Raw genomic sequence first — 144,179 nt, forward strand, 5'->3', positions numbered from 1 at the left:
TGTGTCATTTCAGTTGTCCTTCAATTCTATTTTTGGATATAGATTTGTTCTATCTGGTCAGCTCTTCTACAAGCCGCTCACTGAATCCTTAATGTATAGGGCACTGTGTTAGACAGGACATAGCTAGAAAGATAAATGATGCGGTCTCAGTCTGTTCATTGTCCATTCATCCTCATAAAATGTCTGAAGTGTCACAAAATTTGTATGTGGTATAAAACGATAAAGGTGGCCTTAAAGAATATTTGCAATGTTGTTTGAACAGGAAGATTACAAATCTGGTATAAAAGTTGAGAGCGAAAACATGCATTGCACCCTTAGAATTTTGGTGTTCCTTTTCTTTATATTAATAATAAAACTTGAAAAAAATTGTCAGAGAAGATAAAGAACTGGTAATAAAATGAAGACCACCTTAGATGACCCCGTTCATATACCTGCAGGAGAAGTACTGTAACCATGATCTCACAGTGAAGGAGAGAACGTTATGCAATGCAATCATACTAGAATATGAAACACACTTAGAGAAGGTATCTCTGAGCAAGGTTTATTTATGGAATCATCAGGGACTCCTGTGTACCAGGCAAGAGTGATGCAAAGATACAATAAAAATTTCCTCTACTTCCAGCAAGGCCACTCACCTCCCTCAGCTTATACAATTCCCTACGAATAACAGATTGAAAACAGACCTGCAGCAGATCCCACAAGAGATGGATTTCCTCCTGCAACCAAAATAAAGAACCATAAAGGATCATAGGCATCATCTTTATCCTCATTTCATTAAAACATTCTAAGTAATTCTCTGAACACATACTTGGTTAGATACAATAGTTGACATTTCATATAGAGAGCTTCTGACTAGTAATGTGGCTGGCTCATGAATTCCACTTGAAAAGGAAAGACTTAAAATTTAACCTTCCATGTCCTAAAGTTCACTGACCAATAGATTAACGGGTGAGTCAAAAACTGCAGGCATAAAAGGGTAATGAAAAGCAAAGCTAAAACAAAGCACAACACTGAGCATCGGGGCTAATATTTGGTTAATAAAATGCTTTTAATCTTTTACTTAATTATAATAAACCTCACTCATATTTCTAAAGTAAAATCCTGTAATATAATCAAATCCCATACATCTGCACTTCTACATGGCATTTATATACAGTCATCGTTGTTTTCTCACTTTGAAAATTAGTTCTCATTATTTTCTTTCATCAGGGATAAAAACAGAACATGAGAAGCAGCAGTCCTTTAACGAAGATTTTTCTTATTAGAAACCTTCATGGCTCAAGTTTGCTGATTTTGTTCCTTTTAATTTTAGTGGTGAAGCCTTGTCTTTGGGGCAGAGTGCTCTGACAGAGAAGCCAATTTCTATTTGCCTAATTAGAATTCAGAAGGTGATGAAAGATCTGAGAGTCTTTAAATGCTTCGCCAAATTCTGTCCTTCCATGGCCATAACTCACATTCTTCAATTAAATTTAATTCAATGAAAATTTCACTTTATGTCTTGTGGTTAAAATAATCAGGAAAGGCAAATTATGACAAATGACGGCCTGTGTCTATGTTACTGACTGAAGGACGTTTTGTGTATATTCTGTATTGTGTATAGAAAACTTGTGGGAGGAAGAAAATGTCAAATACACATTCACTGGAACGACTTACACCGGATCAACTGAAAAAAAATCATGAAGGTAACAATGGCTTTGTCCTCCACTCTCTGAAAGTAATTTAATATTTAAGAGAGACCAAAGCCAACATGTTGACAGTACTGTTGGATGCTGCGTTCTCTAAAGCTTTTTTTGTTGTTGTTGTTACCTTTTGCCTTGTCTACATTGTTCTTGGATCATACCCAAGACATCTGTTGAGATGTGCCCTGTCCTTAATTAAATATTAGGGTGATGTAATTGGTGAGGTGGAGTGAACAGCTCTGGGGCTGGGTTTTGTAAAACAGTTCAATCTTACTACATCACTTCTGCTTACTTAGTAAACAAATAGTCAAGGTTACAGCACATCTGGAACCATGCACGTTGTGTTTACTGTAACCCCACTATTGACCTAAACAGAAAATGAGCTGGTGCTCCTTACCATGACTATCTCCTTTTATAACAAATCAAAATATCTGATTCAGATGTTAGGTTGATTAATTAGCAGACACCGGTTTATGCCTATGAAGAAAATAACTAGGTTCAGAATGGTTTATCTGTTGACACAATATTTACTCAGGAAGATAACACCCAAAGAAATTGCCATAGAAATCAAGAATAAAAGACAAATACAAATAAGACCGTTCAAAACTGTAAATGAAGAATAGTTGAGATGTCCTAGACAGATCTGTGAGTGACTAAGACAAAGTGGAAAACACATAGAGATTTGAAGTGTAGAAAGTACACATTACAATATGACAACCATAAATATTATGGAAACAAGTGCAGAACGGTGTATTCAGGCCCTTACTGACATCTAATTCTTTTTTTTTTTCTTTTTTTAAATCTTTATTAACTTGAGTATTTCTTATTTACATTTCGACTGTTATTCCCCTTCCTGGTTTCCAGGCCAACATTCCCCTAACCCCTCTCCCTCACCTTCTATATGGGCTTTCCCTCTCCCTCCTCCCCCCATTACCACCCTCCCCTCAACAATCCCGTTCACTGGGGGTTCAGTCTTGGCAGGACCCGGGCTTCCCCTTCCACTGGTGCTCTTACTAGGCTATTCATTGCTACCTATGAGGTTGGAGCCCGGGGTCAGTCCATGTCTAGTCTTTGGGTAGTGGCTTAGTCCTGGAAGCTCTGGTTGGTTGGCATTGTTGTTCATATGGGGTCTCAAGCCCCTTCAAGCTCTTCCAGTCCTTTCTCTGATTCCTTCAACAGGGGTCCCTTTCTCAGTTCAGTGGTTTGCTGCTGGCCCATGTATTACTATATTCTGGGTGTGTCTCTCAGGAGAGATCTACATCCGGTGCCTGTTGGTCTGCACTTCTTTGCTTCATCCATCTTATCTAGTTTGGTGGCTCTATATGTATGGGCCACATGTGGGGCAGGCTCTGAATGGGTGTTCCTTCTGCCTCCTGACATCTAATTCTTAAAACACCCCTGCCATGAAAAAACATTTAATTCCATGTGACAGCTACAAAATATGGGATTTAGAGAGGTTAAACGACCTTTACTAGACCACCATTATGTGAAAAGTCAACATTCTTAATAATTGGAAAGATGATAGCAATAAATTAAACCAAAAACTTCGAAAGTGATAGTGGAAGCCCCTGGTAGGAGTCACATGGCAGATGACATCATGGTTCATGTGCACACAAGAGAGGCCTTATGAATGGGAAGACAGACAAGAGCTCACATCAACCTCACCTTTTAACAACAGTTTTCATAGGCTAAATAGGTTCCCACCAAACTATTTCAATTTGTTCTGCAGAAAGCATTTCCAGGGGCCCAACTATGTCCTTTCAGGTCTCCTTCCTTATTTTAATTATTGGTAAAGAGAATAAATCCATAGTCTATCTTTTTCCCCTTCATTTTTGCTGTTCATACATTTAAGATATATTCTTTTTATAAATAACATATACCTACGTTTGAAATTTTATATAATTTAGCAATCCATCTCTTAAAAATTGACATTGTGTTCGGTTACATCAGAAAATATATTTATATCTATTTTGAGTCTGCTATGGCTGTATTATTCTACTTATGATCAGTTTTCTATTTTATTTTTTCTTGTTTCTTGTTTTCCCTTAATAAATGAACTCATTTTACTTTTCCCTTTTACATGCTCTATAACCTCTTAGCTATAGTTCTACATTTTGTACTTGCAATAGATTGTAAAATGATCAGAATCTATGGAAAAACCAATGGTATTTTATAGAATTTAAGATACAAAAATCCCAGAGACTTGACTTTATTGGCTATTCACCCTAATCCTTTGCTATATTTTTCAAATGTTTTACTTCGTGTTGAGTAAAATCTCAAAATATATTACTACTCTCTCTTTAACACAAACTATACCATGAGGTTTAAGGTTCATTGATGAAGATTAAAAGTTTTGTATCAATTCATATACTTTTCTTTATGTCATTAACAATGTTCTCAATATTTAATCTAGATAGTTTCATTTCTTCCTGGTCCACAAGCACTCAGTTTGAAGACCTCTCTGTGGTTTCATTTTTTTTCTTGATTGCAAAGGAAAGTCTGACCAAGTTTTAATTTAGAATTATAACTTGTTCACTGCTTCTAGAAATGACCTGCCTACATATTATGCACCCTTCTGCTTTTCTATTAGTCATTGCCTTTAGTTAATGTTTTTTTAACAGTTTAAAGATGGGCAAATATTTATAAAGGTTAGTATGAATTTTCACTTCTACATTTGATACTCCTAGAATAGTGGTTGCTCTGAATAGTTTGGAGGCCTTGCAAAGCACGATGTCAGTGAGATCCATGAGTGCTTTTAAAGTCCAGGATTCAACTTTCTTGAGAACCTGATTGTGTAGACACTTTTAGACATTAATAGCATGTACTCTTAGATCTAAGAGCATGACTAGAGGTTCTTTCCATTATGAGTCAGGAAATTACTAAGATGACATTGGGGGGAAACAGCACAAGGAGTGTAATATCAAGAGATTAGAATAATGGAAGTAGAAAGCATTTTTTGATAACAGAAAAGTAAAGGAAAAATAAGCAATTTGCTTTCAAATATAGTAAGGAGAAAATATAATTTTGAAGTACATCTTGACATAAATCAGCCTAGGAAGGTTTTTAATAGAGGGTTATTTGTTTGTGTGTCCGTGTGTCTTGCAAGAGAAGAATTTGGTGGGAGTGAGGTCAGCTGCCACAGTTTCAAACTTTCTCTAGAAGTAGCAACAAAAAAAATTAAACTCTTATTCAGTCTCATTTTGAAGGTCCTTTACCACTCCATGTTGTATACTTTTCTCTGCATTCTTCCTGTTAAAACAGCTTTTTGGTCAATCCTCACCATTACCTTAAATTCATTTCAACAGATACTCTTGGTTTTCTTGCAAAGTAGCAGATGCTAAAACATTTTAAGAGTTTGTTCTTTAAGTAAAAGTTCAATTCCTTTGACATCATACTACATTGATAGAGAATGAATGGCAGCCATGGTCTATACAGTGTATGATTTTCTTGCATCCATCATCTCAAGACCAATATGCAATTATCCCCTTGTTCAAAAGGGGAGTTTCCTCTCTTGTAATTAAAAGCACAAAGTTACAAGCTATTGTTCATCCTTCATCATTCATTACCAAGATCTCTCCTCACCATGCCTAACTCTCCAGAGAGTTTTGCACAACGATGTATTACCTTTTGCCTTCTCCAGTACCCAAATCGTCTGAGCTTGCTGGCACCACCACACTGCAGAGATTCTCTTGTGTAGGGTGCAATGGTTTCCATGGCCCACAATTATTATTTGTGAGTTATTCTTTTTTAATTTGGATATTCTTTTCTTCCTAACTTCCATCCTAATTTTGACATGGCTAAGCACCTACTTTTAACTCCATTACTTTTCCTCATCTTCTTCAATTCATAGTGGAATGTTTATCTTTTCCATGTGACTTTGATATTTCCTTGGTATGATTCAGTAAGCCAACCTTTTTTTCTACTATTAGATGTTATTTCTTCACCTCATTTTTCAATGTTCCCCTAATGGCTTACAAACAACAAAATATGTACCCAAAGGCTTTAATGAAGACTCCTATTTTATTTGTCCTGTTTTTATAGCAAATACCTTTCATTTATTTATAGCTTTACCTTTTTATTTGTACTTTTTATCTATCCAGTGAGCAGTCAGATGACATCGTTAACCTTTACCAACCCTATGAGAGTGAGGAAACAAATCCAAATCAAGAATTTTATTGAAATGTGTAATTACTTCAGTTATACTTACCTTTCTCTCTCCTATAACATGATGTAGCACAGTGATTCTATCTGTGCACATGCCATTTAATTAACTGCTTCCTTCTTCATACTATCCACTTCCACATATTGATCACTCATTGAAAAGAAACATTAATTCAAGCAAACCAAGTTTATCTCAGGAGCAGACAATAAGCCCTACCAGACGTACTGCTCCTAGTACTGGATTTCAGATCTGAAATCACTACACAATTCTGTACTGCATTCTTCTCAATTTTCAGATAGCAGAAGTTGTCATCTTGTAATAATCCTTACCGATAAGTACATTAATAAACTATTTTTGGACTGTAGTGTAGCTCATAAATTTCCATACTTTCCCACAGTAGTGATTAAATGAAAATCAGATACACATAAAGGCAAACCATGGCACTATGCATCATAATGAGAGGTGCTTGATATACTTGTCATATTTAACAAGAGGGAACATTGAGGCTGAAGTGAATAACTCAGGATTTCATCCCAACCATAGTTTGTCATACCCAACATGCTTTGATGCACTGTGACTCTCAAGTAAGACTCAGACGTTTCATTGGTACTGACTGTATAGCTAACAGTCTTCTTAAGCTTGAAGGACATTTTATTAGAAAGAGTTACTCTACTCACAGCCATCATTCATTCACGGTCAAAAATCAATCCTAAAACACCTCTTTTTGATTACAGAATGGGTAAGTAACTGAAGATTTCAAATTCTATTTTTTGTTACTATTAGGAAAAATAAACCTTAGGCCAATCAAAGGTTAAGTTATTTACAGGTACATAAAGGGAACGTGCATGTTTCTCTACATTGTGGGCGTCAACATCTTTGATAATTGGTTTTCCCTTAATGAAATTCCTGAGTTAGATAAGTTACAGAGTTAAAACTTTACTTTGGTTCACACATGTGGAGGTTTCAAATCAGGTCAAGTGAGTCCACTGGTTGGATTTCTGGTGGATGTGCTCAAGGCAATTGCAGAGCAAGTTATAGGGAGTACAGAAGAAGAGATTGAGAATGCTTAATCTTTTTCAATCATACTAGTTGGATTACCATGCCTTGTCTTCCAAAACTTTTACTGTTTTCCATAATACCCCAAAGGCCAAAACACTACCATATTAGTATTTTAGGCTTCACAACACAAGTAAGTCCCCTGTCTAATCATTGTACTGCCTTTGTTTATGATTCATTACATCTGTCTTTTTCTACAAGAGGTTCTCTTGCCTTCTAAAGTTCAGGACATGGTCGCATTAAATGCCTGCATATTTCAGCCTTTCTTAATATTGCCCTTCCTTTAGTTTTTTACATGATTTTCCTAATATGAAGAAACTTATCAACTTTTTATTTTATAGACTCACTAGTGCTATTTTTTCTCTGTTATGTTATGATTTAATTAGACAGCTCTTTTTTTTCACTTCAGCACAATCTTCTCAAGTTCACCCTACCCTTGCTTTACTTGACCGCCTCCATACGTGAGGCTCCCTCTGAATCTTCTAAATGATTCAAGGCCTCACAATAATGAAGTCACAGGAATACAGTCTCTGTAATTTTTCAAAATGGTATCTTTGTTTCAATGTATGATCTGTTTCAAATATGATGTACTTTCTTATTTATTCATCTTAGCAAATGGAGTTTTCAAAATGTGTGCCTTTTATTTTCTTTGAGAATTTTATGTATATTTAGATTTTTTTCTGTTTTAACTTTTTACTTCTAACTCATCCAGGCATACCTTCATATTACCCTCCCAACTTAATAACCTCCTTTTAAATGCTTATTAATTAATCCATTAAATCCAATCAGAGCTGCCCATAGTAGTCTGGATGTGACCATATTCTCAAATGCCAGTGTCTCTCCCTTTTCCAGAAACCACCATCAATGACTTCTCAAGACAAAGTTTGCCCCTTAATTCCAGCTTCTCTTATATGCTCTGCTTGAAAGCTAGAGTTAACATCATTTCTCTAGTGCTGCAGTTCTCAACCTATGGGTTGCAATTTGGAGGTGGAATTACCCCCAAATTACTGCCCAAGACTATTCTACATAACTCATATTTACATTAGAATTCAAAATCGTAGTAAAATTACAGTCATTAATTAGCAAGGAAAATAATTTTATGGTTGGAGATCACCGCAACATAAGGAACTACATTAGTCCCAGACTAGCTTGTTTCTTAAACTGTAATTCTATGTCAAGGTCCTTCCTATGTATAACTGGCTGATATTAAATATTAAACTTTTTATCTTGTCACATGAAGGACTTTATGATAAGAATTTTTTTACTTGTCTTTGGCCTTCTATGTTCTGCCCTGTGCAACCTAGAGTTCTTCCTAAACATTCATACTTAGAATAGAATTTACTACATAACATTTTCCAATAAATTGCAGTTTTCCTCTTTGTAGTATTTCTTTCTTTCATAACATTACATAATACTTTAATATAGAATTGTGTTCTTATTTATTTCATGTTTACCACATTGAGAGTAAGGCTATTGAGGCAATAGCTGTCTTGGCTTATTTCATCCTGTAATCTATCATGGGGGGCTTAGTTTTTTCTTAAATGAATACACGATAATGATAGATTTATGTATCAAGAAATATGTGCCAAATCCAGGTCCTGAGGATGCTAGTATAGACCATTCTTTTAGAGTTGTGCTCAATGTCATGACTACCTTCATGGTAGGGTGTCAGTTCCATTTGCTGTAGTATGGCTGCTGATATATATGAATATACATTTATATTGAAAACAGCATCATTAAACATTTTTAAAAATCGGATGCTCTAAAAGCTGATATGATATTAAAGAATTATAACATCAAACTTAGTGTGGTGGTACAAACTAGTAATGCCTAGATTGGCAAAGAGGCAAAGGCAAGAGAAACAGATTAAAGGCCAGCCTGAGCTACATAAGGATAACCTATCTCAAATAAGCAAGTGACTAAAACCAAATTATCATTAACATAAAGCCAGCATACCTAAGGTATATTGAGGGCAAATGCGCCTTGAAATTGTCATCCTTCTATAAGTTGAGGTTGGAAAATATCTCAGAGTTAAATGTTAGATGTAACCCAGTACAGCTAGATCAAGTCATCCTAGAGAAAGAATTTCCTTTAGTACCATTTGGACTTGTGGTTCCAAAATGGAGCTTGTGGATTTTACCTCAAGTTTCAGGAATCACTGAAAAGGTTACTAGAGCTAGAGCAATGGGGCAAATGTTCTAAGGTCTGCTGCCGAAGACTTGTAGATATCGGACCCAAATATCTCATTATCAGTGTAAGAAGTTCACAGAGCCAGATCAACTTAAGGCACCTTTTCATTAACACTGTTCACGGATACTTCTCATTAGCACAGTCAACACACTAGGTAAATCCCTTTAGCCTAGATCCAAAATGTAAGCTAAATGCTAAATACATCAGGAGGTATTTCCAAATATGACAGGGTGATGACATCAGAAAATTTCTCCACCACCCGTAAGGGCATGTGTGCATACACATGCACATCAAAAGTAACCATCTGGAGAACTGCACGAATTCAGGTAACACATGTAAAAACATGTGTTGCTGAAAGAGTGCACACACTGGGGATCAAAGAAGATAATCAGAGGCTTTTCTATATAAAGAGTCATTCTGATCCTTAATGATCCCTAATTGGTGTGAGAGATTATTTCCAGAGGGTTGTTTTTTGTTTTTTTGTTTGTTTGTTTGTTTTTTTCCAGAGCAAGTCAAATCATTTGAGGACAAGGGATGGAACTGTGGTACCTTTTGCCATAGTGATAAATATGGCAGTTGTCTTAGTTTGAGATTGGGTCCATCTAGCCAAAGTGGTAGATCATTTAGGAATGCAGTGAATGTGTGTATTTATGTGTGTGTATGTGTGTGTGTGTGTGTGTGTGTGTGTGTGTGTATAAATAAAATGTGTATGCATGAATATATAATGGATATATGTCAATGTATATTATGCATGTATATGTAATATATGAATGTATATAATTAGTATATATTCATGTGTTTATAAAGTACATTATATGCTGACTTGAGAAAAAGCAATAATAAAGAAGCAAAATGATTCATGAGCGACAAAACTATGGACAGAAGAGAGGGAATGCATTATTTTGGTTTTTATATTAGAAATAATACCTATTGGCAATATGATATTGTCAATATGCAGTAATTATAGGAACTTTTAAATCCTTACATGGCTATTAAAAACCTACAAGGCCTGCACAGAATCAGATACTTCAAAGAGCTAGAGAAAAGATGGAAACATTGAAATCAAAAATGAAGAATTGAAAATCCTAAACAGAATGGATGTTGCTATACAAAACAAATTAGACAGTCCAAAGGGCCTAGTATTATTACACGTTATTTATGGATAAAGCTTAGTATCTCCAGTCCTACCCTTAGCTCTTCCACTGGAGTCCCCGGGCTCATTCCAATGGTTGGCTATGAGTATCTGACTCTGTATTAGTCAGGTAATGGTAGAAGCTCTCAGAGAAGCCATACCAGGCTTCTGTCAGCAAGTGCTTCTTGGCATCAGCAATGGTGTGGGGGTTTGGTGTCTGCAGATGGGGTGGACCTCTAGGTGTGGCAGTCTCTGGGTGGCCTTGCAGTTTCTGTTATATTTATTCCCCTCTCTTTCTTTTGAACAGGAACATTTTGGGGTTAACAAATTGTAGCCCCATAGAAAGAACAATATCAACTAATAGGACCACCCAAAGCTTCCAGAGACTAAACCATCAACCAAAGTGTATACATGGAAGGACCCATGGCTCCAGTTGCATATGTAACAGAGGATTGCCTTATCTCGTATCAGTGGGAGGGGAGACCTTGCTCCTGTGGAGTCTTGCTGCCCCAGTATAGGGGGATGCTACAACAGTGAGGTGGGAGTGGGTGAGTGGGTGGAGGAAAACACTCATAAAGGCAATGGGGAAGGTAGAGATGGGGGATGGGATGTGGGGTTTGTGGAAGGATAACCAGGAAGGGGATATCATTTGAAATGTAAACAAATAAAATGAGTAATAAAAATTAATATCTTCAACTCTGTAATGAATAATTGTTAAAGGTAGGAAAACGGTGGTTGGAAAGATAATTCATTTGGTAAAGGGTTTATCATATAACATCATATAATCCTGGGTACCTGAGATTCTCCACCAGCACTCATTTAAAAACACTGAGAATGACAATCTAAACAAAATAAGGGAACAAAGGAAGCAATTCCATCGGAAACAACAACAGAAGTGAGGCTTAATATCATATCTGTCATACATCTGTAAACCCAGCTCTGAGAAGGCTAAGAAAGAAGAGGAGCCTTATCACCCAGTGTTCACCTAGACTAAGTGAATCACTGACTCTGGTTCCAACAAAAGAACCTGCCTCAGAAAATAATAGGGAGAGAAAAGACAGAATTTAGTTTCCATTCATGTGGGTATATATATTTCCACATATACATTTTCACACACACACACACACACACACACACACACACACACACACACACACTACAGTATATGAGAGAGAGAGAGAGAGAGAGAGAGAGAGAGAGAGAGAGAGAGAGAGAGAAACCAAGAGCGAGACAAAGACAGTGGGGGGAGGGAAAATTGGGAAAGATGCAGACTTCACAAATGTGCAGGGATTAAACAAGCACTAACAGCAAACACCATCTCCTTATTAACTCTGAGACAACACATAGGATACCTAGTTAAAAGAACTAATTTCTGAAAAAAAAGCAATGTCCTCAAGAGACAAGTGATTTTATCAAGGATATTCAGGACTAGACCACCAACCAATGAGCACACGTGGAGGGACCCATGATTCCAGCCACATATGTAGCAGAGGATGGCACTGTCCAGCATCAAGACGAGGAAAAGCCTCTGGTCCTGTGAAGGCTGGTTTCCCCAGTGTAGAGGAATTTCAGGGTTTGAGGAGTGGATGGATGGGAGTAGGAGTATCCTCATAGAGACAGGGAAGAGGGGAAGGAGTTATGGAAGAAGGGGAAGGGGGAAACATTTGAAATGTAAATACATAAACTATCCAAGAAAAATAAAAATTAAAAAATCCCCAGTTCAATTCCAGAGTTATTTAGTGAAAGGCTAAAAACAACTAGAATTCTCTATTAGTTTTCAAAGAGTAGGGCTAGAAATGAAACTATAATGCAATGACAAAAGGATTGAGAAGTATAGAACTTCCAGAAAATGTACAGACCAATATCTCTTAAGAACAGATAATTTACTACGTAAAAGAATTTTGGCTAAACCTTCTATGTATAAAAATCATTCCATGTTGTAGCATATATGTTATATGATTTTTTTAAGGCCAGAAAGATGGCTCCTAGACAGCCAGCATCACTAGAATGGACACAAATGTCAGGTGCCTGTCGTTTCCATATTCAGTCCATAAGTCAGAATTTTTCGAAAATAACTGGTGAGGTAGAAAAACTAGTTCAGATATCTCTGAGTTCAGTGAAAAATTCTGCCTCAAGAAAATACACAGACCACATGAAGCTCAAGAAGGACAACCAAAGTGCAGATGTTTCGGTCCTTCTTAAAGGGGGGAACAAAAATATTCATAGGAGGAGATGTGGAGACAATGTTTGGAGCAGAGACTGAAGAAATGGCCATTCAGAGTCTGCCCGACCTGGGGATCCAGTCCATATCCATACAGCCACCAAACCCAGACAATATTGCTGATGCCAAGAAGTGCAGGCTGACAGGAACCTGATATGGCTGTCTCCTGAGAGGCTCAGCTAGAACATGACAAATACAGAGGCAAATGCTAGCAGCAAACCATTGAACTAAGAACGGGGTCTCCATTGGAGAAGTTATAGAATGGATTGAAGGGGCTTGAAACCCCATAAGAACAACAATACCAACCAACCAGAGCTCCCAGAGACTAAGCCACTATCCAAAGAGTGCACATGAACAGACCTATGGCTCCAGTTGCATATGTAGCAGAGGATGGCCTTGTAGGGGGCACCAATGGGAGAAGCCCTTGGTCCTGCCAAGGATGCAACTCTCAGTGTAGGGGAATGTTGGGGCAAGGAGGTGGGAAGGGGGGACACCCTTATAGCAGAAAGGGGAGGGGATGGAGGCTTCTGGATGGGAAACCGGGAAAGGGAAGAACATTAAAAAGAAAAAAGAAAAAAATAGACAGTTCTAGAGGAAGATACCCATTGACAACCTGAAATCTTCATGTATATGTGTGCATGTACCATCCCATACATGTGAGTTCACACACATATAAACAGGTATACGTAGTAGCCCTCATACAATAAACACATACACAGGTATTATCTTACCCACTTCTTACTGAAATGCAATTCTGAAATTCAATTGATCATGGCATATTGATCATACCAGCAAATTTCTCAGCCCTATGGTGAATGCTAAGAATTTTACACAGCTTCTTTGGAAAGTAACTTTGACTCTCTTGACCTTACATACACTGCTTGTGTTCTCAAGTCTAGAAAATCTATTTTCATTCTTATTGAAGGTTATTTTAAAAAATAATTATGAAGGTCTTAAATTTTAATTAACTTTTCAAGGCATCTGTTAATGTAATCACACAGTTCTTCTGGTTTAATTTATTGTGACAGCATGACCTAACTGATGTTTAATTTTACTAAGGTTTAACCCAATTTGGCCATGGAATGATTTTTATACATAGAAGGTTTAGCCAAAATTCTTTTACGTAGTAAATTATCTGTTCTTAAGAGATATTGGTCTGTACATTTTCTGGAAGTTCTATACTTCTCAATCCTTTTGTCATTGCATTATAGTTTCATTTCTAGCCCTACTCTTATTAAAACTCCTGAAACTATGTCATTCTCATGAGAGGGAAGAACTAATTCTTTGGAGACAGCAAGAAATTTCTCGTGTTTGTAATCACTAGAGGAGCAGTTTTCAGTTTACCTTGTGCTAAATAAGTTGATGGATTTTGAGCAGTCTCATATATCTTTACTTACACAAAATAATCCCTGTTTATCTGGAGACTACTGACGTATAGAAATAACACTGTATATTTATTTTAGTTTCATTTTGTCTTTCTGTGTCAGCAAACACCAAAACCACAACACTAGACATTATGCAGCTCATCTGACTTTTATTAAAATTGTTATTCACATCATATGTGATACAGAGTCGAGTTGTTTCCATCCATTAACATTCCAGAGCTTCGATGATGAATTAGATATTTCAAAGCCTTTGAAACATATTTTAATGCTAATTTTAAAGATGTTCCCCATTTGCCATATTGTGTTGGAAATAGCTATATGATACAAAGAAAAGTACAAACAAAAGCGATTTAAGGACAGTAGATTCCAGAAATCCTAAAAGCACAGTGGTCTGCCATTATCTAGATTCTGTGAATTGCATGTAGAGGAGGCAGACGACAAGTACCTTTAGAAGGACTTCTACTCTCTGAGGTTTCCATTTCTTTCTTTTTTTTTTAAGTTTTTATTAGATATAATTCTTTACTTACATTTAAAATGCCATTCCCCTTCCTGGTTTCCTGTCCATAAGCCCGCAACCCCTCCACTCCCCCTCCCCCATACAGGTATTCCCCCCCATCCATCCCCTTACTGCCTCCCCCATATTCCCCTGCCCTGGGGGTCCAACCTTGGAAAGACCAAGGGCTTCCCCTTCCACTGGTGCCCCAACAAGGCCTTCCTCTGCTACATATGCAGTTGGAGCCCTGAGTCAGTCCATGTGTAGTCTTTCGGGAGAGGTCTCCATTTCTGGTTGCAGCTGTTAATCTGTCTTAGAGCTGAGATGTTGAAATACTAAAAAAATAACAAAATTAAAATATGCTTTCTGACATCTGGAAAACTAAAAAAGAATTATTTGGTACTTAAACTAGTTATTGAAATATCTAATCCATTCATTTTCTTTTAAAAATATTTATTTATTTACTTATTTATTCATTTATTTTAGGTATATGAGTACACTCTATCTGTCTTCAAACACACCAGAGGAGGGCATCAGATCTCAGTGCAGATGGTTGTGGGCCACCATGTGGTTTGTGGGAATTGAACTCAGACTGTCTGAAAGATCTCTTGTGCTCTTTCTTAACTGCTGAGCAAATTCTCGAGGCCCTAATCTATTTATTTTCAACAGTTGAGATTTGGAGACTGTGTTTTAAGCACAGTTCAATTCAACAAGCTTCACAAAAAAGGACATGCTCCCCCAAAATCAAGTCTTTTTCTTTTTTATACAATAAAGCAAAATAAAGGAGAACAGCAAGTTTACTTCTCCCGAATCAGAATGGAAATACAACATAGGAATCGGAATCATGGAAATGTGTTTGACACTTAGATTTGACTTCACTTTTGCTTCCTTGTTTAGTGAGTACAGTTCTCCTTAATTGTAAGCTCCACGGGAGGGATCAGCTAGCTCTAACCCAGAAATGTGAAGCTCATTTATAAATTCTGCCAGATGTTTTTAATTAACACACGTGACTCATCCTGAAGTCTGAAAATAAGTACAAGGTCAAAGGTGCATCATGGCTAGAATTTAAACACAGCATTTTTTTCAGGACACCTGAGAAAATGTAGACCAAAGGGGACATGCTTTAAAAATACTAGGAAAATCAGTTATACATATATGTAAATTCATATTGATTATATATTTGTATATACATATATATATATATGTATATGCCAAATCCAAATATATCTATCCATGCCCAGGAATCTCCAGCTTTAGCTGAAGTTGACCATATAGGATCACCCTTTTGTCTTTTCCACCTTTATTTTCCATAGATATAAAATAGAATTATGTATCACGAATAAACATTATTTTCATAAAAATGTTACAGATGAAGAATCTATATGCTATATTAATGTGCTATATTAAATCTTTCATATTAACCATCAGGTTATGGAATATCAGCGTCTTCCCTAAAATATAACTGATAATCAGTAAATTAACTTTACATTAAAGTCAAACTTAAGACCATGCAATCTAAAAAATTGTCTTATACATTGTGATATTTTTCTCTTTCAAACTTTAAAATGAGTATTTTGATGCATATTTAGTATCAGCCATCTTGTAAATAAGATATGATGCTGCTTCAGAGTGCACAGAAATTCGACAATCTCTAACAGCTGTGGTAATTTTCTAGACCCTAACCATATGTGAATATTTACATTTTAATTCCCTGAAATTAAATGTAATTTAAAAGCCCAGTCCTTCAATGCCTTACATTTCAAGTTCTTATTCATCACACGTCACTAGTGGTTACTGTACTAGACAGCCCAGATGTAGACTGTTTCTATTATGGTGGGAGGTTCTATTGGACAAGGCTACAAACAGAGAATACTGGAAAGGATTTTGGGGATAGGCAGTCAAAAGTCCAGGAAGTGTTAAAAATGGAAGAATTATTTAGCCCAGGACAAAGGAGGAGGTCTGGTTTCATGATGGTCTTGGAATGAGAGAAAGGATATGAAGAGAAGCAACCATCTGTTTTTCATACAGTTGTTGGTTTGAAACAGGAGGAACTGATTTAAAAATATAGCAGAAAATTTTAGGTTAAACAGCAAAAGTGAAGGTCATGAAAAAGAACAAATTCATGAGTCTTCCCTTCCACGACTTCCATGTCAAGAGACATAGTCCTACTAACTGTGTCATTCATCCCCTGATACTGAAGCCAAACATGTTATCATCCTTCAAAATCTTATAGATAATTAAATTAATCAATCAATAAATACTTAATCATAATTACTATGTGCCAAAGGCTATACCAGGGAGTAGACATTAAAAAGAAGCTCATGATTTATTGAGTTCTTACTAGATTTCAGTGTTATATTATAACATGAAGGGAAATAATACATATAGAAACAGAGTCATTTCAAATTACATGATAAGGTAATGATAAAGTGACTATGAGTACGGTTTGACTATGGGAATTAGAAAAATATCCAGTTAAATTTTTTTTTGGGGGGGTGCTTCCACAGCAGGAAAAAGGAGCCATTGGAAAATCACGTAGCTTGGGGTAGTTAGACCCAAGAGAGGAAACAACTAGTGCTAAACCTTCAACCCATACACATTAAGAGGAACATACAAGGCAGTGTCTAGGCAATAATGAAGGAGAGGAAATGAGTTGGAGAAATACAGTATCCAGCAAATATCCAGGCCTTGTCAGGCTGATGTAGTTATGTCATTTGAGTTGCAACACAAAAATCAAGAGTAGAATGAACAAGACCATCTTCTGGTATGCAAAGATGTTAGGGGAAGCAAGGGACAGGTGGCAGTCAGTCAAGGATTCTATGCTAGATTATGGTTTTGGCAGAAGACATGTCTATAAGTAGTCATGTTTTGTTGTTTGGAATTAAAGGAGAATTATAATGTGTGTAGTACACATTTTAGTGTATTCCTGGGGACAAAAGGGAAATTGATAGGTGACAGTAGAAATTACTGATACAGTAAAGACTTAAGGGCAAAATGGTACAAATTTGAAAAGATTTTCCTGTCGAGTTTGAATAACTTTACCTTACCTTTTGATATAAGTATCATTTATCTAGAATACTACAAAAAGTTCTGACAATACGTTTTCCAAGTGAACCTGAATGATTCCGCAGTATAAACCGTCTGCTAGGCAATAAAATAAGTCTTATTCAAAGATTAAAATCTATAAGCTATAACCTAAACTGTAAAAACGAACTAAATTAGAAGTCAATGATATAAAAGATCTAGATGTACACATGTATTTTGGAGTTATATAATTTGTAAGTAAACTACAATTTAAAAATATTTAACCATAAGGTTGGAAAATACTTTTACGGAGTGATAATTAAAAACACATTGAAGTCCAGTGGATGCAGCCAAATATTTCTTTAGAAGAAAAAGTGAATAATCATAAACAAACATTGGGACAAATGAACTTTATGCACAGTTATATATTTGTTTACAAAATACCTTCTCAAAAAAAATTGACAAAAATAGCACTGTGGCCTAAAAGCAAAGTCTGGAAAGTACGTGAGGGAATAAAAATGGCTAAGAAACATGTTTTTTTACAAATGTACAACATTCTTAGCTAGAAATTATAGCTATATAAGGTAACTACTTTGAGATTTTTAACTTACCCTACCTAGAATGGCTAAGATAATGAAAACAACTCACAACAAATAATGGTGAGGATGCAGGGGGGTAGAGGAACGCTCATTCAGTGCTGGGTGGATCGTCAATGGATACACTACGATGGTAATGTGGAGGACTCTCCAAAAACTGAAACAGACCTGCCATATGACATAGCTCTACCATTCCTTGGCATATGCCCAAAATTTCGACATCTGACTCCCCATATACTGTCTCAGCCATGTTGCTTGCTGCTTTATCCACAAGAGCTAGGAAATGGATACAGCCTAAACGTCTTTCAAAGGATGAAAATGTGCACATACACATTTTAATTCTATTCAGCTACAAAGAGATTTGAATTCATAAGATTTGTAGGTAAATGGATGAAAGTGGGTAAAATTATACTAATTCAGACCCGGAAAGATAAATAGTACATGTCATTCATTTTTTCACAATATCTTTAGGTATATGTAAATAAACTGGAGTAACCATAGAACCAGGAAAATAAAAAAGAGCCTTGTGTCAATTGATGTGAATGAATAGGAGATTGAAAGGAAGAGAATAGCACAAGTGTCAGAATGGGAAAAATTAGGGCCGGGGTAGACAATTAACTGAGGAGTGGAAGGACTCAGAAATCAAGGAAAGGTCATGGGGAAATGAGAGATAAATAAATAAAGGATATATAGGAGAGCCATAAGGAAATATTTGGTTTTCCTAAAAGTACATTAGATATAATGTGGTGTATTTATGTATGTGTATAGCATGTGTACATATGTGTCTAGATAGATTGGTGATACATAGATGATAGATAGAAAGATATTAAATGATCATCATTTGGAGTTACAATGATTTCCCCAAGAGCCATAGACTAACAAAACCTTCAACTCCAAACATTGGAACCATCCCTTTGAAATTCTGATTAGGATAGTCCATTAGATCCCCAAATGCTACACAATATTGTTGCTTCCTTTAGTTGGCTTGGAATTTGAAGATAACGCCCTATTGTTGAAGACAAAACTCTATAGACATTTGCCTTAGAAGAAACAACCTGGAGTTAACTTTGCATCCTTGAGGGATTACCCATAAGATATGAAGGTGCTATGTAAGCTACCAAAGGAGAAAACTATTTAACAGTCTTACCCAGATGTAAATTGCATGAGCTACAACAGAGCCAACATGACAAGATAACAAACAACAAAAGTCCAATAGTGGCACTTTTGTCATTGGGATAGCTGACACATGTTGAATTACTTAAAACCTGCTTGATAGGAAGGAGCACATAGTTGTTTCTGTGACCCTAGTCAACTGCCCATGGCCAGTGTGGCTATGGACTCTGGAGATGAACCTACTATCACTACTTTAGTAAATGAGAAATCACTTTCTAACTGCATTCTAGATACTTATCATTATACCCACAAATAAATGATGTTCCTCATCAAACAAGCTCCCCCCTTCTTTTGTAGCAGAGGCACATAATTGCAGAAAAACTGGTAAAGATGAAGAGAACTATATGCGGTGTACCTAAACCCAACAGAACACCTACACTCAAGGCCCTGGAAACATTACAGTAAGCGAAGGCAGAAATACTGTAGAATTGAGAGGTCAAGAACATCTGATCATGTTCTAGGAGATAGTCTGGGGTAATCTGGGAGTTAGTGCCTTCTATGTGTAATAGGGAAACTGCATCCATGAAACCTCAACAATACGTTTGCCCAAATACACCCTGCAAATTAACACCATCAGCTGATATGCCAGTTGTAAAAATAATTGGGCAAGGCTCCATCCATAGATGAAGAGCTATAACTACAGGCTGCCGAAAGAGGGGGGATCAGGCTTTTCAGGCATGACCCCTCATGAAAGGTTGTGTAATCCTAATTGATCAGTCATAAACATACATGCATAGAGAGTGACATTGAATGGTCTCATCAGGTTGTTTGTTTGTGTGTACATGGGTTCGTGTGTGGTGTGTATACATATAAATAAATCTGTATTTATTTATATTCATTTATCATTTATACATATCATTTATTTATATTCATTTATTCATTTCAAAGATTTGAGCATTGGGGACTAGGAGATAGAACCCAGTGGTTTAGAGGGTTTATTATTCCTGCAGAAGATCAGAGTTTTGTTCCCAACCCCTATATTGTGGTTTACAACACCCCATTAACTCCCTTTTCCATGGCACTTCTGGCCCTTGTAGGCATAGACCATACATGCTGTACATACATTTATTCAGGCAATACACTTACACACATAAAATAAAAACAAGTAAATATTTTTTAAAACATTGATTATCAAGTATCACAAACATTTACTTAGTGTGTTATGTAGGCTGGGGTGTTCCTCGTTGTACAATAAAGTAACAATACATTAACAATTCAGAACAGTGAAATAGCAGAAAACAGGGTGCACTTACTCTCTGGCTGTCACAGGGATTACTTGCTTGGCCTAGTTAAAGTCAATTTCATCTTCAGGGCTTCAGGGATATTGTTACTAATCTGTACGTAGTCAAGACAGGAGCAGTCAAGACATCATCAATAAATAAATTGATCTTGAAAAAACAAGAACTTAAAAATCGGTAAAAGACATTTTCTCAGTTACTTGTCAAATCATCCATTAGAGCAGAATTCCATGTCTGAGTTTTGTACAGAGTTAAACAGCAAAGTATACTGCAATTAAGTGACGTATGCTACCTATTGCCCAGGATAATATAATTGTGCAATATAATCGTCCCAACAATCCCCTTAATATCCCTATCTAAAAAGTAAATAGAGACAGAGACTTACAGGCTGCCTAGTTTCATCCTACTTGTGCGATCTGAATATGTAAGAGACCCTGAGTTTTCCATTCCATCATTCTCAGAATCTATCCTAGAGAGAAAGATAATCCCAGTGAGCTTCCAATACTCACTGTAGCTCCTCCTCCTTGGGCCCTCAGCTCCAGTTAGCTCTCACAGTATTGTCTGACATGATCCATACAATGACTCTTACTTATGGCCTTCCTGTTTCTAAATAGTTTCAGAAGGAATGTCAGGTTAGAATCCTCATGTCCCTTTCTCAATAGTTTCTATAAATTGGGTTTATTTCGGAAGCGGAAATGCAGTTCAAGGATTGAAGCGCTAACTCCAGGAAACACTAGTGCTGCATTCTCAAAAGTATTTTACCACATTAGGGGTCTGTCAATTCTCCAGAAGGAGGAACACAAAGCAAATTAAACAATACTCCCTATGTATTATTTTCCTCTCCTTCTGGCTTGTAATAAAATAATTAATAGGAATGCCCGGCTGTAAAAAATCATGCATGTTGGATCCTGCAAAGATTGTGGAGTATGACTTAATTTTCTAACAAGTGGGAAAAGTCTTTTTAGGTGAGAAACAATTGAACTTCAACTCTTAGCACGTTAATGTAGAAAAGAAGCCTTTTCGCTTTTAAAATTCTACTTTAAAGTTCAAGAGATCTGTGCCCCTTGTTCCCCCGTCCAGTTATCTCCAATCTAACATTTTACATAATCATAATCCACTATACATAATTAAGGATTAAGTACAATGGTATTGGCTATATGACAGACTATATTTAGTTTATGTATTCAACTTTTAGTTCTTATGATTTCTGTTCTCATCTATTAACTGATCCTCTCAGGGAAATTACTGATTTTTATTCTGCCAAGTTGTCAAGAGGTGCCAACATTGATATTTGCAATCACAAATTGGGGATGAAATAGAAGTTCATACTCTGGCAGATAGCAGAAAATTGTAGAACTTTTCTTAAGGATAAAAGGGGGACACAAGCTCTGTTCTTTATGGCCAGAGCCCGTACAAAGTATTTCTCCTATACATTGGCTTTAGCTATTCAAAAGAAGAAAATATAAGCACAAATAATAAAAAAATTCAGTTTGTATAAATGTTGCATAATCTAAAAACACAGAAAAATAAGTTTAAATGTAAGTTTGTACGATGTCATCACAAATCTTTTTTTAAAAAATATGCAAAATAGTTGAGTGTAGAATGCGAAATGCTCAGGATCTCCTGATTGAACACTTCTCTTGTGGGGTAAAGGAGGCCAGGTCATTATCTTTGGAGAACTTTCATGGGAATGTCAGAATCTGTTGGCAACAGAGTCTAGACTCTGGGGGACAGACATAAAAGTAAGTTATCTTCTTTTGTGAAATATATATATATATATATATATATGTATATGTATACACAGAGAGAGAGAGAGGGAGGGAGGGAGAGGAGAGAGAGAGAGAGAGAGAGAGAGAGAGAGAGAGAGAGAGAGAAGTGTCATGAAGAACCTAGGAAAAACAAATTAAACTCAGTCCCCACTTCAGCCAACTCTACCTTAAGGTCTTTGCATAAGAATTTCTTAATATCTGGAAATCAGCTTTGTCTTTAGTTAATCTTCATTTCAATCTTATTCTCCATAATTATTCATAAGATTTATTTTCTTCTTACATTTCTTTCTCTTAAGTGTATTTTCTTTTCTTTTTTTAAAATTTTTTATTATGTATTTCTTTCCCTACATTTCAAAGGTTGTTACCCGTCCCAGTTTCCTGTCCATAAGACCAAGGGCTTTCCCTTCCACTGGTGCCCCAACAAGGCTATTATCTGCTTCATATGCAGTTGGAGCCCTGGGTCAGTCCATGTATAGTCTTTCGTTAGTGGTTTAGTCCCTGGAAGCTCTGGTTTGTTGGCATTGTTTTTTTTATGGGGTTGCCAGTTCCTTCAACTCTTTCAATCCTTCCTCTAATTCCCCACAAGAGAGTCCTATTCTCCATTCGGTGGTTTGCTGCTAGCATTGACCTCTGTATTGGACGTGCTCTGGATGTGTCTCTCAGGAGAGCTCTATATCCAGTCCCTTTCCGCATGCATTTTTAGCTTCATCAGTCTTACCTAGCTTTGGTGGCTGTATATATATGGGCCACATGTGTGTCAGGCTCTGAATGGCCATTCCTTGAATCGCTGCTCTAAACTTTGCTTCCATATCCCCTCCTGTGAATAATTTTCCCCATTTTAAGAAGGAGTGGAAGCATCTGCATTTTGGTCATTCTTCTTGAGATTCCTGAGGTCTGTAGATTGCATCTTGGGTAATTTGACCTTTTTGGCTAATATCCACTTATCAATGAGTGCATACTATGTATATTTCTGTGATTGAGTAACCTCACTCAGGATATTTTCTAGTTCTTTCCACTTGCCTATGAATTTCCTGAAGTCATTGTTTTTGATAGCTGAGTAGTACTGCATTGTGTAGTTGTACCACATTTTTTTAATCCATTCCTCTGTTGAAGGACATCTGGGTTCTTTCCAGCTTCTGGCTATTATAAATAAGGTTGCTATGAACATAGTGGAGCATGTGTCTTTGTTGTATGTTGAGGCATCTTTTGGGTATATGCTCAGGAGAGGTATAGCTGGGTCCTCAGGTAGTGGAATGTCCAATAATCTGAGGAACCTCCAGACTGATTTCCAGAATAGTTGTACCAGTTTGCAATCCCACCAACAATGGAGGAGTGTTCCTCTTTCTCCACATCCTCTCCAGCATCTGCTGTCACCTGAATTTTTTTTTTTTCTTTTCTTTTTTTCGGAGTTGGGGACCGAACCCAGGGCCTTGTGCTTGCTAGGCAAGCGCTCTACCACTGAGCTAAATCCCCAACCCCCTGAATTTTTTATCTTAGCCATTCTCACTGGTGTGAGGTGAAATCTCAGGGTTGTTTTGATTCGCATTTTCCTGATGACTAAGGATGTTGAACACTTCTTTAGGTGCTTTTTGGCCATTTGATAATCCTCAGCTGAGAATATTTTGTTTAGCTCTGTACTCCATTTTTAATAGGGTGATTTGGCTCTCTGGAGTCTAACTTTTGAGTTCTTTGTATATTTTGGATATTAGCCCTCTGTCAGATTTAGGATTGGTAAAGATCTTTTCCCAATCTGTTGGTTGCCGTTTTGTCCTAATAGCAGTGTCTTTTGCTTTACAAAAGCTTTGCAGTTTTATGAGATCCCATTTGTCAATTCTTGATCTTAGAGCATAAGCCATTGGTGTTTTTTTTTTCAGGAAATTTTCCCCAGTGCCCATGTGTTTGAGACTCTTCCCCACTGTTTCTTCTATTAGTTTGAGTGTATCTGATTTGATGTGGAGGTCCTTGATCCACTTGATCTTAAACTTTGTACATGGTGATAAGAATGTATCGATTTGTGTTCTTCTACATGCTGACCTCCAGTTGAACCAGCACTATTTGTTGAAAATGCTATCTTTCTTCCATTGAATAGCTTTAGCTCCTTTGTCAAAGATCAAGTGGCTATAGGTGTGTGAGTTCATTTCTGGGTCTTCAATTCTCTTCCACTCATCGACCTGCCTATCTCTGTACCAATACCATACAGTTCTTATGACTATTGCTCTGTAATACTGCTTGAAGTCAGGGATGGTGATTCCCCCAGAAGTTCTTTTATTGTTGAGTATAGTTTTCGCTATCCTGGGTTTTTTGTTGTTCCAATGAATTTGCAAATGGCTCTTTCTATCTCTATAGAGAATTGAGTAGGAAGTTTGATGGGGATTGCATTGAATCTGTAGATTGCTTTTGGAAAAATGGTCATTTTTACTATATTAATCCTGCCAATCCATGAGGATGGAAGATCTTTCCATCTTCTGAGATCTTCCTCAATTACTTTCTTCAGAGATTTGAAGTTCTTGTCATACAGATCTTTCACTTGCTTGCTTAAAGTCACACCAAGACATTTTGTTATTTGTGACTATTGTGAAGCATGTTCTTCCCTTGATTTCTTTCTCAGCCTGTTTATCCTTTGAGTAGAGGAAGGCTACTGATTTGTTTGAGTTAATTTTATAAAGTTGTTTATCAGGTTAAGTAGTTCTCTGGTGGAACTTTTGGGGTTGCTTAAGTACACTCTCATATCATCTGCAAATAGTGATATTTTGATTTCTTCTCTTCCAATTTGTATTCCTTTGACCTCCTTTCACTGTCTGATTGCTCTGGCTAGGACGTCAAGTACTATATTGAATAAGTAGGTAGAGAGTCGGCAGGCAGCCTTGTCTAGTCCCTGATTTTAGTGGGATTGTTTCAAGTTTCTCTCCATTTAGTTTGATGTTAGCTACTGGTTTGCTATATATGGCTTTTACTATGTTTAGATATGGGCCTCAATTCCTGATCGTTCCAGGACTTTTATCATGAAGCGGTGTTGAATTTTTTCAAATGCTTTCTCAGCATCTAATGAAATGACCATGTGGTTCTTATCTTTGAATTGAGGTGTGCAGAGGTGGCAGTCTGTCCTGCGTCCTTGGGATGTCTGTGTATTTTCAAAGAGCAGAAATAAAATAAGGGACATATTGTTTTATTGGTTTCTTAAGATTTCATAGGTAAAAAAAAATGCTATTGCAATTTAAATGCACAGAACTGATTACAAAATTATTTGAATAATCATAGTTTACATTCTAGACAATATCTACCATTGTTTAGCTACCTATTTGTTTTTACTTTTGATCATTTTCCTTTTCTTATTTTCAGTATTGGAAAGTCTTTATTCAGGTAAATGTTCAGTATCTTATTACAACGCAATCAGGATTACTGAGCACATGGAGTTTCTATCAATGTAACTGGTAAAAACAGAACCTCCTATATACAAAACTTTTATATACTATAAATAGTTGTGGTGACTCAAATATGAATGACCTCCATAGGCTAATATGCTCAAATTCTTCTGAATTTGGTGAAACTATTTGACATGAATTGGAGGTTATAGCTTATTGAAAGAGGTGTATCATGTGGGGGCAGACGAGGTTTCAAAAATCTTGGGCCAGTCCTGGTGTTCGCTTTTCTGACTCCTTTTTGGGATCAACATGTGACCTCTTAGCTACCCCATCCTAAATGCCTATCACTTTTCTGCATGATGCCCCACCACCACAGACTTTTAGTGCTCTGAAACTATAAGCCCAATTAAACTCTTTCTTTTTAAGGTGCCCTGGTCACAGTGTTTTGTCAGAGCAAAGAAAATGTAACCAAACAATACCTAAATAATGCTTCTGTTCTGGAAAGAGAAGGCACACGAAATTTATTAGTTTAGCATAATAAGCCTAGGACTTACTAACAATTAATAACAGAAAACCAATTTCATATGTGTACCAGATGAGCTTATATAGTCCTGTAATTCACTTATCCCCAAGAAACTGGAATAACTTTACAATGTTCCCTGTTCTTCCTATCCAATATTCCCTAGAGGCTGAAGAAGTTGTTCATGTGTCAAAGCTAGAGATGAGCATCCTTCACAAACTGTGTACTAGAGTAGAAATTATCCTAGGCATATGAACATGTGCTTTTCAGTCTCAAAACTTTACATTCTTCTTTTGTTCTGATGGATGAACTGCTTTAGAAAGGGACAAAGAAGAGACTGTTCACTTTGCTCCAGGTGAAACTGAAATATTTCAGCAGTGATTCTGAAACTTTACTGTAAATATTTTATGAACAATGGAGAATGGGGGGTAGGAAGAATATAATGAATAGCACTACATGCTTATCTTACTGAAACAGACAACCAAAACCCTCATTCACTTATGAAGATGTGGAATTTCTCCCGTTCTCTCCATCTTTAGGAATGTGATCTCTGATAAACTTATTTAAAAAAATCTATAGTGAAGTAAATAGATATTAGAGCCCTTAAAGCATAGAACCTAAAAGATCAGAAAGGAATGCCAAAGCCATTGACACCTGGACTGAAAGCATCTGTGAGTTGCAACGTTGTAAGTCCTGCTGCTACTCTTACCACACCAGGTCCACTACTGACATTGATTGACATGCTGGAACAGGAGTGGTCCCCGGAGTTGGAAGACCTCTTGGGAAAGGTGTGTCTGCCATGGTCCAGATTGATTGCAGCCTGGCCAAGAACATGACATGATTTGTGATATCCTGGATGGAATTCCATCTACAAAAGGCAGACTCAGTCCCTCTATCTGCTCTTTTCCCTTTACTCAGAATTCAAGAACTCTTAGCATTTTAAAACTGTTACTGAAGGCAAAAAAGCAGTCACCCCTCCATCCAACTCTGCCTAGCAAGATGGACATGGAGAGGTATTAACCCTCATCTGACCCACCTCCTGGGACTGCGCTAAGTCAGATAGACAGGCTCCCTGTTGGCTGAGTAACATCCATGTGGTCCACAGCAGGATAAGGGTAACATGAGCCCTGCTGCCTTGTCTGTGAGAGCATACATTTGCTCCTGGTTCCAGCGGAGTCCAGATGTTTTTCCCATGAAAGGATTTATCTAAACTGCTATGGGCATTTGGGTTGGAAAAACTGGATTTCTGAGAACCACAGCACACAGGCTGAGGTAGGAGCTCCCAGAGACAATCTTTAATTAATAGGAAGTGATTTTACACACAAAAGGCTCCATCGGGTGGTGTTAGAATACATATGCTTTTCACACATCCCCAACATATCTCTGATATATTACAATTCAACGGAAATTAATGAGCATAGCATGAAAAGAGCCAATCTAGAATCCGAACGGAAGACCTATCTTTCATTCCTCTCGGGTTTTCTACAACCAACTTATGTATCACTCCAACTCAGTTTTCTCCTTTGTACATTATAATGTAGAAATAATGACATAGCTTCACTGGGCTGTTTTTAATATTGAAATTAGATGTATTTTAAAATGTACTGGAGAAACACAAAGGTACGTTTCACAGTCATTACTGTTTTTAAAAATAATTTCTTTATTGAAGTAAGATCTCATGCTGGATAGAAAAGATTGCACAATTCTGTTTCTTATAGTGAAATCAGTTTTCAAAGTACTAATGTTCGTCTGAGGTCAAATTTACAGTTATGGAAATAGACCAAAAAAAGTTTGGTATTTGTACTGGCTCTTAAGGAAGTTTGTTGTGTTCGTGACACTGTTAGGACAAAGGGAGAGCTCTCATCTGGAACTGAGCACAGACATTTCTAGTCACCACAGTAGGCTTAACTGTCCATGTGGATATCTATACATCTTTGAAATTCTGAGTCTACTCTTAAATGGGAGACAAGCTATGTTTTGATATATGTTCATCAAACACTCTGATGACAGGCTTTGTATCTTTTTCAACTTTAACGTTCTCCTTCTGCTTCATTTTGTTTTCTTGATTTATGTTTTTACTGAGATGGGGTTTCATGTAGCCCAGGCTGGCCTCATACTGGCTCTGTAGTCAAGGGTGATCTCGAGCTCCTGAACCTCTCACCCTCACTCCTGAGCATCAGAGTTGCAAGAACACCCATCAGGAACTGCTTTCATCTTAAATATTTTGATGGTGATATTATAGAGCTACATTTCACAAAATGCATCTCTTTTTTATCAGTCGATAAGATGATTCAAAGGGTAAATGCACTGTGTCAAGCCTGATCACCTAGGTTCAGTGACTGGAGGAAGAAAGCTAATTCCCACAAGCTGTTCATTACATCTTCTTTCATGCTATGGCAACCCCCCTCAATACAAACACCAGCCCCTAAACATGCACTAATGTAGTAATATGTCAAATAATGAAGGAGTTACTGTGCAAAGAACATTCCAAGAAGTCTTACTATGTGTACATTTCCTAACCAATAATTGCAATTAGTGTTACGGATTAAGATTACGGTTCATTTTGTGATCATACATACAATTTTATGGAGCTACTAAGGACGAGGAAAAACACATAAGTTCTAAAGACAAACAACAAATTATTTTATCTAGAAGGAAACTTCATCTGCACACAGAAATATGATTATCTCTTTTAAAAAAATGTTTAAAACATAATTACATAATTACTCCTGCTTTCATTTCCAACCTCCCCCCTCTCCCATGTGGTTTTTCTCCTTCCCTTTTTCAATGTATCAGACAGTAACTCATCCTGAAGAGAATGTATTCCTAAGTAGGATCAAAGATAATAGGGCTGCCTTTATCACACTCCCACACGATAGTCAGATAAGTCATTCCAGAGCAGTGCCTTAGACCAAGATGCTAGGCTTTGTGAGATTGTGTCAGAGTTCTGTCAGTGACTTCAGAGTCCGAAGATGAAGCATTGTAGGTCGCTTGCTTAATCTTTCCTGTTTCACTTTTTACTGCTCCTCTAAAATAATTTTCTTAATGTGTCCTCTTCAGGACACCAGCATTTTGTAATATCAAATTTTAATACCATTTATCCTTTTTTTTTCCTTCAGGAATTACCATGCTCAGGATACATTAGGATGTGTAGCTCTAGAATCATACTTTTCTGAATCTTCATTTCAGACCGTGTTTCTGAATAAGATAGAAAGGAATCGCTTTATGGTGAATGTTAAATCCAGTAAACAGCATATCTGTCTCTCTTTCTCTCTCTCCATCTATCTCTGTCTCTGTCTCTCTGTCTCTGTCTCTCTCTGTCTCTCTCTCTCTCTGTCTCTCTCTCTGTGTGTGTGTGTGTGTGTGTGTGTGTGTGCATGGCTCTGGATGACGCACATTTGTGAATAATGTGTGTGCGTATGCAGCTGTGGATGGCTGCATGTTCATGTGAGAGTGAGGGCATGTGCAAATTCTAAAATGTCTGTTCTCTTTTTTCACCTGTGTGATCCAGGGTTTCGCATCTTCCATTGCTGTGCACATGAAGCCATCTGGCTAACCAAGTTCTAGAGATTCTCCCATCTCTATCCTCCATGTTTCCACAGGCTCTCAGGGATTATAAATATGTGCACTACTGCATCTGCCTCTTTACATTGGCTCTGGTTTGTAAAGCAAGTGCTTAAAACCCAGAGTCAATTTCCCAGCAAACAGTATCTGGTCGTGGTCAGCTAATTAGCTGGGAAACTGCATGTAGGATTTTGTAAAGCCATCAGACCATTGAAGGTTCAACTTACTAGGTTGCTTACTAGGATAAGGCATTAACTTATGCATTTAAAGATAAAAATTTTATTTGGGGGTTATTGTTTATTATCTTAATTAAGTTACTTAATTACACTATGTATATATTGTTCCCTATAAAGAAGGACACAGTTGAAATGTAGACATTAAAATGTTTACGAAGATAAAATCTATAATAATCTTTGGTTTGAGTATTTAATTTACATGAAAATCATATGATGTTTTGTATATAAAAGTGTCACCATAAAATACAGCTTTCACCTCAAAGTAAATAAGAAACAAGGAGCCTCATATAAGTGGCCATGTCTAAGAAACATAGATTCAGATTATGATGAACACCATGTTCAAACATGGGAATGGATTCATAGAGTTTTCATAGTAATAGAACAAAGAAAGTTTTGAATAAATACACTTAATGTATATTGTCAAAACATGAGGCAAGTTACAGCTAACCAGGAAAATCACAGTTACTAGTCTTATGCTGTGTGAGTACATCTATAGCCATCTGGTTGGCAAAAACAGGGGGAAGTGTCTATATTCCAAAAAGTATAACCTTATCAATGAGTGCACATGGTATGCACTCACTGATAAGTGGCTATTAGCCCAAATGCTTGAATTACCCTAGATGCACAGAACACATGAAACTCAAGAAGGATGACCAAAATGAGAATGCTTCACTCCTGTTTTAAAAGGGGAATAAGAATACCCTTGGCAGGGAATAGGGAGGCAAAGTTTAGAACAGAGGCAGAAGGAACACCAATTCAGAGCCTGCCCCACATGTGGCCCATACATATACAGCCACCAAACTAGATAAGATGGATGAAGCAAAGAAGTGCAGGCTGACAGGAACTGGATATAGATCTCTGCTGAGAGACACAGCCAGAATACAGCAAATACATAGGCGTATGCCAGCAGCAAACCACTGAACTCTAAACGGGACCCCCGTTGAAGGAATCAGAAAAAGGACTGGAAGAGCTTGAAGGAGCTCGAGACCCCATATGAACAACAATGCCAAGCAACCAGAGCTTCCAGGGACTAAGCCACTACCCAAAGACTATACATGGACTGACCCTGGACTCTGACCTCATAGGTAGCAATGAATAGCCTAGTAAGATCACCAGTGGAAGGGGAAGCCCTTGGTCCTGCCAAGACTTAACCCCCAGTGAACGTGATTGTTGGGAGGAGGGTGGTAATGGGGGGGAATGGGAAGGGGAAGGGGGATGTTGGCCCAGAGACCGGGAAGGGGAATAACAATCAAAATGTAAATAAGAAATACTCAAGTTAATAAAGAAAAAAAAAACCAAAAAGAATAACCTAGTAGTCATGAGTATGCTACATTGCACATGAAAGTGTGTAATACTCAGCTGTTTGGGAGCTAAGATAGATCCAGGTAATTTGGCTTGATACTTGTAACATTCCAAATGTCCACAATCATTAAATCAGCCTTGTGAGATATTTATTGTACATGCAGAAACTTCAGTTAATCAAATTAAAAAGACATCAGGGGTTGAATGTTAGTCTTCAATGTTAGTCTGTTGTTTTATCTTCATTGTCATAAATATTTAAAAAAGTAGTCCTTAAGAATGTGATACAATGTCAGAAAGTGTCTCCTGATACCATCGTATATACCTATATTGTAATTATGCTCAGAAGTAAATTATTTTACAATAGAAACCCAACCCATGTCAGCATATTCACATGGGTGAGACAGACATGGTTGAGTTGTCAGGAATTGAAAGTCCTTAGCATCTATGTGCACATTTCCTTTCCTATACATGAGTCCATGTTTATTAATGAGTTGCAATGATCTGATAAAGTTGAAGCAAAGCAGTTTATTGCTGGAAATCATACATGAGTCTTTTGCACCTCATAGACATGGCCATGTTATTTAATATGATTCTATGTCAAGCACTTCTGCATCAGATACTGAGGCAGCTCAATAACTGGCTGGATAGCCTTCATAATACTTCAAGCTTTATCAACTTTTGATAAATTGCACAGCTGATTAGAGATCAAGGCTGGAGGTAGTGAAAAATGCAAGATTCATTTTGTTTTATTTATTCTGAGGATTTCATTGTAACTCTAAATGTAAGGTCATTAGATCAGAAGAGAATGATTCCTTCAGTGTGTCACTGATTAAGTTATATCATTTGCATGGTGCCCTCTCTTGTCTTTGTACTCTGATTTCTGCTAGGAAATTCCTCTGGGCCATGTCTCATGCCCTGAAGCACTTAACATTCCTAACCTGTCTTCTTAGAACTTGCTTTTCATTTCCTGTGCTGTGTAATTCACTGAATTTGACCTTTCTTCTCTAAAGAATGCACTTCAAGACAGAGCAAGAATTATGTGCCTTGTCACCTGTTATACATAGAAAAGGGAACATTTTTAGAACAGTGTGAGTAAGCATACCATCAAATCACATATATAGCTTTTCTCCTAACACAGCTCCTCACATGCCTCTTAGCAGATAAGATTTATTGATCAGCTTGCTGCCCATGCATTGTCCATTGTTTGTAACACAGCAAAGAAAGAAAGCATTACCTTGAATATTCATTCATGCATATATATCCATGTAGCTATCTCCCTTTCCACTCAGAACAAAGGAACAGTGAAGCAAGTGATTATATTGATGGGAACTTGTAACATTTAGTTTATTTCTCAAGCAGACCATGTAGACATTGCATGCATATATTCAAAGGTCATCATTGAAAGGAGCATTGTTATTTTTTTGTAAGAAATATTTGTGCCTCCCTTTCTTAAATGTAACACAATTTCTGGAATTTATTTTCTCTCATATTTATATGCTCAAATGGAATCAGAACATAATAACAATTGGAGCCAAAAGTATAGCTCTGCCTTCGAGGGGACAGCAGATAGTTTATTGGGGGTAAATATGAGTCAGCATGGCCCACGAACACACATTCAAGCTACCCCCAAGCTCCTTGTTCCAAAGAACAAGATCGTGATTTATAGTGATATAAAAACGAAAATTATATTTCCAGATCCTCTTTAAATACATGGGTGGTGTCTTTGTTAGGGTTTCTATGGCCACAACAAAACACCAGGACCAGAAAGCAAGTTGGAAAGGAAAGGATTTACTTGTTTTTTACTTCCACTTTACTGTTCATCATCAAAAGAAGACAGGACAGGAACTCAAACAAGGCAGGAACGTGGAGGCAGGAGCTGATGCAGAGGCCATGTATGGGTGCTGCTTGCTGGCTTTCACCATTCAACCTGATCAGCCTGCTTTCTTATACATCTCAGGACCACCAGCCCAGGGATGGCACCACTCACAATGGGCTGGGACATCTGCCATCAATAAACAATTAACAAAATGATTAACGGCCAGCATTTTCTCAATTAAGATGCTATGTATTCAGATTAACTCTACTTTGTGAGTCATACGGAAGTCTAGCCAGCACAGGTGAAAACAACAGAGGTGCCTTCTTGCAAATCAGGTATCCCTGTCCTATGGGCCTCAAATACTATCCACTTGCATGCTCAGCTGTTGGGTTGGTGGAGGCTGGAATCTTCTATACATCCCAAAGTACACTTAATAATGAAAAACAGTAGGTCCTATATAGAAGGGGCAATAAGTGGCTATTAGGAGTCAAATATGGGAAAATACAATTTGGTTCTAGATTTACAATATTTCAGGATCCCTATGTTACTCCAGTTCCAATGAGTTAACATGCCTCATGGTAAACTCAGGGTACGGAACATTTCTTTCTAGAAATTTCCCTTCAGTAAACACTAATATTTAAGGGAACTTAAATAACAGTGTGTACAACTTTTATTTGACAGTACATGAATATCATTCAATTTTGTCATTGGCATTTAGTGTAATTTACACTCCTGTGTTATACTTGGTGCCCTAAAGTATACCTCACTAGAACCATTTCATGTAACTCTAACTTTTATTCTCCTATAGTAATTGTTGTTTGGAGGATATAACATCTCCTTCTGCTAACCTAGGCCTAGTTCTGGAAGCTTCTAGGCTTAGAATACTCTAAGCTAGGGCTGGACAATTTTCAGCCTCGAGACTCACTGCTGAATAAGCTCACCTTTCCTTATTCTTTCTGAACTCTGGCTGGCAGGTTCATCTCAGCTGTTCTGTCTCAAACGCCTCTGCAAGCTGACTGATTCCACCTGGCTTTTCTCAGCTTCTCTCATTTTGGCTGCAAACTAACTGGCAATCTGTTCTAATCTTCTCAGTAGTTCCATCTTGATCTGTGTTTAGCTTGTTTTCTCTTCAGCCTGTCTCTGTAAAACTCTCCCATTAGAACAGTTTCCTTCTCTCTCTGCTCTGCTCCCTCCAGTAGCTCCCTTTTCCTCTCTCTTCTCCCGGGAGTTAGGCATATCCTATTCTGTCAGATCTTTCTTAAGATCATTATTTTGTCTGCCACTAAATTAGACATCAGTTTCAAACATTGGTGCTTTCTCCTGCAAACTCTGTTTACCTTCACTGTTTGGGATTAAAGGTGTGTACTAAGGTCATATCTTTATTCCAGCCAGAATATCTATGTTACTGGATTAAAATACCTCTACAATTTTATGACGCCTTTAACACGACACAAATTTATTACACATTTATTAATGATGAACACTATCATTGATTTGGAAAATAGTGAAATAAGAGTATTTCTGTCCTCAAGAAAGTGAGCAGGGGGTGGATAGTTCTTGGGGAATGTTAATTTCTATGACTGAATTTCACCACAGAAAAATACATGTATATTGAAGACCCTACAAATATAATCCTACACATCCTACAGACCTCCAAGATAGTGAATAATTGAAATGTTATAGAGACTAAACCAAAATGTTCCTTGAGCTTTATTTATCCATTTCAATAGATATCTGCAGTCCCTATCTGTATCTGATATCACAACCTTGTGGGTATCAGTTGTAAATGTGGAGACATGTTTACTGAATAAACCACTGGCTTACACCAAAACCAAAGCGGAGGATCCCATAATCCAGCATCTGAAGCCTGAAGAAGAGAATCTCTTGCTCTGCTATAACTAAGTCTCCATGTTTCCACTAATGCATTTAGAAAGCAGTTTACATTTTGAGATTCATTTGTTCTACAGTTATAAAAAATATGACATGAAATTCATATTATGTTCATTTACTACGTATGTGATAAAATATCCTGACAAACACAAATTTGCTAAGTTTGTGGGGGAGGGGTCTGGAGGATGACAGTTAAACTCACCCTTCCAGATTTCAGTATTATTATAGGAAGTCAAGGTGAGGAGCTTGAAGAAGGTAAATGTATTACATCCATAGTCAAGAGCGAAGAGGACAATGAATTATTTCATACAAACTTTTGCTCACACAGTGTATGTTCTCCCTGTTTATACAGTCTAGGGACTAACCCCCTGAGAACATTACTTTCAACTTTGAGGCTAGGCCTTCCTTTATCCATTAATATAATCAAGATGATTCCCAAAGACTAGCCCACACACTAGCTTATTCTAGAACATTACATACAATAGTATTGTATTTCTAAGTGACTCTAGACTGTGTCAAGTTGACAACTAAAATGAAATGTGGTGGTTTGAATGAGAAATGTCCCCATATGTATGAATATTTGAGTCTCCAGCTGTTGGTGATATTTGGGAGAGGTTTCTGAGGTACAGCTTCACCAGAAGGACAACAGTGCGGAGTATTTGAGGGTTTAAATTGTTGTTCCACTTCTAGTTTGCCTTGGTATTGGACGATGTGAGCACCCAGCTTCCTGCTCTTGCTGACATGCGGCTCCTCATTGTCACACTTTCCTGACCTCTTGCACCCATTTGTCCAGAACTTTAAGCTAAAATAAACTTCCCTTCCATAGTATGCTTCCGGTTATAGTAACCATAACAAAAACATCACTTCATATAGCCTATATTCATTTTCTCAGATCGTGGTCACCCATGAAGCTCTAACATGCTCTATCTTTAATTACTTTTAAAGTAAGAGCTATGTTTTGTGTTGAAACACAATGTATAGATGCTATGTAAGGACTTCATTTGAACATACTAGAAGACATGAAGGTATTTTAGCTAAAACCCAAAGTAGAGAAGAAGCAACATTTGGGTGGAGAGAATTTGATGATGGGGTATAACAGTACAAGTGTGGGTAGCTAAGAGAGGATTAATTGATAATTACCAATTTCACATAAGAATGCTGTTGTGTCCACTTTTTTCCCACATCTTCACTTCCCCAGGACCATTTAGGGAGAATGTAGATATTCAAAAGACAGAAATTGAGTTTGTGAATTATGTTTTCTACACTAATAGTAAAATTAGTTAGAACAAACCAAATGATTATGTGACGATGAGCCAATATTCATGGCCATCATTACAATACGAAGAGCTCCATTGTTCAGTGCAATTGGGACATGTCACAAGACATCCGTGAAATTAAAATTACTTAGAAAAGTAAATGGAGATGTGAAAATCCTTCACTTTAACAACTAGAATTAAATTTCAACAAGGAACATGTATGGAAGTGACAAGGGTGAAGGGACAGAACTAATAAACGGTGGTTATCTGAGAATGCAGTTACCTCGTGTTCACCAAAGATGTCTACTCTGAGATCAAATTTATAGAAAAGGTAAAATAATACTATATTGCAATTTCTATGACTTGAATTATTTTGAAATAAAATGTGGAAAATGTTATGGGTCTCCTAAAAATAAGGCATGTTACTCTTTCGAGACTAAAAGAGACATTTATTACAAATGATCTCAGAGGAAAACATTGTAATTGGTAGCTAAGCCATTCTGTTAGAAGACAGTCCACAGATAGATATTTAGGATTGACAATGGTTGGTTCTACTAACTTCAAAAGCCAATCACTGCTGCTTCTTAATCTTGCCATGCCAGGTGGCAGCCTTCCAACACATAAAATTTGACACCCACATATATAAAATCCCTAACAGTGGGTCACAAATTGGCACAGTAAATGGGGAGATTGCAATTTTGGGTTTTACATAAAGTAAATTTGCAGATAGCACCTGTACAGTCTTTTTCAAGAGCACATTGAGAAAAATTTTAATGTTTTTGCTATAGTGATTTTTGTCCATGTTTGCTATTTTGAATTTATTCTACTTAAACTTTTGGAAGCAACAAGTCTTATCTTGTGACATGCATATTCTTTGTTAAATTCTTTAGGAAACTGATAGTAAGCATTAACTTAAATATGATGTTCATATTCATGATTTGCTACAGATAGTAATGAGTATGTGGAAACAAGAAATTGCTGTAAAAACAGTTCACTTTAGACTTTGGAGTTCTTTTAGAAAATCATGTGACATTTTACCATTCTATTTGTATTTTACTCTGTGCAGATAGATTTTGCATTAGAACAAATTATGCACTCTCAATTTCAAATTTCCTATGAGTCTATCAAATGGGAAACAAAGCTGTCCTGGTGTCCTTAGCAAGATAATATCATTAATACTAATGCCACACAAATGTCACCATTACATCATCAGGCACTTTGTGTAGACTACCAGGAAAATGAATTCTAGTAATTGTGATCTGGTTTCCTTCAGCCTAAACAAATTTCATAAAAGCTTAGATGCAGCATCTGATGCCCTTTATAGAGCCTAATCCAAACTCAATAATCAAAATTTAAGATGACTTTTGGGGTGGTAATGTTAATACAAGGTTTGGTAGAACTCAGTATGAGGAAAAGGAGTTAGACACAAATTCTATTTTTTTATTGGATATTTGTATTTACATTTCAAATGGTATTTCCTTTCCCAGTTTCCTGGCCCTAAACCCCCTATCCGACCCCCTCCCCTAAGTGTGTTCCTTTCCCCAACCAACCCCCTTCCCACCCACCCACCCCCGACATTCCCCTACACTGGGGAGTTCAGCCTTGACAGGACCAAGGACTTCTCCTTTCATTGGTGCCCAACAAGGCCATCCTCTGTAATATATGCAGTTGGAGGCATGGGCCAATCCATGTATAGTCTTTGGGTAGTGGTTTAGTCCCTGAGAGCTATGGTTGGTTGGCATTGTTTTTCTTTTTGGGTTGCAAGCTCCTTCAGCTCTTTCAATCCTTTCTCTAATTCCTCCAACAGAGATCCCGTTCTCAGTTCAATGCTTTGCTGCTAGCATTCACCTCAAATAGACATGCTCTGGCTGTGCCTCTCAGGAGACAGCTATATCAGGCTCCTGTCAGCATGCACTTCTTAGCTTCATCAATCATATCTATTTTTGGTGGCTGAATATATATGTGCTGTATACACATGTGGGGCAGCCTCTGAATGGCTGTTCCTTCAGTCTCTGCTTTAAACTGTGCCTCCATATCCCCTCCTATGAATATTTTTGGTCCTCCATTTAAGAAGGAGTGAAGCATCCTCATTTTGGTTGTCCATCTTCTTGAGCTTCATGTGATCTGTGGATTGTATCTTGGGTAGTTCGAGCTTTTGGGCTAATATCCACTTATCAGTGAGTAGATACCATGTGTGCTTTTCTGTGATTGGGTTACCTCACTCAGGATGATAATTTCTAGTTCAATCCATTTACCTATGAATTTCATAAAGTCATTGTTTTTGATAGCTGAGTAATACTCCATTGTGTAGATGTACCACCATTTTTTTTATTCATTCCTCTGTTGAAAGGCATCTGGGTTCTTATCTAGCTTCTGGCTATTATAAATAAGGCTGCTATGAATGTAGTGGAGCATGTGTCCTTGTTACATGTTAGAGCATCTTTTGGGTAGATGCCCAGGAATGGTATAGCTGGGTCCTCATGCAGTACAATGCCCAATTTTATGAGGAACCTCCAGACTGATTTCTGGAGGGTTGTACCAGTTTGCAATCCCACCAACAATGGAGGAGTGTTCCTTATCTACATCCTCACCAGCATCTGTTGTCAACTGTGGTTTTGGTCTTAGCCATTCTGACTCCTGTGAAGTGGAATCTTAACTGGAGTTCCTAGGAAAATAAAGCTGCATCAGACATCTATGAAGCTGACTAATAGAATGCAATGTTGGGCAGTTAGTTAGAATATTGCACATCTAGGGCTAAGTTATTTCTCCCTGTCAGTCCATGAACATTAATATATTGTCCACCTCTGTGCGTGCCTTGGACTCTGTAAGACCAGAAAATAAACACTTCCAGAGTATGTAAACAGCCCCTGGTTTCCACCAACATCAAAGCAAAGGATGTCAACAGAAGATATTTGAGGCAATGTCAGAGTTCTCCTGCTTTACCTTAATAGGTTTACCCGATAATCCACAGATACATTTGAATGTATTTATGACTTTCTTTTGTTTCCAGAAAATCTTCATGAAGTGCCCACCAAACCAGACAACAGTATTTGACACAGTCTTAATGTGTTCAAGCAGAATGACTTCTTTATTATTTCTTTTTATGTCTTACCATCAATTAAATGTAATTAGAATTGATTAATGTCCTAGTTTTGTTGGCTGTTGTTGTCATAGAACACCATAACAAGAAGACACGTTAAGGGAAAAAGGATGTAGTCATTTACAATTTCAGGTTATAGTCTGTTGTTTTGGAGAAGTGTAAGCAGTGATAATGTGAAGCAATTATTCACACCCATAGTCAAGGACATGGAAGAAATGTACACAAGCTTGTGTTCAGTTCATTTTCATACATTCTTATACAGTCCACAGCCAAAACCCATGCATGGTGCCAGCAACATTTAGGCTATATCTTTATGTAGAAATTAATATAATCAGTACAATCCCTGTGGAGACGGCCTCAGGGAAATCTGATATAGACAACTTCACAAGACTCACTCCCTACTGATTTGAGACTGTGTCAGGTTGGCAAAACTGTAGCAGTTGTGGTGAATATTCATTGTCTAAAATCTAGCTGTGATATAAAATACATAGAAATAAAATAACGTGCCAAAGTACACAATGTGTGTGTGCGTATGTTTGTGTGTGTGTTTGTGTGTGTATGTTTGTGTTTGTGTATGTCTGCATGTGTGTGTATGTTTGCATGTGTGTGTGTGTGTTTGTGTGTGTGTATGCATGTTTGCATGTGTGTGTGTTTGTGTGTGTACGTTTGTGTGTGTATGTTTGTGTGTGTGTATGTGTGTGTATGTTTGTGTGTGTTTGTGTGTGTATGTGTGTGTATGTTTGTGCGTGTGTGTCTGTGAGTGTGTGCGCATGCACACACTCGTGAACACACATGTGCCTGTATAGTACATGTAATGTTTTTTTTAAAACTAGATGATGTACTCACAACAGTAAATCACCTACCCAAGGCTGGTTTTAGACTTAGCATCCTGTTGTCAATTGGTTGCAAGTGGGTAAAGCATTTTTTTTTAATTTAGGCTTTTTAAAATATTTAATCCAAGTATTTAACAGACAAATTATTAATCGACTTGAATCAATAGACATGAAACAAGGAATCATGATGTTTCTACCCTTTAACCTCAGCACAGAGGGAGTCAGAGGTAAGTGAACTCACCCTGTGAATTAGAGACCAACCTGGTATATACATCATGAGTTCCATGACAGCCAGGGCTACATAATAAAACAGAAAACCTTTCCAAAAAATCAAATTAGAATGAAATATGCAAACAAGAAATATTAATTTATTTACACAAAAACAAGAACAGAAATGAACAAATTAGAGGCAAGACTCTACAATATAGGATTTAAATTTGAAAGTTCGGTTTAAAATATTTCAACTTGTAGACTGATCTTTTAGTTTCATTCTTATTTCCAGGGGCTACATTATATTTTGCAAAGGAAATTACTAAGTTTCAGAAACTCAACGTTTCCCAGAATGCATTTGGAATACATAAAACCTTTGGGTCAAAATATTTATGCCATCAATTTAAAAAGACAGAGAAAACCGAGAATTCAGACCACATTTTATTTTATAGGATTTGACTGATTTTTTTTTTTGGTAGCTCAAATTGTATCCGTCATATATTTTGTCAGATAAATAAAATTTAGTCTTCAGAAAGAAGTTAACCGAAGACATTATTTCTGCTGACAAGGTGAACTAGTGCCACTTTAGATGACAAAATGTATGATCTCTGTGCTTTGAATAAACTCAACATTTAGAAGTCTGGGCGGCTCCACCATCTCTGCACACAGCAACACAGATTGTGCTAGTGGCTATTTCCTCAAGATATTTTAAAATATATTTTGGTTTTTAAGTTACTACAAACAGAAAAGTAAAACATGGGGGGAAGGAAGCATATAGCTACAAGGGTTTTCATAAAATGAACGCATATCTGTAAGCATCCAGAAATCTTGCACAGAATGCATATAACTTTGGTATGTGTTCTTGCACCCACACTAGTACAGCTCCCTCCTCAGCTATTCCAGTCCCACTGCCGAGTTGATTTAAAAAAGGCATTTTGATGCATGATGTCATTGTATCCCTCTCTTTTTATTGATTTATTTATTCAGTTTACATCTCAATATCAGCCCCCCTCACACAGTTGTCTCTCCATTCTCGTCTACCCTTCTCCTCTGAGAAGGGTGGGGGGTGGCGCTCTGGGTAGATCCCACCCTGGCTCATCAAGTCACTGCAAGACTAGAAGTATCCTCTTTCACTGAGGCCAGACAAGGCAGCCCAGCTAGGTGAACAGGATCCACAGACAGACAACAGATTCAGGGACAACTTTACTCTGGCTGTTGGGAAACTAGTATGAAGACCTAGCTGGACATCTGGTAGATATGTGCCTAGATCCAGCCCATGATCACTCTTTGGTTGGTGGTTTAGTTTCTAGGGGCCCCCAAGGGTCCAGATTAATTGACTCTGTTGCTTGTCCTGCAGCGTCTCTATCCTCTTCCGGTCCCCCAGCCCTTCCCCCCAACTTTTCCACATGACTCCGCAAGCTCCATCTAATGTTTAGCTGCCCTTTTCTCCATTTGTTTCCATTGGCTACTGGGTGGGGCCTCTCAGAGGACAATTATGCCATCAAGGATCCTGTCTGCAAGTATAACAGGGTATCATTATTAGTGTCCAGGATTGATTCTTGCTCAGGGGATGGGTTTCAATTTGAGGCAGTTATTTGTTGGCCATTCCCTTAGCCCCTGGTACATCTTTGTCCTTGCACATCTCGTAGGCAGGATGTATTTTGTATCAAAGATACTGTGGGTGGGTTGCTGCTTTTATCCTTACACTTGCCTGACTACAGGAAGTGGCCATTTCAAGCTCCATATCCCCAGGTACTAAGAGTCTCAGAGACAATCTATAGACTCTCTGGGACCTTCCACCACCACCACCACTCCCTGCACATGGGCGCAGATCTCTGGCAAATCTTAGTGAGGCTCTCCCCTGTCTATGGATGATTTCCCTATCCTCTCCCATGCTCTCCTTACACCTAAACTTCCCTAAGCCTTTCCTGTCCCATCATCTCTCCCACCCTTATTTCATCCACCTCCAATGGCTATTTTATTTCCCCTTCTGAAAAAGATTCAACCATCTCCCCTTGGTCCTTCTTTTATATTTGGTTCTTTGGGAATGGATTGTAGTGTGGTTATCCTATATTTTATGTCTAATACCTACTTATAAGTGAGTACATATCTTGTGTATCCTTTTGGGTCTGGGTTACCTCACTCAAGATGGTATTTTCTAGTCTCAATTATTTTTCCAAATTTCATGTTCTTGGTTTAGTAGCCAAGTAGTTTCCATCGTGTAAATGAATCACATTTTTTATTCATTCTTCAATTGAGGGAAATGTGGGTTGTTTCTAGTTCTCAGATATTATGAATAAAGCTGCTATGAACATAGTTGAACATGTGTCCTTGTGGGTTGGTGAAGTATCTTTTGGGTATATGCCCATGATTGGTACAATTGAGTCCTGAAGTAGAACTATTCCCCATGTTCTGAGAAACTGCCAGATTAATTTCCAGAGTTGTTGAACAAGTTTGCACTCCCCCCAGAAATGGAGGAGTGTCCCCATTGCCCCACATTCTCGTCAGCATATGCTATCCCTTGAGTTTTTGATCTTTGCCATTCTGTTGGGCGTAGAATCTCAAAATTTTTTATATTTACATTTCCTTGATGATTAAAAGACATTAAATATTTCTTTAAGTGCTTCTTGGCCATTAGAGATTCCTCTGTTGGGAATTTTCTGTTTAGCTTCATACCCCATTTTCATTTTGGTTATTTGGGTTCTTGTTTTAAAACTTCATATGGATAGAATCATATCTGACACTTTTTGTCTGAATTTATTTTATTGAATCTGATTCTTTTATGAGTCTCTTACTTTGTTCTCAAAATTGTTAACTTTTAATATGCTTATCCCTGTGTGATATCTCATTGTATAAATGAGCTATGATCATTTTTCTCTCTGCTACTCTTGATGAAGACATAAGCAGTTCCCAGTTTAGAGCTATTATATACAATATTGACACAAACTTTCTCACATCAGTATTAGAAATTATGTACAGTTTTAATGTAGTCTTCTAATCACCATTTTATTTTTAAGTCATTCAAAAATAATTTTAAATAAATTAAGCTTTCAATTAACGCAATGTCTCTTTTTAACCCCCCAGAGATTATCAGGTCAGTTTAACGGCTCCAGTAAATTTGCAAACATTTAGACATCTTTTCCTCTTTGGTCTTTTTTATCATATATTTATCACATATTCATACTCATTTAATATTCATTAAAATTTTTTGCCCTTATGTGGCTTCCAGTGGCAATGGCATTATAGTTGCGAGGACATTTAGGGAACATTATCTTGTTGCTGTTCTCCAACCAGTGCTGTCCTGCTCTCAATTAGGAGACCTGTCAGTCAGCATTACTCCTCATTTCTTTGACTTTAACCTGATAAAATACATTTCTCCTTTTGCAGAAAGTGAATTACAATTAAAAACATCATACAAGTAGCATCTCTACCTCAAATATAAATTATATCTTTAATTCCAGTGCCATGTTAGGTAAAATAACTAAATTGGTTTTTAAAATTTATATTAGAATGGGATCTCCAATGTAGAAATCAGAGAAAGGACTGAAGGAGCTGAAGGGGTTTGCAACCCCATAGGAAGAACAATATCAACCAACCAGACCCACCAGAGCTCCCAGGGACTAAACCACCAACCACAGACTACACATGGAGTGACACATAGCTCCAGTTGCATATGTAGCAGAGGATGGCCTTTTCTGCATCAATGGGAGGAGAGGCCCTTGGGTCTGTGAAGGCTCAATGCCCCAGTGTAGGCAAATGCCAGGGCAGGGAAGCAGGAGGGAGAAGGTGATTGACAAGCACCTTCACAGAAGCAACAGAAGTGGGGGTGGGATACGGGGTTTCCAGAGGGGAAACCAGGAAGGAGGATAACATTTGAAATGTAAATTTAAAAAATCCAATAAAAGAAAAAAATTTTCTTGTAGAGTATCCTCAAAAAGATTACTTTAACACAAATTAACCACCCCAAAACTGACTATTGCATGCCCTTTGCTGAGTTAGCTGACAATTCACCAATCTTCTTCTCTTCCTCTTCTCTGTGCTATTTTATTTAACTAGAATTAGTTGTTTGGGGGCTGGAGAGACAGTTCAGCAGTTATCAGTACTGACTTCTCTTCCACACGTCCTGAGTTCAATTCCTAGCAACCACTTGGTGGCTCACAACCATCTGTAATGGAATACGATACGGTCTTCTGGTGTGTCTGAAGACAGCTAGAGTGTACTCATATACATAAAGTAAATAAATAACAATAATAAAAAAAGAATCAGTTGTTTGAATGCTACCAGTTTCCTCTATTTTAAGACACCTTTCTTTTTAAGATATCAAAAAGTCTGTCAGAAATATGATGAACATCTTGAAAACCTAAAGATATATTTAAAGAAGTATGTTTTATATAGGCATGTGTTTAAGAGCAAAGAAAAAAAGCCAAGTGTAATGTACTTTAGCAAGAAACAACTAAATCACTATATGAAGAATTTCTTCAGTCTAACAGCCCTTTATGGTCATTTTATATGCCTGAAGCATTGCATTCTTAATGCTAGTCTTTGTTTCTACATTTTCCATGAACTCAATTCAACGTTTATATTCTTACTAAATATTGAGTAAACTAAGTTTTATCTGATCATTTTCATGTAAATACAAGTTATAGGCCAAAAGCCTTGCACAAAGTATCAGTTTTCTGATACAAAAAGACAAATGATAAAATGATAAACTTCTAACAAGTCAAAAACAAACAGATTCCAAGCTGACACCCAACAAGGATATAGCAAATGCAGACACTAAAGCAATGCAGTGCTCGAGTTTGTAGGAAGCTTACTTTCCATCTGCCAAGCATGCTTCTTCATTGGCTCATTTATTCAGTGAAAGCTGAGCTGCTCACTGACACACAGAGAGATAGAAATGCTGAATGGGATCCCCAACCATGAAAATTTAGGGTCTGTCTGGCAAGCACAGCACTGGTTCATGTTCGAGTCTACAGAGTTCGTTAACTCTAGAGGAAATCATTATTTTGATAGCAAAGACTCTGCTTCTATTCAAGGACCCTTACGTTTTACAGAGAGCTCTGGTACCAGCAGATGTCATGAAGGAGCTGTGCTAGGTGTCAGTGGAAGACACTTTGATGGCACCTGCTGGATGCTGTGTATGTGAGCGGTGGGTCTCTCCACAGCCCAGTGCTCTTTGAAACTGTGCGCTTGGCTTTCTTGGCTTTCCACTAAGGGATCTTTCCATACTGTTCCTTACCAAGTAGCTCACAGTGTTCTTCCTAAACCTCACTGCCTTCTTCTCCCCACCCACACCCAGGACAAATATCTTCCTAGCCCACTGCTGTACTTTGCTCCTGCCTACAGCATCTCACGCATTCCTCCCACCTGCTTGCCTAATTCTGCCTTTCATTTTGAACATTTCAGTTTCCACCTACCTGCAGGAAGATTTGAAGATTCCCTTAGAGAACCCTAGCTACTCATATAAATAGATGAGATTTTCCTGGGGAAAAAAATCTCTAAAAAAAAAAAAACAGAAGTTTGTTTTCTACTCAGGGCTAGGCCCAATATTCTACCCATACTTTTCTAAAGGCAGATTACAGAAGGACGCTTCCTGGTGATGTTTTACACACACATAACAGGTTAACCTCTTCATCCCTAATGATAGTTCCAATACCGTGTTTTTAGTGCTAGGCTTCGTGTTATAGACTGATGTGCTGCTGTCTTATGAGCCACCAGCAAAGAAAAACTTTTGTTTTACTCATCAATATGTCATTGTTTTACATATATACACATATGTATATGTGTGTGTGCCTGTACTCTAAAAATGTAATTTATTTTTTCATAATCTTAGTCACTAATTAACTCACCAAACATTAATTGACACCTACTATTTCAAGTATTCTGAAAAAGACGCAAGTAAAGAGTAAAACCATGAAAATAATTTATACTCATTTTTATAAAAATCTCTTAAATGTTGCAATTTTATTATAAGTAAACTTCAATGCTATCAGCACTACTTGTCTATTTTTACAAATAGATCCGTATATTTCTGTAATTTAGTGTAGCTGTTAGAGATGTTGAAAGCTACCACTTACTCCTATCATTATTGAACAATTACAATAATTGTTGGATCTAGATCCAAATGTTATGGCTAAATGCACTAATAAAAAGCAACCACGTACACTACCATACTTTCGAATGTCATAAAACATCACCTTAATATAATTTATTTCCTACAGAACTGTTATATTTTGTATAAAGAAAAGAATAGGATGTTTAAAAAGAAAATAGCTACGTGAGACAAAAATGTGAATTTAAAATAGAATATGCATATTGTGTTCTACAGTCAGGAAGGGACTCTGCAGGAAATGATATTTGAACTGACAGCCAGATTGTGGAGCAGTGAGTCATGTGTAAACTAAGGAGGGTGACTCTAGAGCAAGGGGACAGGAAAGACAAAAGGATTTAAGTAGGAAAGAAGTTACTTGGACATTTATGGGAGGCTGGAAATGAAGGGTGATTACACAGGGGGAGCATTGCACTTGTTTCTAGCTATGCTCATCTTAGGCACAGTTACAGATATGGACACTGGATAAGTCTTTATAACAGTTTTTATCAAAGAATTTGACAAACCAGAACAAGAGTGTTAAATCTCTATACCACGAAGGGGTCAATGATAATGATCACCATAGAAACAGAGCAATGTAAGAATCGTGAATATTGAGAGTGGAGAGTGAAGAGCCAGTGAGAGGATTGGAAAATTCAAAGTTTGTGAGTTTAGGAGAGGCCTCAGAATTGCTGGAGATGAATAGCAGGTACCCAGAATTTGCTTGTAGTACGAGCAAATAGATGATGGAGATAAAAAGAAGTGTATGACTTAAGATACTGGTGAGTCAGTTCAGTGAAGTGACTTATTTTACTGCTAAGTCACTTCCTTTCCTGGGAATAAAATGTTCACTATCATTCTTAATGCTTTGATTTCCCTTTAAGACAGAAGATGTTTTCTAAATATTAAAAAAGTTAAATAAAATAATGGAATGTGTGTTTCCAACTTAGAAATACTACCAGCACATCTACACAATGGAATATTACTCAGCTATCAAAAACAATGACTTTATGAAATTCATAGACAAATGGTTGGAACTGGAAAATATCATCCTGAGTGAAGTAACCCAATCACAGAAAAACACACATGGTATGCACTCGTTGATAAGTGGCTATTAGCCCAAATGCTTGAATTACCCTAGATGCATAGAACACATGAAACTCAAGACGGATGATCAAAATGTGAATGCTTCACTCCTTCTTTAAAAGGGGAACAAGAATACCCTTGGCAGGGAATAGAGAGGCAAAGATTAAAACAGAGACTGAAGGAACACCCATCCAGAGCCTGCCCCACATGTGGCCCATACATATACAGTCACGCAATTAGACAAGATGGATGAAGCAAAGAAGTGCAGGCAGACAGGAGCGGATGTAGATCGCTCCCTGAGAGACACAGCCAGAATACAGCAAATACAGAGGCGAATGCCAGCAGCAAACCACTGAACTGAGAATAGGACCCCGTTGAAGGAATCAGAGAAAGAACTGAAGAGCTTGAAGGGGCTCAAAGGACCCTTATGAACAACAATGCCAAGCAACCAGAGCTTCCAGGGACTAAGCCACTACTCTGACCTCATAGGTAGCAATGAATATCCTAGTAAGATCACCAGTGGAAGGGGAAGCCCTTGGTCCTGCCAAGACTGAACCCCCAGTGAACGTGATTGTTGGGGGGAGGGCGGCAATGGGGGGAGGATGGTGAGGGGAACACCCATAAGGAAGGGGAGGGGGAGGGATTACGGGGATGTTTGCCCGGAAACCGGGAAAGGGAATAACATTCGAAATGTAAATAAAAAATACTCCTGTTAATAATAAAAAAAGAAAGAAAGAAAGAAAGAAAGAATTGCTACCAGCTTTCTCAGTGGTTAATTTTCAAAATTGGGAAGTAAGGTAAAGTTAGTTCTTAAATGCCAATATAAAATTATAAATACTAACCCTTTCATTGTTGATAGGAATGTTTTTTATGCTCCTAATACAGTAAAATGACATAAGAAATTAACAAAAATTAGAATGATTAATATGTATAGTCTTGTTTCCCAGCATTAAGAACACATGGGCTGAGGCCAATATATCAATAAATGAGCAAAAATGTCCTATCTATAGAAGATTAAATGTTTAAATAAAGCATAGCACATCTTATTGGACTGCTTGCTTTTTGTTTTTTGGGTTTTTTTTTTTTGATGTTTTGCTTCTTGTGCTCTTTATCTGACTTGAATAGTAATTCTCTAATGATTTTTCCTAGTCTCCTTATAAGATTTTTTTTTTGCTTTATAATTTTCTGGGGTCGCATGTGGCCTTATTTCCTACATAATCTCCCTACATAATCACAATCTTATTGATAAATGACTTAATAATTAATTAGTATAATCCATCGGTTTTTTCCCTAGCTCTTTCAGATTTCACACTTCAGATAAAGTTGCAAAAAGAAGATAAATGTTAATAAATAAACAGTTTCTAAAGTGTTGAACATTATTAGTCATTAGGGCAATACAAATTAAAAGGACTTCGAGGTCTAATCCCTCACTACTCAGAGTGGCTTACAAGATGGAGCAATGCTAGGCTCCTATCTGTGAGCATGCCATAGCAACAGTAATAGTGTCAGGCCTTAGAGCATCCCTTTGAAATGGAGCTCAAGTTGGGACTGTCACTGAACCTCCTTTCCCTTAGTTTCTTCTCTATTTTTGTCTCTGCAGTTCTTATAGACAGGAACCATTTGGGTCAGTGTTTTTGCCTATAGAATGGCAACCTCATCCCTTCACTTTATACCCTGTCTTTCTGCTGGAGGTGAACTCTACAAGCTCCTTCTCCCCATTGTTGGACATTTCATCTAAGGTCCCTCTCTTTGAGTCCTGAGAGTTTTTCACCTTCCAGGTCTCTGTACATTCTAGAGGGTCCCCCACCTCCCATTCTCTTACCCTCTGAGAGGCCCTGACAGAGACAACCACAGATACTTATACACAACCAATGGACTGAAGTCAGGAACCCCTGTGATTGAATAGGGAAAGGCTAGAAGATGAGGAGGAGGGCAACCCTGTAGGGAGACCCAGACCCCTGAACCTCTCAGACACTGAGCCACCAGCCAGGCAGCATATAATAGCTGGTTTGAGGCCCAACACATATGCAGCAGAGGACAGCCTGTCTGGCCTCAGAGGGAGAAGATTTGCCTAACCCTTGAGAGACTTGAGGCCACAGGGAGTAGGGAGGCCTGGTGCAGGGAGTAGGGGTTGGGGATCCAGGAAGGATGAGGAATGGGATGGAAATGTGGGGAGGATGGACTGGGAGTGGGATAATGACTAGACTGTAAAAAATTAAAAGCAATAAAAATTGTACTATCTCGATTAAGATTATTTTCTTTATACCCGTTCTGAGAGATAGTGTATTACTGAAGCTGGAACAGGGCTTGTGAAATCATGAGAAACCAGTGATAAGTTACTTGTGTTCCAAAAGATTGTGAGTATGGCAACTTTATTAAAACAAAACTGAATTGTCATCCTTAGAGTTGAATTTGCAAGTACTTTGGAATATAATAAATGTTTATACTTCCAAATTAAAAAAGAAAGAAAGAAACAAATGTCAGGCAATTCTGGTAAAAATGTCAGAAAAGAAGGATTCTTCTTCACTATTACTGCGGCATCAATCAGAAAATTCATATGAAGATCAGTATGGAGTTTCGTCAAAAGGCTATAAATAGATCTACCATATGACTCAGCTATACCACTGTTGGGCATATACCCAAAGGATTCTATGTCATACTGCAGAGAAACCTGTTCATCCATATTCAATGGTACTCAAATCACAACAGTCAGGGAATGTAGTAAGCCTAGATGTCAATGAAGTGATGAATAGATAATGTATTACACATGATATTTAAATTTCAAACAAATTGGGAAAGTAGATAGAAAAATATACTGAGTGGTATAACCCCCACACAGAAAGGACATGCCATATAATCTATCTCAAAGATGGATTCTACATTTGAATCTTGAAGTCTCTGTATTTCTCACAGGCTTTTCTAAACACCAAAAGAGTATAGGAGACACTGAAAGGGATACCTTAGATGAGGTTAGTAGAACATAGTAACGTGGAAAGAAAGGGAGAGATAAGAGGGTGAAGAGGTTTGAGAGTATGAACATAGGAGGCAATTGGCAATGACAAAATATTTGTCCAAGGGCCATAAGGAAGTTTACCATTTTGTGAAATAATATAATTAATATAATATAATATATATGTATATGACTCAAATATAAACACTAAGAGAAATGTTTAACATTCTTAGCCATTTGGGACATGCAAATCAAAACTACTTTGAGATTTCAGCTTATCACTGTCCAAATGGCCAAGTTCAGCAACAACAATAACAAAAGCGACAGCTCATGCAGGTAAATATGGGGAACAGGGGGAACACTCCTCTATCACTAGTATAGGTGCAAACTCTTACAGAAACATGGGAATAATTGTTCTAATTCTTCAGAAAGATGGGACTCAAATGACTTCAAGATCCAACTATGTTATTCTTGACCATATGTCCAAAGGACACTTCATCCTACCACAGAAACACTTACTTAACCACATTCATTGCTGCTCTATTCATACTATTGTAAATATTTACAACTTTCATAATAACCAGAAATTATAAACAACTTAGATGTTATTAACAGAAGAATGAATACGTAAAATGAGGTACATTTACACAATTGAGAAGTACTCAGCTGTTAAAAAAAATGACATCATGAAATGTTTACGAAAATGGAAGGAACTAGGAAAACATCATCCTGAGTGAGGTAACACAGACCTAGCTGGACAAACGTGGCATCTATTTACTCATATGTGAATATTAGCATTTAAATGAATAACCAAGCAGGTAGATAGAGGGTGACAGATTAGAATAGTGGTTCTCAACTTTCCTTATGCTGTGACCCTTTGACACACTTTCTTGCCTTGTGGTGATCCCCCAACCATAAAATTATTTTTGTCGCTACTTTATAACTATAATTTTGCTACTGTTACAGATCATAATGTGACTATATGATATGCAGGATATCTGATATGTAACCCTTGTGAACGGGTCATTTAGGCCCCATAAGGGGTCATAACTCAAATCATGGGAATAACTAGAAAAGAGGAAAATAATTGCTCTTAGGAGAGAGAAGTAGAATAGATATGAATGGATAGTGTTGAATTGGGGGTGGGTAATATGGGAGGGCAAAGGAAGAGGGTGATGAGAGAGGGAATGAAGGAATGAAGGGAGACATACATATAAACTGTAAACTTAGGGGCATTTGAAGGGTAGTATGGAAACCTAACATATTAGAAACACACATACACACACACACACACACATTCACATATACACACACACATGCACGTATACACACACACACACACACACACACACACACACACACACAGATATGAAATCAATCTAAATGAAATCACCAAGTAATGATTCCCTAACTGGCCGTTACCTGTTACCAAATGGCTTACATCTAATTGAGTTATTAGCCAATGGGGCTCCATGGGAATTCTCAAACAATGCCAATGCAGCATGTTTCAGACACTATAGATTTATACCCACAAATTGACAAGACTCCATTGGTGAAGGCAGTACCCACACAGTTCATTGAACATAGTGATGTTGAGCTGCTGCCTACATAGAGGCTTCACTACTATGTTGTGGTGTGTTCAGTTCAGAAAGGTGCTCTGAATGCTATCAAAAGAGTATGCCAAACTTGCCATAATCCTCTATTGAAAATAGTGTAGCAACAAGGTTTGCTAGGACAATGGTAGCACAAAGCTTTTGAGAGTAACCAAGTCAACTGATTTGACTTAATGCTCACTCCATGAGACAAAACCAATCTATGGCACTTCTTGGATGACCAAGAACCAGAGATTAGACAGTCCAGGGGTCTAAGGTAAAAAAAAAACTAAGTCATACTGGTCTAGAAAACATGATTCCTAATGATTTTCTGCTCCACTCAAAGATTAGTCCCTTATTCAGCCATCATCGGAGAAGCTTTCTTGTAAAGCAAATTGAAGCAAATATAGAAAGACCTACAAACATTATCAGAGAATGAGAGCTAAAAAGGCCTTGACCTCTCAGCCTTCAATGGAATGTCTCCATCAAATTTCTCCACTCAGAACTCAGGGAACCCCACAAATAGGAGATGAAAATGGTGTAAGGGCAAGAGGGGATGGAGGACACCAAGAAAACAGGACTCCCTAAATCAACATAAGCAAAGCTTAGACTGCATGGGTCTGCACTTATATTATGGCTTACAGTTAAGGGGGGATTTGGGGGAATTTCTGAGTGTGTAAACAAGTTGAATCTCTGATTCTCATACTTTCACTCAGGTACTTCTCCCAACTTTGTCTCATCCAACTTCAATTTGATAGTTTTTGTTTTATTGTATAATATTTTACCTCATTATTTTTTTTAAATGAACCTAACCACTATGGTAAAAGTTAACAACTGAACTGTCATTTATATCTACTGAGAAAGTAAAAAAAGTTTAATCAAATGTAGTGATACTGGGTATGTGAACCACCTCAGAGAAGTCCTCATGTTCAGAAATATCTAATGGACAGAATGGATTCCATTATTTTGTTGTTGTTGTTGGTGGTGGTGGTGGTGGTGGTGGTGTGTGTGTGTGTGTGTGTGTGCGTGTGTGTGTGTGTGTGTGTGTGCTTTAATTTGGTTATATTTTGGTATTTTTTTCTTTTTTGAATGGAGTTTTATTTTGTTTTCTTGCCTGTGGTATTGGATTTCTGTTTGTATTCTGAGAAATAACTTAAAGTTACATGTGTACAGAAAGGAAAAAAGAAACTTGTGTAAGTTTACACATAAATAAATTAGAATGAGGAGGGAAATATTTTGCTAGAATATATGGGGCCATTACTAGAAGCCATGGGTTTTTCAGATGAAAATCTCCAAGTCGGGAGTGGGATACCTCATTATGTGACTTGTTACTTTAGGAAATCCCTAGGGGCTTCCCAAACAATATAAGCCTTTGCCACTATTTTTACTTTGCTTTCATAACTATATAAAACTTCATTCCTGAAACAACACACAGCACTGTTTGTAAGTTTGGAAAATTCAAGTTAGCCTGAGATGGATGTTTCTTTCTAGTGGTCCATTTTCTAATGTATGAAGGTGTTATGAAGGGCACTGCAGAAGGAAAAGCATCAGCAGGCTTACCTAGGTATTCATCTACAATACTAAACTACCAAGCAATACTTTGCTACAAGCTTGAATACTGCTTTGAAAGTAGACTTCCATTCCCAGCTAACCTATCAATCAGATTCCATTTAAGAAAACTCAGATCAAGCATTTTGTTCTGAAAAGGATCATTATATGTATTTTGCTCGGAGAAGGGTAATTGTATTTTTAAGTAAAGACTCAAATGATTAAGACAATCAATAATATAACAATGGCATCATATCTTAAATAAAGATAACCAAGTTATTTGTTGTTGAATTTAAAGGGATTTCATGCTTGGTGCTGTATACCAGTTTAAAAACCCCATGGATGAGGAGGTCACAGACTTCTCAGTATTGAAAGGGATAGAGAGACATAAGAGAGATTGGTAGGGGAGAGCAAGCAAAATGCTTTATACACATGCTTTAAATTCTCAAAGGGCAATATCACTAATAAAAACTAAAAAAACTTAAACTAAAGAAATAATCCCAGAAAATAAATGTAAGCACAATATAGTCACAGAAATGTAGAAATACTTTGCTACAGGCTTGAATACTGGTTTGAAAGTAGAGTTTCATCCCCAAGAACATACCAATCAGATATGAATCAAATTCCATTAAAAAAAATCCAGATAAAAAATTGTTTTTTCTAAAATGTGTTATTGTATGTATTTTAAAGTAAAGACTCAAATGATTAAGACAATCAGTAAGTGATGAAAATGACCTAATTGTAATGAAAGGAACCATCTCCATTATGGTTTTACTGATGCCTAAGGTTTATAGGCAATATTGTCATCTCAACAAACAGATCGACTTAATGACCCTTCTATAGCAGACCTTATCCTTTGTTGAGAGAGAGAGAGAGAGAGAGAGAGAGAGAGAGAAAGAGAGAGAGAAAAACCACATTTCTTAACCATCCTTCACAAAGTGACATTACTATAAAGATCAATGTTTCCCTTCTTCCAACAAAACACAAAGCATTATACACATGTGACATTTAAGGAAACTGATCATAGATCATACAGGGGCTCCTGAAGCTCCAAACCAATGTGTGTTTTTCTTCCCTTTCTTTGGAAATGAGTGGTTGTAGCATAAGTTCCTTCTTACTGACCTTTGTGACATTGTACTGGAAACCACATCAAAATCCAAATAAATTTTAAAAGTAGGAAAGGAAGGAAAAAAGGAAGAAAAGAAAGAAGAAAGGAAGGAAAGAAGGAAGGAAGGAAAGGAGGGACAGAAAGATGAACGGACATCAAATTGATTAATGCATCAGTAATTCTTGTCATTGTTTTACTCATGTGTTTACTAGCAAAGAGGCAAAATTTTATCCTGGTTGCATTCATTTTCTCAAAGTCCAACTTATTGTCATGTAGCTCCAAGTAGCAGCGTCAAGCCATTGCAACAGTCTCCCATGCCAAAGATCAATGGTACCCTAGAGGCTACCACAGAAAGAAATAAGAATATGTACCAAATGTATGAAGCTCATAAGGAAAACAATTTTACATTCAAATGTTTTTAAAGAGATTCTTGTTTTCTTATGTCTCGTGAGTGGTTTATCTGTTCAGAACAGCAGATAGGACTGAACTTTAGTGCTATTCTATTCTATCAGTATAACAGAATGGAACACAGTTTTAATAAAAATGTTAGTAGTGATTTTATTATCATTGGAGATCTGGGTATTCTATGGGGATTCTGTAATATCTGTGAATAAACTTGGCAAATATGCTCATTTATGTTTTACATTTTATTATTTCTTAAAATTTACAGAATCAAGAGCTAATTTTTCCCAATATGAAATGAAATTAACCTGATATATACATATATATATACATATATATGTAATATAAATAATTATGATTATATATATATATAGAGAGAGAGAGAGTGAGAGAGAGCTAGCTTTCTTTTTAGTAGCATATGAATGCTACAACAGGTAAAATAAAACTGATATTTTAGAATAGCATTTTTGTACAAATATTTTCCTTTAGGCTATTTTTTATGTGAAACTACTAGACTGTACACTATGGCATTTAAACATGATTAATGTTAACTCTAAGTCTAAACACTATAGACTGGTGGAGGTGGGTTATATTTTACAATAACAGTCATGCAAATCAAACTTCCCCCATCTCCAATATGCAGTGATCTAGCGAAGTACCATTTCCTTTCAACTTTTCACTGTGAATTTTCTATTTGCTTTTCCAGCACTAAATCATCTAAACAGAGTAATTATTTAAAAACCGAATAATACATTTCAAGATCCTATTTTTCATTATTAATTTTAATATTTTATGGCATTATCAATAAATATTTGAGAAGAAGTAAAGTCAATACATAAACAGGCTTATGCTTCTAATACCTTTGAACATAATATTTTCACTAAACACACAGTCTCAATTTTATTGTATATGTGATTTTTTTCAAATCTATAAATTATATAATATTTAGGCCTAAAATAATTAAGTTATGACAATTATCTTAATGGTATCTTGTAAATTATTTATATGTATTAACATGAGACTTGAAGAGGTTGGATGGCCAAATTGGGTCAAGGGCTCTCAATCTGCTTAGTGTTTTAAACTCATAATGCAAATTTTGACACCTGGAGCTGACCCTGTGCCACAGTTCTCTGTACCCAGATCCTTCTGGGAGTGAGCTGGATTTTCAGAAGTGTTGAAAGTCCTGAGAGAAAAAGTGAGACCACCACTTTTACATTCCTGGCCCAAGAGAAACCTGCCTCCAGCCCTCAGGATACAGGAAATGAGGAGTATGCTGGGCAGAATTCTTCCAGTTTCTATTTGTGCCCTGAACTGACCCTGTGCTAAAAATCTCTGTACCCAGATCCCCCTGGGAGAGAGCTTGTCTCCCATTAGTGCTAACAAACAGGCTTATAGGAGGGACAAACCACTATCAGAGACAATAAGACCAGCTAACAGCAGCAATAACAATGGCAAGAGGTAGGAGCAAGAACTTAAGCAGCAGAAAGCAAGGCCATTTAGCATCATCAGAACCCAGTTCCCCCACCACAGCGAGCCCTGGATACCCCAAACCACCAGAAAAAGCAAGATTTTGATTTAAAATTACAACTCATGATGATATCAGAGGACTTTAAGAAGGACATAAATAACTCCCTTAAAGAAATACAGGAAAACACAGGTAGAAGCCTTAAAGAGGAAACACAAAAACCCTTTAAAAAACACAAAAAAACAGGTGAAGGGATTGAACAAAACCATTAAGGATGTAAAAATAGAAAAAGAAACAATAAAGAAATCACAAAGGCAGACAACCCTGGAAAAAAAAACCTAGGAAAGATATTAGGAATCATAGACATAAGCATTACTAACAGAATACAAAGATAAAAGAATCTCAGGGGCAAAAGATACCATAGAAAACATCAACACAACCATCAAAGATAATGTATAACACAAAAAGCTCCTGGCCCAAAGCATCCAGGAAATCCAGGACACAATGAAAAATCAAATCTCAGGATAATAGGCATAGAAGAGAGTGAAGATTCATGACTTAAAGGGCCAGTAAATATCTTCAACAAAAGTATAGAAGAAAACTTCCCTAACCTAAAGAAAGAAATGCCCATGAACATACAAGAAGCCTACAGAACTCCAAATAGACTGGACCAGAAAAGCAATTCCTCTTGTTACATAATAGTCAGAACAACAAATTCACAAAACAAAGAAAGAATATTAAAAGCACTAAGAGAAAAAGGTCAAGTATATGAAGGCAGACCTATCAGAATTATACCAGACTTCTCACCAGAGACTATGAAAGCCAGAAGATCCTGGGAAGATACCATACAAACCCTTAGAGAACTCAAATGCCATCTCAGGCTACAATATCCAGCAAAACTCTCAATTAACATAGATGGAGAAAACAAGATATTCTATGACAAAACTAAATTTACACAATTTCTTTCCACAAATCCAGTCCTACAAAGGATATTAGATGGAAAACTCCAACACAAGTAGAGAAACTGCACCCTTGAACAAGGAAGAAAGTAATCTTGCAACCAGTGCAAAAGAAGAGAGCCACACAAACATAATTCCACCCCTAACAACAAAAATAACAGGAAACAACAATCGTTGGTCCATAATATCTCTCAACATCAATGGATACAATTCACCAAAAAAAAAAAAAAAAAAAAGACATAGACTAACAGGCTGGATACTAAAAGGGCATGCAGCATTTTGCTGCATACAAGAAACACACCTTGGTGACAAAAATAGACACTACCTCATAGTAAAAGTCTGGAAAACAATTTTTCAAGCAAATGGTCACAAGAAACAAGCTTGAGTGGCATTCTAATATTGAATAAAATCAACTTTCAACCAAAAGTTATCAAAAAAGATAAGAAATGACTCTTCTCATTCGTCAAAGGAATAATCCACCAATATGAACTCTCAATACTGAATATTTATGCTCTAAATGTAAAGGCACATACATTCATAAAAGGAACACATTGTACCACACACAAAAATAGTGGGAGACTTCAACACCCCATTCTAATCAATGGAGAGATCATGGAAACTGAAACTAAACAGAGACAAAGAGAAACTAACAGAAGTTATGGTCCAAAGAATTTAACAGGTATCTATAGAACATGTTATTCTAAAACAAAAGCATATAGCTTTTTCTCAGTACCTCATGAGACCCTCTCCAAAACTGATCATATAATCGATCACAAAGCAGGCTTCTACTGATACAAGAAGATTAAAATAATCCCATGCATCCTATCAGATCATGATGGACTAAGACTGATGTTCAGTAACAATAAAAACTACAAGAAGCCCATGTACACATGGAAGCTGAAATATGCTCTACTCAATGATAATCTGGTCAAGGAAGAAATAAAGAAAGACATGACAGACATTTTAGAATTTACAGAAAATGAAGGCACAACATACCCAAACTTATGGGACACAATGAAAGCAGTGCTAAGAGGAAAACTCATAACTCTGAATGCCTCCAGGCAAAACTGAAGAGAGCATAAACTAGCAGCTTGACAGCACACCTAAGAGTTCTAGAACAAAAAGAAGCAAATACACTCAAGAAGAGTAGACAGCAGGAAATAATGAAACTCAGGACTGAAGTTAACCAAGTAGAAACAACAACAAAAAAAAAACTTTACAAAGAATCAGCAAAAGAAGGAGCTAGTTATTTGAGAAAATTAACAAGATAGATAAACCCTTAGCCAGACTAACCAGAGGGCACAGCGAGAGTATCCATGTTAACAAAATCAGAAATGAAAAGGGAGATGTAACAACAGAAACAAGGAATTCAAAAAAAATCATCAGATCCTACTAAAAAGCCTATGCTCAAGAAAACTGGAAAAACTTGATGAAATGGACAACTTTCTAGAAAGATTCCAGGTACCAAAGTTAAATCTAGATCACATAAACCATCTAAACACTCCCACAACTCTTTATGATATAGAAGCAGTCATTAAAAATCTCCCCCCAAAAATGCCTAAGACAAGCTGGGTTTAGTGCAGAATTCTATCAGACCTTCATAGAAGATCTAATACCAATATTGTCCGAACTATCCCACAAAATGGAAGCAAACAGAGCAATACCTAACTCCTTCTACGAAGCCACAATTACACTTATACCTAAACCACACAAAAACCAAAGAAAGGAAGAGAACTTCAGACTAATTTCCCAATAGATATCGATGCAAAAATACTCAATAAAATTCTCACAAACTGAGTCCAAAAACACATCAAAATGATCATCCATCATGATCAAGTAGGCCTCATCCCAGGGATGGTTTAATATAAGGAAATCCATTAACTCAATCTACTATATAAACAAACTCAAAGAAAGGAACCACACGACCATTTCATTAGATGCTGGAAAAACATTTGACAAAAATCAACACCACTCATCTTAAAAACTTGGAAAGATCAGGAATTCAACGCTCATAACTAAACATAGTAAAAGCAATATACAGTAAGCCAGTAGCCAACGTCATACTAAATGGAGAGAAGCTTGAAGCGATCCCACTAAAATAAGGGAGTAGACAAGGCTGCTCCCTCTCTCTCCCTACTTATTCAATATAGTATTGGAAGTCCTAGCCAGACCAATAGACAACAAAAGGAGATCAAACAGTGTAAAGGAAGATGTCAAAATATCACTACTTACAGAACAACTTCAGCAAAGTAGCTGGATATAAAATTAACTCAAACAAATCAGTAGCCTTCCTCTACCAAAGGGATAAACAGGCTGAGAAAGAAATTAGGGAAATGATACCCTTCACAATAGTTACAAATCATATAAAATATCTTCGTGTTATGATAAACAAGCAAGTGAAAGATCTGTATGACAAGAACTTCAAGTTTCTGAAGAAAGAATTTAAAGATCTCAGAAGATAGATCTCCCATGCTCATGGATTAGCAGGACTAACCATCTTGCCAAAATCAATCTACAGATTCAATGCAATCCCCATCAAAATTCCAACTCAATTCTTCATAAAGCAATTTGTAAAGTCATTTGGACTAACAAAAAAAAAACTAGGATAGTGAAAACTATTCTCAACAATAAAAGAACTTCTGGGGGAATCACCATCCCTGATCTCTCAAGCAGTATTCCAGAGAAATAGTGATAAAAACTGTATGCTATTAGTATAGAGACAGGCATGTATGTCAATGGAATGGAATTGAAGACCCAGAAATGAATCCATACCTCTATTGTCACTTGATCTTTGACAAAGGAGCTAAAACCATCCAATGGAAGAAAGATAGCATTTTCAACAAATGATGCTGGTTCAACTGGAGGTTATCATGTAGCAGAATGCAAATCTATCCATTCTTTCTACCCTGTACAAAGCTCAAGTCCAAATGCATAAAGAACCTCCATGTAAAACCAGAAACACACAACTTAATAAAAGAAATAGTGGGGATGAGCCTTGAAAACATGGCACTGGGAACATTTTCCTGAACAGAACACCAATGGCTTATGCTCTAAGATCAAAAATTGACTAATGTGACTTCAAAAAATTGCAAAGCCTCTCTAAGACAAAGGACACTGTCATTAGGACAAAATGGCAACCACAGTTTGGGAAATATCTTTACCAACACTACATCCAATAGAGGGCTAATATGCAATATATATGAGGAACTAAATAAGTTAGACTATAGAGAATCAATAACCCTATTAAAACAATGGGGTACAGAGCTAAACAAAGAAATCTCAACTGAGGAATATTGAATGACTGAGAAGCACTTAAAGAAATGTTCAACATCCTAGGTCATCAGGGAAATGCAAATCAAAATAACCCTGAAATTCCACACCAGTCAGAATGGCTAAGATCAACAACTCATGTGACAACAGATATTAGAGAGGATATGAAAAATGAGGAATCCTTCAACACTGTTAGTGGGATTGCAAGCTGGTACAACCACTCTGGAAATCAGTCTGGTGGTTCCTCAGAAAATTGGACATAGTACTACCTGAGGACCCAGCTATTCTACTCCTGAGCATATACCCAAAAAGTGCTCCAACATACAACAAAAACACATGCTCCATTATATGTTCATAACATTCTTATTTGTAATAGCCAGAAGCTGGAAAAAACCCAGATGTCCTTCAAAAGAGTAATGGATACAGAAATTGTGGTACATTTACACAAGGAATACTATTCAGCTATTAAAACTATAGCTTCATGAAATTCGTAGGCAAATGGATAGAACTAGAAAATATAATCCTGAGTGAGGTAACCCAATCAAAAAAAGCAAACATGGTATGCACTCACTGATATTGAATATTAGCCCAAAATCTTGGAATACCAAAGAAACAATTCCCAGACCACATGACACTCAAGAAGAAGGAAGACCAAAGTAAGGATGCTTCAGTACTTCTGAGAAGGAGGAACAAAAATACTCACAGGAGGAAATATGGAGATAAAAGTGTAGAGCAGAGACTGAGGAAAAAGCCATCCAGAGTCAGTCCCACCTGAAGATCCTGCCCCTATATATAAAGCCACCAAACCCAGACAGTATGCTGATGCCAAGAAGTGGATGCTGACAGGAGCCTGATATAGCTGTATCCTAAGAGGCTCTGCCAGAGCATGACAAATACAGAGGTGAATGCTGGCAGCCAACCATTGAACTGAGAATGGTGTCCCCATTGGAGGAGTTAGAGAAAGGATTGAAGAAGCTGAAGGGGTTTACAACCCTATAAATACAACAACACAAACAAACCAAAGTTCCCAGGGACTAAATCACCACTCAAAGAGTACACATGGATAGACCCATGGCTCCAGCTGCATATGTAGCAGAGGATGGCTTTGTTGGGAGGAGAAGACCTTGGTCCTTTCAAAGCTGGATGCCACAGTGTAGGGGAATGTTAGGGTGGGAAGGTGGGAAGGGGTGAGTGGGTAGGAAAACTTTCATTGAAGCAGGGGAGGGTGGATATGATAGGGAGTTTCTGGGCAGGAAACTGGGAAAGGGGATAACATTTGAAATGTAAATAAAAAATGTCCAATAAAAAATAGAAAAAAATAAAGTTTTACTAGATACTCATTTCGAAGAACTTCCCCATAGATCTGAAAACCTTACTTTCCACACTTTGTGACTAAATTTACTGAGCTACAGAACTTTTAATAATATATTCAATGGTTTTGTATCTATGTGCTTTATAGAGACCATTGAACCAACTTTAATTTATGGAGTCAGTGTGACAGAAAGGAAGAGTGGCTCATTAACTTTCCTACTCCAGATTCAAGAGTAAAATCTCCTGTTCCTCTTATATTCTCAATAATGACTCATAAATTCATAATAGTTTTCTAAAGTAATTTTGGTCAGTTTGGAGGAACATTTTAGGTATTTTTCATTAGCTACTCACTCAATAGTCTGAAAATCACTACCACATCCAGAAAAATATGGGGATTTTATAGAGTGAGTTAAAGGACTAGATATTAGCCCAAAAGCTCAGAATACTCAAAATACAATTTACAGATCATATGAAGATCAAGAGGAAGAAAGACAAAAGTGTAGATGATTCAGTACGTCTTAAAAGGGGAAACAAAATACTCACAGGAGGAGATATGGAGACAAAATTTGGAGCAGAGACTGAAGGAAAGGTCATTCAGAGACTGCCACACATGGAACTCTAGCCCAAATGCAGTCACCAAACCCAGACACTATTGGGGATGCCAAGCATTACATGCTGAGAGGAGCCTGATACAGCTGTCATCTGAAAGGCTCTGTCAGAGTCTGACAAATACAGAGGCAGATGTTAGCAGCCAACCATTGGACTGAGCACGGTGTCCCCAATGGAGGAGTTAAAGGACTGAGATAGCTGAGGGGGTTTGCAACCCCACAGGAAGAACAATAATATCAACCTACCAGACCCCTCATAGCTCTCAGGGACTAAACCACCAACCAAAGAGTACACATGGAGAGACCCATGGCTCCAGCTGCATATGTAGCAGAGGATGGCCTTTTTGGGCATCCATGGGAGGAAAGTCCCTTAGACCTGTAAATGCTAGAGAGGTCCCAGTATAGGAGAATGTCAGGGCAGGGAAGAGGGAGGGAATGGGTAGGTGGGTGAGAGAGCACCCTCATAGAATCAGGGGAAGGGTGGATAGGATAAGGGGTCTCTGTGGAAGAAACCAGGAAAAAGGTTAACATTTGTAAATATCCAATAAAAGAAAAAGAAAGGATATTATTAAAAATCACCAAAGAATAAAACTAATCTTCATAAATACATGGTAAACTTCATTTAATACATGACATCAGTATTTTTCATAAAAATGGAACCAAATTTGTAGTAGCTGAGTGAAGTTATAAAAAATAATAACAATATAATGAAAATTACATTGTCTTAAGCCCTTATTCAATTGTGTTATTTCATTTTTTCCTTACCGCTTTCTAGGAAAAATTAATGATTAAATATACCAATGACTAAATTTTTCACTTTTCTTTTTTTTTTTCTTTTTTTTCAGAGCTGAGGACCGAACCCAGGGCCTTGCACTTACTAGGCAAGCACTCTACCACTGAGCTAAATCCCCAACCCCTAAATTTTTCAGTTTTCTTAAATTGTGGTAATATAGTACGTAAAATTCTGGTTGTTCTAAGGATTTCAAAGCATATGAAAAAGGGGATTTTTTTAAGTAAAAATGTTATTGTTTTTTATTTGTTTTTTTATGTAAGTTTTGCCTGCTTGTATATATGTGTACCACATGTGTGCCTGGTTCATCCACAGGCCAGAAGAGATTGTAAGATTCCATAGAACTGTAAGTTATCTACTAACGCTGATATGATATAATCACTACATTTTCCTTTTTTTCTATTGATAATATGCTTGTTTCATAAAAGGACTCTGTGTTTTGTCTATCAGACAAATTATTAGTTACATTTTACCATCATGAGGTTAAGTTTAACCTCATTGAGCATCTTTTATATAAGACAAGTTTAAATATTAAGAACAATACCTAGCATCTATATCATATATATATATATATATATAACACACACACATATATATATATATATATATATATATATATATATATATATATGTAACCCATAGGAAGAACAATAATATCAACCTACCAGGCCCCTCATAGCTCCCAGGGACTAAACCAACAACCAACAACCAAAGAGTACACATGGAGTGACCCATGGCTCCAGCTGCATATGTAGCAGAGGATGGAATAATATATATATTTTTTCCCAGTGGGTTAAGACAGAAACTTATTGGCAGAATTGCTAAGCAAATACCCCATGAAAACTATTCATAAGTCCATTCACCTATATAAAATCACAAGAAACAAGGCAAGTAAACAATAACATTATGTGTAAGTTCATCTGCTTCTATTATATGATGATCCCATTTTGGGGAGACAAAAGTGAGTTAATGAATAACTAGATGTAGTAGACCAAATTGGGACTATTCCATAAGTGAGGTAATTTAGAAATAAGGATAATGCTTAAACGGGTGTCATCTGAATGCATGCAATTGAAACTTTGAAGTCTTGACCATTTCTTTTTCTCTCTCCTCTTCCACCCCGGTTTCTGGCTATCATCATACTAATCTTTATTCCCCCACCCCTTGTTTTTTATATTGTTTAGGTTATACATTTTAGGAAGATTATGGCATATTGAAATTATTTATTCTATCTCTGGTTTACTTCATGTAACAACCAATTGTCCATGATCACAATGACTGAAGATAAAAACAATGTAATGAACATCTAAAATTGACTAAGAGGGAATTTAAAATCATTTACTATAAATAAGTAATAATTATATTTAATGATGAATGTGCTATTCTATGATACTATAGACATGAAATTAGGCTTTTTTGAGGAAACTGTATTAAAGTTTTTCTTGAAAATAAGATGTATAATTTATTTCCCTTAAAGGAGGTAAAGCCCCACGGGACAAATTAGGTAAGGGTTCCTCCTGTTGCTTTGGCAAAAAACCCATTCTTGACTTTTTAATAACCTGACTTGAAACAGTTTAAGTATTATGAGGTAAAATTCTAGAATATATGTTAGACCTAACTATTTGTAGCTTGATGTAGGATTGACCTCTGATTTTTTTCACTAGTCTAAGCATGAAGCATGGTGCCATCCCAGTTCAATGGTCAAATTTACTTTTTTAGAAGAGAGACAGAGACTGAACTGAACAGATCCCATAGCTTCCTGCACCCAAATCCCATGGGGGAGAGAGCTTAACTCCCAGAAGTTCAGACAATCCTAAGACCTCAGGGAAACTGCAACTTCTGCCTCCTTCTTCTCACATTCCTGGGACAAGAGGATACTGCATAGTGCCTCTGGATGCAGGAATAAAGGAACAGTTAGCAGCAGGAATCTGATGGTTTCTGCCTGTGCCTGGAACTGAGCTGAACAGGTCCCACAGTTCCCTGCACCTACATCCCCTGGGAGAAAAAAGCTGAACTATCAGAAGTGTGGACAATCATTAGAACTCAGAAGAGACAACTACTTTCTACCCACATTCCTGACCCAAGGGGAAATTACCTAGTAACATCTGTCCCCTCTGGCTACAGGGACCTAAGAACAGTCATGGGGAGGACCCTGTGGGTTTCTGCCTTCACCAAGAGCTAAAAGCAAGTCGCCAGGATCACCTACACACCTGAGAGCAGAGGTAAGACTAACTCTTCTGTGACAAGTATCCCACATGGAGGCTTCAGGTCACATAAACCCAGAGACAGCAAGACAAGCTAACACCATAGACAACCTGATGGTGAGAGGTAAATGCAAGAAACAACGCAACAGAAACCAAGACTACTTGGCATCATCAGAGCCCAGTTCTCCCACGAGAGCAAATACTGGATATCCAAACACACCAGAAAAGCAAGATTTAGACTTAAAGTCACAGCCTATTATGATGATGGAGGATTTTAAGAAAGACATAAATAATTCCCTTAAAGAAATACAGGACAACGCAAGTAAATAAGTAGAACCCCTTAAAGAGGAAACACAAAAATCCCTTAAAGAATCTATTGAAGAATGTCAGGAAAACACAATCAAACAGGTGAAGGAATTGAACAAAACAATCTGGGAATTAAAAATGGAAATAGAAACAATTAAAAAAAGCACAAAGGAAGATAACCCTGGAAATAGAAAACCTAAGTAAGAGATCAGGAGTAATAGATGTCAGCATCACCAACAGAATACAAGAGATAGAAGAGAGAATCTCAGGGGCAGAAGATACCACAGAAATCATCAACACAACCATCAAAGATAATGCAAAAGACTCCTAGCTCAAAACATACAAGAAATCCAAGACACAATGAGAAGATCAAACCTAAGGATAATAGGTATAGAAGAGAGTGAAGAACCCCAACTTAAAGGGCCAGTAAATATCTTCAACAAAATCATAGAAGAAAACTTCCCTAACGTAAAGAAAGAGATTCCCATAAACATACAAGAAGCCTATAGAACTTCAAATAGATTGGACCAGAAGAGAAACTCCTCCTGTCACATAATAGTCAAAACACCAAATGCACAAAACAAAGAAAGAATATTAAAAGCAGTAAGGGGAAAAAGGTCAAGTAACATATAAAGGCAGACCTATCAGAATTACACCAGAGTTCTCACCAGAGACCATGAAAGCCAGAAGATCCTGGACAAATGTCGTACAGACCCTAAGAGAACACAAATGGCAGCCCAGGCTACTATATCCAGCAAAACTATCAATTTACATTAAGGGAGGAAACCAAGATATTCCATGGCAAAACCAAATTTACACAGTATCTTTCTACAGCCCTACAAAGGATAATAAATGGAAAAGCCCAACACAAGGAGAGAAACCAAAGCCAGGAAAAAGCAAGAAAGTAATCTCCTTGCAACAAAATCAAAAGAAGAGAGAAATACAAACATAACTCCACCTCTAACAGCAAAAATAACAGGAAGCAACAGTCTCTATTCCTAAATATCTCTTAACATCAATGGAGGCATTTGGCCAATAAAAAGACATAGACTAAGAGACTGGATATGTAAAGACTATGCAGCGTTTTGCTGCATACAGCAAATATACCTCAGAGACAAAGAAAAACACTACCCCAGAGTAAAAGGCTGGAAAACAAGTTTCCAAGCAAATGGTCTGAAGAAACAAGATGGATTAGCCATTCTAATATTGAATAAAATCAACTTTTAACCAAAAGTTATCAAAAAAGATAAAGAAGGACACTTCATATTCATCGAAGGAAAAATCCACCAAGATGAACTCTCAATCCTAAATATCTATGCTGCAAATACAAGGGTACCTACATACATAAAAAAAATCTTACTAAAGCTCAAAGTACACATTGCACCTCACACAATAGTAGTAGGAGGTTTCAACACCCCACTCTCATCAATAGACAGATCATGGGAACAGAAATTAAACAAAGACATAGAGAAACTAACAGAAGTTATGAACCAAATGGACAATAGATATTTATAGAACATTTCACCCTAAAACAAAAGAATATAACATCTTCTTAGCACCTCATGGTACCTTCTCCAAAACTGTCGATATAAGCAGTCACAAAACAGGAGTCAGCAGATACAAGAAGATTAAAATAATCCCATGCATCCTATCAGATCACCATGGAAAAAGGCTGGTCTTTAATAACAACAAAAACAACAGAAAGCCCACAATGCTCTACTCAATGATAATTTGGTCAAGGGAGAAATAAAGTAATTAAAGACTTTTTAGAATTTAATGAAAATGAAGTCACAACATACCCAAACTTATGGGACACAATGAAAGCAGTGCTAAGAGGAAAACTCATAGCAGTGAGTGCCTCCAAAAGGGAACAGGAGAAAGCATACATTAGCAGCTTGACAACACAATTAAAAGCTGTAGAACAAAAAGAAGCAAATACACCCAAGAGGAGTAGAAGGCACGAAATAATCAGACTCAGGGATGAAATCAATCAAGTAGAAACAACAACAACAAAAAAAAAACTATACAAAAAAATCAGTAAAACGAGGAGCTGGTTCTTTGAGGAAATCAACGAGATAGATAAACCCTTAGACAGAGTAACCAGAGAACACAGAGTGAGTATCCAAATTAACAAAATCAGAAATGAGAAGGGAGACATAAGAACAGAATCTGAGGAAATTCAAAAACAAAAAAATAAGATCCTACTACAAATGTCTATATTCAACAAAAGTTGAAGATCTAGAGGAAACTGACCATTTTCTAGACAAATACAAGGTACCAAAGTAAAATCAGGATCAGAAAAACCATCTAAATAGTCACATAACGTCTAAAGAAAGAGAAGCATTCATTAATAGTCTCCTAACCGAAAAGCACAAAGAACCAGATATGTTTAGTGCAGAATTCTCCTCTCAGACCTTAATAGAAGACCTCATACCAATACTGTCCAAACTATTCCACACAATAGAAACAGATGGTGCAGTACCCAATTCCTTCTATGAAGCCACAATTACGCTTAGAGCTAAACCACACAAAGACCAAACAAAGAAGAAGTTCAGACAAATGTCCCTTATGAATACTGACACAAAAATACTCAATAAAATTTTTGCAAACCCAATCCGAGAACACATCACAACAATCATCCATCGTGATCAAATAGGCTTCATTCCAGGGATTCTGGGATGGCTCAATATGGAAATCCATCAACATAATCCACTGTATAAAAATACTAAAGAAAAAAACCACATGATCATTTCATTAGATGCTGATAAAACATTTGACAAAATTCAACACCCCTTCATGATAAAAGTCCTGGAAAGATCAGGAGCTCAAGGACCATACATAAACATAATAAAAGCAATATACAACAAACAAGTAGCTAACATTAAACTAAATGGAGAGAAACTTGAAAGAATCCCACTAAAATAAAGGAGTAGACAAGGCTGTCCACTCTCTCCCTCCTTATCGAATATAGTACTCGAAATCCTAGCCAGAGAAATCAGACAACAAAAGGAGGCCAAAGGGATACAAATTGGAAAGGAAGAAGTCAAAATATCACTATTTGTAGATGATATGATATTATACTTAAGTGACCCCGAAAGTTCCACCAGAGAACTACTAAGCCTCATAAACAACTTCAGCAAAGTAGCTTGTTATAAAATCATCTCAAACAAATGAGTAGCATTCCTGTACTTAAAGGATAAACAGTCTGAGAAAGAAACTAGGGAAATGACACTCTTCACAAAAATCCCAAATAACATAAAATACCTCAGTGTGACTATAACTAAGCAAGTGAAAGATTTGTATGACAAGAACTTCAAGTCTCTGAAGAAAGAAATTGAAAATCTCAGAAGATGGAAAGACCTCCCATGCTCATGGCTTGGAGGATTAATATAGTAAAAATGGCCATTTTGCCAAAAGCAATCTATAGATTCAATGCAATCCCCATCAAAATTCCAACTCAATTCTTCATTGAATTAGAAAGAGCAATTTGAAAATTCATTTGGAATAACAGAAAACCCCAGGATAGTGAAAACTATCTTCAACAATAAATAACTGGGGGAATCACCGTCCATGACCTCAAGCAGTATTACAAAGCAATAGTGATAAAAACTGTATGCTATTGGTACAGAGACAGGCATGTCGATCAATGGAATAGAATTGAAGACACAGAAATGAACTTATACCTCCACTGTCACTTGATTTTTGACAAAGAAGTTAAACCCATCCAATGTGAACAAAAGATAGCATTTTCAACAATGATGCTCATTCAACTGGAGGTCATCATGTAGAAGAATGCAAATCTATCCATCTTATTGTCCTGTACAAAACTTAAGTCCAAGTGGATCAAGGACCTCCACATCAAACCAGATACACTCAAACTAATAGAAGCAAATGTGGTGAAGAGTATCGTTTACATGGGCACTGGCAAAATTTTTCTGAACAAAATACCAATGGCTTATGCTCAAAGATCAAGAATTGTCAAATGGGACCTCATAAGACTGAAAATCTTCTATAAGGCAAAGGACACTGTCATTAGGACAAAATAGCACCCAACAGATTGGGAAAAGTTCTTTACTAATCCTATATCTGATACAGGAATAATAACCAAAATATACAAAGATCTCAAGAAGTTAGATTCCAGAGAGCCAAATAACCCTATTAAAAATGGGGTACAGAGCTAAACAAAGAATTCTCAGCTGAGGAATATCAAATGGCTGAGAAGTACCTAAAGAAATGCTCAACATCTTTAATCATCAGGGAAATGAAAATCAAAACAACCCTGAGATTCACCTCACATCAGTCAGAATGGCTAAGATTAAAACCTCAGGTGACAGCAGATTCTGGTGAGGATGTGGAGCAAGAGGAACACTCCTCCATTGTTGGTGAGACTGCAAACTGGTACAACCACTCTGGAAATCAGTCTGGAGGTTCCTCAGAAAATTGTATGTTCTATTACCTGAGGACCCAGCTATACTTTGGGCATGTACCCAAAAGATGCTCCAACATACAGGTACACATGCTCCACTATGATCACAGCAGCCTTATTTATATTAACCCAAAGCTGGTAAGATGCCCTTCAACAGAGGAATGGATACAGAAAGGTGGTACATCTACACAATGGATTACTACTCAGCTATCAAAAACAATGAGTTCAGGAAATTCATAGGCAAATGAAATGAACTAGAAAATATCATCCTGAGTGAGTTAACCCAATCACAGAAAAACACACATGTTATGCACTCACTGATAAGTGGATATTAACCCCAAAGCTCGAATTACTCAAGATACAATTCACAGACCACATGAAGCTCAAGAAGAAGAATGATCAAAGTGTGGATGCTACACTCCTTCTTAAAAGGGGAAACAAAAATATTCATAGGAGGGGATATGGAGGTAAAGTTCGGAGCAGAAACTGAAGGAACAGTTGTTTAGAGCCTGCCCCACATGTGCCCCATATATATACAGCCACCAAGACTAGATAAGATTGATGAAGCTAAGAAGTGCATGCTATCAGGTGCCTGATATAGCTGTTTCCTGAGAGGCACAGCCAGAGCATGTCAAATGCAGAGGTGAATGCTAGCAGCAAACCGTTGAACTAAGAATGTGATCCCTGTTGGAGGAATTAGACAAAGGATTGAAAGAGCTGAAGGGGTTGCAACCCCATAAGAAAAAACAATGCCAACCAACCACAGCTCCCAGGGACTAAACCATTATTCAAAGGCTCAAAGACTGACCCATGGCTCCAGCTGCATATGTAGCAGAGCATGGCCTTGTTGGGCACTAATGGAAGGAGAAGCCCTTGTTTCATCCAAGGCTGGAACCCTCAGTGTAGGGGAATATCATGGTGGCAGGAAGGGTGGCAGATGTGGAGGGGAAGACCCTTATAGAAGAAGGGGAGTTGGATGGGATAGTGGGCTTATCTCTGGGAAACGTAGAAAGGGAATAACATTTGAAATGTAAAATTTAAAATGTCCAATAAATGAAAAAGGAGGAGGAGGAGGAGGAGGAGGAGGAGGAGGAGAAGGAGAAGAAGAAGAAGAAGAAGAAGAAGAAGAAGAAGAAGAAGAAGAAGAAGAAGAAGAAGAAGAAGAAGAAGAAGAAGAAGAAGAAGAAGAAGAAGAGAGCTAGAAAAATAGAGTTCTGATGAGATGACATCGATCTAGGAAGCAATATCACTGATTCTTTTCATGAAATACTAAATAATTCTGTAAAGAGTTTGAGTCAGCTCCCTGGGTTCTTCATTTATAGGTAATAAACATGTGATGAAATTGGGAACTTCTCTATGACTCTAGGCCATGTCTTAAAAAATGTTTCACATTTAATTGAAAAGATAGAAGTTCAAATTGTCTCAGTGATAATCTTATATGACATATAAATTATTATAACTTTATAGATGAAACGTAAATTGTAAATGTCAAAACTTGATGGGTTCTGTGCCAGAATGAACAAGAAAATGTATTCCAGTGATTTGGGGCAATAACTATTCACATGTGTTATCACATATATTTAAGATTTTTGGGGACACCATATCTATCAGAATAATATGAAGGTTAAACTCTTATTTTAATTGATATTTAACAGGCTTTAAGAAATCATGTTTTGATTAAAGATCAAAATAACTATGCAGCTAATAATAGAGTATTATTATTTACTTGAAGCTCAGATTTCTAGTCTTTGCCTCATAATTAATCAATTTAAGTATTCTATGGTTTAGAAAGTAATATAGATACACCAAATTTTTGAAATCACTCCTTAAAAGTCAAAGAACAATTCATGATTCAAATTGAAGTTTAAATTTTATTGGGCAAAAAATAGTTTTTTTGTTAAAGAACTGGAAGTGGGCTATTGAACTATTTGATATACTTGGTTCGGGATAGCTATGACCTTTCCTTTGTCTATAAAAGCATGTCATACTCAATATGTGTCCCATATGATCTCAGTTCTTTTATAACCCAATTGATAACTGTCACAGAAGAGGAAATATAGGCATGTATAAATAACAATCCAACATTCTGACATAGTGGCTTGAATTTCAGGTGATCCTCCAAAGCTTGTCAGTTTACATGGCATCATTTATGGCTTCTCACTACTTCCTATTAAATGCTAAGGAAAATTAGAAAAAAATTTATAACCAAAAGTAAACAGCAAAACAAGTAGTCAATGTTGTAGTATATAACTATATATAAGTAAAAACACATTGGTGCATATGATACATAGCTACTTTGAAGAAATGAGAATACCTTGTTCTCATGTTTTAATATATACAATGCCATGAATTATAGCTAATTGAATCATTATAATGTACCAGCACTGGACAGATAGCTCAAGGAAGTATATTTGCTGTATAACTATAAGAAGAGGAGTACATATCCATGTACTAGTGTAAGCTGGGTATCTTCCATGTGCTTCTAAACCCAGCTCTGTGGGAGAGTCAAGAGGGTCCTTGAGACTTACCAATTTCCAGTCAAACAAATAGCAACAATGGAGCTGGGAAAGATCCTTTTTGAAAGATAAAGTGGATAGTGATACTGAAGGATGCCCAAAGTCCACTTTTGTCCACCACATGATGCATAAGCATATGCATCCAAACTCAAGTAACATATAGATAAATTAATAGATAAGTGAATAAATATTTAAGAATAATAAGAGTAATGTACCATCTCTGGAGAACACCTGAGGAAGGGGCTCTGATAGTCCCTAACTTCTGATAGACTGCCATTAATTCAATCATTGTGTATCCAGATGCAAGGCAATAATGCACCATGCTATTGCCATCTTTCGTACGCAAGTAGCATGGAACACATTGTAACTAATACACTGTCTAATGCTAATACATTGTCTTGTTCATCTCGCCCATCTGATAAAAATCATTGAGCTATTTCATAGGTAATTTGAATAAAGTACCCCAGAATTTGTCTTTGTCAAACCAACAGATGTTATACCTAGAAAAATGAAACACTAGTATATGTTGGAAGACTGAGCAAAACCGTCAGCTGTTTGCCCATGAAAATGTATGCTCCACGGAAAGTTATTTGCTCATTCTAATAAGAGACTCAGCGTCTGCTGATATTCATTGAGAACAATGGAAGGAAGTGAGAACAATTTAATATATTTTTCTCTTGTATACACCTACTTCTTTATTCCTTCATGTGAAGTGTACTGAAAAAATTTAAGATATCAAACATTACTTTAAAATATATAAAATATATAAAATATATAATGAAGATAGAGGATGGAGTTTTAAAGTGCATTATTTCCTCAGTTATCTTAATCTCCAGCTCTGGTGGTTGTAATGAAAAATGTCCTCTAAAGACTCAAATATATGAACACTTAGTTCCTAGTGGACGGCAGTTTCTGGAGGTGATACAGTCTTGCTGGAGTAAATACATTAATACAGGTTGCCTTTGAGAATTCATAGCCTTGCCCTCATAGTTTACTCTGTGTACTTCCTTCGTGTGGTTAAGGATATGATCTCTCCACTTCCTGATTCTTGTCAACATTGCCTGCGATCTGCTGGTATGCCTTCCCACCCTGCGAGACTCATCGCTCTAAAATCATAATCCAAAATAAACTCTTTCTTCCATGGGTTTCTGTTAGTTATAATAGTTGATCACAACAGGATAAAAGTAATTAATACAGCACAGCAAAATAGAAACATCTATGATACATATGCATATGTGCATACATACATATGCATATTTATATCAAGATATTAACCAATGTTTTATTGTGATTTTTAAAAAAATTTACCATGCTTCTTTTATTTTTTTTATACTTGGCTATTTTTATATGTATGGATTTTTACTTTCATGCATGTGTGTGCACCATGTGTATTGGGTGACAGCAAATATCAGAAGATATATAATCACCTGGAAGTGGTGTTACAGATGACAGGAGGCACTGTGTAAGTGTTGCAGAGGAAACTACGTCCTCTGTAAAAGCAACAAGTGCTCTTAACCACTGGGATAACTCTCTAGTCCCAATATGTTATTTTAATAGTGATTATGGAATGCTAAAAATTGAAACAAAATAAGAACAATATGCTGATAATTCCCCAGATTCATATCTTTATTTTATATTATCCTGCTAGTCCCAAATTTATAACCAATTGCCAACCAACATTGACTGATGTATAATTACATCATGGTTAGTGCCAAGGTGTTGCTGAAACAAATGCACAAAATTATAACCTTATCCGGAACCTGTCCAGTACTATCTGGTAATCTCATTTAGCTTTCTTAGCAACCTTTCAAAGACATAATCTCAGGCCCCACCAAAATTCTGTATTTGAAAATTGTAGAGCCACAATAACAATGAAACAAAACAACCATCAACAGTGAGTCATGCCCTCATTCAGGGAGTCAATCCTCATACTTGCATATGTCTTGCTTTCTGCAACTTTCTCTAGGGGCCTACACCTATGCTCTCAGGTGCGTCTTGCCCTTCCATATAAAGGTCTGACTTTCTCTTAACCCTCTTGTTTTGAGTCTGCATTAAAATATCTTTCTTAAACACTACACATGCTCCACCTGGAGCACGGTGAAAATGGTCAATGGAACAGAAAAGATAGAAACAGGTATATATGCCAGATTAAAAATTGCCCCTCAGAGGATGAGGCTTTGAAATGAGCAGTAAGAGGCTAATGGTAAGGAAACTGCATTAGTTACTGGCCAGCACTGACATTAAATGCCTGCATTCATTTGGTACCAAGAATGGCTGAAGGGCCAGGGGGTCCAGATACCTGAATGCTGGCTGGGTCTTGTCTACAGTCTGCTGCAAGGGCTGCCCTGGTTTGTTCTAAATGTGTCCCTATTAGCTTAGATGGGGCAGCACATGGCGACATGGAGCTAGGTTTTATTTCTCAAACATCTTTTTCACTACCGTGAATTGTATGCCTTGATTTATTCAATTAGTAGTTATTTGACAGCTTCTTAATATAATATATACCTCTAAACCAATTACTGCCTGTGGCTTACTAGGAAAATGATAAAGTCCTTGCTTTCAAAGAATTCTTTTTCCATTACGACCTTTTTAATTTATTTTTTTTTTACTTAGTTCTTTTGCCTTTGTACTTGTGTATATGAACTATACGTGTATGTGTTCTATGTGCAGACTTTGGGGCAAAGGGAATTGCCGAGTGCCGTTATCACTCTCAGGTTCATTTCTTTGATCCAGGGCCTTCCGCTGAACCTTATTTGAGGCTGAGATCCAACCAGCCCCTGCTGTTCCATCTCTACCCCCTAAACTGCTGGTGTGGGAGGGATGTTTGCTGCTACTGGCTTTTTGCTGGTCCTGAGGATTTAGACTGAGATCAGTACTCTTTCATAGCCATTATCTTTAACCACTGATCCATGTCACCAGGTCTGTTAATTGTAACTTGTAAATGTGCCTACCCATATGGCATAAGAGTTTAAAGTATCATTTTTAGCTTGAAACCAGCTCATATTTATTCATGTTTGTATATCATTCTTAAATGAAATGCTCTTAACAGGGATTTCAAAATGGACTGAGGAATAGTACAGTAGTGAACAAGATTTATCTTTCAGTTATAAACTTTAGTTGTAGTATTAGGTTATTCCCAACTCTAAGTGACCTTACATGTTCACATCTGGAAGAGATACTGGACCATTCTAACACAATCTCTTCATTTTATATGTCTAGAAGGTTGTGATGCATGTCAAGACTGTAGGTTATGTAAATTCTAGCTGGAATTAAAGTAGGACTCTCCTGATCCTTAAGATGAGTAACTGTGCTCTCTCTCTCTCTCTCTCTCTCTCTCTCTCTCTCTCTCTCTCTCTCTCTCTCTCATGTTTTATATAGATCTTTATTTAAGTTATACTTAATATCATATTTTTGCCATTCTCTTCACATTAAAGCATTTGCCATATTTCTCTGGAAAAAGGAGAATAACCTATTTACTTGTATGTATTTTAATGTAACACATGAAAAGGAGCTCTTGAAAAATATTGACATTACTAAAGGTGATTGAAAATGAAGAAAAAAGTTAATTTAATTTATAAATGTAAACCCGAGAAATCAAAGTTTGTAGTTCAAAATCACATACCAAAATCTTTCATCAAAATACTGGGCAGTGAAACCAATAAGCAACATAAAGTATTCCCTTATCCTTTTTGATATCAAAACTTATGTTTTGTAAACATAAGTTAGGGGGAAATCAAATTGCTGGGGAAGGTGAAGGATCCTCTTGGTTGGTTTGTGCTGATGATGGTAGTGTCTGACTATGGGCAACTTTACACAATGAGTGATGTTTCTTTGCCTCCCATGAGAACCTTATGTTAAGGTTTTGACTCTGTTCCTTTAAGTCTCTATTCCTGCATCTTTGATCTCAGTGTCTTCCTTCCCCTTACATTGCTATCTGAGAGAAATCACCTTGATATGAAGCTTAAAGGCAGTCTGGTATGTGAACAAAGTACCAAAATTTTTGTATTTGTAGACTGTTTCCTTGTCTCTGTTTATCTCTAGGTTTCGCAGAGCAAATTTACTTGCTTTTTCCTCAGAAGCTTCTATCGCTAACCACATGTGGAGGAAATTTCTCACCCTCTTACTGCCTGAACAGAGTAGTCATCAGTATCCTTTGCTACAGCTCAATTTGACCATGAAAAGTAGTCTTCAACTACAGAATCTTTTGTGGATTCCAAACCTAGTTGATTCTTCGACATGGAGAATCTTAGAAGCCACAATGGAAGTTTTCAGTATCCTTCTTTGTAGACACTGAAGAGATGAGGTATTCATGGATATACATGGAGCTTTTCCAGTGAAAGTGTATTTGGGTTACAGACTGACTATGCCTAGGATATAAAAGTTGGCTTCCATTTTCTTGTTGTTCTCAGCTGTTGCCTAGTATAAAAGGCCTTTAATTCACCCACCCTCAGGGACATACACTCTTTTGAGCACTTGGATCACTTGAGTAATAAAAGACTGTTGAGAAAAGAATGTACTAAACTAACAAGTCATAGGCAGTATTTCAAGTAGTCTCACATCTGTGGTATTAAAAAATATCTTTCTTCTGTACCAACCCAAAATTTGTGTTTTAAAGAATTTCTTTTAAAGAGCCTATAATGCTCTGGTAGTTCATTTTTGCTTGTTAACGGTTACTTTCCCACAGGTGAAAACTGTTGCATGTAGTTTTGTCGTTACCACCCTTTGCTCTGAGACCAGCCAAGCTATCAACCCCTACCTGGCTTCCCTTTTGCTCTACCCACCTTTAGCTCTGAGGTGACCATATTACAAACTCCTTCCCAGCTTCCCTTGAATCCTTGGACAAAGGACACACATATACACACACACACACACACACACACACACACACACACACACACACACACACACACACAGGCTTTTTGGAAAAGTGTGCTCTTGCCAATTTATTATCTCCATTTCTCTACCTATCCTAAACTTAGTGGCTAGTCCAACTTAGCCTCTGTCAAGCTTCCTTGGCCACCTGCCTGTAGTAGTTAGTGGCCATAGGCCTCAGCTCCTCCCAACACCTCACATGATTGCTATGTTCTCTCTCCAATATGGAAACGCCTCCCTCCTTCCTTGCATCTCCCTTTTCTTCCTGGGACCCGAAGTCCTACCTGTACCTTCCACCCAGCAAATGGCCTCTGGTTTTTTTATTTTTTACTGACAAATCAAGAACCAATTGGAGAACAAGATCTTAGTATCAGAACCGCCTTGTTTCCCTTCAGAAAATTTTGATCTCATATCTGGATTTTAACAGAGGCGGTACACACCTCTCCATGCATACTAGGTTATCCTGAAGACAAATGGATAGGTATATCTTTTCTCAAATAGTATTTGTTGACTCTTTTTCTGGCAAGTCTTCCCTAGCAGCTGTTATGATCTGTCTGGCAGATTTCTATAGTCTGTGTGTAAGACGCTGTTCAAAGGAACATATCTATAGTTAGAACCCAAGAATGGACAAGAAGCCTACCAAGATAGAAACTTTATACTTTCCCACTTTTTCTTTTACCTAAAATTATTACAGCTCCTCACCATTCCATACCAGATCTCTGCTCCCTTCAACTGTGTTAGCATCTTTAGTCATTCTCAGCAAAGGTGTCCTTTCAAAGGGCTTTGAAAATCTCTTAATCAGCCACCTGTGTCAAACTGTTTAATTTTTTATGTATTTAGTATTACCTGAGTGATGTTAACTCATACCCGTGGTGATGAGGTTATGATCTGGTTGGTAAAGAATGGTAACTGGGATTTACACTGTTCTTTAATTTTCTCCTCAGAGTTGAAAACAAAAGCTGTTGAAATATATTCTTTTGTTTTGTTTTGTTTCAATATGGACATTAAACTAAACAATCTCCTAAAACTGGAAACAGATAACATTGATGTTGATTCATAGGCAGCAATATTGGCCATATTCTGGAGATCACACACAAGATGTGCAGAATGCCTTTGAAAGAGGAAATACAGTCCTTCTTATTCTTTCTCTGAACTAAGGGCCGTGAAGGGTAGACACCCAGAATGCCTTCAAAAACAAGAGCTTGGTATCCTTTCTGAATTCTGTGAGTTCTCAGGCTACTGAATGAAGCTGACTATTTAAAGGTGGAAGAGAATAGAGAATGTCAGGTCCAGCTGCATTCTGCTAACTAGCCAGGCAAGGAATGTGGCTGTTTACTGTAGGATGATGTCACAGGTGAGGCAGGTACAAGATAGAATGAGTCTTGTCATTGGACGAGAAGGAAGGATGGGCAGGAGAAAAGTTTGAAGGAAGAGGAGGAGAATGTTGGTGGAGACAATATGGAGACAATATGGAGGCTGATATTAAGATTCCACGCTGTAACTTTACAGGTAGTTATGAATGTTCCTAAGGAATGAATGTGTACAGGGATTTGTATGTTTAGGTGGGCAATTATATCTTATCAATTGGGCCAAAGGTTATTGTGTGGTGTGTTCTTTCATGTAGCAATTTAAGTGTAAGGGAATGTGGGACGGCTGGTCTGGTCCGCCATAGAGTTGGGATGTGTGCTTCTGGCAAGATATCTAGCAGATATCTTGGGGCACTGGGGTGGTGGATCTAGAGGGGATAAAAGATACCCTTTTATTTTTTTTATATTTTTACAACAGTTTACCCTAGATGGACATCCCATAAGGTAGTTGGAATTAACCTGACCTGCTAATGCTCAAAGCAAATGAATGATACCTGAAGTGGAGGCTATGTTAGGTAGTAGCACTGGTGTGAGTCCTAAGGCAAAGAAAGAGGAATAAATGAGTTTTAGGAGGAATACAGAACGAAACCTTCTCTCTCTCTCTCTCTCTATATATATATATATATATATATATATATATATATATATATATATATATATATATATTCAAAAGATATGAAGGGTATGTAGGCATCTTGATATGTCAACATCACAATTGAGTATGGTTACCTTTCTTCATTTTTCCAATTGTCATAAGATACTGTTAACATTGGCATGAAAATATTTTATATAAAGAATATTCCTTTTTATATGAAGCTTATGTGGGCCAGTATCTATTTCAATGTCATACTTTGTTTTTGCTGTCCTGGGTACTATAATGCCTCATGTGAAAACTCCATTATTAAGTCAAGCAAGCCAAAAATAGAAAGTCAAGCAGAAAACTTGGAGACAAAAACCAAGAAGTCTTGATCAGTGTGCTTCTCATTCATCCAAGGTTCACATCCATCCAAGGAGTCTTTGGCTCCCCATTCAATCATTGATCAAAAGAATGTTCCACAGACATGTCCACAGGCCAATGTAATGGAGACAAACTCTCACTTGAGATTCCTCTTCTTTGGTGACTCTACTTAGTGACAAAATGACAAAAATGGATCACCACAACATAATAACTACATACACCTTATTGTCAAACACAAAAGTGGTAAATGATTCACCTATGAGCCAAGTCAGGCAAGTCTGCCTATGGACCAGAGAAGATCCTTCATCCCTCTGTCATTCTGCCTGTTTAGCAATTCTCTAGCCTCTGCCAATAGCAGTTCAGAGCAGAAAAAAAATATCAGCTTTTTGAAGCTAGGAATTTGCAGAAAGTAGAAGAATAACACATGATAATTATGACTAGACCTTTAGTGAGTCTATAACTTTTTCAAGGATTCTCACTTAGTATCACAGCCAAGTCAGGATTAAATTCAAGAGCAAAGATGGCCTGGAATTGAAAGACAAAGAAAGCAAGAGAACAGGAAGAAGAGAGTAGGCTGGAGCCATTCATTCCTGATACAGGAGCAACATTAACACGGCTGTTCCTTTGCTTCAAATAAAGTTTGGTCCTACTTCAGTGCAAATTGATTGCTACTCTAGTGACATGCTCCATGAATACAGCAAAAAGAGTCTGACATTAGAAGTAAATTTGGATGCTCTTAAAGAATTCAGACACAGGCTAAGGTATTCAAAAAGTGAATAAAGATCTTTTGGAAAATTGGTGGTGAAATATTTGGGATAAGAAACCCTCCTAGTAGCAAACTTACTCTTTAACTATTCTGTCCAGTAATGATGATTACATGCCATGTTTTACAATTAATTACTTGTGTCTTTCTCATTAATGTTCTCATGAAATATACTTATTGACAAATCACTTTTGTTTCCTCTCTGCTGTGCCCAAAGGTAATTTAAACTACTTAGATTGGTTGGGGATGAAATCCCTGGGTGAAATAGGAAGGCATTCAATAAAAGGTAATTATCCAGAAAATAACATTATCTAAGAGTAAATAGTAGGGCAAAGTTACAAACACAAGACCTATGTTGGTGATAAAGATTGTGGATAACTTTCTTCAATAAGATTAGAGAAAGGAGAGAGGAAATTTAAACATATTGGGACATAACAAAGACCGAAGCATAATAAAAGGTTTAGAAAGTGGGTACTGAACACCAAATCATGGATTTGGCTCAACTTTTCCTGGAAAGGAGTGGAATGCAACTTAAATTGGGTTATCATAATTTCCTCCTCCAACTACCTAACTCCTGACACTCAATGCCTTAGTGTGACATATTTAACAAAATTTCTAAGAAAAACACTAGGCATTAGATATTAGTAATTTATTATTAATCATTGTTGAAGTAAGAATGAATATATGAAGGAACTGAGAAATGTATGTTGCTAGAACCTGGTATTGAAGGCATTGCTACAGTTTAAGCAGAAAAAAAAATATTGAAACTCTGCCTACAGTGACACAGTTGTATATGTAGCACACTGAAACTAAATCAGAACAGACTATTAAGCACACCACTCTGTTTTCTCTCCAGGTGCATGATACTTCATAAAGACAATATTCTCCCATTAGAAGTTGGAAGTGCTACATCTTGATTAAGAAATAGTTATAATTAATCCAGGTAGTGTAAGGCTATCTAATTGTGTACAATGTCAGAGTCAGGGTAAAAGCACGAGAAGGAGGTTAAATATAAATCTGAGTTTTCTGCTTGGTTGGAGAGGTGGCATGGTAGTGACCACCTCAGGCTGTCTTTGTGGTGTTCATGGTTTCTCTCTTCCTGGGTTATAGTTCATGCATTTCTTCTTTCTCCATGCTTTGAGAGAAAGGACAGAGGAGAAAATGACTGCATGGTATACAGTCGTGCAATTTCAGAGTGCTGTTCTCTGTATTTATAGCGAGTCTTTTGCATTTAATTTGTAAATCAATAGATCAAATCCTCTTTTATTTCAATTATGCAAGCTTTTAGCTAAAATATATGTTGCATGTATTTGATTCTTTTTCAGAGAAACCATGTTCATTGCTAAAGAAAAAAATGGTTTGATAATTTGCAACTGTTTAAACTTCATACATGACATATATCCATACACTGATTTTAGATCAATCACAGGCAGAGGCCGCTGAGTACAGTCTTTGAATGCACATGTTGCAATTATTTCAGATTTTCTTAATGTATTTTTAGTTTAAGTATTAAGTTCCTTTTGGCAAAGTGTGAAACAAATGCTTTCTAACAGGAAATTATTTGAGAATCAATTATTAATATGTACTTGCCTGTGTTCATTATGAAGATAGTAAGCCCTTCAATAACTTAAAATCATTTGTCATTCTGTTAATACAATGGCACATATACTAGGAAAAATAGCAACTTAATGGGTTTGGGGAATTTTTTTGTCTATTAGGTCATTCATTTGTGCAAAGCTTATTTTCCAATTCACTTTGCTGCATTCAGAGACCTTGGAGATCTGAAGGGAGATTTCTCTGAGAATTCTTTGTAATCATATTAATGTCACATTTCAAACACACATATCAGTAATATTGCCAAACGGGTTTCTTTTCTGCGGTTTGATTTGCAGAGATGAAACAAAAATTAAGTGACAAAGACAGTTGAAAATAAGACACTGTTTCTTCAAACGCTTAAACTATAAAAACCTATAATAAATCGTCTTACCTTTCTCCACTTAGCACTGTGACTTTGAGCATTTACATTTCTAGATGGCATCAGTACAGAATCTAAGCATCCCTTTGAAATCAGGATTCTCCCTGGCCTGTCAGATTCTAAGGAGGGAGAAAAAAAATGAGCTAGCTGAGTGGAATGAAATCTGAGGATTATGGGAAGTGTAGTCAGCAGCAGTAACTCAGTTTTGTAAGGAGAGGAACAGAATAGCATTTGAGATGCAGGAATCTTAGCATCTGAACTCACCTGGCCTGATCTATTGATAATGTAAGTGCCATGCCTGGATAAATGGGTAATATATATATATATGGTAGGCATCTTGGGAAATGATTTTGCAATTCCTCTACTGTCATCTGAAATCTATAAGCAGCTTCTTACCTTGGGTGAAATTAAGATGTTTTATTTCTTCTTGACATGATATTGCAGTGGACTTATTTCAATTCTCTAAATTCAACCTAGAGAAATTCAAAGAAGATTAAAAGTCTGGTTAACCTCTATCTAGATACACAGTGTGTTTTATTTGACTTACACTGTACGTCGATTTTTTTTATATATATATTCACTTTATGTCCCACGCATTGCCCCCTTACAGACACCCATTTCCACAATTATTTCCCTCATTCTCCCTCTCCTTCTTCTCTGACAAGGTGGAGACCCTCTGTGGGTATCCCCAAACCCTGGCGCATTGCACATCAAGTCTCTTCCTGGCTAGGCACATACTCTCCCACTGAGGCCAGACAAGACAGCCCAGGTAGAAGAACATACACTACAGACAGACAACAGCTTTCAGGATAATACCTGCCCCAGTTGTTCTGGACCTACATGAAAACCAATCTATACATCTGCTACATTTGTGCTACAAGGGGGTAGAGGTAAGGGGGTTAGTGGGGTGAAGGAGGTGGGGCTAGTTCCAACCTGTGATTGTGGTTCAGATTCTGAGAGCCCCAGGGGTTCAGGTTAGTTGACTCTGCTGGACTTCCTGTGGAGTTCCTTTTCCCTTCAGGGCCAGCAATCCTACCCAGAAATCTTCCATAAGAGTCCCCAAGCTCCATCCAGTATTTGGTTCTGGGTCTCGGCATCTATCTGAGTCAGCTGCTGTGTAAAGCCTCTCAAAGGGCAGCCACGCTATATTCCTATTTTCAAGAATAACAGGATATAATTAGTAGTGTTAGGTATTGTTGCTTGCCCATGGGATGGGTCTCATGTTAGGACAAATATTGTCTGTTCCTTCAGTCTCTGCTCCATGCCCTGTCCCTGCATTTTCCTGTAGATTTGGTGGAAAGTTTTGTGAAAATTTATTTTTGTATTTTAAACAATTAAAGCATCACAGATCAAAGCACTTTTCTTTTTTATATTTTTTGTTATCTTTTAAAAAATATTTATTTAAATTTATTTTACACTCCAGATTTTATTCCTGGTCCATTCACCGAGAGTTCCATATCCCATACATCTCCCGCCCCTGCACTCTTTGAAAAGCCATCTTCACAAGGATATCCCCACCCCACCCACCCCACCAAACTTCTAAACTTCTGGGGCCTCCAGTCTCTTGAGGGTTAGGTGCATCTTCTCTGACTGAACCCAGACTAGGCAGTCCTCTGCTGTATATGTGTCAGGGGCCTCATCTCAGCTGGTGTATGCTGCCTGGTTGGTGATCCAGTGTCTGAGAGATATCAGGGGTACAAGTTAGTTGAGGCCGCTGGTCCTCCTACAGGGTTGCCCTCCTCCTCAGCTTCATCCAGTTTTTCCCTAATTCGATCAAGGGGTCAGTAGCTTCTGTTCATTGGTTGGGTTCATATTCATATATGACTTTTTTCTTTATTTTTTGGTCTTTTGGAGGGCAGCCATGGTAGGTCCTTTTTTGTGACTGTTCCATAGCTTCAGTAATGGTGTCAGGTCTTGGGGCCTCCCCTAGAGCTGGATCCTACTTTGAGCCTGTCTCTGGACCTTACTTTTTAAATATATTGGTGGAAACATCAGGTCACCAGCTAGGTAGAGATATCCCTGTTAAAGGTCTTAAATATTACCTGACATTATTCAGATCTTAAGGATTTGTGTGACTAGAGGCCTGTGTATATAATCTCAAGCATTTGCTGTATAGTCCCAAGGATGATAGGTCAAAGACAGAAATGAGAAGTAAAAGGATAAGAAGGGGTTAAAAATAGCCCAGGATGGTTTGGCTCAAGACTTATGAATTTTCAACCTTTCCACATTACTAAGCTCTAATCAGATAATCAATATTGTAGCAGGTCCAGTGTAAGACGTGGCTTCTATCTGGGAGCATTTGTTCATAATTCCTTTCCTAGCATTCACTATTCCATCCCCCACTCCTGTTATCATTATACCTTTGATCTGATACTACTAATTTACCTCTGCATATCTGTGATACTGTTTCTCTACTTTTGTTTGTGCTGTTCTACAATTTATTCTCTGCTTTAATTTGTGAACCACTTAGCCACTGCTTCAGTGAAAACCGTGATCTTTAAAGTAGCTCACGTAGGGCCCTTAGGTAGCACAAGACATTAAACTTATAAAGGGAAGGGATACAGCTCAATAATAAAATATTCACATAACATCCAAATGACCCTCAGTGCAGTCACTAATCCTGCCAAACACAAGCATTAATCACATTTATAGGAATCAATTATCTCATTCAAGAATAATTTGCAATGGTCATTTCAAAATTGTAATTGGGGTCAGACCAAATGGAGGCGTGTACAGCACGACTTCCTGTGTCTATGTTTTCTTAGTTTGTCACGATGTACTCTGGTACTGATTAATAAACATTTCTAAGTAAATGGGTATACCAATCACTTCCTTGAGAGTTTCTATTTTGGATCTACTTTATTTTGAGTATAATAAAATTTTATTAGAACTGTACCATATAAACCATTAAATCTAATTACCCAATCATAGTGACTAGGTATGCTTCTCACAAGCCAGTACTCTTCTACCTATAGGAATTGATCTTTTGCCAGAAATTTACCACTGAAATTAGTTTAATGCCCTTCCCCAATTTATAAAAGACTTCCCAGTAGAGGAAGAGAATAGGTTGTGATAATAAGAACAGACTGTGGTTAAGGCAGAGATCATGGGGGAAAATAGGTTCTGATCATTGCCCTGGATGAGCAGTTTGTTTGTGGAAAGAGGTGTCATTGTTTCTGTCAGCAGCAGTTTTGCCATGGCCAGAAGCCAGAGAATAATTCTCCGAGACTCTTGTCCATGCCCGGATGCTTTCTGGGCCATGAGTTGTGACTCTGGTTCATGTGCAGAAGTTCTGGTTCATACACAGTGACTCTGGACCATGCATAGAGACTCTGATCCAGGCAGAGAGATTGATGTATAGAAGTGCTTCCTCATACATAGAGGCTCTGATTCTTACACAGATTCTTGCTTGTTTTGATATGCAGGTACCTGTTCACACACAGAGGCCTGGTTCATTTACAGGATCCCTGATTCACATAGAGAGACTCTAGTTTATGTCTTGTTTTTGTTTTTTTTCTTGTATCTTTTGACAGCAATCTAATGAGCAAAGTTGACTGGAAGTCATGCATGTCTGGGCTGGAACCCCAGTGCAGTCCTTAGGATGGTGAGGTGCCTAGACATACCTCATGGTGCTCTATTATTGCAGTGGCAGGACCATCAACCCCACCTTTCCTGTCTCAGACCAGTCAGTTCAAAACTCAATCTACTTCCTTTATAGGGAAAAAGTCCTATCAACCCCCAGGCAAGGCTCCTCAGTGGTAACTTCTAGTTTTGATCTTTTCTACATTCTTTCTAGTGTTCCTACTGTACAGGGACAGACTTACTTTCTCTCAGCGAACCATCCCCTTGCTTTAGGCTCTCTCGGGATAATAAAGCTCCATTTCTTCTTTTACTTTTTCTTTTCTTTTATTGGATATTTTCTTTATTTACATTTCAAATGTTATCCCCTTTCCTGATTTCCCTTCTGAAACTCCCCATCCCATCCCTCCACCCCCTGTCTCCAGGAGAATGCTCCCTCACTTACCTCCCACCCTGACATTCACATACACTGGGGCATCTTGAGCCTTCATAGGACCAACAGCCTCTCCTCCCATTGAAGCCCGACAAGGCCCATGCTCTGCTACATATGCAGCTTGAACCATGGGTTGCTACATGTGTACTCTTTGTTTGGTGGTTTAGCCCCTGGGAGCTCTGGGAGGGGTCTGCTTGGTTGCTATTGCTGTTCTTATAGGGTTGCAAACCCTTCAGCTCCTTCAGTCCTTTCTCTAACTCCTCCAATGGCAACACCATTCTCAGTTCAATGGTTGTCTGCAAGCATCTGTCTCTGAATTCCCCAGGGTCTGGCAGAGCCTCTCAGGAGACAACTACATCAGGCTCCTGTCAGCATGCACTTTTTGGTATCCCCAATAATGACTGGGTTTGGTGACTGCATGTGGGATGGATCCATAACAACATCTGGTGTCACCTGAATTTTTTATCTTAGTCATTCTTACTTATGTGAGGCGGAACCTCAAGGTTCTTTTGATTTGCATTTCCCTAATGACTAAGGATGTTGAACAGTTCTTTAGGTGCCTCTCAGCCATTCGATATTCCTCAGTTGATCATTCTTTGTTTAGCTCTATACCTCATTTTAATAGGGTTATTTGATTCTCTGGAGTCTAACTCTTGAGTTCTTTGTATATATTGGATATTAGCCCTCTATCAAATGTAGGATTGGTAAAATTCTTTTCCCAATCTGTTGGTTGCTGTTTTGTCCTATTGCCTTACAGAAGCTTTGTAATTCTTTGAGGTCCCATTTGTCAATTCTTGATCTTACAGCATAATCTCACCCTTCATTGTCCATAAAATCCATTAAGTTTTTAAGGAAATGACTCAGAGCTACTGACAAGGCTTTGCTGTCTATGAAACCCTATTCTGTGGGTTAAGTCTACCTGAGATAAGAAAGTCTCTACCCTCTTCCAGGACATCATTTTTTTCTGTTTCAGTAGGCCTTATCTTTGTCCTTTTCCCCAACTTGAGGCTCTATTTAAATGTAACTTCTTTTTCCTCCCAGTCTTGAATAAAGTTTACTTACTAGGAATCCCATCCAAACTATCCGTTTTCACCCTTTTTTGTTTATTATTTTATAGACAAACTCAAAGTTTCCAAAGGACACAGTACTTTGATGAGTTTCTTTTCTCTAATTAGGTCCTGAAAGATCTTGTAGGCTTTGATTTTTCACAATCTTCTTTAATGAGTGTTTTTAAATGTTTTAACCTCCCTTCTACTCCACCACCCACCAGAAGTAATGGAAAGGAAAAGATGATAGGGCAAAAAGAAGATGCAGAACTATTCAGAAATAGTTCTTTTGGGTGATTCCAGTAATCTTTGTCAGGAATTCAGGTCATGTGAATCAGTAGCTGTAGCTTGATAGACTCACAAACATTATTTACAAATCACCATTCTGAATCAATTCTTTCCATCCAGAACAAACCCCAGGTCTCTGCCAATCAGCCTGAGTCTTCTGAAGCTTCAAGAAGCCACTAGAACATCACCAGAAGTTCTTTGGTACATTTCTGTTTATGAAGCCATGACAAATGATGATCAGAGAAGAAGGCCAGGTGAACCAATGCCAGAACCTCATCAGAACACCAAGGTCAGCAAAACCCAACAATGACCTGCAATGAGTGGCAAGGCAAACCAATACCACACAGCATTATCCACTGTCTGTTGAGTTATATTTATACCCTTGCCAGACATCGCATGTTCTCTCAAGCATACACTCTACCAAAACATCACATGCATCATTCATTTCCAGGCACCCCATGTCAGTTCTCAGCAAAACAGCCTCTGATGTGTCAGCTTCAGCGAAAATATCCTCTCGGAAGGTTTCCAGAAAAAAACATCACATGACAAAACTCCAACAAAACTGGAAGTTTCTACTTCAAGATCTATTAAGTCAAGAGGTTGTGGTTCATTGATCCATCAATCAATCTTTTAATTCTCTCTTCTGCCTAAAAAGCAATATATCATGTTCTGAAATTCACTGTTGGAAAAGAAGGGTAATCATACTATTATTTCTATAGATACTGACTTCTTCAGTAGACGGCCACAACTGAGGTCACATGCTGTATTTGTGTGTGTTTGCAGAAATGATGCAGAATTAAAAGGAAGAACCTGGTTTGCTTTAGCTGGTAACTGGTAACCTTACACTCCAGTACAAATGAGAAATCAGCAGTGAAGCCTTCTTCATGGCTCTTCCTCCTCTCCTGCTTTTCTCATGTACTTAGAGTATTTGTATATCATCTACCCTTAATTTTATGATACAAGGAAAGTATATATCCTCCCTAACATGGTTAAGCCAAGAAAAAAAATGGTCCATGTATTATTTCCTCTTCTACAAACTAATGAAGTTGCTGTACTCTGGGCAGAATTTAAGCATTTGATAAAAATGTGATTTAAATGTGGAACGCTAGTCTCTAGCTGGAAACTGTTGACTGAGAAATTCGTACCAAGGGCCACCACGCTGGAGTCTAGCACCTTCCGACGGAATTCAGGCTCTGGCACATACTGTCTATGCATCGTGAGAAAGCAGGTGAATCCCTGTGTCTGAATTTCACATGTTAACTGGGGAAGATAACAGCATTCAGCTCTATGCATCTTTGAGGATTAAACTTAGTAATTGCATTCACATTATCAGAAAAGTGTCTGGTGCGTGTAAGCATAGCGCTGTCCTCAGTCTTCTCTCTAGCCTCTTTATTTATTTTAAGGACGATTATGGAAATAATGAGCAGAGATGAGACGGTGCCACCTAAGGATGAAGTGTGAATAGCTTGTTACTTGGCAAATACTTCGCTCTTGTTCTTCTTTCAGCTTATAAACACGTCCTCTGACAAATGCTGAAATCTTCACACCTTATCTGCATGTGTTTGCCTTTAAAATTCTTATTTCATCTCAGCACTGAGTTCATTTCTTTGTAATCCTTTTCATGTTTTCCTGTCTGCTTATTGAGTTGTCTGTTAATAATCAGCAATTAGCACTTCCAAATATATCTTTTCAAATGAAAACACTGGAATTATTTGAATTTAAAAGTGTCTAAAATAAAGACCATTATGAAGGAGACTGCTTTTGAAAACTGAATTTGCTTTCATTTAAAATTTATTTTCTGCATGAAGTCACTATTCTTTGGTATTGGTTTTGCTGTTAGCTTAATGATTGGACCATGGACATGGTGTATTTCTGAAATGACTTAATTCTAACTTCTTCCCCATACCCGAAAGAATTCTCTGAAAACTAAATGTTCCTAACAGTTATTACTTAAGTAAATATGGTATGACCAATGTGGGTATAATAATTCAGTAACTGTAGAGAAGTTTAAAACATACATGAGAATAGTTTCTAAGGGCTACCATTAAATGTTCGACCGTGTTTGAAAAAAAAAAAGCATGTCTTAAACTTACTTAAAAACTATTTTATTTTGAGCAGAAAAGACCTTAACTTTAAAAGGTATTGTCACAGTTGTTTTCCTTTAGACAAGAAAACAGAGAACTATTAATGGCATTGCATTTTGTGATAGTCCCTGGTTACCAAGAATCTCTAGAGCAAAACTTCAGTGTAGTCAATCAACTCCACTAAACACTCATTAGCTTGAATTATTTTTTAAAGCTGACTTTATTATTATACTTCAATTTAAAGCTCACTGAATTTTAGAAAGGGAAGAGAATGTATTCTGCAAATCAATAACAACTTGAAATTATGAAACTCACAGTGAAAATATTTCAGTCTCCTTTTCTTTCATCGATAATATGATAATGTCTGTTAACATCAGTAGAATTTACAGGTAGGACAACAGAATAATAGATACACTGCAAAGAATACACGCTTTCCAGTCTCAGAATGAAATACCCATTTTTAATGGCATTTGGAAAAGAGTATGAAATAGAAGACTAATGTATGGAACAAATTACTCTGGCGTTCTTAGAATAAAAATGCTATACTAAAAATTTCACTGTGATGTTTCATAAAATTTTCATTTTCTTTCTTATTGATTAGGCATGGGACACCAGTAGTAAAGTTTTAATTCATATCATTCAATTACATGGCTTTTAAAATTAGAATATTTATTTATTTAATATACATATATATATGTCGGTGTGTATGTGTGCATGTGCATGAGAGAGAGAGAGGAAGAGAGAGAGAGAGAGAGAGAGAGAGAGAGAGAGAGAGAGAGAGAGAGAGAGAGGGGTAGAGAAAGAGTGGGTTTTTGTGAATTATCTATCCTATAGTTGGAAGGCCTCAGCTTCTATTTGGCACATCCCCTCACCCAGAGTCCCAGTCTCTGATGTTTGTTCATTGTTTTAGCCATGCCTGAATCCTAGTAGAAGGGGTATGCTTGTTATTGTTTTATCCTGTAACTTCTTTAGTGAGTTTTTCTAATCAATTACCTTCAGCTTGAGCAAACCATCTGTTCCAACTGGGGTGTCTATGGATATATTTATCAATGAGAGAATACTTCAAGAAATTCTCACCCATTATGCCCATGAAGTATATTTGATATGTATGTGCTGGCTTTGAGGAATGCCTGTAATTTAATGTAATGTTAAAAAAACAATTCCCACCAAAATATGCCATTAATTAAGTGAAGCTATATGAACAGCAAACAATTGAAAATATGAAACACCAAGGTTTTGAAAGAACCTAGAAGTCTACTAAGAACCCAGTACCTTTAAGCTAATGTGTCTGGCAAATTGTAAAACCTTACACCATACTTTTAAAAATGGTTGGCAAACATCTACGCAAAGTGTTCTATTACATTTATAATAAGAAAATATCAATAAGACAATGTGTCATCTTATATATGTCTGACTGAAACTTTAAAATACAAAAATATACACTGTTAGAGAAGATGTGGACCAAAGATAACTCGTGCAGATAATAAGGGTATCAAAAGGTGGTCCTGAGGAATGTCAAGGCAGATACTCAATATAAGAAAGAACATGGAATGGAATCCACAAAGTAAGTGATCTCTCTCCCCTTACTCTTGCTTTTGTCCCGTGTCCCAGCTTGCTTTCTTCTTCTTTGTTGTATACCCAGACCCATGTATATAGGGATGGTCCCATCTAAAGTGGGGTGCACGATTCAACATCTGTTCTGCTCTAGAGAACCTATTGCCCGTATGCTTAATGAAACATGTAAAACACTGTTCTGTAGAATAAAGAGATAACGTATGTGAAATCATAAAACACAGTATTTACTGTCGACTGTTTCAAACAAATGAGTATAACTACCTGCAGTTATATCAATTTATTATGTCTGTATTATATCTGACCAACATAATAAGAAACAGTCTAGCGGAAAATGAAGTAATTTTTTTATTACCTATATACATTTTTGTTACATGTAAACTAATATTGACTAGGGATAAACATTTAAGTCCTGTGATTGCAAAGAAAATGACAATGATAGGCTGTAAATATAAAACAGAGATAAATTCTGAAACAGTGTAATTTGGCACTAAGAAGGGTCGTACTGCTATTTCAACAGATAAAGTTGTATATGTTATATATGTCACAAACCTATTATTTACCTCTCATTTTCAATCATTATATTCTATCACATGTCTACATAGTAGGTCAACCAAAGGGTTACACTGACATTCGATATATTAGTTTCCATAACTCCGTATAAAATATTTAGCTGAGAATAAATACAGATGGGTGTGGTTGTGTATGTTCCATTACTCTGGGAGAAAGAGGCAAGAGGATCTCTATGAATCCAAGACCAACCTCATATGCATATCCAAGCCACTCCGGGCAAAAATACATTTGACTTCATTAGTTGCATCTGTATCTACAATATCACTACTTTCGCTTAAATTTTGTGAAGTTACTTTGTACACTGTTTAAATTTTCTATGTAAACATCCACATTGGACAAAGACAGGCTTATCAGATCTGAGTTTGTTTCTTTTGTGTTTCTTTCCAGGGTAGAACTTCCAATACAATGGCGCCTGAGAGTGGTAAGAGAACGCATGCTGCCTTGTTTGTCTGAGAGTTGAAAGTAGGGTGTTCCCTACAGGTTTTTAAAGATCTCAATGGGCTTATTTTCATGAGGGTTTTATTTTTCTTTTAGATGTGTTTATTTTCTTTTATGTCTGTGAACCTTTTGACCACCTGTATATATGTGCACAGCAAATACACCTGGTTCCCACAAAAGTCAGAAGACAGAGCAATATTCCCTAGAGGGGAGTGTAACAGAGGTTAGAAGTTCACACGTGGATTCTGGGAATGCAACCAAGGGTCCTCTGTAAGAGCAATGCATGTCCAAAAGCACTAAGCATTATCTCTATCAACTCAGAGCTTTTCCTCACTTTTAAAACATTTCTCTTCTAGTATCATAATTGTGGTTTGTGCTATTTGGTTGTTAATCTAATAACTTACAATGGATGCTTTCCAAATGATGAACTGTCCTTGTACATTGGTTTCTCTGGCTTCCCTTAACGAGTTGCCACAAATTGAGTTGTCAAACAGAGATTTCTTACACTGCGCTGGGGACAAGACTCTGAACTTGCCACATCAGCAGAGCTTTCCTTTCAAAGGTTTTCATCAAAGGATCTTTGTTTGCCATTTTCAAACTTCCTGTGGCTGCATAGATTTCCTTGGTTGTTCCCTGTTTCACAGAAAGCCCCCTTACTGCAGGGTCTTCCTCTTCCGTTGTATAACCATATCGACTTTATGCATGCTGGATCTTTGTATATTGTTCTTATAATGATTTATCCAAACCCAGTAAAATCTCTTAATTTCAATAAACAATTATGCAAAAATCCTATTTCTAAGTATATTCGGACATTTCATGTGGACAGAAATTTATGATTCAAGTTATGAAGTTCACACAGGAAAGAGAGAGAGAGAGAGAGAGAGAGAGAGAGAGAGAGAGAGAGAGACAGAGACAGAGAGAGACAGAGACAGAGACAGAGAGAAAGAGAGACAGAGACAGACAGAGACAGAGAGAAAGAGAGACAGAGACAGACAGAGACAGAGACAGGGAGACAGAGACACAGACACAGACACAGAGAGACAGAGACAGAGGTGAGCTATATTCTACTCCTAGTACTTTTGTTGAGAAAATTGAATCGGATCATGAAAGATAGCTGCTTTTGTATTTCAAACGGCTTTGTCTTGTTTCAATATTAACATTGATCTGGGCGAATGAATATTTTAAAAGTTATATTATTTTAAACATGCTGTGAACAGATCAATGCGAGCCATTACATGGAAGAATATATTTGCAAAGCATATTTTATATGAGATAGAACTTGTACTCAGTTACATCAAGTGCTCTTAAAACTCAAAGGATTTGAATGCATGCCAGGAAGGAAAATAAAGATGAATCACACTAGAAATATATTCAATGCAACTATTCACTGAGGAAATTAAAAATTAAGATCACAGCACAGAAAATTAACATTTTTACATGAACTGAAAGGGAAGGAGAAGAGGCTATAATAATAGGAGGAAAATTTTCCAATGACTTTGGAAGATGAACTGACATCTTCTTTCAAAATACTTACCACCAAATGACCCAGTCATATTTCTCAAGAGCCCAAATAAAAATAAAAATAAAAATACATGGGCAATGTCAGAGGAAGACCTGTATGAGAGAAAAGTTGTTTCTTTTCTACCATGTATGGCATAGGATCCAACTGAGGTCATGAGGCTTGGTGGCTAGCACCTTTACACACTGAACCATCTCACTGGCCCAATAAACATTCTTAATATGTGAGACAATTTTGTCTCTGTGTTGATTTCCAAGTATAAGAAATCCTAAGATTGTTGAATTAATTTGTTTAAATGTAATGTATCTTAAGTGTGTGTGTGTGTGTGTGTGTGTGTGTGTGTGTGTGTGTGTGTGTGTGTGCCTTTTGATGTAGGGAAGGTGAATATAGACTCCATATTATGCTGAAGCTAGACTTTAGGCCATTGTGAGCTGTGTGAGGTGGGTGCTGGGAACCAAAGTAATTTTTGCCTTTAACCACTAAGACATCTCTCCGTACTCCAAAATTGCATGTGTACCATTTAGAAATGATTTATAAAATGAGCAGAATGGTTATGTGGACAACAGCTAAGGAAAAAGCATGGTATGAGGGGAGCAATCCCTTCCCCTACCTCTCTGGCGGGAACTTGAAGAAGATCGTGGCGGTTGGTTGAAAAGCAAATAATACGTCCTAGGATGTCATGCCTTTGCCTATGAAGGAGAAAGGCTATGAACTGCAGAAAGGCATTAACTCTTTTGGATTTGTGTAGTTTTTGAAAGTTAGAGGTATAAAATATTTCAACATTTTCAAGTACAAAGGAGTGGCTGTTTCTATGCTCTCTCTACCCTTCAGCCATCAGCCCATATAATTAAAGACTGCCTCAGAGTTCAGCATCAAAACAACTAAGCTTCAAGCACAAACCTGTGGTGAAAAACACAGTACAGAAAATCATTTTGAGAAGACTTTTCTGGTGCCTATTACTAAGTACATGAATAATATTTTGGTGAGTTGGTGAATATTGCTTTCTAAAAGTAAACAGTCTTTTAATTGGCATTTATTTATTCTTCTTTGCTCTTGATTTATTTTTCAAAGTAATGTTTTTATTGGTTCTTTGGGAATTTCACCTCATACACCCCAATCATATTCATTTCCCAGTTTGCCAGTCCTCCCCCCAACCCCACCATGCAAATTTCCCCCAGAACAAAATAAGCAACAACAACAAAGTCGAAATATTGTTATGTATATACTTACTGAAGCATGGTTAAACTTCCAGTGGCCCACTGCCTAAGGAAGATTGAGTCTTTTTTTTTATTGGTTATTTTATTTATTTACATTTCAAATGTTATCCCCCTTCCCGGTTTCTCCTCTACAAACCTACTTCTATGAGGGTGAACACACACACACACACACACACACACACACACACACACACACACACATCTTTATGTTTTTGTTTTTGTTTTATTTTTCTGGAGCTGAGGACCGAACTCAAGGTCTTGAACTAAATCCCCAACCCCCACTCCTGTCTTTATACCCTGGCACTCCCCTACACTGGGGCATCAGGCCTCCACAGGACCAAGGGCATCTCCTCCCATTGATGCCAGATAAGGCCATCCTCTACTACATATGCAACTGGAGGCATGGGTTCCCCATCTCCCTACCCACCACCCTGGACAGGGAGGATTAGCTGGTGGATTAGTCCCTGGGAGCTCTGGGGGTTCTGGTTGATTGATAATGCTGTTCTTCCTATGTGGTTGTAAACCCCTTCTGCTCTGTCAGTCTTTCCTCTAACTCCTCCACTGGGGTCCCTGCACTTAGTCCAATGACTGTGATCATTCGCATCTGTATTGGGCAGGCTCTGGCAGAGGCTCTCAAGGGATGGCTATACCAGGCTTCTGTCAGCAAGCATGTCTTAGCATCAGCAATAGTGTCTATTTTTGGTGTCTGCAGATGGGATGGATCCCTAGGTGGCGCGGTCTCTGGATGGCCTTTCCTTCAGTCTCTGCTCCACCTGCATCCCAGCCAGAAACCAACGGTTTTAGAAAGCTACACTTCAGCATCCTTCTCACAATTTTTACAAGTTCTCTTTGGTGGTTTCATTTTTTAGGCTGTAACTTTTTATGTAAGAGAGGGGAAGGGGTTACTACGGGAGCTAAGTCCCCCTCTTCAGTGTATGGCTGCAGTCACTGCCAAAGTAGCTTCCTTGCAGTCAGTTGGAGCTTCGATCGTGGTATTCCTTGTGGTTCCTGGTGAAAGCACAGACCATAAACATTGTCCCCAGATGCAGTAGGACTAAGGCCTCCGTGGCATCGCAGATCACTCATGTCAATATGGCCCCTTGTGGCAGCACAACCAGCAGACATCAGCATAGTGGATTGCAGCACAGACCACAGACAGTTGCCTTTCCTGGGTAAGATGGGGCACAGACATCAACACTGATACTGGCTACAGGAGGACTACAGACCCAGACATGGTTCTTTGTGGTAACGAGGACCAGTACATTACCATGACCTTGGGTGGCATTGCAGGCCACTCATATTCATTTGGCCCCTGGGGGCAGAAGGGCTCAAGAAAATCAGTATGTCTTCAGGCTGCTGCATGGATCACAGATCTCAACATAACGTTAGGTCACCATTGTGAGCCACCAATATCTACTGACTTCAGGCAGCACCAGGACCAATGGCCTACATATGGCCCTCTTTCACATCAAGGACGATGGTCGTCTTTGGAGGGAGTCCAATCCAGAAAGTGAACATTTCTCATCTTGGCCTCTTTTATTGCCCTGAACCAGGATAGTTCCAAGGCTAGGGAGCATATCTGAGGGCTGAGATTGAATCTGTGTAAGCTCTAGGACTCTACACATTCCACTGACCCTACTGGGCAACAACATGTTCAACTGTCAACCTCAGCCCTCTCTCAGAACTGGAACTGCCATCAGATCCTCAGGTCTGACAGGACAAGCATAGTCCCACCCCTCAGTCTTCTTACCTCTCCATTACACATTTGTCTTTATAGTGGTGCCAACCACTGCACATGGCATGGGAAGCAGGGCTGCGTAGCCTTTGACCAGTCTGGCTTTCACCTATTCTTAATTTTCTAATCAATGGAGAGGGTTAATAGATGCATTAAAATATTCAATATCTTAATCATCAGGGAAATACAAATCAATATAACCAAGATTCCACCTTACACCAATCAAAATGGCTAAGATAAAAAATTCCAGTGACAGTACATGCTGGCAAGGATCTAGAAAAAGAGGAACACTCCTCCATTGCTGGTGGGCATGCAAACTGGTACAACTACTCTGACTGGAAATCAATCTGGAGGTTCTGCAGGAAATTTGAAATGGCTCTCCCTGAAGACCTAGCTATGCCACTCTTGGGCATATACCCAAAAGAAACTCCACCGTAAATGCCCAAGGACACATGCTCCATTCTGTTAATAGAAGCCTTATTTGTAATAGCCAGTAGTTGGAAACAATCCAGATATCCCATAACAGAAGAATAGATATAGAAAATGTGGTTCATTTACACAACGGAATACTATTCAGCTATTAAAAGTGATATCATGAAATTTTCAAGCAAAAGGCTGAACATATCATCCTAAATGAGGTAACTCAGACCTAAAAAGGATATGTGTGGTATGTACTCTCTTGTAAGTGGATACTAGACAAAAGTTCAGAATACCCACGATACAACTCACAGACTACAGGAAGCTTAACAAGAAGGAAGACCAAAGTGTAGATACCTGAAACCCAGTTAGATGGGGAGCAACATAATCATGGGAGGCAAAGGGAGGGAGGAAACAGGGTGGGAGAGGGGAAATGGGAGGGGAAAAGAAAGGTAGGATTAAGTATGTGGAGAGACAGGAGTGACACCCAGAGGGCCAGGAGAATGAATCAAAATATGTAGCAGGGAGATTAGGGGGCAGAGGGAACCTCTAAAGTCCCAGAGACCTGGGATGTGAGAGGGTACCATAACTCAGTGGGATTGACATTAGCCAAAATGTCTAACAGTGGGAAGAAGAAACTATGGAGACCACCTCCAGTAGGTAGACATGGCCCCCAGTTAAGGTGTGAGTCAGCCACCCATCTTCAAAATTTTTAACCCAGAATTATTCTGCCTAAAGGAAACGCAGGGCAAAAAATGGAACAGAGAAGAAAACAAATGCCACCCAGGAACCAGCCTAACTTAGGATCCCTCCCATACCGCACAACAAATCCTGACACTATTACTGAGGCCATGTTATATGTTCAGACAGGAGAAAGGTATGGCCATCCTGTCAGAGGCTCTACCCGCAACTGACTGAGACTAATGCAGACACTTTCAGCCAAGCATTGGATTGAGGTCGGGGACCAATGTGGCAGAGATAGAGGAAGGATTGAAGGAGCTGATGGGGATTGTAACACCATAGGAAGAACAACAGTATCAACTAACTTGTATCCCTCAAAACTACTAGAGATTCAGCAACCAACCATGGAGCATACATGAGCCAGTCAGTGCCCCTGGACACTTGGGTAGAAGAGGACTGCCTTGTATGGCCTCAGTGAGAGAGGATGCTCTTAATCCTGTGGAAACTTGATGCTCCAGGGCAGAGGGATGCTGGTAATGGTGAGGCGGGAGAGGGTGGGTGAGTGGAGGAACACCCTCTGAGAGGCAGAGGAAGAAGGGATAAGGTGAAGAACTCGGGAAGGGGGAACCAGGAAAGGGGGCAACTTTTGGAATGTAAATAAAGAAAATGAATTAATAAAGAATAGTTCAGTGGTTTACTTAAAATATGTGAAGAAGTGTTTAATATTTATATTTTATTTTTGGTGTTTGTAAAAATATAATTTCTATAAGTTTAATAAAATATTAACTCCTGTTCAAGAGCTTAATTTCTTCAGAAACTGTATAATTCTTTTCTCCATGGATTGTAAGAGACATTTGCTTTAAGGGTGGACCAGTTTCCTACTTACTCTTAAACTATTTTAAGATATATAAGAAGATGATATGCAAATAACTTAATGATTATATGATCTTGGTTTCTAAATATTATGTGCAAGGTACCTCCGAAGTTGTTGATATGCAGTGTGAGAAAGCTCGCACGATTGGTTAACAGCAGCTCTTCCACACCAGTGTAATAAATCTTCAAGCAATTAAAAACTATTTATTTTAAGAAAGAGGTACTAAGTCTTAGAAGCTTTCTTTCATTTTTTTCCTAAATAATCTTTAAAACCACCCTTTAAAAACTTTTAGTGTAGAGATGTCTAAGTCATTGCATAATTGGACATGGAACAGAATCTCAAACCTCTCTTTTTTCCTTACTGTGTACGATATACATTCTAACAACTTCTCCAAGAGCTGTGCAATTATGTTGGTAATTTGGAGTTCATCAAATGTCAAATTTTTTGTTCTTGTTTATTCCGGTAAATTCACGATCTTTAAAACGTGATTGGGAAGTATAATATTTTCTAAACAGTGTCCTTTGCTTGGAAACCTACAGTAATTTGAAATGGACATGCATTTAGTATGAATAAATACAAGTGTTTTATTCTCTGTGTTACAATAAGTAGTGATGGGGGCTGTCACAAGATTCATAGCCCATGCCCCTTAAAGTGAGGCTAACCTAGGATTCAGGAGAAAGTTACTAGGACACAATTTTTTTCATTTTAAACCTTAAATGGGAACATTTTATATTAAATCTTTAAGTACTGATATCATGGCAATAAGCCAAAAACGTCCCATTAGTTTTTTGCAACTGTAATAAAAGGAAGTGTGTACAACATTGGAATTGTGCCATCTAACTCCTTTTGAATTCTTTTTTTTATATCTGTACACCATTTTTATTGGATAATTTTTAGTTATATTTCAGAAGTTTTTCTCTTTCCAGGTTTCCTGTCCATAAATCCCCTATCCCAAACCCCTTCCCCCTGCTTCTATGAGGGTATACAACCACCCATCCACCCACCACTTCCTGCCTCTCTGCCCTGATATTCCGTTACATAGGGGGTTGACCTTGGCAGGAAGGAGGACTTCTTCCATTGGTGCAAAACAAGGCCATCATCCTCTGCTACATATGCAGCTGCAGCCATGGGTCTGTCCATGTGTACTCTTTGGATGGTAGATTAGTTTCTGGGAACTCTGATTGATTGTTATTGTTGTTCTTATGGAGTTGCAAACCCCTTCAACTCCTTCAAACCTTTCTCTAACTCCTCAGATCGGGACCTCATTCTCAGTTCAGTATTTGGCTCCTGTCAGCATGCACTTCTTGGCATCAGCAATATTGTCTGGGTTTGGTGGCTGTATATTGTTGTGGTTTGCCCTAAAGTTATCTGTATTTTGATGCTAATTCCACTGCCCCAAGGACAGCTGCCTAGTCACTTACTCAGGTATCAGGTGACTTCACCAGAACCTTCTCCCCATTGAATTTGTAAAGTACAGGTGAGGGGCAGGTACAGGATAGAAGGAGGCCTGTCATTGGAGGAGAAGGAAGGATGGGCAGGAGAGAAGTTTGAAGGAAGAAAAGGAGACTAGAACAGAAGAGACAGGAGGGAGAGAGAGGGGAGAAGCTGTGGCAGGACGATGGCAGGTGATGTTAAGATTCCACTCTGTGTATTCACAGGTTGTTATTAATGTTCCTAAGGGATGGATGGTACTGGGCTTTGTATGTTTAGGTAGGCAATTATATCTTATCAATTGGGTCAAAGATTGTTGTGTTGTGTGTTCTTTTATGTGATGATTTGAGTGTAGGAAAGTGTGCGGGCGGTGGCAGTAGACACTGGGCCGCCGAGGAGTTGGGATGTGTTTCCACCAAGATATCTAGCAGATATCTTGGGACACCGTGGTGCGGACCCAGCAAGGTAAAAGACAACTATTTTTTTTTAATTTTTTATATTTTTACAACAACAGTATATGTATGGGCTGGATCCCCAGGTGGGGCAGTCTCTGGATGGCCTTCTCTTCAGTCTCTGCTCCACATTTTGTCTCCATAATTCCTCCTATGAATAGTTTTGTTCCCCCTTCTATGAAGGACTGAAGCATCTGCACTTAGGTGGTCCTACTTCTTGAGCTTCATGTGGTCTATGGATTGTATCATTGGGTAGTCTGAGATTTGGGGCTAATGTCCACTTATTAGTGAGTACATACCATGTGTGGTTTTTTTTGTGATTGTGTTACCTCACTCAGGATGATGTTCTCTAGTTCCATCCATTTGAGTATGAATTTCATGAGGTCATTGTTTTAATAGTAGTACTCCATTGTATAAATGCAGGACATTTTTTTCTGTATGCATTCTTCTGTTGAAGGACTTCTAGGTTCTTTCCAACTTTTGGCTATTATAAATAAAGCTGCTATGAACATGGTGGAACATGTGTCTGTATTATATTTTTGGAATATCTTTTGGGTGTATGCCCATGAGTGGTATAGTTGGGTCCTCAGGCAGTACTATGTCCACTTTTCTGAGGAACCTCCAGACTGATTTCCCGAGTGGTTGCACCACCTTGCAATCCCACCAACAATGGAGGAGTGTTCCCTTTCTCCACATCCACTCTAGCATCTGTTGTCACCTGAGCTTTTGATCTTAGCCATTCTGAATGGTGTGAGGTAGAATCTCAGGGTTGTTTTGATTTGCATTTCCTTCGTGACTAAAGATGTTGTCCATTTCTTTAGGTACTTCTTGGCCATTCAGTATTCCCGAGTTGAGAATTCTTTGTTTAGCACTGTAACCCATTTTTAATAGGCTTTTTGACTCTCTGGATTCTAACTTCTTGAGTTATTTGTACATATGAGATATTAGTCCTCTATTGGATGTAGGATTGTTAAAAATCTTTTCCCAATCTGTCGGTTGCTGTTTTGTCCTAATGAGGGGGTCCCTTGCCTTAGAGAAACTTTGCACTTTATGAAGTCCCATTTGTTGATTCTTGATCTTAGAGCATTAGCCTTTGGTGTTCTGTTCAAGATTTCCCCAGTGGCCATTTGTTGGAGGCCCTTCCCCACTTTTTCCTCTATTAGTTTGATTATATCTGGTTTTATGTGGAGGTTCTTGATCCACTTGGACTTGAGCTTTGTACGGGGTAATAAGAATGGATCAATTTGCATTATTCTGCATGCTGACCACCAGATAAACCAGCACCATTTGTTGAAAATGCTATCCAGCTTTCCCCTAGATGATTTTAGCTCCTTTGTCAAAGATCAAGTGACCATAGGTATAGGAGTTCATTTCTGGGTTCTCAATTCTATTCCATTGAACTACCTGCCTGTCTCTATACCAGTATCATACAGTTTTTATCAGTATTACTCTGTAATACAGCCTGAGGTGAGGGATGGTAATTTCAAAAAGAAGTTCTTTTATTGTTAAGGATAGGTTTTGGTATTCTGGGCATTTTGTTATTCCAAATGAGTTTTCAAATTGCTGTTTCCAACTTTATGAAGAACTGAGTTGGAATTTTGATGTGGATTGCATCAAATCTATAGATTGCTTTTGGCAAGATGGGTAATCCTGCCAATCATGAGCATGGGAGATCTTTCCACCTTCTGAGATTTCCTTTAAATTTTGTCTTCAGAGACTCGAAGTTCTTCTCATAAAGATCTTTTTCACTTGCTTGGTTAGAGTCACACTGAGGTATTTTTTTTATTTTTGACTATTGTGAAGGGTATCATTCCATAATTTCTTCCTCAGCGTGTTTATCCTTTGAGTAGAGGAAGGCAACTGCTTTGTTTTAGTTAATTTTTTATCCAATAATTTTGCTGAGGTTGTTATCATGCTAAGAGTTCTCTGGAGGAACTTTTGAGGTCACTTAAGTATACTATCATATCATCTGCAAATAGTGTTATTTTCACTTCTTCTTTTCCAATTTGTATCCCTTTGACCTCTTTTTGTTGTCTGATTGTTCTGGCTAGGACATAGAGTACTATATTGAATGGGTAGGGAGAGAGTAGGCAGCCTTGTCTAATCACTGATTTTAGTGGGATTGCTTCAAGTTTCTCTCCATTTAGTTTAATATTGGCTACTGGTTTGCTGTGTATTGCTTTTACTGTGTTTAGATATGGGCCTTGAATTCCTGTTCTTTCCAGGACTTTTATCATGAAGAGGTGTTGAATTTTGTCAAATGCTTTCTCAGCATCTAATGAAATGAGCATGGGTTTTCTTTTTCTTTGAGTTTGTTCATATGGTAGATTACATTAATGGATTTCCATATATTAAACCATTCTGTTTCCTTGGGATGAAGTCTATTTGATCATGATGGATGACTGTTTTGATGTGTTCTTGGATTCAGCTTTCTAGAATTTTATTGAGTATTTTTACATCAATATTAATAAAGGCAATTGATCTGATGTTTTCTTTCTTTGTTGGGTTTTTTTCTTGGTTTAGGTGTAAGTGTAACTGTGGCTTCATAGAAGGAATTGGGTAGTGCTCCATCTCTTTCTATTTTGTGGAATAGTTTGGACAGTATTGGTATTAGTCTTTTATGAAGGTGTGATAGAATTCTCTACTAAACCCATCTTATCCTGGGCTTCTTTTGGTTGGGAGACTTTTAATAAGTGCTTCTATTTCTTTAGGAGTTATGGGATTCTTTAGATGGTTTATCTGACCCTGGATTAACCTTGGCATCCATCTAGAAAATTGCCCATTTAATCCAGGTTTTCCAGTTTTGCTCAATATAGGCTTTTGTTGGAGGATCTGATGATTTTTTTGAATTTCCTCAGATTCTGTTGTTACGTCTCCCTTTTCATTTCTGATTTTGTTAATTTGAATACTCTCTCTGTGACCTCTGGTTAGTCTGGTTAAGGGTTTATTTGTCTATTTTCTCAAAGAACCAGCTCCTGGTTTAGCTGATTCTTTGTATAGTTCCATTTGTTTCTATTTGGTTGAGTTCAGTCCTGGGTTTGATTATTTCCTGCTCTCTACTCCTCTAGGATGTATTGGCTTCTTTTTGTTCTAGATTTTTTAGGTGTGCTGTCAAGCTGCTAATGTATGCTGTCTCCAGTTTCTTGTTGGAGGCACTCAGAGCTATGAGTTTTTCTTTTAGCACTGCTTTCATTGTGTCCCATAAGGTTGGGCATGTTGTGCCTTCATTTTCAGTAAATGCTTCCATTTTTATGTGGGCTTTCTGTTATTTTTGTTGTTATTGAATACCAGCCTTAGTCTTTGGTGATCAGATAGGTTGCATGGGATTATTCTTCCTATATCTGTTATCGCCAGTGTTATGGATGATTATATAGTCAATTTTGGAGAAGGTATCAAAAAGAAGGTATATTCTTTTGTTTTTGGATGAAATGTTTTATATAGATACCTGTTAAATCCATTTGGTTCATAAGTTCTGTTAGTTTTTCTCTCTCTCTACTTAGTTTCTGTTTTTATGATCTGTCCCTTGCTGAGATTAGAGTTTGAAGTCTCCCACTATTATTGTGCAAGGTGCAATATGTGCTTTGAGCTTTAGTAAGGCTTTGCATTTGGATAGTCAATATTGAAAGTTCATCTTGGTGGATTTTTCTTTTTATGAATATGAAGTGTCCTTCCTTATCTTTTTTGATAACTTTTGGTTGAAAATTGATTTTATTAATATTAGAATGGATATTCCAACTTGTTTCTTGGGACTATTTGCTTAAAAAAATTGTTTTCCAGCCTTGTCCTCTGAGGTAGTGTTTGTCTTTGTCATGTAGGTATGTTTCTTATATGCAGCAAAATGATGGATTCTCTTTACAGTCTGTTAGTCTACATCTTTTTATTGGGAATTGACTCCATTGTTGTTAAGAGATACTCAAGAATAATGATTGTTGTTTCCTGTTATTTTTGTTGTTAAGGGTGAAATTATGTTTGTGTGGCTCTCTTCCTTTGGGTTTGTTGCAAGAAGATTACTTTTTTGCTTTTTCAAGGATGCAATTTCCCTCCTTGTGTTGGAGTTTTCCACCTATTATTCTTTTAGGGCTGGATTTGTGGAAAGATAGTGTGTAAATTTGGTTTTGTCATGGAATATCTTGGTTTCTCCATCTATGTTAATTGAGAGTTTTGTAGATAGAGTTGCCTGGGCTGCCATTTGTGTTCTTTTAGGGTCTCTGTGACATTTGCCCAGGATCTTTTTACTATCATAGTCTCCGGCAAGAATCTTGGTATAATTCTGATAGGTCTGGCTTCATATGTTACTTGAACGTTTCCCCTTACTGCTTTTAATATTCTTTCTTTTGTGCATTTGTTGTTTTGACTATTGTATGACAAGAGGAATTTCTTTTCTAGTCCAATCTATTTGTGGTTCTGTAGGCTTTTTGTATGTTTATAGACATCTCTTTCTTTAAGTTAAGGAAGTTTTCTTTTATAATTTTGTTGAAGATATTTACTGGCCCTTTCAGTTGAGAATCTCTGCTGTCTTCTATACCTATTATCCTTAAGTTTGATCTTCTCATTGTGTCCTGGATTTCATGATTTTTGTTTTTTGGTTTTTTGTTTGTTTGTTTGTTTGTTTTTTGTTTTTTTGTTTTTGTTTTTGTTTTTTGAGGTTAGGAGCTTTTTGTGTTTTACATTTTCTTTGATGGTTGTGTCAATGTTTTCTATGGTATCTTCTGTCCCTGAGATTCTCTCTTCTATCTCTTGTATTCTGTTGGTGATTCTTGAGTCTAATCTCTTTCCTAGGTTTTTTACCTTCAGGGTTGTCTCCCTTTGTGATTTCTTTTTTTTCCATCTTTATTAAATTGGGTATTTCTTATTTATATTTCAAATGTTATTCCTTTTCCCGGTTTCCAGGTCAACATCCTCCTAATCCCTCCCACTCCCCTTCTATATGGGTGTTCCCTTCCCAAACCTCCCCCCATTACTGCCCTGCTGCCAAGAAACCTGTTCACTGGGGGGTCCAGCCTTGGCAGGACCAAGGGCTTCCCCTTCCACTGGTGATCTTACTAGGCTATTCATTGTTACCTATGCAGTTGAAGCCCAGGGTCAGTCCATGTATAGTCTTTGGGCAGTGGCTTAGTCCCTGGGAGCTCTGGTTGGTTGGCATTGTTGTTCATATGGGGTCTCAAGTCACTTCAGACTCTTTCAGTCCTTTCTCGGGGGTCCCGTCCTCAGTTCAGTAGTTTAATGATGGCATTCACCTATATATTTGCTATATTCTGGCTGTGTCTCTCAGGACAGATCTACATCCGGGCAGACTGTGTGTCCACACTCCTGGAGACTGGCTTTCTCCCAGTGAGATCTGGGTATAGAGAGCTGTGTCACAGGTTCATGTCCAGGCACAGGCAGAAACTGGAAGGAGCCTGTCCCAGACTGCTCCTATGTCCCTGTGTCCTGCGGGATCCAGGCAGGTTCTCTTGGGCCAGGAATGTGAGCAGAAGTGGTGGTCTCACCCGTGCTCTCAGAATTGTCCACACTTCTGAGAGTCCTTCTTTCTCCCCATGGATCTGCATACAGAATGCTGTGGGTCCAGGTCAAACTAGTTTTCGATTCACATATACTTCGCATTAAAGAGATGTCAGGGGCAATACAGTTCTCAAGTAACAGAATGACAAGCTAAAATGAAAATATTAAATAGATGTTATTTTTTTAAGTCCATGAACTAAATTAAAGAAAAAAGCTGGAAGGTCATCCTTAATTTCCTTTCTAATCCAGAACAGTTAACACTCCATTGTAACTACTTGTGTCTTAGCTACGCCCACACCTAAAGATGTCAAATCAGAAAGACAACATCAGATCAAGAAGGCAGAGTAAAGAATTTCCAGTACTCAAAATCCCTGAGTTTGCTGTTACTCTCATCTGACTTTCAGAGTGATTAAAGAGTCATCAGACAGGATGAAATTAAATGTGAATTTAGAGCAATAATAGTAATCACTTCAAATGAAAAATCGATCATTTTCTCAGCATCTTGTCTGATTAGGCATCAAACGAAGTGATTTACTAAGATGCAGGTTCCTATGGGAATATAAGGGGCTATTTAATGAGTTGAAAGGACTAAATATCTAAATATATACACATGAAATTAATTTTATAAATTGTAAGTCATCCATAATAAGTGATACTTTTTTCTAGTGTTATTAACTACCCATGAACTGTAGATCCGATCTTTCAAGTAATCCTCAGGCTTTTATTCAACACACATTTAGGATATTGTTACTTTTCATATTTCCATCTTTTGCTATTTTATTCAATTTATTTACATTTTTAGCTTTTTCTTTAATATCAGGGGAAACCTAGGTCTTCTCACATGTCATACATACTAGGCATTCAATCAACCACTGAGCTACATCTTCAGCCAAAAATGATCATTTAAAAACTTTTCAATATATTAATTGAATTATATTTAAGTTATAATATATTAATTGAATTAAAAATTTAACATATTCAGTGGTTTATATCCTGCTAATGCATAAAGTAAACATGAGCTTTCTTTTTTCAAAGTAAGTCAGCTGCTCATTGTGCTTAATGAACAATTTTTACTAATGTGTTTCTATAAAATACAAAGCACTCTGCAAAAATAAGTTAAAAGGTTGGTGACTCATGTGTTTTATCATTTGATGATGTTAGTACAGTAACCATCTTGTAGGTCTTTTGAGAGTTATTATACATAATCTAATAATTTTAATACTTGTAAGAACTAAACTATTACTTAAGATCAAGATAGAACCTAAAAAAGGAAATAACAAACTTCTTTAAATGATGGGCAATGAGCAGTGGTTTTTTGGTTTTTAGTTTTGTTTTGTTTTGTTTTTGGGTTGTTTTAAATTTGTGAAATGTTTAATTATCTTGTCACACATCCTAGTAGGCAGAAGACACAAATCAATACAATAAGTGAAGAAACAGAAAGGTCAATGTCTTTGAACAGGGGGCACGTTTTCATCCTAGTTAAATGTTACAGGAGAATGTACTCAAAGAGAGTAGTGATCAAATGCACTGAAATTCAAAAGAATGGAAATCTTGAAATTGGGTGCAAGGCCACTACAAATGTCTGAAAAGAATGTTCAGAAAGTCTTTGCAATCTAATATCACAGGGATTAGCTTGTGAAAATTCAGGAAGGACAAAAAGGCTTCAATTGTTTCTTTTATAAAATCAGCACTGGTTATAATGAATGTATTCAACTTTACTTCCCTTAGCACTTTTGTTTTAATTTTCTCTTTCATGAGTATCAAAACATCACCATATCGCACCCTACTATTCAAATATTTTCCTTGAATTCTAAATGATGGGTGAGGTTTGGGGGGAATTTAAAAAAATAATTGCATTTAATATGTAGCACATTTAATTTTGTATAAAGGTGTCCTCCAGGAAACAGCAGAGAATGTTAGGGCCCCAGGGATTAACAAATTAATTGCAATTTGTTACTTCTAAAGAATTACTTCCTGGAAACCAAGACAAACAACATACCCTATTATGAACTTGTAGCCGTTCTTTGGTCAATGTAGTTCAATTGTTCATTTCTATTTTAAACATTTAATTCTATGGCAGTGAACTTGCCCCCTTTTCTTTGAATAAAAAGCCTGACTGTAATTACTTATAAATAGAAGGTGGTATGAGTCAATATATATAGTTCATAATAAGGTAGGTTATTTCTGAGTCATTGATTAAAAATGATTTGTCCATCATCCTTCAATACAGGGCTGAATCCTTCAGGTTGTGTGAAAAGACCATGAGTTATATAAGCAACATATTCCCCCCTAGAGACCATAGAAGAGACCAATTATTGAATAAAATATAAATTTAATTCAATTCTAAATTGCACATGATGATAAATCCTATACAGCATGTTTTGACCCAATGGCATGTAAAAGCCTTTCCATGTAAAAATACAATTCGTTTATTGTTAGGGTTTTATTACACAGTTAAGTAGAAAATAATCAACAATGAATGATTGAGAGAAAAAAATTAAAATTTCACACATCCAGAAAAAACTTACCGTATTTATACCAGAGGTCTTACCTTCCACCGAATTGGACCTAATAGCACACTTGAACTGTAATCCAAATTATGTATCAGTAAACTCCAATGAAAATGGTCACATGTTTCTTAGTAAGATATGGCCACTGTTATCATGGAGGAGAGATTTGGACCTGCATTCTCTGCTCTGTTCAACAATGTGCAGGATCTAGGAGAAGCTTTCCTTTCAGTTATTTTCTCTTCTTATACTGAAAACATTATTTTTTCATACAATATATTCTGATTATTGTTTTCTCTCCCCCATATTCTTGGAGAAATTTTGGCCACCTTCCTCTCCATTGAAATCTACACCCTTTCTGTTTGTCATTAGCAAACAAAGAAGAAGGAGAAGCAGAAGAGGCAGAGGCAGAAGCAGAAAGAAGCAGAAACAGAGGCAGAGGCAGAAGCAGAGGAAGAAGAAGAAGAGGAAGAAGAAGAGGAAACAGAGGAGGCAAAGGAAGGAGGAGGAGGAGAAGGAGGAGGAGGAGGAGGAGGAGGAGGAGGAGGAGGAGGAGGAAGAAGAAGAAGAAGAAGAAGAAGAAGAAGAAGAAGAAGAAGAAGAAGAAGAAGAAGAAGAAGAAGAAGAAGAAGAAGAAGAAACTATACCACCAATATAAAAAGCAGAAATAGTGCAAAACTAACAAGTACAAAAAGTCAAAGAACAAGCACAAGGCACACATACATACTAGAATCACACATGTTTATACATAGAGAAATCCACTAAAAACACAAAACTGGAATCCATCATATCTAGGCAAAATACTTATAAAGGTTTTGTTTTTTAATGCCCTGTCAAAATGCTGAATTAATTTTGTACTTAATGCTGTGTATGAGCCCTGTTCTTCAAAATAGTTTGTATTCTGTTTAGGAAGTTGTCTCTTGTACCAATCTGTTCAAAGCTATTTCGCACTTTCCCGTCTATTAGATTTAGTGTCATGGATTTGGTGTTGAGGCCTTGGATCTATTGGACTGGAGATTTGTGCAAGGTGATAAATATGAATTTATTTGCATTCTTCTATATGCAGTCAGTGAGACTTAAACCACTTACTAAAGATGCTTTCTCTTTTCCATTGTACGATTTGGGCTTTTTTGTCAAAAACCAAGTGCATTGGCATGTGGATTTATTTATGAATCTTCAATTCAATTTCATTGTTCAGCTTGTCTGTCCCTATGCCAATACCATGCAGATTTTTTTTACTATTGCTCTGTAGTACATCTTGAAGTAAGGAATGGGGATAACTTCAGAAGTTTTTTTATTTTACAGGATTGTTTTAGCTATCCTGAATTTTCGTTTTCCCTTATGAAGTTAAGAATTGTTTTTTTGTTATCTGTAAAGCAGGATCTAAATTCAAGAATTGATAAATGAGACCTCATGAACCCGAAAAGGTTCTGAAAGGCACAAGACACTGTGAATGTGACAAAATGGCAACCTAGAGATTGGAAAAAGATCTTTACTCACTCTATATCTGAAAGACCATTAAATATCTAAAATACATAAAGAACTCAAGAAGTTAGACACTAGCAAACCAAACAATATAATTTCAAATTAAAAACAAAGATTTCTCAACAAAAGAATCTTGAATGACAGAAAGGACTAAAAGAAATGTCCAACATCCTTAGTCATTGGAGAAATGTAAATCAAAATGATTCCACCTTAAAACAACCAGAATGGCTAAGACCAAATCTCGAGTGACAACACATACTAGAGAGGATGTGGAGCAAGCAGAATACTCCTCCATTGCTGGCGGGAGAGAAAACTTATACAACCTCTCTAGAAATTAGTCTGGTAGTTCCTCAGCAAATTGAGAATAGTTCTACCTGAAGAGGCAGCTATACCACTCCTGGCATGTACCCAAAAGATCCTCTACCATACCACAAGGACACATTCCACTATGCTGATAGCTACTTTATTCATAATAGCAAGAAACTGGGAACATCCCAGATGTCCCTCAACTGAAGAATGGATACAGAAAATATGGTTCATTGCACAGTGGAATATTACTCAGCTATTAAATACGGAGACATCCCGAATTTTGCAGGCAAATGAATGGAACTAGAAAGTATCATACTGAGTGAGGTAAACTCAACCCATAGGGATATGCATGGTATGTACTCACTTATAAGTGAATATTAGCCATAAAGTGCAGGATACCCACAGTATAATTCACAGACCCAAAGAAGAAGAAAAAAAAAGGAAGCCTAATTGGAAATGCTTGAATCTGACTTAGAAGAGGGAATAAAATAGTCTTAGGAGGTAAAGGGAGGGAGGGAACTCGGTAGCAGTGGGTATGGGGAGATGAATATGGGGTTTCAAGATTAGGTGTGACAAGGAACAGGAGAGAGAGCCGGAGGGTCAGGAGACTGAATGGAAATCAGTCGCTGCTAGGACTGGCAGGATGAGAGTTATCTCTAGGATGTGTCAGAAAACTGGAAGGGGAGAGACTCCAAGCAATCTATGGTAGTGATTTTTTTTCTGCGACTTCTAGCAGTGGGAATATGGAACCTGAAGTGCTTAATTCTTGTATCCAGACAGGACCCTCAGTGGAGGGTTAAGAACACCAACCCACTCAAAAAACATTTGACCCAAAATTTGTCCTATCCACAAAAATTGCAGAAAGAAAGATGGATCAGAGACTGAGGGAATGGCCAATCAATAATTGTCTCAACTTGAGACCTATCCTTTGGGCAAGAAGCAATCCCAGACACTATTAATAAAACTCCATTATGCTTATAGACAGGAATCTAGCATAACTGTCTCTAGAACGTGCCACTCAGCAGCTGACTGAGAAAGATGCAAGAGACCTACAGCCAACACTGAACTGAGCTTGGGGAATCTTATTAAAGAGTTGAGGGAAGTATTGAGGGACCCAGAGGGGATAGGAACCCCACAGGAAGATTAATGGAGAAAACTAACCTAGACACTTGGGGGCTCTTAGAGACAAGAGTAAAGGCTGTCCCTAAATTTGTGGCCTACTTATGGATTTAGTTCCTTGAACGCTGCTGCTTTTCTGGCCTCAGTGGGAGAGGAAGCATCTAGCCCTGCTGAGACTTGATGTCCCAGAGTAGGGGGATGGGCAGGGGAGGCCTCCACCCTCTCAGAGGAGAAGTGGAGGTAGGGATGGGGGGGCAGAGTTGTACAGGGAGAGAGAGGAATATGGGCAGTGATATGTATATAAAGTGGATAAATAAATAAATAAATAAATAATTAAATAAATAAATGGGAAAATAACATTTAAACACTTTAAAAATAAAAGAGTAGTTTGCGGAGCCAGGGACTCCTTTGGAGAGAGCTGATTTTTCATTGTGAGCAGTTGTCAATAAGAAAGTTCCAAGATTAGGGATAGGGGACTGTGTTCACTATTCCTCTCAATGCTGGAACCATCTTGAACAGATGCATGAAGGCCGGCCCTGTGCGTGCTGACATAGTATCTCTGAGTTCATATGTCTGTCAATCCTGCTGTATTTAGAGAACCATTTGTACTTAATGTCCTCTATCTTCTATGGCCCTTACAATCTTTCAAGTTTCTCTTCCACAAGGTTTCCTGGGCCTTTAGGGGAGGGACTTGATGGAGACGTTCCATTGAGGATCAGGTGTTATGAGGGCTCTTTGTCTCTGCAAATGATCCAGCTGTTTATTTGTCCTCATCAGATGATGATGGCTGAGGAAAAACTGATCTATGAGTAGAAGAGATTAGTAGTATTTAGTTTTCACATAGGTCCCTGCCCTATCTAGTCTCTGGTTCTGGGACACCTGAGCATTATCAGGAATGGGTTCCATCTTAAAGAATGGGCATTAAATTCAGTCAGATATTTGGTTACTCTCAAAAGCTTCCTGCCGCTAATGCTTCTTGCAGATAGGAGGGCATTGTAGACTGAAGACTTTGCAGCAGTGTTACTGTTTACCTTTCTCTGTTGGTAGTTTGCAGAGAGCCTTTCAGTAGCAACAACACTACCCAATACCAATAAAGGCTTAAGCAGGCATCATCACTACTTCTCCTTGTTCAATTTTTTGGTGTAGGTGTTGTTCTCATTTTGTGGAGACCAACAAATAACTTGTACAATATCTTGGGTTGTTTGTGGATTACCAAGGTGTTCTTTTGACCAACACCTTGATTAGAGGTAGCTCATTACCTGTAATAGAAAATTTGTTTAGTAAACAAAGGTGTCCAGTTGGATCTTTCTCTCCATTATCTATCCATTTCTTTTAGATTGCCTTCATACATGCATATATTTAGGAAGATTTTATTGTATTAGTTTTCCATAACACCCCTCAGATAACCATTAGTTTTTACTGTAACTTCCCATATTCCCACCCTCTTCCTGTCCCTTACAGGTTGATCCTTCATTTCTGCCTCCCATCTATCTGTAAGTATCACTTTTAGTCCACTTTCGAAAGGCAATTAACTCCCCCTTCTCAATTAACTTACTGTATACCTAGCCTCTGAGCCAGAATTAATTGCCCCTCGCTTTATTAAGACTTAACAGCTAACATCCACATGTAAGTTAGTATGTACTGTAATTGTCTGTCTGTATCTGGGTTACTTCACTCAGAATTACTTTTTTCTCCTAACTCCATCCATTTACATGAGAACTTCATGATCTCATTTTTCTAATGGTTGAGGAGCAATCCATTGCATAATGTACCATATATTCTTTATCCATTCATCCATTGATGGACATCTAGATTGGTTCCTGTTTCTGACTATTATAAATAGAGCAGCAATAAACATAGTTGGGCAAGTATCCTTGCAGTAAAAGAAGGACCCTTTGAGTGTGTGCCCAAGAGTGGCACAGTTGGATCTTGGGGTATATGTTTATAGGCTTCTAGGGTAATTGCCACATAGATTTCCCCAGTGGCTATATTTGTATGTAATCCCAACAAAAATGGATGTGTTTGCCTTACTCTGCATTCCCACCATCCTGAGCTGTCAACTGTTTATTGATCTCAGCCATTCAGATTGATGTAACATGAAACCTCCAAGTAATTTTGATTTCCATTAATCTGCTGACTATGAATGGTGAATATATCTTTAAGTGTTTCTCACTCATTTGAGGGTTCTCTTTCAAGACTTCTCAGTTTGGATATGTACCTCATTTTTATATTGGGTTGTTTATTTTTGATATCCAGTTTTCTGAAGACTTTTCCTTATTTTATATAAAAACCTCTAACAGATTTTTAGTTGGTAGAATCTTTTCCCATTCTTTAGCCTGCTACTTTGTACAAATGATGGTATGTGCTGCCATAAAGAAAACACTTTTCTGCTTCCAATTATTAATTTAGTTTGTGTGTGTGTGTGTGTGTGTGTGTGTGCGCGTGTGTGTGTATGTTATCAGTGTTCTGGTCTGAAAGTCTTCTACTGTGCCAAAGATGTTAAAACTATTCCCCACTTCATCAGATTCTGTGTATTTTGACTTAACTTGAGATCTTTGATCCATCTGGAGTTGAGTTTTGTGTAGGGACATAGGTTTATATCTATTTATATTATTCTACCCCGAGGCATGCAGTTTGAGCAACACCATTTGTTGAAGATGATGTCTTTTTCCCAGTGTGAATTGTGAGGCTTTGTTTGTTTACCAAGCACTGGGTATTCATAACTATGTGAAATTGTGTCTGGGTACTTGGTTTGGTACCCCTCACCATCATGTCTGTTTTTAATGCTATAACTCTGAAGTACAATTTGATATTGGGCATGGTGATATTTATAAGTAGTTCTTTTATTATTTAGGATTGTTTAAGCTATCCTGTTTGTTTGGTGGTGGTGGTGGTGGTGGTGGTGGTGTGTGTGTGTGTGTGTGTGTGTGTGTGTGTGTGTGTGTGTGTGTGTGCGTGTGTGTGTGTGTGTGTGTGTGTGTGTGTGTGTGTCCATATGAAGCTGAATATTGTCCTTCCAAATTCTTTGAAGATCGAGGTGTTTGGAATTCTACATTTTTATTTCTACAGAAGCTATTGTCATGGAAAAAACAAAAATAATTTGATTGAAAGTCATTCTTCAGACGTAACCAAGGAGACCAAAGGACAATTTAGCTGTCCACACAGCAGCACAGTGGCATGCCTCCTGTCTTAGCTCCCCCTAGCACACTCAGAGTAGATTTTATGATAGAGTTGACATGAAGAGTCTGACTTACAGGGCTACAAAAGTAAACACATGTAAACAGAATGTCAGGTATCTTGCAAAAATAAATTTTCTTAAAGAGGGCCATTTTTATGTATGTAGATAAGCTTAACTCACTTTATCTGCTTAAGAGTCTATGACCATATGAAGCTTAAGAAGAAGGAAGACCAAAGTGTGGATGTTTCAATCCTACATAGAAGGGAAAATAAAATAATCACAGGAAGTAGGGGGAGAGAGGGACCTGTGAGGGAGAAAGGAGGAGAAGGCAGTAAAAAGTGAGCAGGATCAGGTATGGGACGGGATAGGAGAGAAGTACAGAAGGTCACAAAATTGAATAGAAATATGTGGCAGTAGGGGATGGGGAACTGTGGATAGCTGTTAGAAAGTCTTAGACTTCAGGAAAGCAAGAGGCTCCCAGGACACAACATGGATGACTTTAGTTTGAATATACAACAAAAGAGAGATAGAACCTTCAGAGAACACCTCCAATAGATAGGCATGGCCCCCAGTTGAGGGATGGTGCCACCCACCCATCTCAAAATTACTAACCCAAAAATGTTCCTGTGCAAAGGAAAGACATGGACAAAACATGAAACAGAGACTGAGGGAACGGCCATCTGGAGATCGCACCACCTAGGTATCCATCCATCTGATCTGCAGATACCAACCCCTCACACTATTGCTGATGTGAAGAAGCGCTTGCTGATAGAAGCCTGGTATGACTGTTCCCTGAGAGGTTCTACCAGCACCTGACCAATGCAGATGCAGATACTCACAGCCAATCATCAGACTCAACCTGAGGACCACAGTGGAAGACCTAGGGAAAGGACTGAAGGAGCTGAAAAGGACTGAAACTCCATAGGAAGAAAAAGCATCAACCTGACCCCCCCACCAGGACTTCCAGAGACTAAACCACCAACTAAAGAGAATACATGGAGGGATTCATAGCTCCAGATACAGATGTAGCAGAGAATTGCCTTATCTGACATCAATGGGAGGGGAGGCCCTTTGTACTGTGGAGGCTTGATGCCCCAGCAGAGGGGGAGGCTAGAGAGGTGAGGCAAGAGTGGGTGAGTGGGTGGACGATCACCTTCACGGAGGCAAAGGGGATATTTAATAAAAAAGAGTATGTTATTAAAAAGTTTGGCAATCAAAATTTATTACAGTGTTTAATATTACTATTATTTACTCGATGCTATTCAATTATTTACGATGACTAGCTGTCTGGTACTATAGTTTGTTTAATTCTTTTATTTTTCTTAGTCATGATTTATATGATTTACTATACTGAATCTTTAATACTTTTTTACTGGCTTTAATTTTATTAAAAGTATATGATTTACAATCTTTATATTCAACTCAAATACATTTCATCTAATGTATTTACTATAATCACAACCCTAATCCATTAAGTCTACATTTGCCTTGTATTTGATTGGTCATATTTCTAATTTATGCACTCATTCTAAGTTTTTGTTTAGATTGTTTAGCAAATCAATAATCAAGACGTTTAATTTAATTGGAAAATCATATTATATTGCCATTTTAATTATAATTAGTATAAAACATTTGACTTATATCAGCAGTCATCCTTTGTAATTGAGAGATGTTATTAGAGTACAAGATGTCTGGGTTCAAAGTCAAGCTACAGAAATTGCTAACATACTTATAGTCTTTAATGCAAAGTTTTTATGGAAAATGTTTTTACATTTCCTATGTGATTTGCTGTCTCTGATTTTATTTCATCTCAGATTTTAATGTGCATACTTTTCCTTATGATGCAACTAAATGCTTATTACCTATCTTTGGAAAAGCTCCTGTCAAAGATATGACAGAAGGTTCCCTAGTCAGTCCTAAATGAGACAAGGTAATCAGAACACACTATTCTTTTTCACATGAATGCAATGTTCATAAATTAAATTCATAAAACAATTGTCCTGTCAATTGTTCCATGTAATTGTTTTGCTTTCAAGCAATATATGCATTGTTGAGGTTTATAAACACATATAATATTATGAGTATACGAATATCCTTAAAAATTCCTTAATTCTAGTAATCAATGTCACTAATAATTTCTGCAATGATTTTTGTAGCTTGGTTTTTAGCTACATTTCTCAGGTTTGGATAGAGATTTAATTTCTACAAGATCAAATTTTCTAGACTCTGAACCTGATCTTTTCCAGTAGTTACATCTTGAAATGTTGTAGTGCAGAATGATAACTAGAATATGAATATTTACAGAGTAGAGGTTCAGAATGCTCCTATTTTAACCAAAACCAAGCTAAAAGACTTACTATTTTATGTTAACTTTTTACTTTTACTTTAACTCATCATTAATATTTAAAGGAATTATATATTTCCCTTACCATTATTCTCATTGGTTCTGCCAACCACCCTCATCTTGGATGAAGTCATATCAAGGAGTTATGAAACCAATTACTACATAACATTTGGAGAATAGCTATTTATGCTCAGCATAGTTCTCTAAAGTAAAATCCAGAGTGTCATATGTTGGGTATATCTGAGTGGAGATGTGAGATTCTTTGACATGTGACCATTAAGAATAAAACTGCTGTATGCATTTGGATCTTAAAGTCTTCCTGCCCCCCCCCCATGATGACTCCTGAGCTTTGTACCTGAAGTGGAATAAGGATGTCTCATTCAGGGCTGCTATCTCCTATTATCTCACCAGAAGTGAGCCTCTGCTAATCATCATCTACTACAATATGTGGAGGATGAAGTTTTTATCAATTCTGACGAGCTTTTCAATGGATAAGATTACTAATTCATTGATTGTACTTGATTACTTTCTTTTCTTTGCTATTTTTATTTGCCTGTTTTTATCTTTATGACTCCTCTAATGTGCAATGTTATGTTTGCATGTTCCTCTGTGTTTATCATAGCTCCATTTCTGACTTCTTGAAAATCAAGATGGGAATTAAGATCATTAGTTGAGCTAGTCCTTTATTCTCACATATAGATTTGTGTCTTTATACATTAGCCTCTCAGTTCAGCTTCATGAGTCACACATATTTTAGCATGGCATTTTCCTTCTCATCCAGCTTTATGTGTTTCAATTTACCTTAAGACTTCTTCTTTTACCCACAGATTGTTTAGAAATGAGCATTTCATTTCCAAGTGGTTTTCATTTTTGCTGTTGAATTTTTATGTTTGTCTGTCTGTTTGTTTGTTTGGTGTATGTAATTACTGACCTTTCCCACTTTGGTTGAAATCTTCACATGCATTTTCTGTTTTTTTTCCTTTAAAGGCAATACATTTATGAGTGGATCAATCAACTTTATTTGGTAACATGGAACTGATTTATGATTGAAGATTTATGTTTTCCATCTATATTGTGCTTGGCTTATACTTTCCTTACATTTCCAGTCTCTTACATTGAAAACTATATCTTTCAAAATTGCTTTTATGTTCAGTGTGTATTATTAGAAGACCATGATTTAAATTGGTTTCTTGACTCTGCTGTGTTGTTTTTGACAAATGCTTCTTATATTGAAATTCAGTACAAAATGCTTTTTAGTTTTCAATAACTAGAATATAGCAATTCAATGTAAGAAGAAATGGCGTTTGACAGAATTCAACATGTCTTTAAGACAAAAGTCCCAAAGAATTTGAGAATTGCTGAAATATTCTTCAAAATAATTTAGGATATATATGACAAAGCTCTAGCCTACATCATACTAACTGGGGAATATCTGAAACTATTTTTCCAAAAACATGGAATGACACAGAGTACTTACTCTTTCCAATCTAATCCAATTGGGTGCTCAAAATAATAGAAAGACTAATAACTTAAAATATATGAAAGGGATTATAAAAACAAAAGAAGAAATATAATGACTCTATTTGCAGTTGAAATAATTCTATATGCAAAAGGCTCTTCTGTAGATATCTTAGAGTCAATAAACATTTTCAGTAAGGCTGCAAAATACATCATCAGCATACAATAGTTAGCATATATATATATATATATATATGTCAGTAAGATGCATGCTTAGAAAAGACAACACATTTAAACTGTTCATGGGGAAAAGTACCTAGGAATAAACCTAACCTAGAATGTAAAAGACCTCCATAGTAAATCACCAAGACACTAAAACCAAGGAAACAAATACACTAGCTTATGTATAGAATCGTTATTTTCTTTGATTAGTAGAATTAGTACCATGAAAATGGTTATACTTCCAAAATGAACCCACTGGCTCAATACAATACTCATCAAATTACAGTGACATTCCCCACAGAACAAAAAAATAGACCCAAAATGGCACAGAATCACAAAGCCAAAGCTTTCTGCACAAAAGCACACTGTTGGAGGTATCACAATGCCTGTCCTCAAATTGTACTACAGAGCTGTAATGACAAAGACATCTTATCACTGCTTTAAAAGCAGGCATTTAAACCAATGGACCCTAATGAATGGCTAGTCAAAAACCCACAGAGTGATGATAAATCTCATTTTCGACAGCAATGTAAAAGACTTGCATTAGAGACAAAGGACAATCAATTCAACAAATGGGGCTAGAGAAAATATTAAGAAGAATCAAAATGGATCCAAACCTCATTCTGCACAAAAATAATTCAACATGGACCAAAGACATGTTAAATGGTAAAACTGCCAGAGGGAAACATACAGAAGAATCTTCAAGATGTAAGTAAAGGAGAGAATTCTCTGAACACGATTCCTTTAGCATGGGAAATACCCAAGATAATTGACAACCAATGATTTATAAAATGTAAAGTTTTCTGCATTGAAAAGGAAACTATCAGGGAAAAGAAGAGTCTATAGAATGAGGTCAAAAGTATACATGAGAAGAGGGGTAAATATTTAAAATATAAAAAAAAGAACCTGCAAAAATTAAGTCCCCCAAAATCAAATCTTGCAAAAAAAAAAAGTGATGAGAGAATTTCTCTAGAAAGGAATCTCAAATGGATAAGTAACTTAAAATGTTTAATATTCTTTAAACTACTTTGAAAGACTATCTTATACCACTCCAGTACATATGCCGGAAGGACTGTGTATTCTACCAGAAAAACTGATGTATCTGGGGATATTGGTGCAGTATTCAAACAGCAAGGGAATAGAATCAGTGCAGATGTCCATCAGCAGAAAGACAGATGATAGATACGTGGTAAAAATGTGAGATGGAATCTTATTTAATAAGGAAAATTAAAATCATTAAATTTTAGCAAAACAGATGGAGCTTTAAAGCATTTTATTAAGCAAGTAGTTCAAATCGAGACATTGTTAAAAATCCTATTAAATATCATATGGAAGTAGTAGTTTATACGATTTATATTTATTTATGCAAGTGGGAAAAAATGAACATGAGCTATTAAACTAAAAAGGAGTCCATAGGCTAGGAAAAGAGGTACCAATTAGACAGAGAAGATAAATGCAAGGAATACGAAAATTGTTTGAAAATTCTACAGTGTAACATAATACTGTGAATGCTAGCGAACAAACAAAACAACAACAACAATAAAAACCACAAACAAACAGAAATGAAGGCTATGAAATGCACTCAAGAAAATTTTTGATAAAGCTACAAAATAAATATACTCATTTTAAAATGGAAAATTAATTATCATGTCTTGTTTCTTTAGTACCATTAGGAAGTACAAATGCACACTTCAGAGTACTCATATGAGTTTGATTTTAAATGTATAAATTTCAGAGGCCAAGACTCCATTTCATCCAGCATCTCCAATCACCACCAAGTGTCTCATAGCAACCAGGGCTGATGATATTTTCAAGAAGCAACATCTATCTGTCCTGTTCTCTGATCTGCGATTCATCACTAAAACAATATAATGCTAATTAAACCCTTTTCCTGAGATTAAAATAAAATAAGAATATATAATGGCTGCAAATTTTTCTGGGCAAGTGTAACATACTCATGGAATATTGTATATGAATTTGAGTAGACATGGTAATCTGAATTTTACACCAACATCTGGTACACAAAGGAGTGGAAATTTGTACAATTGCCTTCTTTCATTGGCCAAATACTTTTACAAAGAGAAAATGATTGAGTCATATTGGAGAGAATGCTTTATTAGAAATTTAGAAATATAAAACAAAACTTTCTTCCCAAATACTTTTCTAATGGGGAGAAAGATAGATTGGGAGAATCATAATACAAGAAAGCAATTTTCTAGGACTACAAGACTCACATGTTAAATAAATCAATAAGATTGGATTAAAGCACTCTTTTTTTTAATTCAGTGTGAAAACTCATTATGAGAAAGTAAAGCTAATATTTGAAAAACAATAACAGTTCGGTTTTGCAATAAAAACATCATGTTCGGCAATCTCATTCTCTGCATCTTTTAAAAAATAGTTGATGAGAAAAATAAATGAAGCCTCGGATGTTCTTGTTCCTTCCATTTGAAAATTTCAAGCAGGCACTCATCAAATAAGCCTATATTTATTTTCCTTCCAGTATCCATTAAAATATGCGTGGAGCTGGAGACTACAATGGAATCTAAGGCCTCAGCTTCTACAGTAGGCTTTTGACTCCGTGCCAGCAGAGCACTCTGCCTTTGCTAAGTGCAACTACTCTTCGAATTAAATTATTCCCGCAGTAATTTAACAGCATGAGCATTTAGAAAAGTGTTCTGTGAAATAACTGTTATTATGTGCATCTATAGAAATGGAGAATCAAGATAGAACAAGGTTTTACTGAGCTTCGCGTATTGATTAAGATTCAGAAGAATCATGGAGGAAATGGTGATTAATAGCATCACCACCCCCCAATACCAAACAGTTTGCCTTCCTCTGTGACTTCCCTCTAAGTAATGCCAAACATGTTTCTGCTCATTTATGGAAACAGTTTTTACAATAAACCCAATAAAGAATAAAGAAGATTATTCTTCCTTTAGTTTTAGCCCACAGTGAAATGCGAAACTGATTCTTTTCTATCCATACTCAGTTCTTTTCGTCTTTTAGTATTTGTTTATGCAGCTTAAACAAGACCTGAAGAAGAACAAGAAAAATAGACATGCTAACATTGAAGGGATAAGTGCCGTAGGCACCAACCCTAGACAAAGAACTACAGGCAACCAAGGAATACCGAAAGAAAAATAGCCTTCCCCAGGGAAGACCTCCCCTCTCATTTTGATATCCAATAAAAACTGGTCATCTCTGTAATTATACATACAATTAACAATGAGCAGGTTTCACCTATATATTTGGGAGTGCCTGGTAATATGCGTGTATGTGTGTGACTTGCATGCATGCGTGTATGTGTGCGTGCGTGCGTGCGTGCGTGCGTGCGTGCGTGGGTGCCTGTGACATCTAAGAAAAGCATCTAACCTGAGTTCATGAATGTGAGAAAAATCAAGGGTAGGTAGTATGTTATGCTATATGGAGGAGGTTGGAAGGAAGAAAAAGAAAGGAGAAATTATACAATCTAATTTTAATTTTAAATAATTGATTAAAAAGAAATTAAACAATACAGCTTGTTCACAAAAATGGAATAGTTTTCAAATTTATGTTTCTTGATTCCAGGAAAAACAGTCTCATAGGAGAGATTGTTCTTGCTCTCCCGCTATTCAGTTTAGTTATTTGGCATTTTGTTGTTGTTGTTGTTGTTGTTCTTTCTTCTTCTTCTTCATCATCTTCTTCTTCTTCTTCTTCTTCTTCTTCTTCTTCTTCTTCTTCTTCTTCTTCTTCTTCTTCTTCTTCTTCTTCTTCATCATCTTCTTCTTCTTCTTCTTCTTCTTCTTCTTCTTCTTCTTCTTCTTCTTCTTCTTCCTCCTCTCCCCTCCTCCTCCTCCTCCTCCTCCTCCTCCTCCTCCTCCTCCTCCTCCTCCCTCTTCCTCTTCCTCCTCCTCCTCCTCCTCCTCCCTCCTCCTCCTCCTCCTCCTCCTCCTCCTCCTCCTCCTCCTCCTCCTCCTCCTCCTCCTCCTCCTCCTCCTCCTCCTCCTCCTCCTCCTTCTTCTTCTTCTTCTTCTTCTTCTTCGTGGGCCTTTTGGTTTTTTTTGTTTGTTTTTTATCTTTACATATTCAAAGAATTCCGATCTAGGAAAACCTGATATCAAAACTTTTATGAAAATTTCACATAGTTGTAAGAATTGTTAAAACAATGCTGATGTTTTAGGATATTAAATTTAAGAATTTCCAAACTCTTTTGGGGGAGCCCTTTTGTATTCAGTTATGCTAATGATTTTTTATTATTAATTATTGTATTTATTTACATCCTCAATGTTGCACCCCTTCAGTCCTCCTTGCAGAGTTCTTCCCCCATGTTCCCTTCCCTTCACCTCTGAGAGGGTACCACCCATCCCCGCAAGCATCTCCCTTCCTGGGGCATCAAGTCTCTACAAGATTATGCACATCCTCTCCCACTGAGCCCAGACAAGGCAGTGATCTGTTATAAATGTGCTGGACAGCCTCAGATGAGCCACATATGCTCTTTGGTTGGTGGCTTGGTGACTGTGAGCTCCCAGGGGTCCACTCTAGCTGACCATTGTTCTTCTTATGGGGTTGCCATCCCCTTCAGCTCTTTCAATTCTTCTCTTAACTCTTCCATAGGGATTCGAGACCTCAATCCAATGATTGATTGTTAAGTATCTGCATCTGTCTCAGTCAGCTGCTGGTAGAGCCTCTCAGAGAACATCCATGCTATGCTTCTGTCTGCAAGCACAACATGGCAACAGTAAAAGGGTTAGGGTTTGGTGCTACACATCGGATGGTTCCCGATTTAGGCCAGTCATTGTTCGGCCATTTGCTCATTCTCTACTCCATTTTGTTCCTACGTTTCTTTTAGACAAGATCAGTTTTGGGTTGAAATTTTTGAAGGTGGGTGGTGTCCCCATCCCTCCACTGGAGCCCTGTCTAACTACTGGAGGTTGTTTCTTCAGGTTCCATACCCCTACTGTTAGGCATTTGGGCTAAGGTAACCACATCGAGTCCTGGAGGCCTACCCAAATCTCTATGACTAGCTAGAGGGTCCCCTCCCCCCTCTCAGCAGCTGCATACTTCCATTCTTTATCCTGGCCCTCTAGGCTTCTCTCCTGTGTCCCCCTATTCCTGATCCTGTCCTCTTTTCCTCTTCCCCTCCCCTCCCCGACCCAGGTCCCTTCTTCTCTCTATCTCCCATGATTATTTTGTTTCCCCTTCTAAGTTGGATTGAAGCATTCTTTCTTGGCCATCCCTTCTTTACTTCTTAAGGTCTATGGGGTGTATCATTGTTTTCTAGCTCTGTCCACTTGCCTGCAAAATTCATGATGTCCTTATTTTTAATAGCTGAATGGTATTCCACTGTGTAAGGAACCCCCATTTTATGTATCCCTTCTTCAGTTGAAGAACATCTGGGGTTTTTCCACTTTCTGGCTATTATGAATAAGGCTGATGTGAACATAGTGGAGCGTATGTCCTTCTGATATTGGGGAATATTTATTGGGTATATTCCCAGGAGCACTATTACTGGTTCTTCAGATAGAACTATTTCCAATTTTCTGAGAAACTGCCAGATAGATTTCCAAAGTGGCTATACTAGTTTGTACTCCCACCAGCAATGGAGGAGTGTTCCCTTGTTGTGGTTTGCCCTTAAGTTATCTGTATTTTGATGCTAATTCCACTGCCCCAAAGGACAGCTGCCTAGTCAAGGACTCAGAACTCAGGTGACTTCACCAGAGCCACCTCTCCATTGAATTTGTAAAGTAGTGGTGAGGGGCAGGTACAGGATAGAAGGAGGCCTGTCATTGGAGGAGAAGGGAGGATGGGCAGGAGAGAAGTTTGAAGGAAGGGGAGGAGACTAGGGGAGAAGGAGAGACGAAGAGAGGGGAGAAGCCATGGCAGGTGATGTTAAGATTCTGCTCTGTGTATTTACAAGTTGTTATTAATGTTCTCAAGGGATGGATGGTACTGGGCTTTGTATGTTTAAGTGGGCAATTATATCTTACCAATTAGATCTATGATTATTGTGTTGTGTGTTCTTTTATGTGAGGGTTTGAGTGTAAGAAAGTGTGTGGCTGGGCTGTGTTTCCGCCAATATATCTAGCAAATATCTTGGGACACCGCAGTGCAGACCTAGCGGGGTAAAAGACACCGATACTCATTTTTATTTTTATATTTTTACAACAACATTCCTTTTTCTCCACATTCTTGCCAGCATGTTGCTTGAGATTTTTATTTAACCATTCTGTTTGGTATAAGGTGGTATCTCAGGGTCACTTTGATTTTCATTTCCCTAATGACTAAGGATGTTGACTATTCATTCCTTTTAGTGCTTCTTGAACATTCAAGATTCCTCTGTTGAGAATTCTCTGTTTTGCTCTCTACCTCATTTTAGTTGGGTTATTTGGCTTTTTGGAGTCTAACTCCTTGAGTTCTTTATACATTTTGGATGTTAGCCCTCTATCACATGTAGAGTAGGTGAAGATCCTTTTCAATCTGTAGGTTGCTGTTTCGTCCTATTGACAGTGTTGTTTCCCTTTCAGAAGCTTTTAAGTTTCATGAGGTCCCATTTGTCAACATTTGATCTTAGATCCTAAGCCATTATTGTTAAGTTTAAGAAATCCCCCTCTCTGTCAATGTGTTTGAGGTTATTTCCCACTTCTCTTCTATTAGATTCAGTATATCTGGTTTTATGTGGAAGTCCATGATCCACTTGGATTTGATCCACTTGAATTTGAGCTTTGTGAAAGATGATAAATATGGATCAAGTTTCATTCTATATGCAGACAGCCAGTTAGGCTAGTATCATTTGTTGAAGATGCTTTCTTTTTTTCATTGTATGGTTTGGAATTCTTTGTAAAGACCAAGTGTCTGTAGGTGCAAGGATCTATTTCTAGGTCTTTGATTCTATTCCATTGAACAGCCTGTATGTCTCTGTACAGATACCATGTGGTTTTTATCACTATTGCTTTGTACTACATCTTAAGGTCAGGGATAGTGATTCCTCCAGAAGTTCTTTAATTGTTTGGAATAGTTTTAGCTATTCTGTTGTTGTTGTTGTTGTTGTTTTACATATAAAGTTAAATTTTTCTCTTTCCATATCTGTGAAGAATTGTGTTGGAGTTCTGATGGAAAGTGTATTGCTTTTGGTAAGGTGGGCATTTTTTTCACTATATTAATCCTACCTATCCATGAACATGGGAGCTCTTTCCATTTTCTGATATCTTCTTCAATTTCTTTCTTTGGGGGACTTGAAGTCTTTGGGGAACAGATTTTTCACTTGCTTGCTTAGAGTTACAAAAAGGTATTTTATATTATTTGTGGCTATTTTGAAGGATGTTGTTTCTCTAATTTCTCAGCCCATTTATAATTTATAAAGAAAGGCTACTGATTTCTTTGAGCCAATTTTATATCCAGCCACATTGCTTTTTAAGACATCCTTGAAAATTCGCAATACCTGATCTTAGTTGTTTGTCACATTGGACTTCAGTAAGGACCTTGGATATGGTAAATGAAACTGATAAAATTCATAAAGCACTGCATTTTCCTTTCCCAAATATATTTACGAGGTATATACATACAAATAAGTAGGTAGATCAATGAATGATTTTAAAACATTGATTTCTCATTAAAATTATATTATTTGTCCTTTCTGTCCCTTCTATACTTTGAAGTGACACTATTAATTTTCTTATGCCAAGATTCCTAGCTTTTAAGCAATTTTCAGTAATGCCCTCATTTCTTTTATGTCCTATATCAAATTGCTCACATCAATGTACACATGAATTTAAATAATCAAGCTTACTCAGATAGATAGATGGACAGATAGATAGACATATAGAGAGAGAGCAAGAGAGAGATGGATGAATGGATGGATACATAGATAGACATATAAATGATACCTACACACACACACACACACACACACACACAGATAGATATAGGGATTGATATATATTATGTCAAATTTTAATGTTTTTAAAATCCCTGAAAAACTGTTAAAATACAAACTTATATATCCTATTTCTTAGTATTCAGGTTTAGTAGACATGAGCTATAGATAGGAGTCTTCTCTGTCATTGGCTCCTTTTATGATGATGATTCTACATTGAATTTCATTGTGATCTGTGACCATGTTCAATTCTGGCCCTCTACAGCTTGTCATAATCAACTATCTGCTTTCTTTGCTTGTTATTGTAACCCTCACTCCAGGTGACTTATTCTAATAATATCTATCTATCTATCTATCTATCTATCTATCTATCTATCATTTATGATCTACCTATCATCTATCATCTATCTATTGATCTATCATCTATCCATATTTTTATTTCTTCATGTATCATGTATTATACATGATATATTGCATAACTATATATAATATAATATAAATGTAGACATTTCTTCAAAGTATTATATATAATCCATCCATCTATATTAGGAAACTTCCATTTGATTCAGTAGTTGAAGTTATTCAGGCATCATTAGTCCTAATTGAGAAATATGATAATTACTAATAGCAAAGTTTTATAATTGAATAGATGTCTTAATTGGGATTTAAATTTACAAGTTTATACAATATTTAGGAGCTTCATGCTGTAGCTAGCTATTGCGACATGCTATAAGTATTGGAATGTGACTACTTACAAAGAATGGTCTGTAGATAAAGTGTTCAGAACATGATATTTATGGAAATATTTTAAAAAGAGGTACTGGACACTAAGCCAGTGAACAGGCCTTGAGGTGGACTTAAATATAGTATTGCTGGGAGAGCAAGGAGCCAGTGTGAGTAATTACTGTACAGAGAATGAGAGGAAAGTCTTCCTAAAATAGTTCTTTGATGCATCATTTACATTTTCCTATACTCTTATCCTGACTTAACATTTCATGGCAGATATCAAATCTCCTTATGCCCAGTGGCTCCATGAGCTCCCATAGTTAAGTTTCCTGTAGTTCTCCTATAGTATTATCTATTATTTTCACTATCTGGTTTAACAATTTTGTCTCCAGACATGAAATACTATCATTGAACAAACAGACATTCTCTTTAATCCAAGATGAATTCTTATTTTGTTCTCCCTAAATATGATGACATCAATTCTTGCACGAAAATACATACACACATTTGTAAGCATGTGTCTTTACAATAACACAGTAGCTTTATATTTTCTCTCCAGCTCTAAAATTAAGACATTAAAAAATGGAGAGCTATTTTAGTAGGTTTCGGTATCCTGTAGCAACCAGAATGCCTTAGAGTAAGTAAGTTCCTAAATACATTTATTCATGTTTGTCTGTAGGATTGATAGCTCAGAAAAGTGAGGGATTTAGTCTTCCATTTGACAAACAATATTAAAGTCTTCCTAAATATTGAACTAAGCATGGAGGAAGGAATAGCTGCCAATTCCTAGAGGAAAAAAGGGATCATAATCTAATGTAGAGTGTGCAACATGAAATAATTGAAGTCCTTGTTACCAATATGCAAAGAGACTTGAATTTTATTCTGGGACCTGTGAGAAGCAGATTTAACCCTGTCCTAAAATAGGATTAAATATGAGATGATTTTCACAGAAGAAATGCATCTGAAACATAATGAAGAATAATTAGAAGGGCTTGAGAAATAGTAAGATTATGATACCAGTATGATAAAGAGAGATGGAATGTGGATGAACTTGTCAGAGCCTGCTATGTGCCCTAAGGAAGACCCAGGAAAACACTGGAGTCCCCAGGGAAGGCCTGAACTGCTAATCCTACTTATTTGAGAGACAGTCTGTCGTAGTCTCACCACACTTAGTCACTGACTAGACATATACCATACAAGACAAGAGATGTAACCTTGGCACAAATATTGTCATGGAGATCAGAGCACAGCCCCTGTTTTGTTGGGTCAGTGATTTTCCCTGTAAGTAGGAAGATACCCAAATGCATGGCATGTTGTGGGGGCATGATTACCCAGCGCATGACTCAGAATGAATCAAGAGAGGACTCTACACAGCAAACTACGCTTAAGTTGAGTCATACATTTCAGTAGTCAATTCAATTAAGCAAGGAAAGAAAAGGCCCATGGTGAAGCTTAATCCTCAGGTACAAAACAGATTCAATCACATAGTGCAGACAGATATGGTAAATGGTGAGTAAAGGGATTGAATACAAAGATGTGGCACATGAAACTCTTAAAAAAAACTCCCCTCCATGCAGAGTTTTACAATAGGGATTACCATCGAAGAAATTAGTCCCAAAAAGCTGCAAAAGTTTTTGATTATTATTGATTATATAAAATTAATAATATCACCAAAGCTAATCACTATTACATTAGTGTTCATATTCCTAACTATTCTGATCTGATTGTTAATACTGAGCTCATCCTCAGTTCTTGTGACAGTTGGGTGCTTTTATGGGTCTCCTCAGCAGACATAGCCTTGAGACCTACTTAGCTCTTACCAATTCTATTTCACTCTTAGTCTTCCAACTCTGGCTTCTCCCGACAACCTCGTCTTTCCATTTAAGATCTATAATGCCCAAATTAATTTTAGCAGACCAGATTTGTATCTTGTTAAATAGTTTATAAGGAATTATAAATTTGATGCCTGTAGCCCTTTACTAATAGATATTTACATACATAAGAGAGTACTAAAGTCATGCATGTTTTCACTGATGCTTGTGGTGGGCCACTATTAAACGTTTTCATTACTCTGAGGTATTACAAATGCCTGAACATACTACTGATTAAGCACATCGTGACTAGGCTTCATGAGAACCAATTCTTGGTGGTGAGTAGACAAGGTTCTGAAAAACCTCAGACTTTCCACATGGACTGCATTTTGTGATGGCAGTGAGCACGCATATAAAAAGAAATTTACTGTGGCTTGAAGGGGAGAAAAGAACAAAAGATTCTGATTCTTGAGAACAAAACTTTCTTTCCTGATGAATCTATCTTCATTTTTAACTGCTGGATTGAAATGTAAACTGTGGAAGATTAATTATCTTACAATTCATTAAATCTTAGCAAGCCCACATATACATTGTCTATGCAGACAGTGCCTGCCATAAATCATCATGTCCCAACTGTAATGAGATAATACCCGAGAAGATGCTACAGTTTTATTGCTTCTTTCTGAATCCAGCGTAGTTAGAATTGCTCAATCAGCCTCACTAATTTTTCTTCCTTAGGTGTTGAGTCAATTCTCATTAGGCAAAAGGAGATTTGTGAACTCTAATCAAGCTGAGGATGTGGTTCGAACTTTGTCTTTCTTCAATGAGGGAAACATACCTGGAGTAAGGTGTGGTGATTGCCTAGTTCATCATTTAGCTCTCTGTTGCCTCCTCATTTCCTCTGCTCCTCTGCTCTCATTCCAATAGAGAGAAAACATTCCCATGGCTGTTTTCTAGCCGGTACTGTAGCTATATGCTACAAATAGAAAGCTGTCTTCAAACCACTTATTTGGAACAAAAACAATCATTTTATTAAGCCAGCTCCTATTTCCCAGAAGCCAATGCTTGGCTGAGCACTTGTAGACAAAGTAACCAGTACTTTCAGTTTCCCCTGCAGTATAGCAGCGAATTAGATCTGCTTGATCACTCCTATCCTCCTGTTCTCCGCCTGAACTTTGATCCCTGTGAACATTGTTCCCTGTAGTCTATACTTCAGTGTGCCATCTATGCGAAGACATATTCTCAAAAGCTGATCATCCTCCCTGTCTATGGTATTCATACTGGGAAGAATTCAGCATGTTTAAACATGTTAAAGTTATAATAGTAGCTAAACTCATATTGGATTTTGCATTGTTTATTCCAAAAGAATATGGGATTCATGGACGTGAAGAGAAAGAAAAGTAGTTTGGATGGCATGAGCTATACTTTCTGACATTGACTGACAAGAAAGAGTCAGCATTGTCGTGTCTTTTTTCCAAGACACTCTGCTTGAGTTAAGCACACTTCAATGAGCCCTGCAGCATGAGTCAGCTCTCTGTGCTTAAAATTCTGCATTGTTTAATATTTTCCATTGCTGTGAAGATAAACATAGTCATTAATCCAAACTCTTGGCAACAGCAATGTGTTGTTGTGAAAAAGTTGATCACCAAGACTGTGGGAAATGTCTGAGAACACAGGAAACTTTGCCTTACAATGTTTGGGAGAATGGAATAACATTCTTGGAACAGATCTTAGTGGATGCTTATTCTATAAATCACCATAACCATTTAACTAAAGAGCTTAGAGTGATGTGAAAACATTTCTGATTCAGTTCAAACTAACTCTACAAATAATTCAAATTTGTTTTACACTAATCATTAGGAGTTTTTATCATTTTTCACTACATTCCCTCGGTCACAGAAATAGGATAAGATTATAGAGTCATTTTTCAAAGGTTATATTTGAGAGTAAGCCAAATATCTAAGCCAATTCTTTTTGCAATATATAAAGTTCAAGGGAATAAGAAATTTGGTTGGTTACCTATAAACTCACTTTAAAACTCATGCATCTTAATAGTGACTATTAATAATTGCTTAGAGTGTCTTACACTTTGTAATTTTTATTATATCGTTTAAGGATTCCTGGGATTTAACAAATAAGATAAGGGGAAATAAAAATTCATAATTATACATAGCGAATTTTATTTTATTGAAAATACATGTCGACATACAATATATTATGTATTATATTATGGTTTCCCCTATCTCTATTCCTCCAAGTTCCTCCCCACTTGCCCTGTCATCGAGATCCACCCCCTTTCCATCTCTCATCACAAAGCAAAAGGTTTATAATAAAATAAATAATAAATTAAAATAAAACAAAATAGCAAACATCAGAATATGACAGTACAAACAGAATAGAAAACGGAAATAGAAAACGAAAGGAGACCTTACCGCCTGGTCAGGTGGGCACTCCTGAGGCTGCAGAGCAGAAGAGACCACCAACACTGCCCACCCCTGCCCACATCCCTGGCCCAAGAGGAAACTGTATAAGGCCTCTGGGCTCCCGTGGGAGAGGGCCCAGGTGAGGCAGGAGCCCTGCCTGAGACACCGCCGGAACCTGAAGGAAACAGACCGGATAAACAGTTCTCTGCACCCAAATCCCGTGGGAGGGAGAGCTAAACCTTCAGAGAGGCAGACACGCCTGCGAAACCAGAAGAGACTGCTCTCTACACACATTGCTGATTCCAGAGGAAAACACCGGAGGCCATCTGGAACCCTGGTGCACGGAGGCTCCTGGAAGAGGCGACGCAGATCTTCCCGGTTGCTGCCACCGCGGAGAGCCCGTGGGCAGCACCCCGCGAGCGAACTCGAACCTCGGGACCACAGGTAAGACCAACTTTTCTGCTGCAAGTGACCTGCCTGGTGAACTCAAGACACAGGCCCACAGGAACAGCTGAAGACCTGTAGAGGGACAAAACTACACGCCCGAAAACAGAACACTCTGTCCCCATAACTGGCTGAAAGAAAACAGTAAAACAGGTCTACAGCACTCCTGACACACAGGCTTATAGGACAGTCTAGCCACTGTCAGAATTAGCAGAACAAAGTAACACTAGAGATAATCTGATGGCGAGAGGCAAGCGCAGGAACACAAGCAACAGAAACCAAGACTACATGGCATCATCGAGCCCAATTCCCCCAAAACAAACATGGAATATCCAAACACACCAGAAAAGCAAGATCTAGTTTCAAAATCAGATTTGATCATGATGCTGGAGGACTTCAAGAAAGACGTGAAGAACTCCCTTAGAGAACAAGTAGAAGCCTACAGAGAGGAATCGCAAAAAATCCCTGAAAGAATTCCAGGAAAACACAAACAAACAGTTGAAGGAATTAAAATGGAAATAGAAGCAATCAAGAAAGAACACATGGAAATAACCCTGATATAGAAAACCAAAAGAAGAGACAAGGAGCTGTAGATACAAGCTTCACCAACAGAATACAAAGAGATGGAAGAGAGAATCTCAGGAGCAGAAGATTCCATAGAAATCATTGACTCAACTGTCAAAGATAATGTAAAGCGGAAAAAGCTACTGGTCCAAAACATACAGGAAATCCAGGACTCAATGAGAAGATCAAACCTAAGGATAATAGGTATAGAAGAGAGTGAAGACTCCCAGCTCAAAGGACCAGTAAATATCTTCAACAAAATCATAGAAGAAAACTTCCCTAACCTAAAAAAAGAGATACCCATAAGCATACAAGAAGCCTACAGAACTCCAAATAGATTGGACCAGAAAAGAAACACCTCCCGTCACATAATAGTCAAAACACTAAACGCTCAAAATAAAGAAAGAATATTAAAAGCAGTAAGAGAAAAAGGTCAAGTAACATATAAAGGCAGACCTATCAGAATCACACCTGACTTCCCGCCAGAAACTATGAAGGCCAGAAGATCCTGGACTGATGTCATACAGACCCTAAGAGAACACAAATGCCAGCCCAGGCTACTGTATCCTGCAAAACTCTCAATTAACATAGATGGAGAAACCAAGATATTCCATGACAAAACCAAATTTACACAATATCTTTCTACAAATCCAGCACTACAAAGGATAATAAATGGTAAAGCCCAACATAAGGAGGCAAGCTATACCCAAGAAGAGGCAAGAATCTAATCGTCTTGGCAACAAAACAAAGAGAAGAAAAGCACACAAACACAACCTCACATCCAAATATGAATATAACAGGAAGCAATAATCACTATTCCTTAATATCTCTCAACATCAATGGCCTCAACTCCCCAATAAAAAGACATAGATTAACAAACTGGATACGCAACGAGGACCCTGCATTCTGCTGCCTACAGGAAACACACCTCAGAGACAAAGACAGACACTACCTCAGAGTGAAAGGCTGGGAAACAACTTTCCAAGCAAATGGTCAGAAGAAGCAAGCTGGAGTAGCCATTCTAATATCAAATAAAATCAATTTCCAACTAAAATTCATCAAAAAAAGATAAGGAAGGACACTTCATATTCATCAAAGGAAAAATCCACCAAGATGAACTCTCAATCCTAAATATCTATGACCCAAATACAAGGGCACCTACATACGTAAAAGAAACCTTACTAAAGCTCAAAACACACATTGCACCTCACACAATAATAGTAGGAGATTTCAACACCCCACTCTCATCAATGGACAGATCATGGAAACAGAAATTAAACAGAGACGTAGACAGACTAAGAGAAGTCATGAGCCAAATGGACTTAACAGATATTTATAGAACGTTCTACCCTAAAGCAAAAGGATATACCTTCTTCTCAGCTCCTCATGGTACTTTCTCCAAAATTGACCATATAATTGGTCAAAAAACGGGCCTCAACAGGTACAGAAAGATAGAAATAATCCCATGCGTGCTATCGGACCACCACGGCCTAAAGCTGGTCTTCAATAACAATAAGGGAAGAATGCCCACATATACGTGGAAACTGAACAATGCTCTACTCAATGATAACCTGGTCAAGGAAGAAATAAAGAAAGAAATTAAAAACTTTTTAGAATTTAATGAAAATGAAGGTACAACATACCCAAACTTATGGGACACAATGAAAGCTGTGCTAAGAGGAAAACTCATAGCGCTGAGTGCCTGCAGAAAGAAACAGGAAAGAGCATATGTCAGCAGCTTGACAGCACACCTAAAAGCTCTAGAACAAAAAGAAGCAAATACACCCAGGAAGAGTAGAAGGCAGGAAATAATCAAACTCAGAGCTGAAATCAACCAAGTAGAAACAAAAAGGACCATAGAAAGAATCAACAGAAGCAAAAGTTGGTTCTTTGAGAAAATCAACAAGATAGATAAACCCTAGCCAGACTAACGAGAGGACACAGAGAGTGTGTCCAAATTAACAAAATCAGAAATGAAAAGGGAGACATAACTACAGATTCAGAGGAAATTCAAAAAATCATCAGATCTTACTATAAAAGCCTATATTCAACAAAACTTGAAAATCTACAGGAAATGGACAATTTCCTAGACAGATACCAGGTACCGAAGTTAAATCAGGAACAGATAAACCAGTTAAACAACCCCATAACTCCTAAGGAAATAGAAGCAGTCATTAAAGGCCTCCCAACCAAAAAGAGCCCAGGTCCAGACGGGCTTAGTGCAGAATTCTATCAGACCTTCATAGAAGACCTCATACCAATATTATCCAAACTATTCCACAAAATTGAAACAGATGGAGCACTACCGAATTCCTTCTATGAAGCCACAATTACTCTTATACCTAAACCACACAAAGACCCAACAAAGAAAGAGAACTTCAGACCAATTTCCCTTATGAACATTGACGCAAAAATACTCAACAAAATTCTGGCAAACCGAATCCAAGAGCACATCAAAACAATCATCCACCATGATCAAGTAGGTTTCATCCCAGGCATGCAGGGATGGTTAAATATACGGAAAACCATCAACGTGATCCATTATATAAACAAACTGAAAGAACAAAACCACATGATCATTTCATTAGATGCTGAGAAAGCATTTGACAAAATTCAACACCCCTTCATGATAAAAGTCCTGGAAAGAATAGGAATACAAGGCCCATACCTAAACATAGTAAAAGCCATATACAGCAAACCAGTTGCTAACATTAAACTAAATGGAGAGAAACTTGAAGCAATCCCACTAAAATCAGGGACTAGACAAGGCTGCCCACTCTCTCCCTACTTATTCAATATAGTTCTTGAAGTTCTAGCCAGAGCAATCAGACAACAAAAGGAGATCAAGGGGATACAGATCGGAAAAGAAGAAGTCAAAATATCACTATTTGCAGATGATATGATAGTATATTTAAGTGATGCCAAAAGTTCCACCAGAGAACTACTAAAGCTGATAAACAACCTCAGCAAAGTGGCTGGGTATAAAATTAACTCAAATAAATCAGTAGCCTTCCTCTACACAAAAGAGAAACAAGCCGAGAAAGAAATTAGGGAAACGACACCCTTCATAATAGACCCAAATAATATAAAATACCTCGGTGTGACTTTAACCAAGCAAGTAAAATATCTGTACAATAAGAACTTCAAGACACTGAAGAAAGAAATTGAAGAAGACCTCAGAAGGTGGAAAGATCTCCCATGCTCATGGATTGGCAGGATTAATATAGTCAAAATGGCCATTTTACCAAAAGCGATCTACAGATTCAATGCAATCCCCATCAAAATACCAATCCAATTCTTCAAAGAGTTAGACAAAACAATTTGCAAATTCATCTGGAATAACAAAAAACCCAGGATAGCTAAAACTATCCTCAACAATAAAAAGACTTCAGGGGGAATCACTATCCCTGAACTCAAGCAGTATTACAGAGCAATAGTGATAAAAACTGCATGGTATTGGTACAGAGACAGACAGATAGACCAATGGAACAGAATTGAAGACCCAGAAATGAACCCACACACCTATGGTCACTTGATTTTTGACAAAGGAGCCAAATCCATCCAATGGAAAAAAGATAGCATTTTCAGCAAATGGTGCTGGTTCAACTGGAGGTCAACATGTAGAAGAATGCAGATCGATCCATGCTTATCACCCTGTACAAAGCTTAAGTCCAAGTGGATCAAGGACCTCCACATCAAACCAGACACACTCAAACTAATAGAAGAAAAACTAGGGAAGCATCTGGAACACATGGGCACTGGAAAAAATTTCCTGAACAAAACACCAATGGCTTATGCTCTAAGATCAAGAATCGACAAATGGTATCTCATAAAACTACAAAGCTTCTGTAAGGCAAAGGACACTGTGGTTAGGACAAAAACGGCAACCAACAGATTGGGAAAAGATCTTTACCAATCCTACAACAGATAGAGGCCTTATATCCAAAATATACAAAGAACTCAAAAAGTTAGACCGCAGGGAGACAAATAACCCTATTAAAAAATGGGGTTCAGAGCTAAACAAAGAATTCACAGCTGAGGAATGCCGAATGGCTGAGAAACACCTAAAGAAATGTTCAACATCTTTAGTCATCAGGGAAATGCAAATCAAAACAACCCTGAGATTTCACCTCACACCAGTGAGAATGGCTAAGATCAAAAACTCAGGTGACAGCAAATGCTGGCGAGGATGTGGAGAAAGAGGAACACTCCTCCATTGTTGGTGGGATTGCAGACTGGTACAACCATTCTGGAAATCAGTCTGGAGGTTCCTCAGAAAATTGGACATTAAACTGCCTGAGGATCCAGCTATCCCTCTCTTGGGCATATACCCAAAAGATGCCCCAACATATAAAAAAGACACGTGCTCCACTATGTTCATCGCAGCCTTATTTATAATAGCCAGAAGCTGGAAAGAACCCAGATGCCCTTCAACAGAGGAATGGATACAGAAAATGTGGTATATCTACACAATGGAATATTACTCAGCTATCAAAAACACCGAGTTTATGAAATTTGTAGGCAAATGGTTGGAACTGGAAAATATCATCCTGAGTGAGCTAACCCAATCACAGAAAGACATACATGGTATGCACTCATTGATAAGTGGCTATTAGCCCAAATGCCTGAATTACCCTAGATGTCTAGAACAAATGAAACTCAAGACGGAGGATCAAAATGTGAATGCTTCACTCCTTCTTTAAAAGGGGAACAAGAATACCCTTGGCAGGGAAGAGAGAGGCAAAGATTAAAACAGAGACTGAAGGAACATCCATTCAGAGCCTGCCCCACATGTGGCCCATATATATACAGCCACCCAATTAGACAAGATGGATGAAGCAAAGAAGTGCAGAAGTGTAGATCGCTCCTGAGAGACACAGCCAGAATACAGCAAATACAGAGGCGAATGTCAGCAGCAAACCTCTGAACTGAGAATAGGACCCCCGTTGAAGGAATCAGAGAAAGAACTGGAAGAGCTTGAAGGGGCTCGAGACCCTATATGTACAACAATGCTAAGCCACCAGAGCTTCCAGGACTAAGCCACTACCTAAAGACTATACATGGACTGACCCTGGACTCTGACCTCATAGGTAGCAATGAATATCCTAGTAAGAGCACCAGTGGAAGGGGAAGCCCTGGGTCCTGCTAATACTGAACCCCCAGTGAACTAGACTGTTGCGGGGGGCAATGGGGAGGGTCGGGAGGGGAACACCCATAAGGAAGGGAGGGGGGGGATGTTTGCCCGAAACCGGAAAGGGAATAATACTCAAATGTATATAAGAAATATTCAAGTTAATAAAAAAAATTGATAAAAAAATGAAAGTGAAAGACTAAAATAAAGTTTTCTGGAATTTAAGGAAAAAAAAAAAAAAAAGAAAACGAAAGGAAAAGAGCCCAAGAAATGGCACCAAAAAAAAAAAAAAAAAAAAAAAACCATAGAAGCCAAAGTCACATACATTCACGAACTCAGGAATCCAATAGAAACAGCAAGCTGAGAGCTATAATATAATATAATATATAATATATAGTATAATATATAATATAATAATGCTATAATATAATGTATGCTAACAGTCTGTAAGGTAAAAAAAATAAAAAGAAAATTTAAAAGAAAGAAAGAAACTGGAAGAAAAGAAGGAAAAGAAAGGAAAGGAAAGGAAAGGAAAAGATAAAAAGGACAGGAAAGGAAAGGAGGAAAGGACATGGCGTCATCCAGTTGACTATCTACTGCTGGGATGTAACCTACCATTAAGAGCAATTTGTTTCCCCAGTGTAACATCCTATGAGAAAACTTTTCACTTGAAAGTGGTTATCAGCTGAGAATTGATAGGTTCTAGGTTAGGGCTGAGGCATGTTTCCACTTCTCAGCTCCAGAACCCCAAATAGTGCAGAGCCATTCAGACACTATACATGCTTCTTGAGTTTCTGTACATTCATTTGAGCTTTGAGCATGTTGATTTAGAAGGCCCTTTTTTGTTTTTTTTTTTTTTTGGTTTTTTTTTTTTTTTTGTTTTTTTTTTTTGTTTTTCCATGTTCTCTCTCCCCTTTAGCTCTTAGGCTCTTTCCACTTCATCTTCCACAGAGTTCTTGAAAGGAGGGATTAGATTGAAACATACCGTTTAGGACTGAGTGTTCTGCTATCACTCACTCTGCATACTGGTGCGTATTTGTTCCCATTTGCTGCAGGGAGAGGTTTCTCTGACAATGGATGGGCATTGATCTGTGAGTATAACAAAATGTCATTAGGGATTATTTAATTGCTATGTTCCCACACTAGAACAATGGTATTTAGCTTTTCCCAGTGTCTGTTGGCTATTCAGTCTCAGATTATTAGTATTCCAAGCAGAATTGGGTATGAATACCATGCCTTGGAGTGGGCTTTAAATCAAATCAGATATTGGCGGGCTATTCACACAAGTGTTGTGCCACGTTGCTCTAGAATATTCGGCAGGTAGAACACCATTGTAAATTGAAAAGTTAATGAGGTTGGTGTTTTAATTTTATCCTTGGTAGCAAGCAGACAACCATCTGATACCAAGAACACTAATCAGTAAGGGCAAAGGCCGTAGGCAGGCATCATCTAAATACAGCACATCTGTGTTCAATCAGTTCTGTAGGTATCGTATTCAGTAATAGAACTGCACTATCCATTCGTAGAGAGCAATCTATAGACTTAGCAACAGCCTGGACTTGAGAACCCCTCTACCCAATGACTCAATTAGGTATAATCCTCTCCTAGAACTGGAAGCTTTATTTGGGTATGAGAGGTGTCCAGTTAGGCCTTTGTCTCCCACTCATTTGGTGTTTATAATAAGATCACTTTCATGTATGTCCATGTTTTAGACGCTTCTACTGTATTAGGTTTTCCTACTGCTACTCACATGGCCCATGATTTCAGCTATCTGTCATCACAGTCCTTCCCTCAATCCCCTCCAAGTCCCTATTTGATTCACCCATTAATCTCCCTACCCGTAAACCTTTATTCTATTTAACTTTTGCACACACATGCGCGCGTGCGCGCACACACACACACACACACACACACACACACACACACACACACACACACATCTGCCCCTACACATCCCTTATTCAATCCTTATTCAATACATAACTTCTGTGGTTCTATGTGCTATGGCTTATTTATTATTGACTTAACAGCAAGTATCTACATACAAACAAATACTTGTCCTCCTGAGAATGGGTTACCATATCGAGGATGAATTTGTTTTCTAGCTCCACATTCATTATTTCATTTTTTAATTGCTGAGTAATACTCCATTGTGTAAAAATACTACATTGGCTTTATTCATCTGGTGAGGGACATGTAAGTTGTTTCTAATTTCTGGCTATTGTAAATAGAGTAGCAATGAACCTGATTGAACAAGTATCTCTAGGGTAAGACGAAGAGTCCTTTGGGTTTATGCCAAGAATGATACAGCTGGATCTTGAAAAGATCAATTCCCATCTCCCTGAGGAACCACAACACTGATATCCATAGTACAGTTGATAATACAATACTATGGTCTTAAAATATGGATTAATATCTAAAAATGCGAATATCACTGCCAATTCTAACTAAGGGTCATGAGTAAATAAATGGAAAAAAAGACCTTGAAAAATGCAAACACTGTTCTTTTAATCTTTTTAAAACTGTATAACAGTCAAAATCATAATTCAAGTAAACATTTGGAAATCAAGAGTATAAGGAGTAAGGAAGACTTATGAATCCCAGAAGCTTATTACTAAATTCTAATAATTAAAACAGAATAAAGGATCTCCCCCTGCTTCTATGAGGATGCGCCACCTCCCACCTACACATTCCCACCTCAACACCTTGGCATTCCCCTACACTGGGGAAATAAGTCTTCACAGAAACAAGGGTTTCTCCTCCTATTGACACCACACAATATCATCCTCTGCTACATATGCAGCTGGAGCCAGGGGTTCCCCCCACGTATACTCTTTGGTTGGTAGTTTAGTCTCTGGGAGCTCTGGGGGTAGGTCTGGTTAATTGATATTGTTTTTCCTATGGGGTTGCAAACCCCTTCAGCTCCTTCAGTCCTTTCTCTAACTCCTCCATTGGAGTCCCCTTCCTCAGTCTGAGGGTTACCTGCAAGCCTCCTCATCTGTATCAGTAAGGCTCTGGTATAGCCTCTCAGAAGTCATCCATATCAGGCTCCTGTCAGCAAGCCCTTTGGCATCAGCAATAGTGACTGGGTTTGGTTGCTGCATATGAGATGGAGCACCAGGTGGGGCAGGCTCTGGATGGCCTTTTGTTCAGTCTCTGCTCTACTCTTTGTCCCTGTATTTCCTTCCATGAGGATTTTGTTCCCCTTTCTAAGGCTGATACTTCCACATTTGGTCTTCGTTCTTCTGGAGCTTCATATTGTCTGTGAAGTGTATCTTGGGTATTCGAGCATTTAGCTAGTAGCCACTTATCAGTGCATGCATACCATGTGTGCTCTTTTGTGATTGGGTTACCTCAGTCAGGATGATATTTTCTAGTTCCATGCATTTGCCTAAGAATTTCATGTAGTCATTGTTTTTAAAGCTAAGTAGTATTCCATTTTGTAAATGTACCACATTTTCTGTATCCATTCCTTTGTTGAAGGACATCTGAGTTCTTTCCAGCTTCTGGCTAATATCAATAAGGCTGCTATGAACATAGTAGAGCATGTGTCCTTGTTATAAGTTGGAGCAACTTTGGGTATATGCCCAGGAGTGGTACAGCTTGGTCCTCGTGTAGTACTATGTCCAATTTTCTGAGGAATCTCCAGATTGTTTTCCAGAGTGGTTGTACCAGCTTTCAATTCCACCAAAAATGGAGGAGTGTTCCTCTTTTTCCACATCCTTGTAAGCATCTATTGACACCTGAGTTTTGATTTTAGCCATTCTGATTGGTATGAGGTGAAATCTCAGGGTTGTTTTGATTTGCATTTCCCTGATGACTAAGGATGTTGACATTTCTTTAAGTGCTTCTTGGCCATTCAGTATTCCTCAGTTAAGAATTATTTGTTAGCTTAAGTCCAAGTGGATCAAGGACCTCCACATCAAACCAGATACACTCAAACTAATAGAAGAAAAACTGGGGCAGCATCTCTAACACATGGGCACTGGAAAAATTTCCTGAACAAAACACCAATGGCTTATGCTCTAAGATCAAGAATCGACAAATGGGATCTCATAAAAACTGCAAAGCTTCTGTAAGGCAAAGGACACTGTGGTTAGGACAAAACGGCAACCAACAGATTGGGAAAAGATCTTTACCAATCCTACAACAGATAGAGGCCTTATATCCAAAATATACAAAGAACTCAAGAAGTTAGACCGAGGGAGACAAATAACCCTATTAAAAATGGGGTTCAGAGCTAAACAAAGAATTCACAGCTGAGGAATGCCGAATGGCTGAGAAACACCTAAAGAAATGTTCAACATCTTTAGTCATCAGGGAAATGCAAATCAAAACAACCCTGAGAATTCACCTCACACCAGTGAGAATGGCTAAGATCAAAAACTCAGGTGACAGCAAATGCTGGCGAGGATGCAGAGAAAGAGGAACACTCCTCCATTGTTGGTGGGATTGCAGACTGGTACAACCATTCTGGAAATCAGTCTGGAGGTTCCTCAGAAAGTTGGACATTGAGGACCTGAGGACCCAGCTTTACCTCTCTTGGGCATATACCCAAAAGATGCTCCAACATATAAAAAAGACACGTGCTCCACTATGTTCATAGCAGCCTTATTTATAATAGCCAGAAGCTGGAAAGAACCCAGATGCCATTCATCAGAGTAATGGATACAGAAAATGTGGTACATCTACACAATGGAATATTACTCAGCTATCAAAAACAATGACTTTATGAAATTCATAGGCAAATGGTTGGAACTGGAAAATATCATCCTGAGTGAGCTAACCCTATCACAGAAAAACACACATGGTATGCACTCATTGATAAGTGGCTATTAGCCCAAATGCTTGAATTACCTTAGATGTACAGAACACATGAAACTCAAGATGGATGATCAAAATGTGAATGCTTCACGCCTTCTTTAAAAGGGGAACAAGAATACCCGTGGCAGGGAATAGAGAGGCAAAGATTAAAACAGAGGCAGAAGGAACACCCATTCAGAGCTTCCCCCACATGTGGCCCATACATATACAGCCACCCAATTAGACAAGATGGATGAAGCAAAGAAGTGCAGGCTGACAGGAGCCTGGATGTAGATCTCTCCTGAGAGACACAGCCAGAATACAGCAAATACAGAGGTGAATGCCAGCAGCAAACCACTGAACTGAGAACAGGACCCCCATTGAAGGAATCAGAGAAAGGACTGGAAGAGCTTGAAGGGGCTTGAGACCCCATATGAACAAAAATGACAAGCAACCAGAGCTTCCAGGGACTAAGCCACTACCCAAAGGCTATGCATGGACTGACCCTGGACTCTGACCTCAGAGGTAGCAATGAATATTCTAGTAAGATCACCAGTGGAAGGGGAAGCCCTTGGTCCTGCCAAGACTGAACCCCCAGTGAATGTGTCTGTTGGGGGGAGGGCGGTTATGGAGGGAGGATGGGGAGGGGAACACCCATAAAAAAAGGGAGGGGGAGGGTTAGGGGATTTTGGCCCGAAACTGGGAAAGGAATAACACTCGAAATGTAAATAAGAATTACTCAAGTTAATTAAAAAAAAGAATTCTTTGTTTAGCTATGTACCCCATTTTTAATAGGGTTATTTGATTCTCTGGAGTCTAACTTCTTGATTTCTTTGCACATATTAGATATTATCCCTCTATTGATGTAGTATTGTTAAAGATTGTTTCCCAATCTTTGGTTGAGGTTTGTCCTATTGACAATTTCCTTTGCCTTACAGAAGTTTTGCAATATTATGAGGTCCCATTTGTCTATTCTTGATCTTAAAGCATAAGCCATTGGTGTTCTGTTCAGGAAAATATCCTCTATTCCTATGTGTTCAAAGGTCTTCCCCACTTTCTCTTCTATTAGTTTCAGTGTATCTAGTTTTATGTGGAGGTCCTTGAGTGACACCAAAAATTCCACCAGAGAATTCCTAAGCCTGATAAACAACTTTAGCAAAATGGCTGGATATAAAATTAATTCAAACA

The sequence above is a fragment of the Rattus rattus genome, chromosome 1 (assembly GCF_011064425.1).
Source record: "Rattus rattus isolate New Zealand chromosome 1, Rrattus_CSIRO_v1, whole genome shotgun sequence".
NCBI lineage: Eukaryota > Metazoa > Chordata > Mammalia > Rodentia > Muridae > Rattus > Rattus rattus.